Source organism: Pipra filicauda, unplaced genomic scaffold (assembly GCF_003945595.2).
Source record: "Pipra filicauda isolate LSUMZ 115617 unplaced genomic scaffold, ASM394559v2 scaffold131_size2509542_pilon, whole genome shotgun sequence".
NCBI classification, from domain to species: Eukaryota; Metazoa; Chordata; class Aves; order Passeriformes; family Pipridae; genus Pipra; species Pipra filicauda.
The window spans coordinates 155,188-296,384 of NW_024103785.1; the positions used below are offsets into that span (position 1 = coordinate 155,188).

Consider the following 141,197-nt stretch of genomic DNA (forward strand, 5'->3'; position numbering starts at 1 on the left):
TGTCCAAGGTTGGACACGGCTTGGAACAACCTGGGCTAGTGGGAGGTGTCCTGGGGGCGGAACTGGATGAGCTTTAAGGTTCCTTCCCACCCAACCCATTCCCGGGTGCTCTCTGCTCTTTGGGGGGGCTCAGCATTCCCAATCCCCATCCACAGTTCCAAACACCCCCTGGCTTTCCCACGTCTCCCAGAACCGAGCTTTGGGACAGCACCGAGCGGGAGGGAGAGGGGAACGGGCAGCGGGGGGGGGGTGGGGGGGTGGGGTGGGTTTCCCTTTCCAGGGGTGCCCTTATCCCCCAGCCCCGCACCCCCGCGGCCCGGCACCGCGCAGGGGTTCCCATCCCGCAGGGACACCCCAAAACCAGCCGAACGAGCGGGCACAGCCTTCTGCTCCTTCCTCCTCCTCCTCCTGCTGCTGCTGCTGCTGCTGCTGCTGCCGGGGCGGAGCCGCCGGTGCCGCGCCCGCCCCGCTCGGGGAGCGGAGCCGAGCCGGCTGCGGGGACCGGGGACGCGGCGGCGGCACCTCCGTCTGCGCCTCTGTCCGTCCGTCTGTCCGTCCGTCCGCCCCATCCCACCCCGTGCCGGGGCGCGGCCTCGGCGGGGCAGGGGCACCCCCTCCCCCGGGGCTCGGCGAGCTGGAGGATTCCCCAGCGGCAGGTAAAGGGTGGCACTGGGGAGCACTGGGAGCGCTGGGGGGGCTTTGGCATCCACCTTTTGGCGAGGGGGGTGCGCGGTGACCCCGGGGTGGGGGGACGGTGCTGAGCCGGTGTGGGGGGGTGTCGGGTATGTGACAGATGGGTTGGTTTGACGCCCCCAAAAAAGTGCTGCGTTGTTTCTTTGCCCCTAAACGTGTTGTTTGTTTTTTTTTTCCCATTCCCCAAAGGTGTTTCTTTGCCCCCAAATGTGGATTTTTTTTTTTTTCCCATTCCCACCAGGTGTTTCTTTGCCCCACAAAGTGCTTGTTTGTTGTTTTTTTTTTTTTCCCCGTTCCTGAAAGCTGTTTCTTTGCTCTCTGTGCCCCCCCAAAAGCTGTGTGCCCCCCATGGGTGGCTCACCTGGCCATGAGCATCCCAAGCAAAGTTGGGATGTGATGGGGGGCTGTGGGTGGGCACCCACCTGGTGAGAGGTGCCGGGGTGCCCCCTGTGGTCTCTGAGACCCCCCAGTTATCAGGGTGTGGAACTGCTCCCCTGCTTTTCTCCTCTAGGCCCTACTTGTGTGCCAGGCAATGCTTCGTTTTGATATAAAATCCTGGCATCTGCAGTGTCCCACAGTCCCAGGGCTTGTCCAGAGCCCTAAAATCCTGAGGCAGCGAAATCCCAAGAGGGATTTATTGTTGCTTGCCCAGCTGGAGGAGCACCCAGTGCCCATCCAGCACCCACAGTCTCCCAGCACCCTGTGAGGATGCTCAGGGATGTCCTGGATGGCTCCTGGGGACATCCCCCCACTGCAGCAAAGCCACTGTTAAACACCCCAAATTTTTCAGACAGAGGGTGAATGTAGAGAGTAGTATTTTATCTTGACACTTGGCAAAGAAATTGCTTGGAAAAAGGAGTAATTCAGGGGGAAAAAAAGGGGAAAAAAAATCATGTCGTTGGTGTTTTATTGAAGGTCTCACCCACGTCCTGAAGCGTCACCGCCCAGAAAACTGGGCACTGAGGAGTTGCAGTCCACATTTTCCTCTGGAAAAGGTCTGGTGGAGCAATTCCTGGGGTGGAAGCTGTGAAATTTCCCCCCTGGCGAGGTGGAAATGAGGATTCTGCAGCCAGAAAAAACCTGGCTGTGGCGAACTCCCCGTGCTGTGGGGTTTTAGGGCTGGGTCTGTCCAGCCACTGTTACGTGTAATCGTGTTGGCTTAAGGGTTATTTTGGGGCTGGAAAGGGATTATGGAGAGCTGACAGGAACAGTCCTGACTGTGCTGTGTGTGAAACTGTAACAAAAATGGAATTCTGGTTCCCTTTGCTAGCTCTTTGTGGAGGAAAAGGAGTGTTGCTCAGGAAGCCTGTGTGGATTTTTCTCCATTAAAAGTTACTCCGTGCGCGGGGAACGTTCGATCCAAGTGCGCCGTTCTGATGCTGGATCCTCCTCGGGATGCTCCAGCTGCCAGGAAATTTAGATTGCTGCTTATTAGCCAGCAAAACTTAGCCCAGTGCTGCTCCTTAAAGAGGTTTTTTTGGGGGTTGGATCGCACAGGGATGCAGGAGGACTCCCTTCTTTCTCCCTCAGGAATTGCCAGCTCGCGCTTGGCAGGTTCCTGGGGAAAAGCTGAGGGAAATGGATTTCCTGCCTCGCATTTTGCCTGGCAGGTCTGTGTTCCCCAGCCATCAGATTGCTGTGGAAAGCAGTCCATTAATTCATTATACAGCCTTTATCCACCTGAGCAGTGATGCCTCCTGAATCCTCAAACCCTGCTTTTTTAACACCTTCTCCCCCTCGAAGCATCTTCCCGACGATATCCCAGCGGTGTGGGGCTGCAGAATATTTCCCTGGGATTTAGAAGGCGCTTCTTCAGTGGCAAATTGAAAGCCGTGCTTTGATGGCAGAGTTAATTTTAGAGTGGGTGTCTCTGGCACGCTGTACTTGTATTAAATAAGCATGTTCTGCATGTTCTGCTCTTCCCTGGGCTGAATTGTGCGCTCGGTGGCGAGGCACGGCCGATGTTTGGCTTGTGTGTTCACAATGAAAACGAGCCCTGGGCGGATCAATCTGTTGGCTGTCTGGTTGTAGGTTCAGAAACTGCTGGCTCAGAATGAATGATATCAGGTTTGGTTTTTGCAAGGCAACAAATTGCTTTTATGAACTGGAAGATTCCAACGAGACGCCAAAGCAGCTGCAAGGGCCGGGGACTATTTGTTGTACTTTCCCCCATGAACTCCATGTCCACGTGTGTTTGATCTGGAGTAACTGCCTTCAAATTGCCAGGGTGTTTCACACTGCTCGGTGCCAAAATATTTAGGGGTTTGTTGGTTTGTTTTTTTAGTTTTTTTAACGTGTGGGTTGGAGTAACTCGCAGTTGCAAAGGGTAGGGAGGGGGTTTGAGGTCGGGTCCCAGGTGGCTCCTTCACCCTGTTGTTTGTTGGAGGCCCTTTGATGCTCACAGGTGGTGGAAGCTGGAGCTGGGTGCCCTTTCACCAGACACACCCGGGGGCAGTATTGGCCTTTAACCCTCTTTGTGAGCCTTCCCGAGGGTGAGGATGAAAGGGAACGGCTGCACCTTTGAAATCCTCCTGGGTTGTGGCACCCTGGGAAGGTGTGGTTATCCCTGACAGCGACAGTGGTGGGGGGGCTGCTCACGGTAGGGCTCCTCCTGAGAGCAGCTTTCCTACAAATGTGAGCTGTAGGAATGTGCTTTCCCTGGTTTGAAACTCCTTTTCCTTGAGATTTTGCAGCCACAGGGGTCGACCTCCTGTTCCACAGCCCTGGAACGAGGGGCTTTGCACCTTCGTGCGGATATTCCCGGATTTACAGGATGGTTTGGGTTTGAAAGGACCTTCAAACTCATCCAGCTCCAACCCCCTGCCACGGGCAGGGACATCTCCCATCAGACCAGGTTGCTCCAAGCCCGGTGATGAAGGAATGGGATCCACCTGGCAGCCACTTTGCCGTGGTCATAAAGAGGCTTCGTTAATTAGCAGCAGCTGCTAATTAAGCCTCAAGGAGCCTGAATAGGGGTGGTTCATCCTCTTGCTGAAGTGCATGTAGTGCTGTTGGTGCGAGGAGGAGGCTGTGGCTGTGCTGGAGCTGCTGTGGGGTGAGTGGTGCCTCAGCTTCTCCCTCTGTTTGGGTGTTTGCTCGGGGCTGTTCCTGCCCAAAATCCCGGTGCTGGGCCGGCCGTGGAGCTGAGCAGTGCCCTGTGCTCAGGAGAGGGCAGTGTCACACCGAGAGCTGCCTCCTTGTCCACGCTGGGCAGCACGTGGAGGTGACAACCTTTTGCACCTCGTCCCTCTTCCTTCCTCCCCAAACCCGATATTCCCCCTCCAGCTCCGCACCTGGCGTTTGATGTACCTTTGCGGGAATAATCCGAGCGTGACGCCGGGAAAAGGGATTTAAGGGACTGTTTATAGCAGCTGCTTTTGCCTGCCAGCCCCTCTATAAACAGCGATTAGGTGCAGCTCCTTTAATGTGTGGCTTGACTTTCAAAAACAAAATTAAAAAAAAAAAATAGCTGCGTGGTGGTGGTGGTTGGTCTTGCTGCTTTTTCCTCTTGAGTTAACCACTGTGTTCTCCTCACTTCCTCCAAAAAAACCCACAGATACTGGCAGGACAGCTGCCTGAGTATTTGGTGAAATAGTCTGTCATTGCTCAACAGCCTGAAAAAAAAAAAGAAAAAGCCTTTTTTGTTTGTTTGTTTGTTTTGTATGCAATTAAATATTTGTAGAAGATTCCTACCAGGGAGTGGTTTCGAGGTACAGTGCTCCCCTGAAGGGTGTTCAACAAGGACCTTCTTGGGTGGCAATTGGGAAGTTTTCACCCGTGGAATCCATTCCAGATCGTGATTGAGCTCTGTCTTTTTTTTGCCCTCTTGGTCGTTGGGCAGGCTCAGCTTTATGAAAAAATGTTTCTTTTTGTGAATATCTTTTTTTCACTGATATTCTTTCTTTTTTGTGAGTGTGGCTCTTGATCCAGGTTTTGCTGAAGTGGCTGGTTTGGGTTTTTCCCACTGGGTGAAGGGTGAGGTGGGGACAGGAGAGGGGAAAATGGTACCTTTGCTGGGGTGATGCACAAGTCTGGGAACTAGCTCCATCCCAGCAGAGCCCTGCTGGTGGCTCATTTCTTCCTTGGAGATAGCTGGGAGTGCTTTTAATATTAATTCCTTAGTCATGCCAAATTGAATCCTCCTGCCCTTTATCCCCCGTGTCCTCTGTGTGGGAGCCAGGCTTTCTGTGAGGTGTTTGGGATCCAGGAGGACTTGGAGGTGACGGACTGGAAGTTTTATTCTCGTCTGGGACTGCTCCAAAGGATCTGTTTCACTGTGTTAAGCAGCTTTTTATCCTCCACTTTTCCCCTTCGGAGCGAGCTTGCCTTGAATCTTTATTTATTTATTTAAAACCTGCTTCTCTTAAAACTCTGCTGGAGCTTGTAAAATCTCTTTATAAATATCTGGCTGCTGTGCTTTGCTTCCCTTTCCTCCTCCCGGCTGAGGTGAAACGAAACTTCTCCCTCCCCCAGCCTGGGTTTAGATGCTCAGAGCAGAAATATTCTGGTCGTTTGCTGGTTTTAGTTTCAGGCTCACATTTGCCCAGGTTGCTCAGGGAAAGCATTTTTGCATCTGACTGAAATAGTACAAGGTGAAACCCAGTTTCCTTTAAGAGGTATTTTTGGGTGTAGCCTTTAAAAAAATGTAATGGACTGGTTGTACCCTTCAAAGGGTTCTGAGCCGCTCTAATAGATTGTATTTTGGGCCACTTATTGATGGATCCCTGGAGCTGACAGTCACCAACTCGTAAATCAAACCTAAAATCAAGTCAGGGTTCTGGTGGCCTGATGCAATTGCAGCAAAACAAATAAAGTGCAGCCAATTTTTGGGCTTGGAGGTGGCTCCAGAGGGTGGGAATCGGTGCCTGAAGGTCACGGGGTGATGCTCAGGGTGTTCCATGGGATCCTTGGGAAGTAGGTCTAATCCTGAGTAGGGCACTTAAGAGCTTGGAGAGGATTTGGGGCTCATGTCTGGGCTTGTTGTCCTGCTGGATTGCCCAGGAGCTCGCCCGGAGGGCAGGACCCTGGGCTGGCCCTTGTGTGTGACCCCATTGGAACCCTGTTATCTGAACAAAGCCTTGGAGAGTGGTGATAAAACTGGGATCTGTTCCAGGCCGTGCCTTGCTGTGCCCGGTGCTTTTCCATAATGCTGCCAGGGGGCAAGGTGGGGCTGGGGTCTGCTCAGGTCAGGCTGCCTGGAGGTCCTGCTGGTGCCTCTGGGGTGGATAGGCAGGGCTTAGGTTTGTTTACAGGGATTTACCTCCAGGGTGAGGTCACTCTGAGATATTTGGGCGGATTTTGGTGTGTGTGTATGTGTGTGTTTTTCGGATTTGCTTTTATTTTATTGCCAAGAGGTAATTAATGCTTTCCTTGGGATTAAAATATTTCCTGTGTGTCTCAGCTGGTGATGCAGGAAGGACTCATCCAACCCTCTGACCTCTCTTGGAGGCCAAAAGGGCATTTTTTTGGAGAAGGTAAGAAGTGTGTGTTCAAAACCAGCATCTGTGCAGCTGGTCTAGTGGAAGGTGCCCATGGCAGGGAGGGTGGAACGAGATGGTTTTTAAGATCCTTTCCAACCCAAACCTTTCTCTGCTGATTCTGTGATTCTTTCTTTGCACGAAGAAGCCCCATAAAGAAGTTCCTCGGAGCTGTCAGGTGGGTGATGTTTTGTAGGCAGTTGCCTGATCCAGCAGTTGATTATGTTTGCGGGTATTGTGGGAATTCTGGTGTCAATCCACCTCCTAATTATTCATGAATCTTGTCAATGAGACTTTAAACTGTCAGTCAAACCCTGTGCAGTTGGAAACCCGGCACAGAGGCAGCGCTGGGTGTCCAGGGCTGGTTGGCTCCGTTGCTCTCAAGCTTTTGGGGATGTGATTTCTCCGTCCCTGGCCACGAGTTGGCTGTTTGAGCCTTCAGGGCTGCACAGTAAGTGCCTGAACAGCCCCTGGAGTCTGTGGCTGGCTGTGGGATTGTTGGGAGCCCTGGAATTCATCAAGCTGAGAGGTGAGGCCAGACCTGTGGCTTCTCAAAAGGTCTATTTTTAGACGTGCTCCTGTTCACGTGCAAATGATGTTCCTCATCAAGGATTGCTCTGCACTTGGGACACTGAGCTTGTAATCCCCTTTTTCCAGCACTTACATAAATATCTACATTTCTGGCAGGCATTTTGATATTACTGTCTTCTTTTTTCCTGAGCTGGGTCCTCTGAGCTCCCAACCCACCTGCTGTGTTGCATTTGATGCTTTGTAAATATCTAGTGGTGGGAGGCTCTTATTTTAGGGGGTGACTTTACCCTCTGTGCTCGGGCTTTGGTGTGAGTTGCTGTTGTGTGACATCCTGCAAGCTCCTCTTCTGCTCCTGCCTGAAACCTGGGGGCAGAATCTGTCTTAAAACTGCTATTTTAGCTGAGAGTTAATCGCTGAAATGGAGAGTGCTTGCAGTCCTCATTACAAGCCTAATTTAAAGTGCAAGGTTGACAACTCAGCTGGAGATACTTTCCCTTATCACAAGTGTTTCCTAATCCGTCTCCTTTGCGTAGGGATGTGGGATTGTTGTTTTTTTTTTTTTTTTTTTTTGTTTGCATCTCCAGGCTGTGCTCTGGGAGAGCTATATATTGAAGGAATGCAGTGTAGGACAGCTGTATCTGTTAAAATGTTAATGTGCTGGGGGTGAGGGTGCTCTGGTGTCCCTTGTGCTGCCAGGCACGAGCCCTTGTGCCTCACAAGGTCACCGCTCTGCGTCTCCGCGTGTTCCCGACGCGCAAACCGCGCCAGCTCTTGGGGATGGTTTGGCTTTGCAAAGGAAAATAAAGCTGCTTGTGGGATTAGGGCAACGTCCCTGAACACACAGGCGGGAGCAGCGTGGCTGAAGGCCAGTTTGGAGATGTCCTTGCTCGTGTTTGTAGCGTCAGCCCTTCAACGTGCTTCGGTCTGGAGCTTGTGTGGGGTGTGAGGGGTAACGTGGAGCTCAGGATGTGCCCCGGGGTTTTCCTGGACTTCCAGAGCTGGATGGGATCGTTCTGGGATGGCTCTGTGAAGGGAGTCTCTGGGTGAATGTGCTTCTGGTGGAAAGCATTCCAGAAACCCTGCTCTGGGCACCTCTCCTGCTGCTGCTGGAGGCAGAGCCAGCTCGGCTTCTTGGATGGTGTTGAGGGGCTGACACACGGAATGTGGCGGCCTTTAAAAAATGGGATAGTCCACCCACAGCATCTTCCATCAAAAACAATGTGGGCAGCAGGAGAGGGGGGATTCTGCCCCATCTGCCAGGCTGGAAAAGCTCTGGGAAGCCTTACTGATGCTGGTGACCTGCCTCAGTGCCACCTGGAGCAGGGGCATCAGTCCCTGCCCTGCTGGATGGTCCCTTCTCATAAGGGGCCAGAGGAGGGGCTTGTTAACAGCAGGGTTGGATTTGACCTGAAAGCAAAGGTTCCTGCTGGGTTGAAAAGCCCTCGTGGGGTTTATCTTCTTGGTGTGATAAACACACCGTGTCCCAGTGGGAACGAGGTTAGTTTAGCAGGAGCAAAGCCTGGGGGTTTATTGGGGAGCTGTAACCTGGTGGCCAGACTATTTTGGAGATGCCCTGCAGTGAAAAGTTAGAGGTCCACTTCTGACAGCAGGATAAGCTTAAATTAGGGGGGTCCTCTCTATTCCTAAAAGGATCAGCTTATTATGTGAAGGACTCTCAGGACAGAAGGGATTTAAATCCAAGCTTCTGTGTTAACTGGTTGTACTGAGCTCTACTGGATCTGTGAGACACTTCTGCTCTTTTGGCTTCTCCTTTCCCAGCTCAGGGCAAAGAAGGGCTTTTTCCCTATTTCCCTGAACTTTGTAGCTCGGCTGCAGTGTTTCCTGGAGGGATGTGACTGACCTGAAGTCTGGAGTCTCCTTTCCCTGGAGCAGCGTGTGGGCTGGGGAGGGTCCCTGGGGTGAGCAGCAGGTCACAGGCTGGGGCAGGTGGGGGCAGAGGAGTGGAAAGGACCATTCCTTGCAGCTCCCCGGGCGTGACGTGCGGCTCTATCTGTGCTGATATTTGCAGTGGTGATAAGGGAGGGTCTGGAACGAGCCTGCTCTGCCTCACATAAACCTCCAGCTGCTCCAGCTCAGCTCTGTCAGCTCTGCTGAACCTGAACCAGAGCAGGGCCTGGGACATGAGGGTGTTTGGGATCCTTTAGCAGTGTGGGAACATCCAACAAGGAATTGTGCTGGAAGTGCTGCTGCTCTGTGAGTCCCTCTCAAATGCGTGTCTTGTCTTTTTGTTTAAAGGAAAAGGGTAATTTTGGGATGGAGGCTTGGAAATGGAGTGTCTGAGGTGCAGCTGCCTGCTGGTTGTGGGGGTGTAATGAGCTGGCTGATGTTTAATGAAGGTGGGAGCTGGTCTCCACGTGGATTGAACAGGAAAGTGGTGGAATCACTGTCCTTGGAAGCGTTCAGAAAATGTGTACATTTGACGGCTTTGTTTTTATCCCAGTTTTAGAACATTGTGCTGCTGTGGGGACTCTAAAGAGGTTCTCTAGAGTCGTGGGAATATTTAGGTCGGAAGAGACATTAAAGTTCATCCAGTTCCAACTCCCTGCCATGGGCATGTTTCATAGACCTGGTGGCTTCAAGCCTCATAAAACCTGCCCTTGGACACTTCCAGGGATGGGGCAGCCACAGCTTCCCTGGGCAACCTGTGCCAGGGCCTCCCCACCCTCACAGCCAAGAAATCCCCCTAAAGAAACCCCAATATCCCACCTAACCCTGCCCTCTGGCAGTGGGAGGCCATTTCTCCTTTGTCCCAAGTCCCTCTCCAGCTCTCCTGGAGCCCCTTTAGGTGCTGGAAGGGCAGGGAGAAGGCTCATTTGAATCAGCTGAAAGAGGGAAGGGCTGGGACTTGGCGAGAATGATGTGACAGTACCATGGCTGAAATGTGCCTGCCCTCTGCAAAGCTCTGCTCCAGGCTTTACACTGGCTGAGCCAGGCTTAGTCCAAGGCAGATGAGCCCTGCTGAGCTGTTGGAAGAGCTGGCTTTTGCCAAAACTGGGAGCAAGCACCGTTTGCTGTCCCACGGTCTGTGCACAGGGTCACTGTGACCGTGGAGGTCCCAAACTGTGCCATCAGGGTCACTCCTTCAGCAAACAACTGTCACTGCTCAGCTGTGGAACTGTGTGATCGGCTGAGGGGGTTTAACACAGTGCTCCTAACTGGGCTTTGGGATAGCAGCTGAGCCAAAAAGGCCAGTGGAAATGGGAGCTCCTGGGGCTGCCCAATTCCAGTGCCTCATGGAGCCAAGCCATCTGATTTGTACCAGAATTGCTGCACTAATTGTTAGACCTGAACTGACTCCACGTACTGGAAAGCTGGGGAGAAAGAAGCATCTCTTGGTGCTTTTTGTGGCTCAAAGCCCTTATGCTTCAAGCTCTGTCTCCTGGGAAGCTTCTCGAGTTGAAATATCTCCGTGAGAAAACCCAAAGCAGCCTTTGGCATTGAAGGGAGGTGGTGGCAGTGACTGCAAATCCCCTTTTAACCTGGAGAGCTGCTAAATGGATCCCTCACACGATTCATACCTTTCAGAATTCAGTTTTCTGCTTCCAGTTGGAAGGGAAGCACATCCATGGTGGAGCCTGGAGTGAAATTTGGGAGGGAGAGCAAATAACTGAGTGGTGGGAGGAGGAAGCTGCAAGCACAGCTCAAATCATGTTCTGTGTGCACCATCCTCCCTTAACCTTTCGGTGTCTGGCAGCAGATCTGGGCTCAGCCCAATTTATTGGTTTTTTTTTCTCCCAGCCCTTTGCTTGGCTCCAGAAGAGAATTGCTTGCAGAGGCTCATGGAGTTCCAAGGGGCAGTTTGGGGGAGAGGAAAAACTCTTCTCTGAGTATTTCATGAGAAAACCCCAGTCCTTGGTCAAGGAGCTGCACTTCACCTCTTCCTTGTAAATATTTCAGCTCAGCCTTCTGTTATATTCTTTTTTCACCCTGAAACTTATTGCTGTGTTTCAGGACTGCCTGAGGCTCGTGAGACCTGCTCCCAAACTGGCTGGTTGTGGTGACAAATCCCATATATCTGATTCCAAAAGGCTGGCTTTTGGCTTTTTAACTTTTAATTTTTTTTTTTGATGGAAAGGTGTGATATAAATATTGCCTAAACCACTTGTGGCTCTTGTCAGCTCCTCTGAGGCAGCTCTTGGCTGGGGTGTGAGTAAAACCCTGTTATGTCTCATGCTCCATCAGGTTTAATGCTTGTTAAATGGCAGAGCGGTGGAGAACAAGCTTTGGGCTGGGATTAAAAACATAAATACAGCTGCAAGTGGCTGAGCTTGGAAAGCAATTCTGCTGTGAGTGGATATATAGGGACTGCTGAGGTGTTTGGATTCCCCCCAGGACTCAGTGCCTGGAATTTGGGAAGGAGCAGGTACCTCTGGGGAAAGTCTTGTGTCCCTGCAGTAATAAATCCTCTCCCTGCCACGCAACACGAGGGCTGTATTTCACTAATTTTCTTGTTCTACAGTTGAAACCAGCTACTGAGTTTGATCTCCTACCTTTGTCCAGCATTTACAACGTGAAAAAACAAAAAGTAGGGTTTGCCACCTCTGTGGCTTTTACAGGAGAGCTCTAAAATGATGGGAAAAGGTGATGTCACAGTGAAGACCTTTGTCTGGTCATCCTGGAGCTCTCGGGAGCTTGAGGTCTGCTCAGAATGAGGGGTTGGCTCCTGGAGGGCTTCAGTTGTGTCCTGTCACACTCCAGCTCAGGCAGGAACTGCCTGTGTTTGCTGCATTTATTTGTTTGGTTCCTTTCATTTAAGAAACACTCGAATTGTGTTTTTACCCACAACTGAATTCCCACAGAGAAACAACCCCGAGACAACAACGTGTTGCTTGTTTGTCCTCAGACAATGTGATTTTATTTATTTTTTTTTTTGCCATGAAGTCTTGGGTTGCTGATGACTCTGAAAGGAAGGATGTCTGAGGTACTGGGGGATGATTTGGGATCATCCATGTTTTATCCACACACCAGGGATTTTGGTGGAGGAGATAAGTGTATTCCTGGTTAAAGGATGTGGCACTGCCTCAGTGGGGCAGGATGAGGGTGGAGAAGACTTGGATGCTGTAGAAAGGCAGAATGGAGATTTCTTTCTTCCTTGGGGTGTATTCCAATGAATCCACCTTCCTCAGGTGCTGCTCTTTGGCTTCTTGACACAACTGCTCTGCAGACATGTCTGACAGGGGGATTTTTAGGGGCTGAGATGGGAGAGAGGCTCTGGAAAAAGCTGTGTAGGCTCCAACATTCCAGTACAGAGGTTTGCTCGTTTATAACAGTAACCTCAGCTTAACATCACTCTTTGCCACGAGCAGTGATCCAGGTTCACTGGAGGAAGTCCAATGCATGGAATGGGACAAGGAAAAGGAACCTGCAGCAGTTTTTCTCCTCCCCTTTTCCTTTCCAGCCCTTTTTCTCCAGTACCACAGCCAAAGGATGAACCCTTGATTTGTGATTATTTATCTGTTTATCCCTCCCCCCCCAGTGATGGATATTAATTAGATTCCATAAATACTTTCAGCTTTGGACCTGACCTGCCAGAAATAGCTGGGAGCTCTGCAGGGGGGTTCATTTGGCACAGGGCTCTGCTCCCTTTATCCCGAGTGTGCTGGCCAGCTCAGCTCATGGAGCAGCTTTGGAACCAGCGGGGTGTGAAGGTGGGGATGGGAAAACCTTCCAGGGACTGGTTCATCACCTTCTGGCGTGTTCTGCAGCTCAAAACCTTTCCCTGAGGGTTGGTTTTATTCATCCTGATGGCTGAGAACATTTTGGTGCCCCGGGGCCGGGCTGGGAGTGTAGCAGAGGTTTTCAAACCCAGGCAGCTTGTAGTGATTTCGATGTGTAGGGGAGGCTTCTATCCCAGTAACCTGGATCGGTTGGAATGGGAGTAAAATCCCAGTTTTAGGGGTGTGGGTACAGGGCTGGGAGGTATTTTTAGCCACTCTTCCCTGAGAGAGATTTGCACAGGAGTGTCTGGCAGCTGAACCTGTGTCTGCTGCACCCCCAGTGTCCTGGATCCGAGAGACTCCGTGGGCTGTGCTGTGAGTAATCTGGGAGCAGGGCAGGAGGGAATGTGTTGGCTCCTTCTGTTCAATATGGAAATGGCACTTTCCCACGTGGGAGTGGTGGGAGGTGGGGGATGCTGCTCCTCTGAGAATTCACACGGAATAACCTCCCCTGTGGAGGTGGGAGCAGCTTCCCTTGGCATGACGTGGGTCCTTGAAATATTGTTGGCAAAAAGGTGGTTTTCACACTCAACGTGGGTCATTTTGGGACAAGCTGTGAGCTGTTATGGGGGTAAAAATACCGAATAAGGTGAAAACTGGTTTGATCAGGAGGGGGTTTGAAGCTGCTCCGTGTCTAACCAAGGCTGGTGGGTCCAGTTGCTGCTGAGCAGGGGCTGCCAACCTGGGGAGTGTCCCCAGGGTGTGACAGGCACAGCACAACACACCTTGGGGTGGGATCCACTGGAGGGAGAGGGAGGCAGAATGGTTTGGGCTAGGAGAGACCTTAAAGATCATTAATTCCATCCCCTGCCACGGGCAGGGACACCTCCCACTATCCCAAGTTGCTCCAACCTGGCCTTGGACACTTCCAGGGATGGGGCAGCCACAGCTTCCCTGGACAACTTGTGCCAGGGCCTCACCACCCCCCCAGGGAAGAATTCCTTCCCCCTATCCCATCTCTCTCCCTGCCCTCTGGCAGTGGGAAGCCATTCCCTGTGTCCTGTCCCTCCATCCCTTGTCCCCAGTCCCTCTCCAGCTCTCCTGGAGCCCCTTTAGACCTTGGAAGGTGCTCTGAGGTCTGAGGAAAATGCTGGAGCATGTCCTGGTCTCCTGCCCTCCAGCTGTCCCAGTGACAGCATCCCATCCCATCTCAGCTGTCCCCACAAGCAGTGACCCTGCAGGAAGCTACGGACCTCCTGGGGCTGGTTTTGGCAATGGAGGAGCTTGGCTTGGCTACCTTTGTTTATCCAGCACAAATGGATTTGTCACCCAGTGGCTTGATGGCTCATCATTAGACAAAATCACCCTTCTTCTTTCCTTCTGTTTGGATTCTTCTTCCAGACTGCCACGGAGCCTCTGTGCTTTGGAGGCTCCAAACAGCACCTGAGTCATTGGGATCCCACTTCTGGTTGAGTGCAAAGCTCGATGCTGCTGTGGCACCTCTGGATTGGTCAGTTTTTTTAATAGTTTAAATTAAAACAAGCAGTTAATTGGTTTATGTGTAGGTTGGATATTTATGTGGCTCGGATGCAACTTGTGGAACTGGGGTATGGCAAAAAATGCCTTTGGAAAGAGCTGTCTCCTGGGTTTTTTGGGGGGATGATTGTGTTTCCTGGAGAAGGAATTTCCCAGCTCGTGTGTGAGGCAGGATCTAAGGGATCAGAGCCTTCAGAGGCTGAAAGCTCAAGGGGTGTAAAAAAACCACACCCCCCCAAACAAAAACCACCCCTAAACAAACCAACCCCCACTTTCTGAAGCGTGATAGGAAGCCTTGCAATAACTCTGGGAGCTGGAAGTCTTTAAAGGGCAGAGATTTTTCTGTCCATTATCTCAAGCATCTTTCTAGGCTTCATTAGGCACATCACAAATTTACTTTTGTCCGTGGAAGCGCAGATGCCATTTGGTCTAAAGATTGGGGTCACATTTCCTTCCTCTAAAGCAAAAGGCAAAGATTAGCAAGGACTGCTGGGGTTAAACTTTAATTATTGCTTAGGACAGGCTCATTATTGCTGAGCAAGAGAGCCAGGTTTAATAAATTGGTTCCATGGAATCACAGAGCAGTGGCAGCACCACAAATCCAGGGAGGAACATGCAGGATCATCCATGTGCAGTGCCTGTTGGAGGAAAGCTCATTTCCAGAGTGAAGGAATTTAGGAGAAGATACCATTAAGGAAGGAGTGGTATCTGACCTGATACTGCTGGAGCAGTGTTGAAATGCACAGATATTTGTAGGAAAATGCTTGAAGATAATGGGGCTTGGGAATGATAAGCAGATGTGTCCAGTTTCCTCTGGGAAGAGGAGCAAAGATGTGATTTTTCCAGCACTAAAAAAAGCAGATGAAGAAGAGCTTTGAGGCTCCTGCAGTATTTGGGATTAGTTAAAGACCAAGCACGAAGTGCTTTTGCCCCCCACACATCAGGGGAAGGGGATTTATTCGTTAAAGGTTACCCTGACCTGTACTTTGAGGGATTGGGAATCAGAGAATCCCACACTGGTTTAGGTTGAAGGGACCTTAAAGACCATCTCATTCCACCCCCTGCCACGGGCAGGGGCACCTTCCACCAGGCCAGTTTGCTCCAAGCCCCATCCAACCTGGCCTTGAGCACTTCCAGAGATGGAATATGAGTGATCCAAGGCAGCTGCCTCTGGGATGCTGGGATGGGACAGGCCCGGAGCTCAGATCCCCCTTGGGCTGTTCCCACTGCCAACGGGGAAGGCTGAGGAGCTCTGGGATGAGCCCTAAATCCTGAGCACAGGAGAGGCTTTGATGCTTCAGATGGTTTGGATGTCTCATACCTGAAGGACTTCTCCTCTGGCGAGGTCTCTGCTGAGCCTGTCAGGAAGAATCCCCGGGATGTCGCAGTTATTGCATGATGGTTATGTGCTAATGGGATTGAATTCCTGCAAGGCTTGGCATGAGGGGAAGAAGTATCTCAAAGGACCACAGGTATTTTGGGAAAGGCTTAAGTGGAATAAAATTCAGCTGCAGTCATGTTACAGCAGGGATTGGAATGGCTCCGTCTCACTTGGAATTAAGTGAGATGGAGCAACGAGTTTTCCCGTTTTTACAGGGGATGTGCACAGCCCCGTCTCTCCTGCCTGTCCCTGCTGGAAAGAGAGAGGGCTTCTCAATGAAAGGGGGAAAAGCAAGGGATGTGTTGGGTCTGAGTGCTTTCCCATGGAAGCTCCTGAAAAGCTTGCAGGTGTCCTGCTCCCCCAGGAGCATGGAATCCATGACCCAGCAGGGAGCTGCTGCCTCTGGCTCCTGTTTCCTCACCCTGTCAGGGCTCCTGGGGGGCTGGGGGAGGTGGAATAAGGAGCCTTTGCACACTGGAGGGGAAGGGGAGTGTGGAAGGTTTCCTTCCTGGGGAAAGGGCTGGTATAGCAGCTCGGGAAAACCCAAACAAAGCAGCTTCTCTTCCCCTCTGGCTCTGAGCGGGGGGGTGATGTCAAGGTGGGGCTGAGCCTTCCCAAAACTATGGGAATACTTTTATTTCATTCTTTTTTTTTTTCTGAAGGATGAGGGGTTGGGGGATTGGTTTATGTGCTTTTCTGTTCAGTCTCTCAAACAATGCTGCTTCCCCTTCCTTGGAGCAATTGTTCCCTGTGTGGCTGACTCTCTTCCTTCCCCTTGCTCTCCATCGTGGGAATCGCTCTCCTCACCATGTGTGGGCTCACATTTAGTCTCTGCTTTACCTTCCTTTGTCCTGTTCAGTTCCCACTTGGGTTTTTTTTTTTTCATATTTTCTGCCTGGATCCTCATCTCAGGGTCCCAAAACCAGATGTTTTAGTGCTGATGGAGAGAATTAACAATCAGAGCAGCTTCTACCTTCAGCCTTGAACTTGGCAGTGCTGGGTGAATGGTTGGACTTGATCTTGGAGGTCTTTCCCAACCTTTTCCTGATTCAGGTTTCTACCTGCCAGAGACTGCAAAGTCTAACAGGACTAATACCACTGGATTTCATCCCTTGAGTGGATGTAATTTGGTTTTGGGAGGGCCACTTTCTCCCTAATGGAAGAAGTGGTGTTTTTGTGATCAACCTGATCTCAAACCTTTTCAAATGCATCCATTCTGAGGGACAAAGGGTTTTTTTGCCATGTGAATTTCTAATTCTGAGCTGTATCAATGTCATACACCATCTATTGTACCAGAAATAACTAGATTTTTCCTTGAATAGTGCTGGGAAGAAAGGATTGTTGGAGCAGGTCCAGAGGTCATGGAAGTGATCAGAGGGCTGGAGCCCCTCTACTCTGGAGCCAGGCTGGGAGAGCTGGGGGGGTTCACCTGGGGAAGAGAAGGCTCCAGGGAGAGCTGAGAGCCCCTTGCAGGGCCTAAAGGGGCTCCAAGAGAGCTGGAGAGGGAACTGAACTGGAACTGAACAGTTCCTTGTGCAGAAATACCCAGTGGGATATTCCAGGCTGAGGGATGTCAGGAACCCCCTGGTTGTGCAGGAGCTCTGCTCTGACCCACCTCTCTTTGAAAACATCCCCTGGACTCAGATAAGAACTTCCAGGTCCTTCCAGCATTATCAGAGGAGCTTCCTGAGGGAGCTGTGGGTGATTTCTGCTGGAGGAGGAAGGGGAAAGGCTGGTTGAGTGTTCCATGATAGGCTTAGGATTGCTGAGCTTGTGGGATGAGTGGGAAAGGCAGCAGCAGACTGAGGGGGTTTGCCCTCTCTTGTTGGGTGGAAATCACGTGGTCTAATTAAACAAGAGCAGCTCATGATAATGGGTCTTAGGGGATTGTATCCCACTTCAGCAGGGCCAGGGCACACTCATCCTGTTGATAAGACCAACACCCACTGTAAAAAGAGTTATTGAAAGTCTGAGCCTGTGTGAGATGCTCTGGTGGAAACCTGGGACTTCAGAAGCTTGGGAGAAGCCCACGGTGGGTATTTCAAACCTTGTTCCCTTGGGAAGTGGCAAAGAACCTTCTTGCATTGGGTGCTTAATTAATTCTATGGATAGAAATGAACCTAAATCCTTTTGTCTGCCATTTATATGCGATGGAATGATAGAGTTGAGTTTCAGATCCATTCTGGTGTCCAGGGTCTTTCCTGGGGCAGTGGGATGGTGTTGATCTGTGCTTTTGTGTGTAGAATTGGGGTTGTCCAGCCCAGGGCGGGCAGTGGGTTCAGCCAGGCTGTGGGGAAGCAAAAGCACCTCTAAGCCCTTCTGGATGCACATCCCACAAAAATCCTGGGCTTAAGGTGGATTGTGCAGGTACTGCAGAGCAGTTCCAACCCTTGCTGTGGCCAAGGTGGCCCTTTAATCAGTTATATTTTGGGGTTCTTGTCTGCCTGGCCACGGGCACCACGAAGTGTAAGATGACTGCAGGAATGGAAGCTCTTTGGTGTCTTAAAGGGCTGACAGCAACACAAATTCCCCCTCTGGCTTCTCCTGGGAGCTGTTAGCTGGGCATCCATTGTTGTTCCCGTTCATTTAAAAATCCTCCCGGAACCCTTTTCCAAGCACACAATTAGGAATTGCAAGGAATGCTCTGATTACTGACTTCACTATTGACTCGAGAGCTGCCTGGAAGGGAGGCTTTTTGCTGACTCGGCAGATCAGAGCCAAGAACAGTGTGAGCTGAGCAGGACCTGAGTGTCTGTCCTTGGTGTCTCACAGTCCCCGAGGCTTCACCTGCTTCTGCAGTGGTCCAGGGCCAGCTGTATTTTTAGATAAGTTTTAAATAGATGTTGTCAGAGCTGTTTAGTGCTGTCTCAGGGGGACAGGAGTTGCTCAGAGGACTCCTGTGCTGAGAGCTCGTTGTGGGAAGCACAGCAGGGATGGCGGTGCAGGGAGAGCTGGGACTGGGCACTTGAAATGCTGCCGAGTCAAACTGTTGAGTTGTTCTCCGGGATTCCTTGTTGCTGCTTTTAATTAATAAATTAAAAAAAAAAATGCTACTTGGAGCAGCTTTAAAGGAGATACTTTAAGGGTGCTTAAAGGAACCCCCATGGGTGCAAGGCATGGCTGGGAGCACCACTGGAATGTTGGGGTGGCTCGTGCTGGCACAAGCTGGATAGGGCTTGGAACAAGCTGGGATAGTGGAAGGTGTCCCTGCTCGTGGCAGGGGGTGGAACTACATGAGCTTTGAGGTCCCTTCTAACCCAAACCATTCTAGGATTGTAGGAGATCTGGAGGAGATGGTGAGTCTGTCTCCAGCAGGGCCCCAAACACTGAAATGTTGACCTGGCACTGGCCTTAAGACACCTGTTGGTTGACTTGCTCTGGAGGTGGGCTGAGATTCCTCCTTCCCTTCTCCTGGGAGAGAACTCCCCTGATGATGTTCTCTCTGGAAGAGAATGGCAGAAACTTGGGGAGAGTCCTCTAAAAGCCAACTTGGGTGCCGTTCTGAGCACTGCACTTACAGCTCTGCTTTCATCCGAGGAATAACATCGCTGGCTCCTCCAGAAATGCTGGATAAGTCTGCAAGCCCAGCCCTCAGGCTGCTGGAGCCTGCTTGGAATCAGCCCCATGGCCACAGCCGTAGGAGTGTTGTTTTTCTGAAGTGCTGATCCTTTTCCTTCCTCCCCAATTCCTCAAAAGAAAACAAGTCCCTTGATTTCGGCGCCAGAATTCTCTGCTGACTCTGCACAAGTTGTTTGCTCTTCTCTTGTGTCCTTTTTTTTGTTTTTTTTTTTTTTTTTTCCCCCCTCAGCCAAACTGCCCCAGAGTTTGGGCCCCAGAGAAGGGACTTTTGGAAAGTCTTCAATGCAAAGCTGATCCAGAAAAGAGCAGAGGGACAGAGCTGATGTTTAAAGATGTGCTGTCATCAGATCTACATCTCCAGCCTCCAGCTCGTTGCTTGGAGAAACTTATATCCCAAACATAACAAGGCACAGGATGAGAGGAAACGGCCTCAAGTTGGGCCAGAGGAGATTTAGGTTGGGTACTAGGAAAAATTTCTTCACTGGAAGGGTGGTCAGGCTTTGGAACTGGGAATCACAGGCCCTGGAAGCGCTCAAGAGGCACATGGATGTGGTACATGGGAACATGGGTTAGTGGAAGTACTGGGTTAAGTTGGACTTAAGGATCTTGGAAGGCTTTTCCAACTTCCAACCTTAATGATCCTGTGATTCCATTAAAATACAGCCGGGTTTTTTTTTTTTTCTTTTATTTGTTTGTTTGTGAGGTTTTTTTGGGGTTTTGTTTTTTTTCTTTGGGTTTTGTTTGTTTTTTTGGGGGTTTTTTTGTGGTTTTTTTTTTAGCATTTTTTTGTTTGTTTTTGTTTTGTTTTGTTTGGTTTGGTTTTTTACAATAGGTCTCGGTGAAATTTGCTCTTAAAAGCAAACATGGCAAGTCCATAAGTCCATTGCAAGACCACTTGGTCTTCCCAGTGTCCTGTCGTGGAATCATTTAGGTTTGGAAAGATTGGGATGGTCACTGAGGCTTGTGCCCAGGAGTTGTGTGGTGACAGACCTCAGGTCCTGTGTGTCAGACCTGCTCTCAGTGGAGCCACGCTGGGAAGCCTCCAGGAGGCTCTTTGCCTTCTGGGGTGATTTTTGGGGACCAGAGCAGAGGTGTGGTTTGGCACAGGGGCCAGGCATAGCATGGGCAGAGGTACCAGCCTCAGCTGGTGCTGCAGGGAGCTGTGGAGGACCTTTGCATGGATGGGACAGGTCCACGCTGCTGCTGCCAGGGTGGCTTTGGCTCCTGGTTGTCCAGGCTGCCCTTGGCCCTCTGGAACACCCCTTTTAATCCCTGTGCTTACTCACAATCGGTGTCACCAGAGAGTGTCTGAGCAGAGATTAACCACGGCTGAGCGTGGCCACCTGTGAAAACACAGAGAGAAAAACTTTTCCTAGAGCTAAACACGACCCCAAATCCTTATTTTGTGTTGTTTTTTAGCTTTGTGCCCTGAACCTGTCACGAGAGGGCTGCTCAAGGGCTGTAGTGCAGAGGGATGCCTCGTGCAAGGACTCCATCCTAAATTAGAACCCTCTCTGTTGTCCCCTGGTCCCCTGCAGGGTGGTGGCACGAGCCAGGTGCCTTTGGGGTGGCCTGGCTGTGTGTTGCTCTGGCTGATCCTCGCTAATGCACTGTTTGGAGAGGCAAGCCTGGCTTGCTAAGAATAGGCAGCTTTGTGGGAGATAAGCCCCAGACTGACCTCAGCTGAGCCCATCACGTTCGGCCCGAGGGGAGCTGAGTAGGGTTTCACACTCTGTGTGGGGGGAAATACAGTTTCCAAACTGTTGGGGGAACCTGTGGAAGAAAAGGGGTGCTTAAAGGAAAGCACAGTGGTGCATGGCATGGCTGGGAGCACCACTGGAATGTTGGGGTGGCTCATGCTGGCACAAGCTGGGCAGGGCTTGGAGCGACCTGGGATGGTGGAAGGTGTCCCTGGCAGAGGGTAGCACTGGATGAGCTTTGAGGTCCCTTCTAACCCAAACCATCCTAGGATTGTAAATCTGAGCCTGCCCCACTGCTTTGGGGTGGGTGACAGGGATGTGACATGTGCCTTGCTCCAGCCCTGCTCTCTGCACCTCCAGGAAGAAATGAATCTCTGGGCTTTGGGGCTGTGTTGGCCAGAGTGGAGGATAAACCAAAGCCCTTCAGGCTGCTCTGCATCAGGGACCCCTCTATGGGGTGCAGGAGTCCTGCTCAGTTGAAGCAGGAAGGAGCTGCTGATCCAGTGGGTTTTTCTGGATCTGTCCCTGCGAGATGAGCAGAAGTTCCTGTGTTGCACATGTGGATGGATGGATGGAGAAGCAGAAAGGATTTTTTGGGGGGATGATTCAGTCTCTCTGTGTGTGTAAACACACCCTAAGCTCTGGTGCTTGTGAGGGCTGTGCTTGGGCAGCTCTTGGAGCCCTTTCTGGTGCCCAGCACCCAATGCCACACATCAGGAAGCAAATACTCAAACCAGGAGGTGTTGAATTCCCTCTCTCTCTACTCCCAACGTTATCTGCCCTTCAAAGTTCTTACACTTTAAAAAGCAGCCTGGGAATCCTGACTCTGCTTGGTGTTCTCTGGGAGTGGCTGTGCCTCCTGGGTGTGAATTTAGCAGCAAATGGTGCTTTTCAGATGTTTGCAAAGCTGCCTGCAGAAATACTGGGAAGAAAGCGAACATGAGGACAAACTTCCCGGGAGATGGGAGAGTGTTTGCTTCTGCTTTTGCTTTGGTGGAGAGGCTGAGAGCATGTTTGTAAAACTAGACACTGATTTCATTAAGCTGGTGTCTCCTGGGCTGGTGGGATCTGCTCTTCTCTGAGGAGTCAAGATGAAAAAACAATAATATTCGGGGAGATTACAGCAAGAAAAGATGTACAACGAGTATTGGTCAGGAATAACTTCCCTGGTGCACTTGTCTCTCTGTTATCTTGTGCCTCCGGAGCAGCAGCAGGTCATGGTGACATAAATTAAGATGCCAAACGTTGGCTGCCCTGCCCTCACAGTGCCAGCCCTCATGGGCTGTTGCCTGAGGGGGCTTTTTGTGGCAGAGGCAGTTTTGGAAGTGTTTAATAGTCTTGTTGTGATGCCTCTCATGAGAGTGGACCATCAGCTTCTGTGGGCTCAAACTGGTCTGGGGATCATGGAATAACAGAATAGTTTAGACTGGAAGGGACCTTTTAAGTGTCATCTCTTCCAACCCCCAATACCTTCCACTAGCCTAGGTTGCTCCAACCTGGCCTTGGACACTTCCAGGGGTGGGGCAGCCACAGCTTCTCTGGGAAATCCATTCCAGGGCCTCCCCACCCTCCCAGGGAAGAATTCCTTCCCAGTATCCCATCTAACCCTGCCCTCTGGCAGGATGCTCCAGCCTCGGGGTGTTCTTTGTGAGAGCAGCTCTGTGAGCTCTTCACGGCGAGGAGCTTTTTTTCATAGAGTCATAGAATCACAGAATCAGCTGGGTTGGAAGGGACCTCCAAGATCATCAAGTCCAACCCTTGATCCACTACCACTGTGGTTCCCAGCCCATGGCACTGATGCCACATCCAGTCTCGTCTTAAAAACCTCCAGGGATGGAGAATCCACCACTTCCCTGGGCAGCCTGTTCCAAAGTCTGATTACCCTCTCTGTAAAGAAATTCTTCCTAATATCCAACCTAAACCTCCCCTGGCAGAGCTTATGACCCAGCCCTCTTGTCTTGCTGATTGTTGCCTGGGAAAAGAGACCAACCCCCCCCTGGCTCCCCCCTCCTGTCAGGGAGTTGTAGAGAGTGAGGAGGTCTCCCCTGAGCCTCCTCTTCTCCAGGCTGAACAGCCCCAGCTCCCTCAGCCTCTCCTCACAGCACTTGTGCTCCAGTCCCTTCCCCAGCCTTGTTGCTCTTCTCTGGACCTGCTCCAGCCCCTCCATGTCCTTCCTGAGCTGAGGGCCCAGAGCTGGACACAGCACTCCAGGGGTGGCCTCACCAGCGCTGAGTCCAGGGGCAGAATCACTTCCCTGGACCTGTTGGCCACACTGTTCCTGAGCCAGGCCAGGATCCATTGGCCTTCTTGGCCACCTGGGCACACTCTGGCTCCTGTTCAGCTTCCTGTCAATCCCAACTCCCAGCTCCCTTCCTGCCTGGCTGCTCTCCAGCCACTCTGTCCCAGCCTGTAGCTGCAGGGGGTTGTTGTGGCCAAAGTGCAGGACCCGGCACTTGGCCCTTGTTGAACCTCATCCCGTTGGAATCAGGGAATGGAAGAAGCAGGGGTGGAAACACAGAGTGCAAAGCACAGGTGGTGTCACCTCGGTGTCCTCTGCCCCTCTGGGCAGGGAGGGCGCTGGCCAGGGGCTGGAGCAGTTGTGGCACTTGTGCCCCCACCTTGCAGGGCTGGGCTGGCTCCCCAGAGCATGTGTGAGCCGTCAATGCCTGCCGTGGTTGCGGGTCAGGGGAGGGCACTGGTTACATGCTGTAATTAACAGCTGGGAGTTAATCACCGGGGCTGGCACACCCCCACACGCTGGGTGGGAGTGGTGCTCTGTGTTGCAGCTGCATCCCTGTCCCAGCAGCAAAGACAAAATCCACTCGGACTGTCTGTGCTGATTTATCCTCCTCCCCTGTCCAGGCTGTGCTTGCAGCTGATACATCACCATCCTAATAAATCAGTGCTTTGACTGGAATTTCTTCCTTCTTTTTGGCCCCTTGGAAAACACGGTTTGTGCAACTGTGCAGGTTTTCTTTAAAACACACAGAGAAAGGTTTGGGTTGGGAGACACCTTAAAGTTCATCCAGTTCCACAGAAAGGGCGTGGACAGGTGGATTATCCAGGTGGGGTTTGAATGTTCCAGACCCTGGGAAAGAGGCCAGAGGGAAATGAGGAATCATCTCTCAGGTTGTGCTTCAGGTGGTGATGAGCAGGATACCCCATCCTGTGTGTGCTGGAGGATTCCTTTGGTATTTGGGACATGGGAACAACCCCAAATATCATTTCTGTGATTCTTGTTTACTTAAACATGAAATTTTTACCACAGATCCCTCCAGAGCCCAAGGGAGGGGCATCTCTTAATGAGGGATGAGAACTTAAAGGCCTTGTACTGACTTACCTGCTGTCCTTTAGGATGAAACTAATCTTCCCTGAATCAATCCTGCTAAATACACTTCAGATTGAAGTGATCTTATTCCTTGTACTTTTTTCCCTGTTTTTTTTTTTTCTTGCAGCCTTTAAATCTGAACCACATTTTCCTGCTCAATGCTCCTGTGGTGCTGATAATTCTTCTCTACTTGACACTCCTTCATCCCCAGGTATTTATGTGCAGATAAACAGAGGAGCAGCAATTTTGACTTGCTATCCCAGGGCTCTGTGACCCTTTCAGACATAAACTCGACTTAACTCTCAGCTCTCTCTCTTACTTTCAGCTGCGTGACTGTCTTTCCACATAATAAATTACCAGCATTTATTGGTCTTTTGACGTAAAGGTTTCCCAAGGGGAAGGAAGCAGTCTGGCTGAACAAAGCCTGCCCTATAATCAGAGTTTGCAGTAGGCTTTGGACAGAAATTGCAGTTGCTGGCCAGCACCCCAAGGGTTTTATGGCTGTCTATAATGGCATTTCTGCCCAGGCAGGAGGTGTGGGGGATGCTGGCTCACACACCTTAGACTGTATCATTAAGAGATTAATGTGGGTAATATCTGATAGTAATTACCTGCCAGGAACTGGTGAAAATTTCTGGACATGCAGCAGTGGAGTTTTAGAATCGTGGCATGGTTTGGGTTGGAAGGGCCACCTTCCACCAGCCCAGGTTGATCCAAGCCCCTCCCAGCTGTGTGCCCTGGGGGAGGATGTGCTGTTTGAAGTGGTGGGAGGTTGATGGCTCTCTTTGGTTGTCTTTATTCTCTGTCACCTTGTGCTGAAGCAGCTCAGGGCTTTTATAAAAACCTTTTGCACTAACACACCTCGGACTTCCTTGGTGTCTAACCTGGTCAGCTCATGCTCTGTGTGAGCCCAGCTGGACTTCTTTCCTTCTGAAAGGCTTCCTCCTGTACAAATTGTGTATTGGCAGGAAGGTTTCCCCGTGGCTCCTGAAGGTCACTCTTGGTTTTTAGGAGGGTACAGGAGACTTCCGAGCTGGAAGGTCCCGTGGGATGAATCCTATGCCACTGGTTCCACGTGGTACCAGGAACTGGGCTGGCTGCACTCCATCCATCCTGCTGGGCTGAGGGGCTGCTCAAAAGTAAACATGAGACCTTGAGTCTTTTAAGACCTAAATCCAAATTTTGAGATGTAACTTTGAAGTTAAACCCAACTTTTAAGCTGGATGAACTGAATTTGAGGGCAGCCTTGGGAACTGCAATGAAATCACGTTGAGTTTCTTTGTTCCTTCTGTACCTGCCCTTGGCATTAATCCCTGATTTCACTGCACACTGACCTGGCAGGAGGTGGATGGGCAGTTCATGGAGCTCTGGTTTGAACCCCTCAGCTTGCACAGTAACACTGAGAATCTTCTTCCAGTGGAGGAGCTGCTGAGCAAAACTCCTGTTCTGGCTCCCTGTTCCTCTCCTGTTTTCCCTCCATCCTTGGCCTGTTGCACTGGGGTGTGGGTGGGTTTTGGGTCAGAGAGGACCCTGCTCCCCGTGGGTGTCCAGCCAAGCCCGTGTGTCCATCCCCTCCCTGGCTGTGTCCCTGTCCCCCTTCCCATCCTGGACTTTAAGAGAAGCTCTCTGAAGGTCCCAGACTTTCCCACCTCCCTGGAAGTCACTGCTGCCGGGCTGGGTGGTTGTGGTCCTGTTGCCTGGGCAGAGAGGGATGACTGTCCCACCTTCCAGCTACTCGGAAGAGGCATCAGGCAGGAATTTTGGCAGGGCTCCTGCTCATCTCTGTGCTTGCAGAGCAGCAGTAGCAGCTGCCTCGTGCCCTCTCCCAGCCAGGAGGGAGAAGTAGGTCAGAATTTGCATTCTCTGCCCGGATTCTCTGCATAACTTGCACACTTTTTTTTTCTCTTTTTTTTTTTTTTTTTTTTTTTTTTCTTTTGAAGCGACCTGTGTGTGCCTGTTCCTCGGGCTCCCTCAATCGCAGTTACATTCGCGTCTTTAATTGCCCTTTAATATCTGTCTTCCCTCCAAGAGCACTTCTGGGAGACTCTGAGGGGCTGATCCCAGCATGTAAAAATCTGAAAGAACTGCTTGGGGCAGCGTCTTCGTTTTTTGGCTGTTGTGTTGTCTGGATCGGGATTTAAATGTCCTCCCGTAGTTCTTCTTTTGCATGACAAGAGCGAGTAATTGGGGTGAAATCATCCGTGCTGCCAACTGTGATGGTGAGATTTCTTTTCAGCGCTTCTCTCTATGGTTTTTTTTTTTGGTGTTTTTTTTTTTCCTGGTTTGCAAAAAAGGGGAAATGTAAAAAAAAAAAAAAAGTAAAAAGGGGAATGTAACATTCAGAGATTGGGTGATTTTTTTTTTTTTTTTCCCCCATAGGAACACCCACTGCACAATTCTGGTCTTTCTTCATCTTTGTAGGTGATTTTTTGGTTTGGGCTTTTGTGGTTCTATCCTCTAGAGGCCTTATTGGCTTTATTGTTGGTCTCAAATAAAGCAAATTGTGTGGTCTGAAGGCAGGTGTGTGGGTAGGAGCGATTAGAAATTATGCTAACGTGCCACAATCCTCGTTTTAATGAACTTTCACCACATTTTTAAGTCATGTTTTTTAAAGTATTTTTGAACTACTTCACCGAGACTTTTCCTTTGTGGTTTTTTTTGTGTAACGTACACACATCTAGCCCATAACAACTCCTTTTCCAAGGGAGTTTCAGGCTGGCTCAGCTGCTCCGTGCTGGTGAAACTGCAACCTGAATCTGTCTGAGTGATGCACAAATAACAGGCCGTGTCAGGTCTGTTCCCATTTGTGTCCCTGTGCTACTGTTGAGCTGCCAAAAAGTGGCAGCAGCTTGGAGAGGTTTCTGCCCAGGAATGACCTTTTGGGAGTTGAACTTTTGCCCATCCTGCCTTTTGCTGCTTGATCTCTTTTTCCTTGGGGCTTTTTTGCTCGAGCCTTGATAGTCAGGAGGCTGCTCAAAAGTAAACAGAAGATCTTGAGTCTTTTAAGACCTAAATCCAAATTTTGAGACGTAACTTTGAAGTTAAACCCAACTTTTAAGCTGGATGAACTGAATTTGAGGGTAGCCTTGGGAACTGCAATGAAATCACGTTGAGTTTCTTTGTTCCCTCTGTACCTGCCCTTGGCATTAATTCCCTCTGGATGTCCTGTTGTTCCCTCGGGATATCAGGTTTTTAACGGTGCTGTTCTCTTTTCAAAGCAGAGTTGTCTGCACGCTGAGAAGTGCTTTTCAGAGCTGGGTGGCACGTGGGTGGAGGAAAATATCATCTGGGGAGGAGAAATGTTGGGGAAAAAATGGCCATTTTCCTTCAGCTTGAAACGGAACCTCCCGCGCGTGTCTGTACGTGAAGGAGCTGCACTCGATGATCCTCGTGGCTCCCTTCCAGCTCAGAGTATTCTGTGATCCTGGGGCTAATCCTCCCCACCCAGGGCACTGAACCATCGTGATTTATATGGATTTTTAAGATAACCTGGTTTTGGGGCTCCTCCATCTCGTTATTCCCATTTGCAGCAAACTAAGGCAGGAATTCGGTTGGTTTTCCAGCCGTGGGACGAGTGGAGTCTCTGGGTGATGCTGTGGTCATCAAGAGTGCTGTGAAGGTCTTATTACCTTTTCCTCAACATTCCTGTCTCTATAGAGAGCTTTTCTTTCCGTGCCGTGTTGCACCTGAGCTGCTTTTCACCTCCAGGTGTGGTTCAAGTGAAGTTAAACTCTTAAAACTTCTCCCTGTTCAGCTGCTGGTGCCCAGGTGATGTTTGCACGTTGGGAAGTGTCTCGGCCTGTTCTGCCTGCACTCAAGAACACACAGATCACTGCAAAAACCAGCTCAGTGGCTGCCAAATCCGTGCTTTAGCCTGCCATCCTTTGCCTAAATCTGCAATGTCTTCTGTGTTGTGTGGAAAACAAGAGGCAAAATGCTTGGGCTGTTGTGTGGATGAAGCCTTGACCACCTCCTGCTTCCAAATGGTGTTAGTGAAACCATTTTGTGAGGAGAATTTCAAAGCCCAACCAGATTAAAATCCGTAATGAAGCCTTTTGTGTCTGCAGGACCTGATTTTAGCAGGAAATCGATGCTGAACTTTGGCTTCTTGTGCAATTATCCCATTATTCGGAGGGATGATGAATGGATATTAGTGCAGTTCCTATCAGGCAATAACTGGAGCTGGAAATCCTTTCCACTAGTAAACTGCATTGTAACTTAAAGCAAAAATTCAGGAACTGTTGTAATACAAAGATGGAGACGATCCTGAATAAAATTTATGGGTCCTAAAGAACTCAGGAGTGAGGAACTATCCTGGACAGCATTTGCCCCATAAAGGAGGAGAAAAGCTGCTGGGAGCTCCTGTTTGTGGGAGTCCAGTGCTTGATCCTCCACAGCAGCATGAATGTAAATTAAAAATAAATAAATAAATAAAAGAAAAAGCAAATTTCAAACTTCTTGTCAAGAACATTGGCTGTCCTCCTAAAATCTCTCCTGTTTCGTGTTTCTGCTGAGCCCTGCGCTGGAGATGTGACAGCAGTGACAAAGGTTAATGCAGCAGAGCTGGCAGGGAAGAGAAATGACATTTTTCCTCTTGAAATTAAATTGCAAACATGTTCATTTAAATGGCATTGTTGAGGCTGGGATTGTCTGGTGGGTGTTAATGGAGGAGCTGAGCCTGGACTTGATTTTTTTTTTCCCCCCTCTTTAATGAGGGGATCAGATTGTTTTAGGTTTCCTTTTGGGGCAAAAAGGATGATCTGGTTGGCTCTTGAACATGAATATATAGAAATATACGGCTCTTCAATATGTGAGAGGCTGGAAATTTGGGTGGCACTTGCCAAACTCTCCCGAAAAAAAAAAAACAAGTAAGTTTATTCAGATACTTGGAAGGTTCATCTTGTCCTGTCTCGGTTTCTAGAGCGTGCAGGGAAAGGTTGGGGCCACCAAGCAACCAAAATGTTCCTTCTGAAACCCATCAGAGAACGTGGCAGACCCAGGATGGGGATGGTTGGGGACAGAAGTGACTTGTAATTATGTAATAATGTCCTTTTTGGGGGGACTGGAGGAGTTTGCAGACCTCGTTGTGTCCCTGTGCTACGTTTTTTGGGGCTTTATTTCAGTCACTTCCACTTCAGAGCTGGAGTGGGGGGGGAAAAAAGAGGGAAAATCCTCTATACTGGTAAATTCGAGCTGTTTCAGTAAAAACCAAGCGAGTGGGAAGAGATTGCTCTTAAATACACCCTGACTGTGATGGAAAAGTGATTTATTGCCTCATTTGTGCTTTGCTCCTCTCTCTGTGGATTCTGGTGGGGGCTCGGAGCTGAGGCTCGGAGGATGTTGTTGTTTCTGTGTCCTGCTTGTCCTAAAATGAGGTTGGCAACAGGAGGAAGCCCCGAAAATGAGGGATGTTGGCTCTTGGAAGATGCTTGAGTTTGTAGCCATTTAGCCCATTTAAAAAAAAAAATTCCTCTTATTTATTATTATTATTATTATTTTATTATTATATTTTATTATATCTATAATTATCTAATAATACATTTAGTATAGTAATTATTGTATTTGTTTTATTATATTTATTTATTATTTAATAATGTTTTAAAATAGCAGTAATAATGACAAAAGATCAATAAAAATAACCTCCCCAGGTCCCCCATTCTTCTCTCCTTATCTTGACAGCAAAGAATTTTGATGCCATCACCTGTGCATAAAATTATGGGATGGATGTGTTTGATGTCATTTGCTCTGTAGAGGAGGTTCCTTGAACCCTGTTGGGAAAGACCTGACAATGGGAAAAGGTGCAGCTTCCTCAGCACCTCGTTCCCGAAGAGGGATTTGTCTCCACCCCTCCCAAGTGGTTTTTAAAACACCGTTTCTTTCTTTCTTTCTTTGTCTCTGATTATTTTGTCGTGGCTGCAGGTTTGTTATGTAAATACCCAGGATCTTCCTCACGGGGTTGGAAAACAATGTCAATTTAAGGAGAAAACTCAAAGGCTGCGCTTAAATGTTTGTTTTGTTTTGTTTTGTTTTGTTTTTTTTTTAATGTGAAGGAGAGATTTAAGAGAAATCCCGCTTAAATCCCCACAAAACCTGTTGCAGAGGGAGGGATCTCGAGCCGTGGGGGCTGAACAAGTGTGAGGTGTTGAAGGTGCTTCTCTGAGTGGGGGGGGAAAAAACCTTATTAAGGTGTGAAAGGGCCTGTGGGGACACAGAGGGATGCTGTGAATCCCAGCAGCCGGGGAGCAGAGCGTGGGTGGGGTGTGGAGGAAGCCCTGGAATAGGAATGGGATGCTCTGCTCTCCCCCCTGGAAGCAGGGGGGATCGGGGAAGGTTCGAGTGGGCTTTGCTCAGTCAGCACCAAATGGCACAAAAAACAAGGAGAAAACCTGAAGTTCTCAAGGGCTGGGCAGAAGGTTGAACAGCAAACCACTGGGAAAAGCCTGGAATTCAGGTGGATTTTGCTAGAAACAGCGGGGCAGTGTGTTTTTGAGCTCTGTGGGTGTTATCAGCCTTGTGTCAGTGCTGCTGAGGAAGATCCAAGCCCAGGGGTGAGGAATTAATAAAGTCTCCCAAACTGCTCAATCTGGTGCTGGTGCTGTGCTGCTAAAGAGGGGAAGGCACATTCTTGGAAAGCAGTGTGAGCCAAACCCCCAATTCCTGCAGGAATGTGGAAAAGTGCTTAGAAAGCTGGAATTAATAGCCAGGATTACGGAGAGGGAAGATGATGACTTGGAGCAACGGTGCCAGATTGGGGGTTTATGCTGAGGAAAAAAGAGGTTTCCATCCCGACCAGCCACACAAAATTCATGCTCTGAAAGGGTCAGAAAATGCCTTTGGCTCAACAGCTTCTCTTCTGGGCAAATTCTCTTCCTGTGAGGGAACTCAGCGTGGGGAATGTGGATTCTGGGGACCTTCTGAGGGCAGGTTTTTGCTGCTCCTGGGCTTGAGCAGAGCCAGGCTTACAAATGCACTTGAACTCAGGCTGCAGAATAGAAAATGTTCTCCCCTCGTTTGCTGTCGAGGAGTCTCTGAGAACTTACTGGAATGCAAAGCCAGGGGATAGGGCAGAGCCTTATATTCCTTGAAAAAAGTGATTCCTGCACTGTTGGATGAGCAGGAATCACCCCAACCCCCCTCTGTGTCTAAAGAGTGGGTGCCAAGGGGGCTGAATCTGCTGGGGGCTTTTTGACATATATGCAATATAATTTGCAATAATAACAACAACAACAATAATATGAGTAATAATAATAAATCAAGAGTTCCCCTTTGAATTGGCTAGAAAAGGAGGTGTCTTCTAGCAGTCGCATGGTCTTCTTTCTTCCCCCCCTTATAAGTATTTTATATATTTTATATCGGCTCTAGTTAGCTATAATGAAATAGATATATTTGTATATAAAATATAAATATAAAAATGCCTCAGCTGGAAAGGGCAGGAGGAACGTGCCAAGTTGAAAATAGTCCTTAAGACATGGATAGAGCCAGATTGCCAGGATTGGGAACAGAGACAAAGCACACTTGACCATCCCCCTCCTCCCATTTGTCTTTCTCCTTTTTCTTCTTTTTTTCCTTACTAATGACAGATTAAGCTGCTGATTTGTGCCACTGCCTTCTGCTTTCCCGGGATCGTTTCTGGAAATGAGGACATTGTGTTTGGTCCTGGGGAAGCCTGGAAGGACTGGGAAGATTTGTTGGTTATGAGGGGGCTCACAGGGGAATTTTTGAACTCAGTACAAACAGCGGTGTCCAAAAATTACTGTTTTGTTGAATTATTTCCCCCCTTGTCCCTCTGGTGTCTGATTACCCCGTTAATACAGGATATTTTATGCTGCAGCCTCGTGCAAATCTCAGTAAATGAATTCTTGCCAGCTGCAGTCCCTGTGTTTTCCTGCTGCACATCTTCTCAGCAGTGGCCTGAGTGATGAGTGGTGAGCTGGGATTCTTCCTCCTCCTCCTCCTCTTCCTCCCTGGAGAAACAGGTGCTGGTTTCCCTGTTCCTCTGTGTTTGCACCCTCAGGAACAGCCTGCCTGGGCTTTCTACCTCTCTTTCCTAATTCCATTTTCCTCTACACTCTGAGCAGTTACCAGTTCTCTGCCACCTTCCACTGCAGGGTCTCATATGGCAAAGGGATATTCCTTCTGTTTTCTGCTCCCATAGATATTACTCTGGGCTGGAAGTTAACATTTTTTTTTTTCCAGGAAAAAACCCCTCCTCTTTTACACCTTTTTAATTTTCTTTCTTTCCTCATCATCTCTGCCTCTGGAATTAGAGTCTCCTGGTTTATCCAGCCTGGACACTGGTGGCTTTGAACTCAGGTGTGCTCATCCAGGGCACAGGAATTTTGATGTTGCTTTGCTGCTGAGTTTCACTGAGGCATCAGAACCATTCCAGCAAAAAGAAGGGAATTGAGGATGGTCTTTCTTTGCTTCCTTTGGGTGTCTTTTTTTTTTTGTTGTTTGATTCTCATGTTTATAAACCCTAACCCTGATTTTTTTTTTTTTTCTGAATTCCCACTTGCAGCAATCTCCCCTTGGCTGCTTGGTGCTTTGTCTTAATTTGCTGAATATCCCAGAATTTTTCAGGACCTTTTCAGTGTGTTCAGGAACTGGCTTGGCCCTCCATCCATCCAGCACATTATTGCACATGAGGTGCTCTTGGTGTTTTACCACTTACCCAACAAATGCTGATTTGAGAGCGAGCAAAGTCTCATTTCTTTGGGACTTATTTCAAATCTTTAATCTTCCCACTCCCACCCTTTCATGTCTCCAGCTGTACAGGCTACTGAGTCTTTACCAGTGGGCTGGGCTAGAGCTGCTCTTTTCCTGGGGGGAGCTTTATTTGATGTTTTCCCACCCGGCAGCAATTCCCCTTGGAGAGGGTTCAGTGCCTGTGGAAGAGGCTGATGCTCCAGGGCAGCAGGGGAGGGGAGAGCAAAGAGCAGGAGCAGAGACACTTATGCAACCACACCGTGGTTTTGTAGGAAAATAAGCTGAAAATCAAGATATTTTTAGTTCTTGGCTAGAGCAGGGAAAGCTGCTTGGTTCCCAAGCAGACAGGAGCTTCCTCGGTGCTCCTCTCCAGGCAGGCTCTTAATCTGACTTAAGATGAAAACCCCAAGTGGCTTAGTGGCAGTGGAATAAAAGGCATTTAATCCAGGAAATGCTGGGTTTGTTTGTGTGCAGTTGGTTTGCCCTTTCAAGTTACCCAGGCTAATTTGCCTGGGAACCTCTTAAATAAACGTGTGTGTGAGAGAGAATAATAACAAGAAAAGCTTTTCTGTGGGAGTTGTGTGCTCTGGAAAGCCCTTCTCTGCCTTCCTGGGATGTGGCTGTTTTTTGGGCTGTGGTCCAGGTGTGTGAGGTGCCTGACCCACCTGCCTGGGGGGTCCTGCCTTCAGAGCAAGTGGAGCCTTGAAGACTCCCCATTTCCCTGTTCCATTCATACTTGCCTTGATGGCTCATCAGAAGATGTACAGGAAGTGTAGTTTATTTTATTTTTTAGGTTGTTTATTTATTTATTTTATTTTTTATTTATTTTTTATTTATTTTTAGTTTATTTTTGATTTTATTTTTTATTTATTTTTTAGTTTATTTTTATTTGTTATTTTTAGTTTATTTTTATTTGTTATTTTTAGTTTATTTTTATTATTTCTTGTTTACTTTTATTATTTTTAGTTTATTATTTTTAGTTTATTATTTTTAGTTTATTATTTTTAGTTTATTTTTATTTATTAATCTTAGTTTCTTTTTATTTTTATTAATTTTAGTTTATTTATTATTTATTATTTTTATTTATTATTTTTTATTATTTTACTTTTTTTTCCTCTTTTTTTTTTTTTTAAATTATTTTCTTTATTGTTCTTCCAAGGTCTGCTTGAGCAGTGCCCTGGTCTCTGGGGTGACACTGATGCCTTTCTAGGTGGAAAAGTGAAGGTCATGTTGTTGAATGAACATATTCCCTGGGATCATCCTGCTGACCTGTGGAAGTTTGACTTGTGGATATTTACTCTGTGCTGCTGAACACTCTGCCCTGCCCAAAATCTCTGGGGTATCTTGATTTTCTTTCCCCCCCTGCAATGTCCCGGAGCTGTTTGAGAAGGAGGAACTTCCAGCTGGTCCTTTTTCTTAGGCCTTTTCCTAGAAAGCTTGGAGTTGTGCAGGGAAGGGGACAGAAGTGCTGCATCCCAGCCCCTGGGATTTGGGAATTGTGGCTCAGCTGCTCCAGATGCTGGGACGAGCTGCTCTGTGCTGGAAGCAATTCCCACCAAACTGGAGCCCTCGGGGTCTTGCCTCAGGGTCATGTTCCCTGTGGCACGAGGCTGAGGATCCTCAGGGGTGACCCACATGGGGTTAGTGAGGCAGAGCTTTGGGGAGCATCTCCAGACCCCCAGGATCACCACAGCCCAGCCAAGGGTTTGCTTGGGATACCTTTGCCTGACTGATACCAATCATGGAATGCTTTGGGTTGGAAAGGGCCCTAAAGATCATCCACTTCCACCCCCTGCCATGGGCAGGGACACCTTCCACCAGCCCAGGATGCTCCAGCCTGGCCTTGGACACTCCCAGGGATGGGGCAGCCACAGCTTCTCTGGGCAACCTGTGCCAGGGCCTCCCCACCCTCCCGGCCAAGAACTCCTTCCCAATATCCCATCTAAACCGTCTCTCAGGCTCCTAATCAATCACCTGATGGTTGGGAATAAGGAGGGGAAAGATGCAGAAGTGGCTGGAAGGAAGGACAGCGTTTCACAAGCCACGGGGTGTCCCTATTCCTTAAGATCTGACTTCCCAAGTCCCTCCTGTTCTGTTTGGGTGGGGTTTCCCTGGAGGTGGGCTGGGGGAAGATGACCATCTTTGAAGGCAGTTTGCTGCAGACGTCACCTTTTCACTCTAAGGAGGATTATATTGAATGAATCATGTTGCTGATAACGTTCTGAGTGGTGGTGCCAGTGGGAGAGTGTCACTGGTGCTGGGGAGGGCACTGGGACGGGGAGGGTTAATGGCCATGGAATCAATGCTCATTGTATTAGAAGTCCTCAGAAATGATTGAAAGCACTTTGACTAATAGGTCTTGGAGCTACATCAGTAAATGAGTTTATGAATCCCTCCTGACTGGCCCTTTCCACGAGGAAAACAAGATAGTGGCTGATGTCACTGGCAGAGGGAGCCTTGTTTTTGTGTTTTCATTAGAGCAGGACTCTCCAGGCACGAGTTGGAAGCGACTGAGAGCCTGCCCTGTTAACTCTGGGCTCACCCTGTGCGCGGAGGGGCCATTTCCTTCCTGACCTCACCCCCTCTCCCGCTCCCTTGATGTGTCAGAGTGACCTTGACCAGCATTCAGAGGTGCTCTTTGGAAAGCCAGGAGTGCTCCAGGGTGTTGCAGGTGCTTGCCAAGTCAGTTGAGAGAATTCCTTTCTCCTGAAAGATTTGTGCTGCTGCAAAACAGAGGAAAATCACTTTGCTCTTATTCACCTCTTCCTCAAGATCAACAGCAGCTTTTGGAAGGCTCCGAGACAGGTATTTCCCTGCTGCTGAGACTGTGGGATGGGGTGCCTGCAACTTGTCTCTGTCACCCATTTGTTCCCTTAAATGCAATTTTCTTTCACTGCCTGGTGTTGAGCTGAGCTCGTAAATCTTCTGAGAGGGAAACTCTCCTGTCTGTCTCCTTGCACTGAACACAGACTGATTTATCCAGAGCTGGAAAGGCTTCAGTAACAACTGGAAGGAGGCTTTGGGAACGTGAGACAAACCTGTGGGAGGGCAACGTGTTAAATCTGGAATGGCTTTGGGAGAGCAGCTTTCAGGCTGTCGCTTGAAAACCTCCCTGTGCATCTCATTGTCAGAGCTGAGGCTCGTGTGGAGGATAACACTTGATGTTTTGTTTCATGTGGGAGCAGTCAGGTCCCCTGGCTGGGAGGGGACCTCAGGAAGGCTGGACTCCATCTCCCCCTGCTCCAGGCAGGGCCAGCACTGAGCTCGGAGCACTTGGCTCGAACCTTGGTCCAGTCAGGTCCTGAAAACCTCAAAGGATGGACCCTGTGTGACCTCTCAGGGGCAGCTTTAGCCCTTTTGCAACCAGGAGAGCTGTTTTCAGATTGAAGAGTGCATGTCTGCCGTGAACCTTTCCAACCTCACGCCACGTTCCCAGGAACGAGGCGGCAATTCCCACTATTCCTTCGTATCCCATGCATTCCCACTCCTGTTTTTGCCAAAAACTTTGGCATTTCCCACCCCCTGCCTACGTTAGAGTGATCAGCCTGAATTCCTGTCCTGATTAAGGCTGACTCAGCTTCTTGAACCTCTGCTGGGCTTCCTCAGTGGGCTCATGGCTTTTGGGAGAGCTCTGTCCAGAAGTGAATCCGTGTAAGGCCTTTCCAGTGTCAGATGGTGCATTTGGATTGCTCCAAATCACCCCCTTTGGAACCAGAAGGAAAGCAAAGGATGTGACTGCTGAGGGTATTTTCTGGCAGTGCACAGACCCAGGGAACAGCAAGGATGGCAAAGCAAAGTTTGCTCCTTCATTTTTAGCTCCTCTGCTGCTTGAGAACAGTTGTTGGTTTTGGTTTTTTTTTTTTTTTTTTGGACTAATGTTTCTTGCAGCCGTGTGGAAGGAGTCAATCATGGGAAATAAAGAGCTTGTAACCCATTTAACCAGGACTTTCCAGCTCTCATTAAGCCAGAGACATTCATGCTCAATTCTCTGGGTGGCAGTTGCCCAGCAGATGTGCAGAGGATCGATTGTAAAATGACTCTTGCTGGGTTTGTTTTACCTTTTTTTTTTTTCCTCCCTCTTTCCATTAAAGTGCTTGCAGTGGGTGTGGAGGCATTTGGCTCCGGCTCAGATGAGTGTTGCTGGCGTGGTTCATGCAGTTTTCTTTTCCTGCTGGGCAGGGACCAAATTTCCAGCAGGGAACGTGTCCTAGGAAAAGCAGAGTGAGCAATGTGTGGGACAGGCTGCTGCTGCAGCTGCTGACACCTCCCAGAGAGGTTTAAACCTGCCCCTTGGAGCGCCTGCCAACAGCTCACGGGGGGTTGTGGTGAACTCTTCAGGGGAGTGTTTGGAAAGGGAAAACCGGGAGGGAATGCTTGTCTGGAAAGGAAACTGCTGTCAGGGTCTGCATGTTCGACCCCGCTCCTGTTTCCACTTAATTCCTCAGCAGAAACACACTGCCACTGGGGGAGGCTTGGTGCAAACTTCTGGGAAGTTTGCAGCTTGGGGAAGATGGCAAAGCTCTGGGGGTCTGTGGAGGGGAAAGGTATTATGCAGCCTTTTTAATTCCTTAGATATTTTTGGATTCCGTAAATATTCTTTAATTCCTTGTGGTGAATGAGGTTTGTTTTTTTCAGCATCCAGCTGTGCTTTCCTGGGTCTGGTTGTCTTCTTCCACTACTGGTTTTCTCTTCTCTCTCTCTTCTCTCTCTCTTCTCTCTCTCTTCTCTCTCTCTTCTCTCTCTCTTCTCTCTCTCTTCTCTCTCTCTTCTCTCTCTCTTCTCTCTCTCTTCTCTCTCTCTTCTCTCTCTCTCTCCTCGCTGTGGCTGTCCCTGCTCAGCCTTGCTGATGTGGTGTCATCACCCAAGCACACCAACATCACCGTGATCTCTCGGAGATGATCTTTAGGCAGCAGAGGTTGAACGTGGGTTCTTGTACCCAAGACACCTCTGACTCTTCTGCCTTCTCCCTGACCTGTCCAGTGCTTCCTGCAGGTCTCTTGGGGTTTGTGGCTCAGGTTGCCTCCACCCCCGTGTCTCCTGCCAAGCCCAGCAGTGCTGCCTGGGTCCTGGTGTTGTCTCACCCCAGCTCGAGCGTTGAGCTGCTATTTTGGGTTTTTAGCTGTGTTTTTGTGCCGGTTGGGATGTTTCTGGAATGCCATGTCCCAAGGGGACTGCCCCAGGAATGGTGCCAAGGCAGTGCTCAGCACAAGTGATGTCCTGTGATGACTCCCAGTGTGATCTCTGGGAGTGAACAGTGTCATCCTCATGGGCAGAGACCAGACCTGCCCTGGAGTTGCTGTTCCTGGGTGTACCTGGGGGGGGTCAGAGGCCCCTGTGTGCATTTAGGACTGTACCCAATAAAACCCCTCTGCCCCCAACCTGTTTCTGTGGTGCCCAGAGGTTCCCCCCTGGGGGCTCTCCCCCGTTTCCCACCACAGCTGGCTGTTGGCACACGGAACCTCCCACCTGCCTTTGGGATGTGCCCTTCTTTCCAAACACCACCATCCTGCTGCATGGAGCTGATTGCAGGAAAACCAGGTCGACTTGGAGCAGCCTGGTCTGGTGGAAGGTGTCCCTGCCCATGGCAGGGGGTTGGAATGAGAGGAGCTTTAAGGTCCCTTCTGACCCAAACCCTTCTGATTCCATGAGAAGTCCAGGGAAGTGCCCGGTGTCTCTTCTGGTTTATCTGGCTAAAAGGTTTCAGAGCCCTTATTTTGGGCAGGACTAGGACATCCTCACTCCTCTTATACTTTAATCCTGATGCCCCACTGAACTTTTCCATGTGTCAAGGCCACCTTTTTGAAGGACCAAAGAGTGCCCTGGGATCTCTCTTTATTTGGTGCTCCTGGGTGGCACCGAGCAACTCCTTCTGGGCAGCGCTGGCAAGGCCACCTTGGAAAGTCTGCTTGACTTGTTCTTGGACAGGAAAACTTGGCATTTTCCAAAGTGGACTGGTTTGTTGGCAGTTCCAACCTGGAAGTCAGTGGAGCGTTGGCTCCAGAGGGTTGGGGTGTGTTGTCTCACAGGGGCAGCTTCAGCTTTTCACATCCAGCCCTTTGCTTTGTTTTATTTCGCTATTTACTTTATTTCTACCAAGGTCTATTTCTGTTTATTTGTTTTCTTTGCTTTATTTCTAAACACGGTCAGTGACCCCTCTGCCACACTGGCACTCCCAGCTTTTCTCAGGCAGAAATCCCTATAGAAAGGAAATGTGCTTATAGGACTAATTAATTAACTCCTTGCCCTGGGAGCTCGGGTGGGGCTGGTCCTGCCTTTATCAAGGCTTCTCCTGCCCTCTTTCTCATGCCCTCGTGTCCTGCCTGTGCTTTGTCTGCTGCCTTAGTTGCTTCAGAACCTGTTTGTGAACTCACCTGACAGTTTTAGATTATTGTAACTTATTTTTAAGAATTAGGGACTCTTATTAAAACCAGAGCAGCACTGAGGAGATGAAGAAGGCCAAAGGGAGGCTGTGTTTTGAGGTCTCTCTTGCTGAGCTACAGGGTTTTATTGCACAGAAACTCCCCCCACTCCCAGCAGGAAAAGCTTGGAGCAGGGTTTGTGTTTAAGCAGAGGCTTGGGAAGATCAGAGAACCACGGAACGGTTTGGGATGTATCCAGGAGCTGTGGCTGCCCCATTCCTGGAAACGTTCGAGGCAATGTTGGATGAGGCTTGGGAGCAACCTGGTCCAGGGAAGGTGTCCCTGTCCATGGCAGGATGAGCTTAAGGTCCCTCTCAACCCAAGCCATTCTCTGATTCCACGATACAAAGTAGTTGTACAGGTTCCCAGTGACGTGGAGGCACAGCTCATAGGGTTCCTTGCACTGCCATCTGTCCCCAGCTCAGTCTCCATTCCTGAATGTCTCTCTGGGAAGGATCTGAACTGCCCATGAACAGGATTGTTTGGGCCTCGTGGTCTTTGCCAAGACAGAGACAGTGGGTTGAGCCTTGCCTTGGCCATCGTGGCTGGTTCCTGGGGTTACTGCAGTACCTCAACCCTGCTGTCTGCTGGGCTTGTGTGGCTGCAGAGTGTGTTCAGAGAGCAGCTGGACTGAGTGGGGAATTCTCTTGCTTGGACTAAGTTTGGAACACGGGATGTGCTTGTAGGAACAAGGTGGGCAACACGTGGCCACCACCACTGCCCCCACAGCAAAAAACACAGCCCAGTCCTGCTGGTAATTAAAATATCTCCAGAACTGGGATTGCTCCTTCCCATCTTGTGGGGAGGAGAGAGAACCTGGCTCTTCCCAGTGGCTTTTGGGTTGCATTTTCCGAGCTGTGCCACCACCTTGACTTGCCAGGTTTGTGCAGAGAGCAGAGGTTGTGTTTAACTCTCGCTCTGCAAGAAGTTTGTGCAGGTTTTTCCGGTGTCCTGTTCCGCTTCTCCGACCCTTTCCAAGTTCTAGGCACCCAGTTTGTGGAAAACATGAGGAAGCTCTGCTGCAGAGGGCGTTAGTCCACGCTCTGCTTATTTATTTAGGGAGATTAAAGTCTACGTTTCTCTTTTGTAATCCCTTTGAAGTATTTATCTTTTGAAGTCTGAATTTCCATTAACTGGAAGTCTCCAACCCCCAAACTCCACACTGCCCTACTTTCAAAGCATTCATTTAAAGAAAAAATAAAAAGAAAGAAAATTGAGGAACAACAAAACAAACAACGGGTCGGACCCAAAGGGGCTCCACGTCAGCCAGATCCTATTTGGGATGGGACTATTTGGGTCATGGCTGTGAATCCAAGTGGCTCTGCAGGCTGTCTCCCTGGATTAGGGTGTAATCATGGGGTTTTGGCATCACCAGGCAGCAGGGAGACAGTGATTCTCCTTCAGAGGAGTTCTAGACCTCTCTTTAATTTTTTAAATTCTGTCCCCCCCCACCTCTTATTTTCTGTCACTGAAGCAGTTGGCTTTTAGGACAAGGGTGTTGTGACAATGTGTGTTTTCCTGCCTCAGTTCTCATCCAGAATTCTGTACCCACATGACAAGGAATACTTTGCTGCAGTTTGTCTCATTTATTTTCCAGAGGGGGAAAAAAAACCGAGATGGTGAGTGGCATTTGAACACATCAACTCCTCTTATTTGTGCAGAGACTTTGGTGTTATCAGCGTAAAAATGGATGTTTAGAGCCTGGAAAAAGTGGGTGGGAGACCTCTAACCCACCCTGATTTCCAGAGGGGGGAATAACAATCCGTTGGAAAGAACAACCCCCCTGGGTCAACCAAAGGTCTCCAGCAATCAAGGGGGTCGTTCCACCCCCAAAACACATCAGCTCAGCAGTTGAGGCTGTTTATGGCTTTGGGCTGTTCCATTCCTGCCCTGAAATGAAATCTTGACCTTGCAAGTTGAGCTGTTTTGGCTCTGGGCCACCAAAATGTGGAAAATACAGCTCAGTGTGCGTGTGTGTTCCTATAGATTCCCTCCGGTGGGAATGGCTGGAGCAAACATCCCTCTGTGATAGCTGGGTTGTTATTAAACAGGGAGGGGATGTTGTCCCTCTTCCATTTCCATCTCCTCAGTCAGGGAAAGTGGAATTTCATGGCTTTGCTTTGGATGAGTTTGCTATATTTTCATATAATATGAAAACCATGAAAATCCCAAGAATTTAGATCAGTTCCTTCTAATGCTTTAAATCGTTTCAGCCCTGGCTGGGAAATAGAGGAGATTTCTCTTTCTTTCTTTTTTTTTTTTTTTTTTTTTCTCCTGCATAGGACTGGAGGGTTTGCTCTGGAAGAGCTTAACTTGTTTAGAAAATATTAAGGAAAATGGGAATTTTCCAGTATAATTAGGGAAACAATTGCTTACAAGCGTATCAATGGGGATAATTGGTTATCAGGGATGTTCTCACCTAATTGGGACAGGAAATGATTTGCTTAACAAGGTTTTAAGCATAACTGGCTTGACAGAAGTTGTAATAGAGGGAGATATGTTGGAATTACAGAGAGATTGTTGATAAACAGTGCTCCCAGGAGTCACTGAGGAGAGGAAAACCACTGCTTTTGATGTGGAAATCATTGGAATCTGTCAAAGCTTTTTTTAAAAGGGGCTAACTTATAAAGCACAAATCTCAAGGCCCCCATGAGTGTCTGTTTTCTGCATTTATTTGCATTGCAAGTGGGCTGAGTTTCTTTGGGCCTGATTTTTGGGAGGTGGGACCTTGTGCTCTCAGAGCTTGCTTTGGGTTTGGGTGTCCCACTGCTGGGCCAGGCTTGTGGTCTCCCTGGATATGGTGGGAGCACGTGGAGGGATTGCTGTGGTGGGATTGGTTATCCCCCCCATTCTCCCAACAAATCTGCCCCTCGGGAACCACGGGAGCCTCCTCGGGGAAAGCCAGAATTTTCCATGGGGTGGCTCTTCCCAGCCATGCCCTGAGAGATGGAGATGCTGGAGAAGATCTCAGGTGCCCACATCCTGGTGGGTGGAGCTGTTGGAGAGCATCAGAGGTGTCCACCTGTCTCCAAATTCTTGGCTTTGCACACTCCAACATCTCCTGAGACTTCAGGATTCTATGGATTAGTGGCAGCCTTGGCAGTGCTGGGTTAATGGTTGGACTCCATTGCCTTGGAGGGCTTTTCTGGCCCTGATGGTTCTACAATTTTGTTATTCATGAGCATGCACCAGAGCATCCTTGGCTGTGTTTTGATTTTTCCTTGGATGTGCTGATCCAATTTAGGAATCCTTTGCAAGCTCAAGTGAGAAGTTGTGCTTATCATAGTGAACCAGTCTAAGGAATCTGGGAGGATTTGGGAGGTCAGGGTAAGACAGGCAGGAGCCCAGAACTCTTCTGTGTCCTTCCAGCTCCCCAAATCTGTCCTGACCAACCCCTAGGTGTATCCAGAGTGGAGCTGTCAAGAGTATCCCAGGAAATGGCTTTCTCTGGGCCGTTAGAAGATTTGTCCCAAGTTGCTGAATGAGATCAGTGGGACTTCCCTGAAACTGTTGTTGATAGAAAAAAATAAAACTTCAAGGGGGAATTAGAGGGGAGGGCTTGGAGGGTACCAAGCCTTGGGAAAGGTTATTATCCTGCTATTCCATGGCTTCATTCCTATTATTTTCCCAATGCACTCCAGGAGTCTCCCCTTCACCAAATGGTAGCACTGTGATGGTTTCATGATTGACCTTGATTGCTCTCTTCCCTCCCTACTCCAGGTTTCTGAGTATTACTCTGAGAATACAGGGAGTTACAGTCAGAGAGACAAAAATCCCAATTCTTAGACCAGATGTCCCCAGAGAGTTTCCCTTTTCAATTTGCGGCTTCAATTCTCCCTTCTTTTTTTTTTTTGTTTTCTCTTCCTTTTTTTTTTTTTTTTTCCCCCCCCTTTTGCTCCGAAGCTGTTTGGAAGGGAATAATGTGTCACAGGCTGTAACAGATACCTCCACTTCAGGATCTCAGGAGTGCAGTGTGTGCTAATTAGGCATCCTGGAGCCTTTGGAAAATATTCCCATTGTGCTTGCGGATGGAATCTCCCCTGCTCCCCCTTTTTGGACAGGCCAGCTGGCAGATTCACTTGTTCAGCTCCAAAAAGCCCATTGGCAGATGATACACCTTTAAAGGCAAGGTAGAGAGCTGGTGTGGGTTTGTGTTTTTTATTTGATTCCCTTTTTTTTTTCTCCCCTTCCCTCCCGGTGAGTGTGGCTGGATTTGAATAATTGATGCCTGTTGTCTCTCTTCCTGTTTTCATTGCCGTGTGTAACACTAACCAGCAGCGCTGTGAATCATTCATAGCCTGCTTTCTGCACCTCGGGAGCTGGGGATATCATGGGAACAGTGACTGGGAGGTGGCACAGGCTCTGTGCTGCTCTCCCTTAAACCCAGTCCTGGCAGCAGGAGCAGTGAGTATGGAGTCCCTGAGCTTGGATCTCCGGGCAGGTGGTACCAGGAGCAGCATCTTGTGCCTCGGGCTCCTCCTGCATCTCCTGTGCCACTCAGGGCGTGGTGGGAGGGTGGGTGCTGTGCTTGTGCTTTCCTCTCCCTTGTGGGGTTTTCTGTGGGGTTTCCTCTCACGGAGGAGAGGGGATGATTTGGGGCTCCTTGGTTGTGCACGGTGCGATGCAACAGCTTTTTAAAAACTCAGGTTGGGTTTCTTCTCACTGTGCTTCTCCTGGCTGTTTTTACAGGGAGCAGCCTGGAATTTTGGGCTCCATGTGAGTTCAGCTTTACTTGGTGCCCTGTGGAGCCTTTTCAGCTGGATTTCCCGTGCTTGCAGTTTTTGTCCTCTTGGTTGTGTGCAGTGGGTTCTGCCACTCTCCAACCTTTCCAGCAGTGCCTCCTGGTGATGGTGTGGGCGGGCAGCTGTGCCTTTGGGCTGTCCCTTTGTATGGAAAACACTCGTGTCCCTCCTGAACTCTGCCAGGAAACTGGGAGGTGCTGAATTAGATGCTGCTGCTTGGAGGTTGGCAGATGCTCTTCAGAATTAGACAACAAACACAGAGCTTTTGCACGTGCCCTGGATGTTGGTGTTCCTGGCAGGATTTTAATCTGGGGAGAAGGGTTGGTTGCTGGTCCCTGCCCATCTCTGAAGTGCGCTTGCACCTTACTAAAGCAAAGCTGTTGGGAAAGGCTTTGGTGCCTCTACCACCTCTGGTTGTGCAGCAAAGTTCAGGCCTTTATCCAGTAGCTTTGGATAGGCATCCTGAGAGGGATGGCTGCATCCTGAACAGGTGGAATCAGGCATCCTGGTGACAGCCCTGAGCTGAGAACTCTTCCCAGGTCTAACTCCTCTTGCCATGAACAGGGTCACCTCCCACCATCCCATTTTGCTCCAACCTGGCTTTGGACACTTCCAGGGATGGGGCAGCCACAGCTTCTCTGGGCAACCTGTGCCAGGGCCATTCCCCACCCTCCTAGGGAAGAATTTCTTCCTAATCTTAAATCTAATAATATTTGGGATCATGCTTCTTTTTTTTTTTTTTTTTTTTTTTGGAACCACTTGTGTTTGAGTTTGTGACCCAGGTCTTGTGAGTGAACAAATAAAATACGTGGCCAAAGCTTTTGCAGCTGGAGGTGGTTCTGTCTGCCCTCCTGCCTTGCATGACCGAAGCAGGAAGAGGTGGAAATCGGGAGAGATGCTTTCCTTTGGAGATCAGTTCGTGGAGGATTTCTTATAACTGCTGTAGCCTTCAAGGTTGTCAGTGTGGGAATAAGGGGTTTGGCAGGGGAGCTGCTAACAGGCTGTGCAGGACTTTTACATCCTGCACCTATCCCCCAACGTCTTGTACATCACTCAGTGCTGAGGACCTTCAGGGCAGAGATCAAGCTCTGTCCCAGACCTTCACATAACATCTAACTTTGCACATTCTCAGCATTTCTGTCCCGTCCTGTCAGTTTTTCTGCCAGTGTGGGGGGAAATTCATTTTGTGGGGATGGTCTTGAAGCAGAAAAAAGCTGGAGACAGGAGGCGACCTATACAGTGACTAATGCTGAGCTTTATAAATAGCAAGAGAAGAGGCAAAAATGCAGGCTGGGAGGTGACCCCAGGCACGAGGCCACCGAGGTGGCACAGCAGGGCTTGGGGGCAGATGAGCTGGGAGAGCAAACAGCTCTGCTTCCAGGCTGGATGTGTTCGTGCCTCCGTCCTGCGTGTCATCCCCGAGGGGATGAGCAGAGCCACGTGGGCATCTGTGATGTGCAAGTCATGCACATCTCGTGTCCTCTGCGGGGTCAGTGCCTGGAGCGCTCCCGGAGCATCCCAGGCAGGTTTGCTGGGAGCACAGAGCCACATTCCCCGTGTCTGTGTGAGGGGAAGGCAGGGCACTGATGGGCACAGCGTGGTGACAGTCTGGTGGCCTGTGGAGCCACAACAACCACCTGTCCCCGGGGGGCTGAGCCCTGCTGGGAGGAAGTCAGGACAAGGCTGTCAGCACGGAGCGTGAACGGCCACGGAACGGGCAGAGGCTGGAAGGGCTGAGCTGGCTGTGTCCCTGCTGACATTGCTGGGCTCCACCGCTGTGTCTGCAGCATCCCCTCGTGCAGCAGCTCCAGTGAAAAACATGCTCAGCCCTGGTGGGGTTCTTGGGGCTCTCTTGTGCAGGGCTGGGAGTTGGACTCGGTGATCCTTGTGGGTCCCTTCCAACTCAGAATATTCTGTGATTCTGTGGGTTTTGAAGGCTTCTTCCTGTAGGATGTGGCTTTGAAAGGCTTTTAGGTGGCTGGTTTAGCTCCTTAAGCCCAGTCACGCTTTGCTGATGCCAGTGAGGATGTTGCTACTCAGCTGTCGGGGGTTTTTGCAAGAGCTGAGCTCTGGGGATCCTGTGTGCGAGGAAATAAAAGTGTTTCCTTTAGACAGGGTGTGATTTACTGCCCACACTCATCTCTGTACACTCTGGAAAGGTAGGCAGGCTCTTTGCAAGCTCAGCTGCTGCTGAACATCACTCCCAGTGCACTGATTATCCACCCAGCAGCAGCTCGTGGGGCTGTGGGTGTGGGCTTGTGCCCCAGGAACCCGTGGAAAACCCCTGGGTGGGAGTTGAGCCCAGAGTGACGCCACCAGACCAGGAAATAACGGCTCTGAGCTTCCCACCCCTGAGCACCAACTCTGGGAATTAGTAAGAGAACGTGATTGTTTGGTCTGTCCCCGATATGAATCTCACCAGAGACAAGAGAACATCTAAATATATATACAAAAAAACCCCCCTGTGACGCAGGGAGCACGTGGTGGATGGAGCAGAGAACCTTCCCTCCAAACACTGATGTTCCCATGAGTCAGTCTGATCCTTTGGGTGCTGGTTGGTGGGAAGGGGAACTGGGTGAAGGCTACTTGAGAGGTGTATAAAGGGAGATGGCTATTATATATTTTATGTATATGCACACACACTGTATTCCTGGGGTTGGCCAGGAGCTGGACTTTGAGGATCCACGTTGGGTCCCTTCCAGCTCAGGATAGTCTGTGATTCTGTGATGTGCCTCTGGAAGTGTTTGTTCCTTGTCTGGGGCTGTTTAGAGGCTCTGTAGGATGCTGAAGATAACCTGCTTTGTCTTGGCTGGGTTTCAGCTCTGAGGAGGTCTCTGGATCGATTTTAAGGTTGTTCTTTACATTTCAGTCATTCATAAAACCCTCATCACTGGGGCTGCAAACAACCAGCCCAGTCCTTTTGTCCTCCTGTGGATCTTCTTCCTGCTAACTCCTACGAATCCATTGGCTTTTAGTGGTGTGGGAGAAGCTGCTCAAGGAAATAAAACCTGCAGACTAATTAAACTTCTCAGCCTTGTTAAGTAAGGACCGGGAGACATCGGCAGGGCTGGGAATAGCTGTGATTCTCATCCCCCCTCTCTGTGGCCAGAGGACATGGTTAATTATTGAATTTCTTGTTAATGTAGTGAAATATTGCTCGGTGGGTTTAATTCCCTTTTTTTTTTTTTTTTTAACGGATTTTTGTTTTTCCTTCTTGCCAAAGGGCGCTCCCAGGACCTGATGGAGTGGTGAGAGCTGGCTCCAGAGGGGCTGGAAGGAGCATGGTCAAACACCAACCCCTGCAGTACTACGAGCCCCAGCTATGTCTGTCCTGTCTGACCGGGATCTACGGCTGCCGCTGGAAACGGTACCAGCGGTCACATGATGACACCACCAAGGTGGGTGCTGGGCCCTGTCACCTCTTCCCACCGATGCTGGCTTTGGAGATCTTGCTTGAAAGTGCTGGATATTAATTTTTTTGTTTGTTTATTTGTTTAATTATTGGCTTGGATAGATGATGGGATTCACTGGCCCCCGTGGCTGGGGGTCTGTGGTTCTGCCCCACGGGCCCTACGAGATGGTTCTGCTGCTCAAAGGGGTTGAGTGCTGTGGCCAAACCCATCCATGTTTCCCATGTTTCCTCCTTGCTCTGTGTCCCTGGGGTGCTTTACAGCATGCTTGGCTGGACCTGTAGGACCTGCATTTCTGCATCATCTCTGCCTTCACACGCTGCAGTGGCACTCGGTCCAAGGGTGGACTTGATGGTCTTGGAGGTCTTTTCCAACCTTTATGATTCCCTGATTCTGTTCTTGCATGGGGAAATAGTTTGGAGGTAGGGGGAACAGGCTACCCAGAGAAGCTGTGGCTGCCTCATCCCTGGCAGTGTCCAAGGCCAGGTTGGATGGAGCTCTGAGCAACCTGGGCTGGTGGAAAGTGTCCCTGCCCACGGCAGGGGAGGAACAAGATGAGCTTTAAAGTCCTTTCCAACCTAAACCATTGTGGGATCCTGTGAGAAGGCAGCAGGAAGTGAAAAGTGGCTGGGGGGTGAATGTGGCAGTGTTAGAGGTGACTCTTGCCTGGCCTGGGAATGCAGTTTTCCAGAGCTGTGGCAGAGGGAATTCGGGAAGCAGGGCTTCACTGCACTCTCCCTGTTGTTGAGGGCTGTGAGATGAGGCCTTGGGAGCTCTACTGTGTTTACGGGATAAGTGTGAAAACATTGCTGTCAAAGCCACCCTTTTACATCTCCTGGGAAATGGTTGTGTGTTACTATCTTTCTGGGCTCTCATGTTTTCTAGGCTGTTTTCTTTTTTTAATGTTCTTACTACTTAAAGGAGAGAAAACTCCCAAATTTAAATCTTGTTTCTGCTGGCAGTGCTCCCAGGAGATCCTTTGCTTGCCTTTTGAGTGCTTCATGTTGCTCTGGTGTCAGTTGGCTCCTCTGTTCTGCTTCTAAGTCTATAACCAGGGATCTTCCTGGCTCTTGGAGTGCTTTCCCTCTGGAAAAGAAGCTGTTGAGGCACAAACACGTCTGACTGTGGCAGATCCTGTGCCAGAAATGCTCCTGGTTGTGAATTACATGGATTGTTGGAGCAGCTTGGCCAGGAGCTCCCGTGGGAATTGGAGAGTCAGGGCTGCTGTTTGTGCAGCCCTGAACAAATTTCCTTTGGCAAAATGGGAATATTGGTGCTGGTTTTCCCTCCTCTTTCAGCCTGGCCAGCTCAGCCTGAGGGACCATTGCTGGGAGCAAATTCCTGGCCACGTCTGTGGCAGACAGTGTAGGTGGCTTTGGAAGACTCTGTCAGGAAAACAGTGGGACACAATTGTCTTGGCAGCTGGACATGCACTAACTTAAATACTAAAAATACCTTTTTCCTTCTGCCTGCTGAACCAGAACATTCCATTTCTTAGCTAAAAATCCAGAGAAAAAAATTGCTGTGGACTGAATTTTTCAGTGAAATCTGGCTCTGCTTGCTTTACCAAAAAAATATCAGTGGCAGCCTTCCAGTTCCACTTGGAATTCCAATTGGTTTTTTCTGGTGCTGGAAAGGAATTAGTTGTGTTTAAAGGCACCTGATCTAGGCTTAGATATGTCCAGTCTCAGAACTGGGCTTTTTAAGGTCTACATGAGGCATCAACTCCCACTTTTAAGAGAAATAGAGATAACAAGTATTGCAGGACTAAGAGAAAAGTCTAAAATGAGCTGCAGGCTGGGCAGAACCAAAGGGTGAAGAATTTGTTCCCACTGGATGCCAATAAAGTGCCCTGCAGATGTTATTTGGAGGGGGAAAACAGGGAAATAAGGGTATGTCCAAATCAAGTTTCTACTTTTTAATGATCAGAAAGCAATTCAGGTATTCAAAGAGGGGCTTTTTTTAGTGTGAACTCCAGCGTGGTTCTCTGCTTGCTTGGTAAAACACCAAACTTCCCAGAACAGGAGGCTTTCACCTAAATCTGGGTCATGACCTAACGTTGCCTCTGTGATCTCTTCTGCCTTGGATATTTGTTTTCTGAGTTGTTCTGCAGCTCACCAGCAGAATTTTAATGGTCCCTCTCCTTTTCCCTCCAGTGTGTGCACACCAGGCTTTCTGCTACACAAGAAAAGTTGATGTGAAAATGGGAATTTGAATTGTAAGCTTGAGCTGGAAGTTTTTTTGGGGCACTGCTTGCTGGAATTGTCATTATCTCTTGCTTTCCTCGGAGAATGGAAGGGGGGGGCTGAAGGCACACAACCAGCACACTCAGTCTCCTTTTTAAATTTTGAACATCTGCAAAATTCTTTTTTTTTTATTGTGGGCCTTCAGCTTTAAGGGCAAGGTCCCTATTCACTTTTTCTTCTTCAATTTGTAATGCTTTTTTAAATGAAAGGCATGTAAAGGAGAAGGAATGGCCTTGCTGGGATTCAGATCATTCTAATGCCTGTTGCTGGTGTGAGGAAGGAATTTCTGGTTGAATCACAGCTTGGTCATCACATATTCAACCAAGGAAGATATTTTGAGGTCAGTGCATGGAAGCAGGGAATGGTTTGGGTTGGAAGGGACCTTAAAGATGATCCCATTCCTGCCTCCCCTCTTCCTTCCATCCCAGGTTGCTCCAAACCCCGTCCAACCTGGGCTTGGACACTGCCAGGGATGGGGAATCCATCACCTTGCCAGGGTTCTGTCACCCTGAACACAAACTTCAGGGGGGAAAAAGCTTTGCCTTGGAGCTGCCACGTGTGCTGTGAAAGGTCTAAAGTTCAGATTCCACCTTCCCAGGCAGCTCCTGGGTACCAGGAGCCTGCTGATGGATTGCCAGCAATTAAATGAGTTTACACACAGCTAATTGCAGGGTATAAACACAATGCTCTTCGTGGTTCACCCCCAATGGACCACTGGAGGCTGTTCCAACACGAGAACATCTCTTTTTCTCCTGGGGGAGAGTCCATCTTCTGAAAATCCCTGCCCACACATGGCAGGATCAGTGTCCACGTGGGAGCTGTCCATGGGTTCACTGAAAGCACACCAAGTTAAATCCATCCACTGCTTTTGGCTTGGAGTTTTTTTGTTGCTTCCGACCCCCTGTTGTTTGTACCCAGCAAGTATCACACCTGGGAAGTCACCCTTGGGGGAGAGGGTGAGGAGATATTCTTTGCAGGAGGAAATGGCAATGATGATTTTTTTTTTTTTAGCTATCCAGCAAACAGAAGAAGCCACTTTTATTGACTGTCTGGGTTTGAGTGGCTTTTTGGGGAGTTTTTTTTGTTTGTCCAGTTGTTTTTTTGGGTTTTTTTGGGGTTTTTTTTGGGGGGGAGAGGTGGTGGTTTGTTGTCTGCTTTTTGTTTGGTTTTGTTGTTTATTTGGTTTTTCCAGTTACTGTGTATTGAATTATTGTGTCCTCTTTGCCTTAATTAGTTCCCTGGCAAATAGGATAGAATAGGATAAAATACTGTCACGACTTGCAAAGGGCTTTGGCTTCTCTGCTTCGTGGCAGGCACAGATTAAATTGTGCTTCCCAACCATGAATCCTCTGGAGATCCAGCAGGGTGGAACTGGGATCTCTCCTGCTCTGCTGGGTGGCACTTCCCCACTGCTGGATTCAGGCTCCATTTCCATGTGCCAGCAAATGTCCTTGGGGACAGGGGCCGCTGTTTTCAGTGCTGCTGGGTCACACTTTGAGGGTCTCTTGTACCCAGCCAATAAAAAGGCAGCACTAGGTGGGTATTCCAGGCTCCTGGAAGCACCTTGGACCAGGATTGTTGCTTCTGGACATCCCTCCGGAGAAACAGGCTTTTGTATCTCTTGGGAAGACACTGAGGAGTGTTGTGAGCACCTTTGTGGGGCTGCTCTGATTGAGTGCATTAAAATAGGAAAGCCTGTCATCAACAACCTCCCCTGTTTGTCCTGTGGTGTGTGAAGGGGCACAAGAGCCTCTGGGTGTTGTTTGAGCTTCCTGTGTTCGATATAAAATCCTGGTTTTTACATCCCAAAACTCCTAATCCTGTGTTTAACATGAGGGGAAATTTCCAATGCCTCTCCCTGCCTTTATTGCTGCCCCTATAACTGAGATACCAACCCCTTCCTAATGACCTGGGTGTGAACATTTCCTCCCTTGCAGTGAGATGTGTGTGATTCCAGACGGTCCAGCTGGTTGAACACCCCACGTGGCCTCCAGCTGAGGCTTCCCGGGGCTTTTTGGGCTCCTTTTGTGAGGAGCTGTGATCCATCAGCATAATGAATTGCGGGTCTGTGTCTGTGAGAGCTGTTAATTCACTTTTGGGTGAAATGCTCTCCTAATTCCCGCTTGGCCAGAGCTGGGAAATGACCTGAACAGATGATCTGAGCCACAGGCTTGGGAGCTGGGACTTTGTCAGGGCTAATTCCTGGGCGACCCAGAGGTCACTGGGCACGGGAATCGCTTGATTTGCTGAAAACCTCCATTAGAGGAGGGGTTAATTTGCCCTTTTCCACCTGTTTTTCAATTTGTTGGTGTTCCAGACCTTAGGCCTGAGGGGCACAGGAGCTTTTGGGGGAAAGAGGCTCTTTCAAGATGGTTTGATTTGAGGGTGGGCGCTGAAGCACTGGATGTGATCAGGGATTCAGAGCTGAGTCCCCACAGATGGATATGTCTGATCACGTTGGTGTGATGGGCTAAGAAGGTGTCCCTGCTTATTGAGGGAGTTGGACTAGATGACCTTTATGGGCTCCTTTCAACCCAAACTATTCTGATTCTGGTTTTTTTTTCCCTTAATGCTGCCCCGTTTTCAGGGCTTTACACTTAAATATCCTTAAAATTCACCTTCAAGCCCTTCATCTTACAGGGAAGCTGACACAGGGGTGGCTGACTGGACAGGGAAGCTGTTTGAGGTGCCCACAGATCCATGTGCCAGCTGAGCCAGGCAGGAATTGCTGTGCATGGTGCCAGCAGACCGGACTTGCAAGGAGTGCTGCTGGTCCTAACTGGGAATGGTGTATTTTGGTCTCCATGAAGGAGCAAGACCTCCCTTAGTCCGGGCAAGGAAGGTGTGTTAGTCTCAGGAACTGGTCTTAACCTGCCAGGACCTTGCTTATCCCTGATTCCCACTTCCTCAGGCAGCTCCTGGAAAGGTTGGGAGGAACCTGCTCCAGGGCAAGGCTGATGCTGGAGCTGTTGCTTCCTTAGGTGAGGTCCTAAAGGCCACTGCTGGTTGCCTCTAGGTGCTACCATGGAGCTACAATCCCAGGAAGCTGCTTGACCAAAATTCCAGGCTCTTGGGCAGCATTATAAATTTAATTTGATTCGCTAAATACATTTTTAGCCATAACGGGTTTGGGTTGTAATTTTTTTTGTCCTCCGAAGGTGTTCTTCAATGTGAGTAACCAGCCATGGACTGCAGATACTGTGATCTCCAGAAACTCCTGCTTGTCCTGTCAAAGATTTCCTTTTTTTTTTTGGGAAACCCCAAGTCCTTAAAACCCCAGGAAAGCCCCGGTGTCAGAGCCTAATTCTGTGGTGCAGCCCAGGGTTGTTGTCAGGGTGAGGATGTTTGACTGCAGCTGAATTTGTGGCCCAGCCCTGAGGTAGGCAAAATGTGGGATGGGAGAGAGTCTGCAAAACCCATTGAGTGTGGGGCCTGGGTCGGGATTATGGGCTCAGACTGGGTGATTAACATGCTCTGGGATTTATAAAGCTTTAGAGGTGTCAAAAGGGTTTTACTGCAGAGCATCTGCAAAATGTGTTTGGGGCCATCAAGAGCTGAACTGCATCTGTAGAAAGGGGGGAGGCAGGCAGGAGACAGAGAAAAAGAGGGATTTTGGGGCCCTGGTCCCTTAGACCAGCCCTATATTTAGCAAACAAGAGCTGGTGGGTCTGTCAGTTGGGTTTGACATGAATTTCCCTTGGACACCTGGGTGCAGCAATGCTGTTCCTGTCTAAAGACAGCAGTGTGCAGCCATTCCTGTAAAATCTTTACTGCTTTGGAAGGTGCTGGGTCTCCCCCAGATGGGATTTGGGTGCTCAGTCAACTCCTGGTTTAACCTGCCACCCCATCTGTGAGTTCCCTGGACTGGTTTTGGCTGGGATATAGTTAATTTTCTGCTCAGTTTGGGCTTTGTCACCAAACCGGTGTTGATAACACAAGCCTTCAGCTATTGCTGAAGTTTGCTTACACAGCATCAAGGTAGAATATTTTCAGAATTCCTTCTAAAAGGAGGGAAATTTAGGTGGTTTTTCTGCTTGCTTTCCAAACCAAATGTTTTAAAATTGAACTGTGTCACTCCTTTTACAGAAGAGGCAATGGGAACCTGTAATCTAACCCAGGCTGATGAATTGTGCCACTGTTCACTCCCACATTTAGTCCTTTCCCATGTGTAGAGCTGTGCTTGAATTTTGAGGAGAGCAAATGATAAAAGTGAAGTGGGAATGAACAGTGTGGAAGTTGGACTTGTTGATGTCTGAAATCCTCTCTCTAACCTTGACAGAATAGTGAAAAATCATGGCCTTTTTCCAGCAGAGGCTTGATTTTGCTCCCCCCAGAGGGTAGTGAGGGTGACCTTGCTGCCCATCAGTTGGGCTCCAGGGATTTATTTTACCTGATCCCCCAGGTGTGCTTTTCCAGCCTCTTTCTTCAATTCCCAGGTGTCCTGGAAGAGATCCAAGGGCAGTTGTGCTGTGACAGAGCAGGAATGTTGGATGCACTGGGGGAGAAGGCTTTTTTTTTCCCCTTTGCTTTTATTTTCCTGCCCCTCATAAAAAGTAGACTTTGTGGAAGTTGGTGGTGGATGCTTGTTGGGTCCAAAATTACCACAAAAATGAACTCCTTGCTATTTTGAACAGTCCCATGTCCTCTGTGGCCTGAGGAAATGCTGCAGGGATGGTTTTAAATCTGCAGCAACATCTTCATTTCCACCGAGGAAATAATTTTGCTTGAACAGGCTCTGCCAATTCCCAAAGGTGGATTATTTGGATCTGCTTCTTGGTTCACTGCCAGCAGTGCTGGGCATTCTCAGTCCCCTGGCCCATCAGATGCCTTCTGTGCAAAGTGTGCCCAGGACTCACATTTGTGTGGCAAATATTCAGCTAATTGGGTGACATTCAGTGGCCTTTCCTGCACAGGCTAAATGATTTAATGGGCCCTTTGGTTTTTTCAAATGTGTTTCATTTCTGGATGTAAAAAGCTTCTAAATGGAGGGCAGAGGTGAGCTTGCCAAAGACATAGCAGCTGTTCATCCTCCTTTGGAGGGGGAGGATGCTGGAAGGCCTGGAATAGGAAGGTTTGGAAGCTGAAATTCTTTTGCATGACATCCTTCTGCCTCTTAATACAGATATTCACAGTCAGTCTTGTAATTCTGGGAGTCTGGCCAAGTTTCTGCATAAAAGGAACTGCATACAGTTCCTGGTCCTGCCCTTCACCCCAACATCAGCCCAGAGCAGGTACAGCCACAGACTAATTTTCTTGCTGGAGTTTCCAATTGATTTATTAATAAATCAAACTCTGTGCTGCTTCAGACACAGGGTTTTTGCATTAAAGGGGGAGACAACAGAGCATCTTTCCCCGTGGGGCAAACACTCTTGGTGGTTGCCAAGCTCATCCCATTAAAAATGCCCCCAAAACCTGAAACTCTGCAGCTTTCAGGGTGTTAAATCCAATGGTTGTGGCTGTGCCTTCCTCTACTTTACCAGGAAAGCTGTTGTTCAGCAGATCTTTATTTTTGTAGCCATGCTGAGTGCAGCGTTTTTGGGAAGCAGAGCTCTGCACCACAAGCATTTATTCCCCATGTGGCTTTGGTGCTCAAACAAAAAGCTTTGGCATCTGGAGACGTGTCGTGGTTGATGTGCTGTTTTGGTTGTGGCTGATTTTTTTGGGACCAGAGCAGGACCTTCTCCTCTCCAGGATTTGTGCTCTGGTTCCAAAAGTGTTGTTGGGCTGTGGGTGAAATGAGTCCATGTACCATGACCACCCATGGCCTCTGGTAGGTGGCTCAACAAGCTCATGCCGTTAAACCCTGAACCTCTGCAGCTTCCAGGGGCTTCAATCTGATGGTTGTGGCTGTGCCTTCCTCCACTTTGCCAGGACAGCTTTGTGTGGCTGGTGGGGAAGAACTTGAGACCACGTGGAGCTGTGGCTTTGTGGGAAATATCCCTTTTTAAAATCTAGCAAGATGGCATAAACTCAGGGAACAAAGAAACAAAGAAGAACTTATTCAGCACGCCGGGTCCTTCTCCCACCGAGTGTTTGGGGAGAAAGACCCTTTGGCTTTACATCTCATACCTTTTATAGTTTTACAAGATCCCACCCTTTTTCAGATAAATTTAATATATTAATTTTTACCTGAAAAAGTTTCTTTTCGCTGAAAAGGGGCTTTCCTTTTCTTCTGATTGGCTGCAAGGCATCCCCTGTCAAGGATGATGGATCTTCCTTTGTTCTTAGCCCAAAGAGAGAGAAGAAGCCCTTTTGTACAAAAACGGCCCCAAAAGATTTTGAGAACTCTTGCATTTCCCTTATCCGACTGAAAAAGACCCTGACACTGCAGTCCAGTATTTTTGAACTTGGATATCTTACAACTTTGCAATATGCCTATAAAAAATTGTATTTTTGTTTCTCGTAACTTGGCTGCCGTTTGTCCCAAGGCATGTCAGTCCCCTGCCAGTTTGTTGTTTTGGAGCTGGCTCAGCTGCCTGGCTGGGGGTCCAAACTGGGCACCCAGACTCGAGGTCCAGAAGGGCTCATGTTTGGATGAATTGGGAAGGAGCCTCTGTGCTGCTGTTGTCTCATTAACAACATTGATTAGCAAAGCTGGAAAACCTAATGAGCGTTCTTCGTCGGCAGGGAAGGTGATCTGTGATTTTCATGTGCCTTTGCTGTCTCCTGAGCTCCTCTTGGCAAGGGGCCTTGAGTTTAGGGGTGTTTGGTTGCAGCTTGAGCCTTTTTCTCCAGGTTGTTCCCAGGAGAGCTGTTGCTGAGCTCCAAAGTGGGATTTCAAGGGGGGGTGTGCAAACACAAACTGTGCTGCTCCGTGGCTGGAGGTCTGAATTGGGTTTGGTTGTTTGTGGCTCATCTCAACCCTGGAAATTGTTCTTTCTCTTTTGTCTACAATGAGCTGTTGCAAAGGGAACCTGATGAACTGGTCTGGGCCCATCGTGTGTTGTGTTCTACTTGACGTGTGGTTTTGAGCCTTCGTTTGGCACCGGGTTCGTTTGCAGATGATGTCAGTGAGCACTTGAGAATCAATTGACTTCAGGGAAGTCAAATGAGGCCCTTTTTCAGGGACAGTTATAGGGGGGGGGGAAATGAAACAACTGAGGCTTTGTTTGAGATCTTTCAGGCTTGGGGCACCCTGAGTCCTAAAAATTGAATCAACTTCCTCGTGTAAATTTGAAGTTTAGTGTTGGGTGACAAAAAGCAGCACCAGTTGCCATCGAGTAAAGCTTGGATGGTTGTTCAAATCATGTTATATGTGCCAAAGACAGCCTCTGCTCTCAGGAGAGCAGCTCTGACCTCCCTACCCATGAGCTGGGGCTGGACCATGCTGGGATAGCTCTTGACTTGAGGGTGATGTGAGCAGGAGTCTGGTGCCTTTAACGTCACTTTATGCAAAAGTGTCCTTGCTGGATCAGAATTCCCAAAGGGATTTAAACCTCAACCATTTTGATGGGATCAAATCAGTGGGATGTTTAGCAAAGGGAGAGGGGAGAGACTCAACTCGTCCTCTCATCCCTTCCAGGAGAAACCAACCCTTCCCTTGATTGTGATCAGGGAATCACAGAGTGGCTTGGGCTGGAAGGGACCTTAAAGATCATGTAGTCCAACTCCTCTGCCATGAACAGGGACATCTTCCAGTATCCCAGGTTGCTCCAACCTGGCCTTGGACACTTCCAGGGACGGGGCAGCCACAGCTTCTCTGGGAAATCCGTTCCAGGGCCTCCTCACCCTCACAGCCAACATTTCCTTCCCAGTATCCCACCTAATGATACTGGGGGTGATGGTTATTGTTGGTGTTGTGTGACACTGGTGACATCAGCCCTGCTGCCAGGACTGCAGGTTAAGGCCAGAGGAAGAGGGTGTGTTGCCTCTCCCTCTCCCCCAGCCTGCTCGTTTCACCACAAACTGCTCTTTCGTTTTTGCTCACAGCCGTCTCCTCGTGTTTTCATGTCTTTTGACAGAGCTATTCTGGCCTTTCTGGAAAAAAAAACAACCCACCTCCTGGTTCCTCTAACTCAGAGCTGGGCCTTTCTGCAGGCTTGGCTTGGCAAGCCTGGTCTGTAACCACTCAAACCAACCCCATACCTCAGCAAACCACCCCGCTGGGAGCTGGGCCGTGTCGGCTTGGTGTTTTCCTTCCCCAGTGAGGTCAAGAGCCTGAAGTTCCGTCAGGAGGGCTGGTGGAGCTTTTAGCTGAGTCACATCTGGAAAGGATATCTCATTTCACAGTTTTTTTTCCCCCTTGAGGTCGGTGCAGAGTCACCGTGTGTGTGTTTGGTGCAGAGTCACCACGTGTGGGTTTGCAGGAGTCAGGAGCTGTTTGCTCAGGTCTGACCAGGCTCTTTTGCTGCCCTTTGCAGCCATCAGGGTTCCTGTTGTTCAGCAAGAAGTGAGGGGTACGCAGCACAACTCCAAGTGAAACTTGCCTTGATGCTGCTGTGTGATCACAGAGTCATTTGGGTTGGAAAAGACCTCTGAGATCGAGTCCCAGCTTGTCACCCAGTGCCACATCCATTCTTTCCTTAAACATCTCCAGGGATAGTGACTCCCTCTTCCAATGTCTAATCACCCTTTCTTGAAGAAATTCTTCTTCATTCCCTGCTGCTTCCTGTCCCACATGTGATAACATGGTAATTCTTAAATAATTTATCCCTCCTTACCAGCTTTTAGGCCAAAAAACCAGCCCTTTCTCAGCTGTAACAGAAAATTGTTCAGTAAGTTCACACCGTGAGTTTACTGTTGGAAAAAGAACGTGGGGAAATGATAAATAGATCAAGATATAAGAAGTAAATTATAGTTTAAATTGATAATGTATCAGAGAGAAAAAACAGAGGCCTTTGTATCCTGAGTTTGGAAAGCTCATTTGAGTGAGCCAAGTCTAAAAGGTGCAGATGTGGATTGTGGGCGACTGTCCATGGATGTTGCTCCAGTGCCTCTCATGTGCTGCAGGAGTGTGGCCCTGCTGTGGATAGGAGGGCTTGAATATCCAGTTTGTTGTGTGACGAGCCAGCTCCGGCACTTAAATTATTCCCATGATGGCTGATTATGTATTTTCTTTCCCTAACTCTTCACCCTTGAGGTTTAATAAATAAATCAATATAAATCCTGTAGCTAAGCTTCTGCCTTCCCTCCACGTGGGTGCTGGCTTAGGATGCTCAGCTGCTGCTGGGGCTTGGGACTTCATTTGGTTTCCACTGAACCCATTTAAATCCCTTCTAGGGAAAACAGGTAAATCCCTTCCATATGTCAAGAATTAGCAAAAGACATGATTTCTGTGACTTGCACAAAGCTTCCCCTTGTCTGGCAGACACAGGAACAAGTGCACCCTTGTTTCTGGGAAGCCTTTAACCTCCTGCTGGTGTAACTGGGACATGTCAGTGTGTCAGAGGGTCTCTGGGCATTGGGAGGCTGGGGAAGACCCTGATCTCATCGATTTATTCTTTATTTTCCCCTTGAAAGAGAGACACTCCAGCTTTGCCTTGCTCTAATTCTTCTTTATTCCAGCCCTTGGGGTCACTGGGTGGGTGCCAGAGCTGGGGCAGGAGGATTTGGCACATGAGCCCCTTTTGTGACCAGATGGGGCTGTGCCCTCTGGACCCATGGGGGATGAATTACACTGTGTATTTATGGGGTGATTCCAGCTGGGTCGGACCCTTTGTCCTGCCCACATCCCGTCCCTGCATGGACACAGGGATGGGGCTTTGGGAGGACAAGAGATCATCCTGCTGGGGCTCCCTGCTCCTCCCTTCTCCCTCCTGCCTTCCAGCAAGCATTTATGGAATACAGACCACTGGGGAACAGCTCAGAGCTGCTTTCAGGGCAGCTGGGAGGGGAGGCAGGCTCAGCATCTGTCACTGCCCACTGGCCCCCTGGGGTACACCAAGGGCTGGGGATGCCCAGAGAAACTGTGGCTGCCCCATCCCTGGAAGTGTCCAAGGCCAGGTTGGAGCAACCTGGGATTAGTGGAAGGGATTGTGAGCGGCCTAAGGGCCAACCTTCAACAAAACTTGTGATTAAAGCACACCTGGAGATCCACTGACCTAAAAAAAAACCCAGCCAACCAAACAATCCAAACGAAACCCACCAAAAACCAGCAGAGAGCAGGAGAGGGATTGAAGTTTGGGTGCAGGGATGGGAAATTCACTTGGCTAATGTGCCTCCCTCAGCAAGAAAATCTTCTGTTTGACACCTACCTGAACTAATAAATCCCAGAATGAAGGCTGTCCACACCCATCTGACCATCAGCCTTGTTCCAGGCTGTCCTTGACGTGGCTGGGGGGTGGTTTGTGTGCCAAGGGTGGGACATTCCACTCCTCCTTTTCCTTTGTGGAAATCCCACCTTTTGTCATCCCCCCCTTGCCCTTCCTGCTCCTCGAGAGCAGTTTTTACCTGCCAGGATGGACTGAAATTCCAAATCCTTTGCCTCCTGTTTATGAGGTGGAGTTTCTTTTTGTATGTGCTGAGACTTCCAAACCCTCAAGATAAAGCCTGGGGATGAAGGGCAAGGGAATGAAACAGTCCAGGAGTTGGATCCAGTCTGATCCAACAGTTGTCTGTGCTTCCTGATTTTAATTATCTGATGTCCATCAACTCACCTGAAGAGGGAGTAGAGAAACCTTTCCAATTTAAACAGGGAGCACTTGACAAGGATCTTGGAAACATCTTTCTTTTCCCGGTTGTTTAGTAAGATTGCTTTGGGGGGGCGACACGTGGACTTCTTAGAGTAATAAAATGGCATTACAGTTATTTTTGAGCATGTTCCCTCTGAAAAACTGGAGAATTGGGCGATGGTTGGAGGTGGTCCCAGCGACCTCCTTCCATATCTTGTATTTTCATATAATTTAGGATATTGTTCTGCTGCTCTGAGCCTTTCTGTAGGACTCAGGCAGAGCTTACCTGCATGAGAGTAGAAGTAAACTCAAAATCATCTTTTTTCTTTTGGGCTGTATTTTTGCTGGATTTCTGCTGTTGCTGTTTAAAGACTTCTTTTTTTCCTTTGTTTGTTTATTTTTTTCCCCCCGAGGTAGTTTTTGGCTCTCCTCAGGGTTGTAGGTAAAGAGGACAAAATTGTGGGTACTGTAACCTGAAAATTGTGTGAAATAACCCCCCCCCCCCCAAATTTTTATTTCCTTTCCAAGAACCTGTCGCTGTTTCCATAATAAACCACAATATTTATGGGCAGCAGATAAATCTGTGAAAGGGTTTTTTGTTTGTTTGGTTGGTTTTTTTGCATATGTAGCAGCCAGGGAGGAATTTTATATATCCAGTTGTTTAAGTTAAAACTGGAGCAAAAAGTGATGTTTTATGTATGGTTGGGTTTTATTCCTATTTCAAGAAAAGTAAAAAAAATTGCTTTCCGTGATTCCTTTGAGATTCCTTACCATTGTGGAATGTGGGAATTCATTTGAGAGAAAGTGTTTCTGAAGTTAATTTTCACCAGCACTTGTTGAAAACTGGCGCTGCCAGGACTTCAAACTTTATTGCTGGTCCTGTGATGGGAAAATTTAGTTTGCCCTCTGCAAATATACTAAAACAAACAGGGGGTGGTTTGGTGTTTTGTCTAAAAGGGAACTGAGAAAATCAAATAAAAATAATCCTTCTGCCACCCTGGGCTGGAGTGACAGCAAATACCATCAAATCAACCTGTGTTTTCCTGGTGGCATCCTGGTGTCACTTCCCTTGGGATGAACACAGAGGGCTGAACAATGGGAGAGCTGGAAAATTGATTTCTTCGGGATTGAAGGCAAATTCTGCTCGGAGTTGTCTTTTCAGTGGTTCCTCAGTGCAGCTGCCGTGAGACTCTTGCTCTGCTTGAAGGTTTTAATTGTGTTCAGGGGGAATAACCAGTGCATGGATGGGTGTGGAGGTGTGGGATTTACTTTTGGATTTGAAACACTTCTTAATTCCAAAGCATTAATGCCTAAAGGGGCTCCAGGAGAGCTGGAGAGGGACTGGGGACAAGGGATGGAGGGACAGGACACAGGGAATGGCTTCCCACTGCCAGAGGGCAGGGTTAGTGGGATATTCTGTTGGATAGATGTCCCAGTATTCTACTAGAAATCCTTACCTGGGAGGGTGAGGAGGCCCTGGAATGGATTTCCCAGAGAAGCTGTGGCTGCCCCATCCCTGGAAATGTCCAAGGCCAGGTTGGACAGGGCTTGGAGCATCCAGGGATGGTGGGAGGTGTCCCTGCCCATGGCAGAGGGTGGAACAGATGATCTTTAGGGCCCCTTCCCACCCAACCTCTTCTGTGACTGTGTGTCATGTGTGTAACCCTCGGGAGGCAGTACCTGGGGATTTCTCTCTGCTTTTTCAGCATTTCAAGTAGAATCTGACCCACTGCATGTTTTCAGGCATGTAAATTATTAGGATTTTTTTGCTGCCTCCTCCTGTGGTGGGTGGCCAAATAAGTGGGACAAACCTCTTCCTTCTGGCATCTTGTGATCTGAGTGTTTAATCCCCTCCTGGAATATCTAAAACGAGTCAAGGTGGATATGGAGTGGCAAGAAAAGGTGGTACTTTCTGTCCTTGAACACAACAGCAATGTAGAGACACTGCCAAGGCTGTTGGAGGGTGGAGTGGCAGCAGGGGATGCTGGTGTGTACAGGCACTTAGGTGTGACATCTGGGATACAGGGAGGTTGGACTACATGAGCTTTAAAAGGTCCCTTCCAACTCCCAACGATTCAGTGATTCTGTGATTCCTTCTTTTTTTTCTAGAAAATTCCAGAAAGCCCTTTTTTCCTGCTGTGGGAGGCAAAGCTTCCCTGTGCTGAACTTGTTCCTTAAAAGCAGCTCTGTGTGAGAGCATCAAGCTGCAGCTGGGGAGGAGTGATGGATGACGGAGAAGGGACCCTCTCCCTCCCTTTCCTCTCCATCTTTCAAGATCAATCAGACCAGAAGTTTTTTGGTTGGTGTTTTTTGGGGTTGCCAGGGAAGGAGCTGGACTGGAAGCTCTGCCTGGGGATGAGGTGCTTGGGCTGCCCCAAGCTCACAGTGGGGGTTGAGGGGGGGCACGTGGCATCCTGTGACTCGCAGCTCTGCACCTCCAGCCTTGCAGACTGGATGCTCTAATTACATTTCTTGTCTCGTTGGCCAAACTCTGCTCTCTGCTCCAAATCAGAGTCCCTGATTACAGGAGCTTGTCCTCATTAACATCTCATTTGCAGATGGGGCAGCTCTGCCTCCTCGGAGCTCTGCCTGAGGCTCCCTGTCACTGTTGCTGAGCGTTTTTAGTCAGTTGTGTATCCACATCACGTCTCCTTTTCAGTTGTTCTCCCAGTTTGCATCCCACTGGTGTTTTGGGAATTTCACTGTGAAAACAGGTTGGGAGGATGTTCTTTTTCCTGAGCTTGGACCATCAAAGGGAGCTGTGAGTTGGATTGAGGCAAGAGGCTGATGCTGAACACGTTTTGGGCCTTGGCTCTGCATCCTGTCAGGATGTTTTAACGTATTAAATCACCTGACGAGTGGTGCTAAACAATTATATTTTGTGACAGGGTGAAGCTTTAGCAGTTCCTCACCCTCTCTGGGTGATTCATGGGATAATGCACTGCCTGTGCTCCCAAATGCTGTTCCTTATCAATTATCCCTTGTTCTCCAGCCTGTCATTTCCCAGTTGGAAGCGGGACACACGGCCATCCCGGGGGATGTGTTTGCCTCGGAGCCTGCCAGCAGTGATGGATGGGTTCACCTCGAGTCAGGTGCTGCTGGAAACGCTCCTGCCTCTTCCTTCCAAAGGGGGCTGGGACAGCAAATCAAACCTGATGGATGGGGGCAATCTGTCCCTGCAGGTGTGGGGGTTTGCAGCAGCTCCCCAGGGATGGTGGAGAGAATTCCTGGTGGCTGCTCTGGGCTATTTTAGGGCTCATTTCTCTGCTGGACCCATTTTGTTCTCGGGGGTCTTGCACCCCTTCTACTTATTGCCCCATAAATCACTGCAGGACATCTTTGGAGATGAAAGCCTGTTCTCCTCTCCTCCCTGTGCTTCCCTGGCCTTATCTAAAAATGGGAATGATCATCCTACTCTTACGATGCTGCTCTACCTTTGCTTTGTAAATGACTCCCATCCCCAACCTGGATATCACACCCCAGGGAGAATTTTGGCAACATCTGCTGCTGTTGGCAAATTAACTGGTTTATGAGCACTGAAACGGCTTCTTATTAGTCCAGTGCCTCTGTGGCTTGAAAACAAATTAAATTGGAGATTTTCAACACTTGCAAGCAATGTTTAAAGCTATTAGAGGGGGAGAAGAGGCTGAAAGTGCTGCTAAAGCCTCCATTGTGATCGTTAGCACTGATGGAGGTGTTTTTCTGAGGTGCCTTGTAATGAGGAGCTTAATAAAGCAGTGAAGTGCTGTAATGGCTTTTTAAAGCGACTTCTGGACTTGCCTTCTCCTCAGGGCTGTTGGGAGGGTGGGATGTGATGCAGGGAGAAAGTTCTCCCGGTCCTGGTGATGCTCTGTAGGGATTTCTGTGGATGAGGGGACATTCCCCTTGAAACCTCCTGAGAACGTGGGGTCAGAAAAAGCAACAGTGGGAAAAGAAAGGCTCCAGCTTCTCCATTTCCACAGAGTTTCCACCAACATGGGCTTGTTCAACATCCAGTGTTGCCCTGAATTAACCCTTTTTCCCCTCCTTTTTTTTTTCATTTCTTGGCAGTAAAATGCCACGTTGCTTTGTGGGTTTTATTTAATTAGCACACACTTCTTCCCCTGCCTTTTTTCCCTGTTCTGTTTTTCCCCCTCTTTCTATGATTTTTTTTTTTCTTTTCTTTCTACTTGGAAGAAGAGAAACAGCCCAAAATCTCTTTGCTGAGAGCTGCAGTGGCAGTAACCCCAGACTGCTCAAATGCAACCCCCCTTTTAACTGGGGTGCCCCCTTTGCAGCAGAGCTGGCTGAGGACGAGCCGTTCCTGTCCTCGTGTTCCTGAGGCTGCTGAGTTAAAGACAACGCCAGACTAAGGAAGAGATTGTTTTTCTCCTGCTTGGAGATCTGTAAAGAAAAGAACTGGGTGACATTCGTGGTGCTTCTCAGTAACAGGCAGAGTGTGTTCCTTCTGCTGGGCACTGCTAGTCATGGTTTTCTATTTTTCTTCTGTTTTTTTTTCCGAGTTTTTTTCTTCTGTTTTTGGGGCTTTTTTCTGTTTGTGTTTTTTTTTTCCCTGTTTTTTTTTTCTGTGTTTTTTTTCTCTGTTTTTTTTTTTTTTTGGTTCATGGTTGGGTTTTTTTTTCTTTTTTTGTTTTTTTTTTCTGTTTTTTTTTTATTTCTTTTTTTTTTCATTTCTTTTTCCTTATTTCTTTTTTTTTCCTCCTGTTTTTTTCTTTTTCCCTGTTTCTTTTTTTTTGGTGTTTTTTGGGTTTTTTTTCTGTTTCTGTTTTGTTTTTCTGTTTTTTTCTGTTTCATTTTTTGTGTGTTTTTTGGTTTTTTTCTTTTTTTTCCTGTTTTTTTCCTTGTGTTTTTTTTCCCTGTTTTTTTTCCTGTTTTTCCCCATTTCTTTTTCTTTCCCTGTTCCTTTTTTCTTTCCCAGTTTCTTTTTTCCCACTGTTTCTTTTTTCTTTCCCCCTTTCTTTTTCTTCCTCCTTTTCTTTTTCTTTCCCCCTTTCTTTTTCTTTCCCCTTTTTTTTCCCTTTTCCTGTTTTTTTTTTCTCCCCCCCATTTTCCCTCTATTTTACTTTTTCAGGACCGACTTGCTCAGAGGTGTTTAAAATTGGGTGTTTAAAACTCCTGAAGAAAAAAAACCCCAAACCAACATATTATTGCATTAATACAGAGCTTTAAAGAATCCCAACTCTTATTTAGGACTTTTTTTTTTCTTCTTCTTCTCTCTTCCAGCTGTTTAGGGAGAAAGGGCTGGTCTTCGAGCATAACTGTGTAAAGAAGTGTCTGTTTCTTTCTATAAGAAATTTTTAAATTTCTTATATATATTTCTTTGGATGATTTGTCATCCAGAATTGCAGCTGGGGCAAAACTGGGGGGAAAAAGTGAAGTCCAGAAATGGCTTTCAAGCCTCTTAACTTGGGATAAATCTGTTCAAAGTGAAGTGGGATCTTCTGATGGGAAAGGAATTCTTGTCCACCTTCCCACCAGGGCCTGGTTACCAGGGCTGGATACTGCAAAGTGTTTGGATTTTGAGAGCTGGTGGAGACAAATGTTGGATGTTTAGGGCAGAATTCATCAGAGAGATGGAGAGGGAGTTTTTATAAGAACATGTAGTGACAGGACAAGGGGGGATGGTTTCAAACTGAGAAGAGGGTGGGTTTAGGTTGCAGATTGGGAAGGAATTGTTCCCTGGGAGGGTGGGGAGGCCCAGGCACAGGTTGCCCAGAGAAGCTGTGGCTGCCCCTGAATCCCTGGAAGTGTCCAAGGCCAGGTTGGAGCAACCTGGGATAGCAGAAGGTGTCCCTGTCTTGCTTTTGGGGTTGTTATAAAATGCTTCTTGTGTGTCTTCTGAATGGGTGAAAAAGCGGCTTTGAGCCCAGTAATTGATGTATCAACATCTTGAGCTTTGTTTAAACACTTTTGTCTGTCATCACAGCGCTGCCTTGAAATAGGATTATGGTTTGTTTTCCTTGGCTTCCCAAAATTTTGCTTAAGGAGGACTTTAGCTCTATTATTAAGCCATGTTTACAGTGTAAGGACACTGAGGGTGTTGGTGAAAGCTCATGAAATAATTCATGTGCTTCCTGTATGTCTGGCTACTGCTTTCTGTTTGTTAGAATGTTCCACAGTAGATTTCCTCTCATATAATTTGATGGGAGGAGGGTTATATACATATAAATCTAATTATTTCCAGTAGGAAAGGAGTCCTCCATAGCTGTGTGTGCTGTCACTGCTGTCTGCAAAATTGCAGCTATTTATCCTCCCCGGGGTCCTGGTGCAGTCAAATTCCAGATGTCAGAGTTTGCTGGGCTTTAAAAATGATTTTAATTTTCTCAGAGGTCTGGAGAGGGTGTCAGGATTGATTTGCTGTCTGTGAATGGAGACTTCAGTTTTGTGGGCTCTGAGCATGAAAGACAAATTCAGGGTCACTGTTTGTTTTTGTAGGGCTTCCGAATATTGAAAAGCAAATTATCCAGGTCAGTCTCTTCCTGGAAATGCTGCTTTTCCTGTAGAGATGTTGGCTGGTGGGGAAGGTGGAATAGGTTGGGTTGTCTTACAACTGCTTGTGCCCCTAAAATGTACTTATTTCTGTCACCTCAGAGCCAAACAAGTGCAGGGACCCTGTGATGGCTCCACACGAGCAGCAAATAACTGCAGTTGTTTTCAGAGTTCACAAACAGTGTTTGCCTTTTACAGGCAAAGAAATGTCCCAGCTGGGGACTCCTGAAAAATTCCAGACTTCCCCTCTTGTCTCCCTGTTTCTGAGCTGCAGGACAGGGGCACAGAGAAGCTCTGGATGCAGCAGAGCTCTGCTGGAGGAGGTGCCAGCTCAGGGTTTTCCTGATTCTCCCTCGGTGCACAGGGCTGTTCACCACAGTTGTTTTCAAGATGCCCTTATTACTCCTTGGCTGCTGTTTGACCCTGGATGCAGCCCATGGATTCCTGTGGCCCCCCTGGGACTTTCCCCCTGGAGCAGCTGGTGATGGCTCATCCTTGGAAAAGGCAAATGCTCTGGGATTCTTGTTGTGAAATTAAAGCCAAGCCTGGGTGTAATAAAGAGCAAAAGAAGGGAGGTTGGTTCAACATGTCACTATTTATGGCATTATGATAATGAGGCTTCCAAAGCAGGGTTTTAATTTGTGCCCTGCTCGATTTGTTGACTCTAATTTAGAATCCAATAAACCTATGGATTGTTGCTCAGGGCAGGCAGGGATAATACAGCAGGCCAGACCTAATAATTTAGCAGCAGTTTATTAAACTCAATAGCATCAACAGTGCTTTTATGGGCTGGTTCATCCCATCTGGCACCACCTTGGGTTTGCAGTCACCCAGCCCAGCCCTGATGTCACCTGAGGGTCTTGTGAATGCTTGTATTCACTATCCAGGGCAGTGAATATTTATGGCTGAGGAATAAAACCCTTGAATGAGCTGAAATCCAGAGGATGGGACTAGTTTGGCTGAGCTTTGATGGATGAAGACATGAATTTTGCTCTAAAGTCACGTCCTGTCGCTTTAGTGCTCCCTGGGGATGTTTAAACCCTCACAAACAAGTTTTCTGCAGGTGTCTGTGTGAGCCCTGCTGACCCTGAGTCTGTGGCTGGTGCAGGATGGTGGGGTTTTATTGTCCTTGGTTTAGTTTTGTTTTGTGGGGGTTTTGGGGTTTTGTTTGTTTGGGGGTTTCGTTTATTTGGGTGGGGTTTGGTTTTATTTATTTATTCTTTGCCTCACATCAAGGACCTGGCTCCCCTTTTTTCAGCAAGTGTTTGGTGACTCTTGTCCCAGGAAAAGGGATGGTGGGTTGAGGTTGTCCACGACAATGATGTCTGGGAAAGGCTGAGGCTGAAATGCTTGGAGTAAAGCTGAGCTCGACATGCTGAGCCCTTTCTAATCCACCTGTGGGATGCTCCCTCCAAGTTGGAAGATTCAGATTTGTCTGTGGGATGTTCAGCTGCTTCCCCAGGGTGAGCAACAGGTTAGGAAGAAATCCCCTTCATTTTTGCATTTTTGCTGTCTCCCTGTGCCAAAGCAGAGCTGTGATTCCATTCTGTGCTCACTTGGATTTCCTTTCATTACCCAGGCATAGCATAAAGCATTTTTCGTGTACCACAGGCCATGGTTTTGATACAGTACAGTTGGTTTATTTGCTTTTTTTTAAAAAATACCTGCCAGCAGAAAACTGACTTCAACCTACTCTGAGCTATTGTTTGATTCTGACACCCTTATTTTAAACACTTGCACGACCCCAGGCTGCTGCCACATCTGTCTGGTGGTTTCCTACACACCCCTGCTGTGTGAAGTGGGAGCCCTGCCTGCTGAGAGCTCATGAAACGGTCTAAAAGCTTTGTTTGTTTGTTTTTTCAGGGGAGGTAAACATTAAGTGACTGTAAAATTCAAGTTTTTCTTTGCAGACATTAAGCGTAGAAGAAAAAGATTTGGCTACAAGAATAAATCTACCGGTTCCTCTGAAGTCCAGATTGCCCACTGGAAACCTTAGAAGTTGCAGAGAGCCAGAAGGTCCCCCCTGAGCCTCCTTTTCTTCAGGCTGAGCTCCCCCAGCTCCCTCAACCCCTTCCTCAGCTCCATTCCCTGCCCTGGACATGCTCCAAAGTGTGATATGATGGGACTCATGGAAGGGACCTGCAAACCCCCTTTTGTTTAAATGGTCCCAGATCTGGTATATTTGAGACTTGGCTAAAGTAGATTTTTCACTGCCTGTCTCTGGAATCAATTCTCTTGCTGGAAATCCCAACATCCATAAGCAGTTTTCCTTGTGGCTTCCTAATTTGAGGTTGGGTGGGTTGTATTCCACCTTTTTCCTGTCTCTCCCCTCCTGCAGGCTGAGCTGTAAATGAGGTTGGGTTGTGGTCACAGCCTGCTCCCAGACTGCTGCTGGGAGATTTATTGACACTGCTTTCATTATTTTATTGCAATTTTTTTCACTCTGGCACAGTGCAATCCCAGCGTTAGGCAGGACTTTAGGGAGGGGTGGTCCTAGGCTGGAGAAAATCAGTCCTGACATTGTTTCCTTAATGGCTAGAAAAGCTTTGCTCATCAAAGATTCATGTAGTGGGAAAACAGTGTTTCTGGTGCCAGGTCTCTCTCTTTTTGTCCTCTCCATCCTCTGTGTGGCTCCCAAAGTTCCTGGCCACGGGCAGGAAGTGCTGTGGGGAATTCCCCCTGGGATGAGGCAGGGAATGGAGAAGTCAGCCCTGTTTTGGTAGGTGTTGATGGTGCTTGAAGTCTCAGCATCTAATGGAGATCATTTGGAGCCTGGATGTCCAGGGAGATGATGGAAGAGCCTTTGCCTGAATAATTCAGGCAGGGTCTGGATGAAGTCCCTGTTACTGGAACTCACATTCCATGTGGTTGCTGGACAGCTGTGCCCACCCAGGGGCTGGGCTGTGGGACCAGCCTGGTTCAGAGACCAGAGCTCACCATTCAGTCCATCTCTGTCTTTCCTTTATCACGAGTAAAACACAACCAGATTGGTATTAAATGCAACAAGAACATTTAAAAGCTCACATCCCTCAGGGAGTCTGCTCCTGTTCGGCTTCAGAGCTGTTGCTTTTCCTTCTTTTCCTTTTTACTGGTTCTTCTGGTAACTGCAGCATGTTTGGTGCTGGAACAAGTCCAAGGCAAGTCTCCTCTGGAGTTTATAGACTTAAACAGCAGATGTACCTCCTGCCTCTGAGCTTCCTTGGCTGTCTGTGGATAGGAAGGAACAGGGAGTCCTTCTGCATCCCTGCAACCCCCCCTGATATTCTCTTGGCACGTTTGAGGCGTTGATAACCTGATGCTCAGCAGGGATTTTTATCAGGGCTATAAAAAACTCGGAAATATGGCTTTGCACCTGCTGTGTTTGGAGGCTCCATCAGTCCCACTGAAACGGGAGCTGCAGTGCCATGATAACTCAGATATTTCCTGTGACGAGGTTTGGATTTTCTGGGAGGAATGTTTTAATGCCTGCCTGGGAAGGGTTGCTGGTTTCAAAGGCTTAAGCTGGTCTCTGGACATCCCAGACACTGAGTCCTGCTATCCCTTGCCTTCCTGTGGGTTAACTGGGATGCAAAGGGAGCAGTGCCCTCTGATGGATGTGGCAGCCTGTGGCCATTACACTGTTCACAGTGTGGCCCTGTCTCTCCTGGTGTCCAGGAATACACGAGGATAAATTAATGCCATATGGGAAAGCAACTTCATTCCCATTAATCATCCTGGGGAGCCCTAATGGAAGCCCAGGCAGAGGAATTGCTGGCACAGGTTTCCAAAAGATCAGAGTGAAGATGATGCCTCAGGATCTGAGCTCCAGGGTGGGATGTTGCTGTGAGCTCTCTCCCCTTTCCCCATCTCTCCTCTGATGGAGCTGTTTGTCATTCTCTGGTGCTCAGGACACTTTTGGCTTCTCCGTAGAAGAGGCTGTTTTTATGCCAATAAAAGCAACTTTGTGAGCAATTAAATTTAATTTTTAAAACTTATGGAGAGTTGAGGAAACAAGTAATGAATATATATATATATGTATATAGGTCCTCTGGCCATGTTAATCTGTGGCAGTGTGAGCAGAGCTCAAGCTCTGCTGTTCTTCATCACAGAGGGAGGATTGGGACTGGACCTGTGCCAAAGACAGGAATTCCTTTGCTCCATGAGAAAATTGGTGAAGGATCATCAAATGCAGGTGTTGAACCTTGGTTCAGTGCAGGTTGTGCCTGATTTTGGGCCATGGTCTCTCCTATGATCAGGAGAGAGGTTGTGTGTGGGTTGGGATTTTGGGATGGCATTGCTGACACTGTGGGCAGTGCCCATTCTGTGATCTATTCCTGTGCTTGGAAATAACTTTTATTAGCCTGTATCCTGGATTGTTGACAATCTGTTGTTGACTGTCTGTAAAATCCCTGGCTGCAAAACAGTGGTGCCTTGGGAATTCTCTCCCTGCACACTTTTCCCATCTGTCTGGTCCATCCATCTCCAGGCCACAACAGCAGCTTTATCTCTGAATATTTCCCTGAATGTTGATGTTGGGTTGTGCAAAGAGGTAGTGTGAAAGCAGGTTGCTCATCCAAAATGTCCAGAGCTGCAGGATTAGCACTTTTTTTCCTGGCATGTTTTACAACCGGGGAGTGGTGAACCAGGAAAAATCTTGAACTTTGGGTTATTTTCAGCACAAGCTGTTTTGAACTTGCAGAAAATGTCCTCTGACACGCTGCCTTCTGAAAGGAGAGTGGAAAGTCAGGCTGGCTTTGGAAAGCTCTCAAGTACAGCAAGGTGCAGAACAGTGGCATGGCAGACTTGCTATTCCTGTACCACCTTCCATGGCAGGAATGGAAGTGCTTTAATCAATGTGCAGCTCTTGATGAGAGCGATAATTATTCCCATTTTCACCGAGTTGAGAATATGAGTCAGATTAAAGTGCCTTTCCTGAAACTTGTGAATGTGCAAGGAAGTGAACTTTCTTGGAGCTTTCTCTCCAAGGAGCCTCCTTCCAGAGGGCTACTTGTCTTCCAAGGGCACGCTCAGGCTGGGAGAGCTGGGGGTGTTCACCTGGAGAAGGGAAGGCTCCAGGGAGAACTGAGAGCCCCTTGCAGGGCCTAAAGGGGCTCCAGGAGAGCTGGAGGGGGACTGGGGACAAGGGATGGAGGGACAGGACAAGGGGGAATGGCTTCCCACTGCCAGAGGGCAGGGTTAGATGGGATATTGGGAAGGAATGATATCCCAATATTCTATTAGAAATCCTTCCCTGTGAAGGTGGGGAGGCCCTGGCACAGGTTGCCCAGAGAAGCTGTGGCTGCCCCTGGATCCCTGGGAGTGTCCAAGGCCAGGTTGGAGCAACCTGGGCTAGTGGGAGGTGTCCCTGCCCATGGCAGGGGGTGGAACTGGATGAATTTTAAGGTCCCTCCCAACCCAAACCAGTCTGTGATTCTGTGGTTCTATCAAACATTAAATTTACTCCCATTCTGGAGAGGTGGATCAGGAATGTTCCTCCCCTGGCAGCTCTGTACCTCACCTCCCTTGCCACGTCCTTTGCTCAGTGCACGTCCTTGTGTTTTGCTGCAGATGATTCCCTGGTGAATGAAGGGAAATAAAACAGATTTAATTGGGCATGGCCACTATTTTGGGATGGGAACAGCTCATGTGCTGCTGCCACTGGAAAGCACCAGGAGGGGAAGCAGCTGCAAAGCCCTTTTCCAACACATGCAGGGAGCAGTGAGGCTCCTGCTTAAAACGGGGTGGGAACAACTCACTTCTCCTGCCTGCAGGTTGGCTGCCTGCCTTTCCCTGCTGGTGATGGGCACTGAGGGGAGAGAGCTGCAGGGCAACCTTACAGCTCCCGTCTAGACACGCACAGAGTCGTTGTTATATAATTCAGCTTTGCTGTACCAGAGCCATAAACATCCCAGAAAATGCCCCATTGCACCAACAGGGACTGTGTGATGTGTCAGAGCTGCTGGGAAGTGGGAAGGGGGGACCTCGTGGAAGTCACACCTTCGGCTTCTCTGCTGCAGCTTTTATTAGGCAATCATTCGTGCTTGGGTTTTTGTGCCTTGCAGACAGTGATTTGTGACTAACACAAGCATTTAGACCCCTGCTGCTCCTGTATGGCTTCCCCTGCTGCTGGCCCAGCTGGAGCCCAGCTGGCCCTTCAGGCAGAAGAGCTGGATCATCACCCCTTGCAAACGCTCTTGGAAGATGTCACTGCCCTTCACTTGTGCCGCTGATGGAGGCAGAAGGAGCCTCTGTAGATTTCCACAGGGTGGGATTTGCCTTTTGGCACCGATTTTGTGGATGCTCCTGCTTTAGCTCTGTCCTTCTGCATCTGCTCTTACACCCAGGGAAGGTGGAAGAGCTCCTGCTGAAATCAGGAATGGCACCCATTGCCTCTCTCACTGTCAGGACTTTGCCTTCCAGCACTGGCTGGTGATGCTCTCACCCTTCCAACCAGCAAAGAAACCCTTGGTTTGTTTTTTTGCTTTGATTTTTTTGTGCCAAGCATCGTGACAAAATAGTATTTTTAGAACTTGCTTTGCAGACATTTGCTGCCAAGAGTAATGTAGGGGAAAGAATTGTCTGAGGAATCAACTTCACTGTCTGTTCCTTCTCCCAGCCCAACCCTTTGCCCTTGAATCTGTTTGACATCTGTAGCAGATTGTTTGGGAGATTGTACAGAGCATTTTACAACAGATCCCTGTAAACAATCTTGGAATACAGCAATTCTGTTTAAATAGGGATAAACCTTCAGGATTTATCTTGGCCACCGTTCTTCCCAAGGAAAGCTGTGCTTATGAAACTCGTGAACACCCAAGAGGGAAAGGCTGGAGGCTCATCCCAGCCTGGGCTGAGGCTGAGCTGGACAAATGGCCCAGGCAGCCTGAGGCCAGGCCAGGAATAGGCTCAGCAGAGGCAAATGTGGAGCTGTTTGCCCTGGCACTGAGCGATCACTGAAATGCAGCGAGGTTGGGACACAGCTTTGCCCAGGGTGTCTGGAGTTTTTAATGACTGCAATCTTGTCTAGGCCTGGTATTATAGGGCCAAATTTCCTGTTTCCAACTGGGACCAGGAGCTGACCACCAGGGAAACACCTTCCCAAACCCCCCAGCCTGTGTACCAAACGATCCTCCTGCTGGGAATCTTTTTTTTCCCTGAGATTTCTTGAGTGAAGTGCAGCACTGAGGCCATTGCATCTGACTCTGTTCTTAGTCAGCTTATGTAGTCCTTTTTTGATTAAACCTACTTTTGGTGTGGCTGTTTTTAATCTCAGACCCCACTGCCCTGGGATGTGGGGGCTTTAATTAAAGTGAACCATCAGCTACAAATGCAAGTCGACAGCATTGTGTGCCTTTGGGAAGGACTGTCACCAGATCGGGAAGAGGCAGCAGGAATAACATCCTCAGGAGGCACTGAGGATGCTGCTTCCTGCTGCTGAGAGCTCAGCAGGGATGCTGTGCCCAGCAGGGTGCTCCAGTTAGGCCAGGCTTGGACCTCCTCTGGTTGGTCTGGGCGAGAGCCATGGGCCGTGTTATTTTTTTCCTCCATGAGCCTCATCAGTAGAGGTTGAAAAATCTGTACCTGTTTAGTCTAGAAAAGGTATCTATCTCCCCTTGGCCTCCAAAGATGCAAAGATGTTTGGTAATAGAAAGAGGTTATAGTGCATTGTTAGCACCAGGAGTAGGGGTGGAATGTTTGGATCCTTCCATTGATATGGTCAGAAAAACTGGGTATGGCTGGTTGTGTTGTTTGGGCAAAATCCAGCTGATTAAAAATTGTGAGGAGCTCTGAATGCAGAGTAAATCGAGCTGTGGGGATGGATTGGGGAATCCCAGTGTCTCTGTCCTGTTTTCTCCTGAATCAGAGGCTCCCTGAGGGATCTTTGTTTACCTCTGTGCTGAATGAAGGAGGGAGGATGTAATTGTAGGAGGCAGAGCTGGTGCAGGACGTTGCTGCTCAGAGTCCCCTGGGGCCACTAATAGGCACAAAGAGCCCAGGCTCCAGCTGTGCACTGTCTCTGGAACAGCTCAGGAATTCCCTGGCAGGGGAGGTGTGGGTTATCCCTTAGTCTGGATACTTTTATCCCTCTGCTTCCTATTTAGGCCAGAAAACCTGCCCAGTTGCTCCTGCTTCCCTGGAGGGGATCAGCCATCCTGCCTGACTTTCCCCTGCTGGTTGTGCTCTTGGAGGCTGGGTGTTGGAGGTGTTCTGATGGTATTTTTAGGGCTTTGGCTCTGGTTCTGTCGCATCTGTTGCTCTGCAGTTCAGCTGTGGCAGCCCCAGCAGGAACAGGCATTGCAGGAATATGTTCTGTGCCACTTCCTCTGACCTGCTAAATTGAATTGTAAATGGAGCATGTCACAGCTCAGAAATCTCATTCATGGCCCTCTCTAACAAGGTGTGGGAGAGCCATTAGCCCAGTCCTTACAATAATCAAATCAGATGTGCCTGAGGTGTGCAAGGACTTACTTTGGGAAGCATCTGCTTAGTTACTGAAGCCTCAGCAGCCAGAATGGCAGGAATGCCTTTTTTCCCCCCCTGCTTTACTTCAGACCCATTGTCTGTTAGACCCATTTTCTTCCCCTTTATGTAATTATTGGCAGATGCCTCTTGTGCAAGAGCAGAGTGTGTTACCTGGGAGCGGTGAATCAGCTGAAAGCTGAGCAGTGTGTGTGAAGTGACAGACTGGTCCAGGTCGGTTTTGCTGACAGTTTTATCCTTCCAGTAGGTCCATGCCATGCCTGGAGAGGGCTGGAGCAAATGGAGGCAGTCCCACACCTTAGGAAATTTGAAGTACTAAGCGAAGAAAGGGGAAAGACAGAAAGCTGAGGGTGTGTTCGAGGGGAGCTTTGCACCAGCTGTTCATGGTCTGGGTTGTGGGATGGAGAGTTCCTGAAGCCTTTGGACAGGTTACAAAGTCCTGCCTGATGCCCTGTGGGTCCTGCAGGCTCCACCTGCCCTCCTGGGTTCAGGAGTCCTCAATCCAGCAGAGGATGAAGCCTGATCCGTCTGCAGAGAGGGAATTGCAGCCCAGGCACCTTGATTTGTCCCTGCGGTCTGTCAGGCCAACATCTGCTGGTCAATGTATTGATTGGCTCACTTAAATGCTCCCAATCCTTGGAGTGTGAGGCACTTTGCCTGTGTTACATCCCTCTGCAGCCTGGGGTTCAGCTGTTGGATGTGCTCCTGGTAGTGCAGGCCCATCCCATCCCTGTGACAGGGACAGTGCAGCTCAGCACTGAGGGATGGGGACGTTCCTGTCCAAGGACATGGGCAGGGACACCTTCCACCAGACCAGGGTGCTCTAACCTGGCCTGAAGACTTGAGCCAGGATGGCCCTTGGCAGGAGGCAATGGGCACAGCCTGCACCAGGGGAAATTCCAGGTGGACAGTAGGAAAGCTGCTCCCCGTGAGGGCAGTGAAACCCTGGAGCAGAATCCAGAGGAGGGTGGGGATTCCATCCCTGGGGACATTGAGATCTCGCTGGGACATTGCCCCGGGGAACCTGAGCTGGCTTTGCTTTGGGGGGAGCTCAGAGCAGAGCCAACCACAGGTATTTTAGCTTTAAGTATTTATTGGGGACTGCATTTGGTCCTTGACACTGCTCAGACATAACAAACTCCAGAGCAAGTGGGGTGGAAAACTGTTCATTCCCATTCCTGGTACAAGCAGTGGCTGTTTTAAGGACTGTACATTCACATCCTGAGAGTCAGTAATGGAAGTTTGGAACTTCTCCACAGGAACTCAAGTGTTGGTCCCTTGACAAAATGCTCCAGTTGTTGCTGATCCTCAGTTTCTGATTCTGTCAGGCCCAGCTGGGAGAAGGAGCCATCCTCCATCCTCAGGGATGATTTAATAACTTGCTCAAAGAAGATGTTCTGCTGTTTGTTTGAATGACGTGCAGTTGGGTAATCCAGAAATGAAGGGTTTTTCCTTTGTGTTCACTGGATAAATGTTAACTCTGGTCCTTTCCTCTCAGAACTAATCCTGATAAATGCCTGCAGGGAATTGAGTCCTGGAAATGTCAGAGAACGGTGCAGTGCAGACTCCTCAATAAACTCTTTGTTGTGTCCAGGAGTGAATTAACACCTCCTGAAAACACTTGAGTGATGATGGTGCTCCAGTTCAAGTCCAGCATTTGGATTTGCTCTTGGTGTGGAGGGCAGTTGTTTAGGACTACATGGTCTGGATCCTTCAAGAGAGGTCACATCACCCCTCCCTCCCTGGAGGCTTTCCCCTTGGACTCTTCCACATTGCCCAGTTTGCAGCTGCAGTTGCTCCAGTAGCATGACTGGGTGGGTGGAGCTGGAGAACGATGGGATTTGGGATCCCACATGGGATTTGGTTATTTTGTTGTCTGTTTGTGTGATCAGATCCACGTCCTGTTGTTCTCCATCTGCTTGTCCACGTCCCCCCCATTGTGCTGCCAGGTTTTGGGAGGGCTCGGTCTCTCTCCAGTTTCCTCTGAGCAGAAATTCCAATCTCGGGCTGAGATGCCCTTCGGCAAGAAATTGCTTTAAAATATTATATTTCCTATAAAAGGCTTCTGTTTTTCACAGCTGGAATTTCTCTGACAAAAAAAAAAGCGGGGGATGGAAGGGGAAGGAGGGGGGAGACGTTGTTAAAAAGCTTCTTCCTGCTCTAGTTTGATCCTTGTTTAGCTCTGTAATTATTTTTCATGAATGAACAGGAGGTTCACTGTGTTCAGGAGACAGAGAATGGGTGGAGACTCAAAGCCATGAATTCCCAGGGGCACTTGGACTTGGAATAAGAGCCTTCTTTGTGTTGGATGAGTGGCAGATCCAGCAACAAGTCTGTCCCTCCCTGATGGCTCCTTGATTTCTGGCAGGGGAGCATAGGCTGCTGGGAGAACCCTCTCTGGTCATGGGGGCTGGAGGTGGAACTTCTTTCTGTTAATGTTGGCCCCACAGGTTGGATGGTGGGAGAGGTTCACACTGTCTGGGTGCAGGGGTTGAAAGTGAGAAGCTGCTTCTGGAGGGGCTTTATGTGGGTAACAAAGAGGGGCAGCTCCCTCCAGAGCAAATTCAGGTCATTTAATGGAATCCCTTGTTTGGAGCACGTGGGAAAACCTCTTGTCAGTGTGTGGAGCCTCACACGTGTTGGATCATAATTCTTGGCCAGGGTAGCTACAGATAAACACATTTGCTGTTCTTTTTCAGCATGGAGTGACTTTCTTCCATTTCTTTTTTCAGTAGGTGGTGATATCCTTATGTGTTTACAAGGGTATATAGTCACAGGACAAGGGGAAGGGCTTCAAGCAGAAAGAGGGGAAGCTTAGGTGAGATATTGGGAAGGAATTCTTGGCTGGGAGGGTGGGAAGGCCCTGGCACAGGTTGCCCAGAGAAGCTGTGGCTGCCCCTGAATCCCTGGAAGTGTCCAAGGCCAGGTTGGAGCAACCTGGGCTAGTGGAAGGTGTCCTGGCCCATGGCAGGGGGTGGCACTGGATGAGCTTTAAAAATCCCTCCCAACCCAAACCAGTCTGTGATATAAGAAACAGGCTTAAAGATCCCAGAAAGCTCTGCCCAGATCCTGTCAGCAGCCCAAGTGGAAAAATCAGCTGAACTTGTGAAGCTGGAAAACTCTGCCTGGTGGTGTTGGTTATAACTCAGTGAGAATGGGGAGAAGTTACTCAGATGTTTCTATGGCTCTGGTTTTCCCAGCCTTTTCCCAAACTTGGGCCCACAGAGCACTCAAGGTTTGGGTTTTGGAAAGCCAACTACTTTCAGAGAAAGGTTGAAAAAAACCACGTGTTTAAAAGGAGGACAGGGACAGATGAAGAGTTTTGGCAGAATGAGCCTGGGTTTTGCTCTCAGTAGCCCTGAGACAAGGAGGGAGCTCTCCCAGGAACCCAATGATCTCCTGGGGCAGCCTGAACATGAATTACCAGCCCAGGGAATGCAGAACTGAAGGGAACACGATTTATCCACTCCTGAAATAACCAATCTGGCAAGAAAGGATTTTTGACCCAAAGCCAGAGCACAGGGAAGTGAGTTGGAGTTTTTCCAGTGATTTTCGTGGGCTCCTCTAAACCTTTTGCTGCCCTTCAGCCTCCCCTCTGTGACTCTTTCCAGCCTGTGGCAAACACTGTCCCTTCTTTTCCCCCCTCATCCCTTTTACCCCCTTCTTCCTTCTTTTCCCCCCTTCTTCCTTCTTTTATGTGTTCTCACATGTTGGACCCCTCTGCTTTGCCCATCCCAGTCAGGGTTTGGGACATACTTCTGGATAGACCCAGCTTAATTAGGTTATTATAATTAATATTAATTATAAAGAGATAGAATTTATATATTATATGTATGTAAAATATCAATTTTATTTATATATTAGATCTATGTGGGATATAAAAATTATTTATATATGATATATAAATATTGGTCATTTTACTCTTAAAATATATGATATAGTAGTATATAATATGAAGAATTTAAATTATATGGTTGGGCTTGATGATCTTAGAGGTCTTTTTCAACCTCTGTAATTCTCTGATTAATGATTCCATTAAAATATTTGAACCTCAGGAAGAGAGGCACACGTAAATGCAGTGAGGACCCACTTCAGATCAGTGGAGTCTCACCCTGGGCAATCTTGATTTTTAAGGTCTTAAATGTTCCTTCTGTGTTCTAAACTCTGTTTAGATGCTGGTGCCGATCTGCTTTATGGGAAGACACTGGGCAATTTGGTGATTTCAAGGCTTGATCCGTAAATGGGGAAGACTCTTCTGTCCTCTGTGATAGGAATTTCAGGGCTGTTTTAGACAACATTAAATCTTCCAGCAGGAGAAAGGTATAAAATGTGTGAGCCAGCTTCACAATGGAATCAAACATTAACTCTTCTGTGGCAAATTCCTTTAATTTCTGGGTTTTTTTTCCTCCATCATCCCTTACTTTGGAGTTGGTTTTGCTCCCACCTGGCAGAGGGTGGGGATTGGGAATGTGCAGAAGAAATGTGTATGAAATACTGATTTTTTTTTTAATTTTATTTTTATTTTAATTAAGGATTCTGTGATTTTAACAGCAAATTAAAAAATCTGACAAACTGCAGCTTGGCAAAATGTCTCTCTCCTTTAGTTTCCTTTGAGGGCTCTTCTGATTATGTCTGTGGATACCCTTGGGATAAGAAATCTCCCAGAGCTAAAGTGTGGATGCTTTTTGAGGCCCCTTCCAAGCATCCTCGTGGTTCTGCCTCAGTTTCTGTAGGTGAGGTGGCACTTTTCCCCCCCACCCCCATTTGGCTGTGGTGGGATGATCAGGATGACTGATTTGAAGGCTTTATTTTTGGCAGAGGCTCGAAGCTGCTGCAGGTTTCACCTTTTAGAAGAAGTCGCTGTGGGACCTTGCAAAAGCAGGGCCAGGAAAGCTCTTCTGATGAGAGACTGTTGGAGGGAGGTTGGACAGGACCCAGCTTAAATCCAGAATATTTAGCACGTAGGGCAGACTGAGGGAGGTTCAGATTCTGGCTCAGTTTGTGCTGAGTCATGGAATGGTTGGAAGGGAAGGTTTTCTTCTGAAAGCCCACCCAGACCTGTGCTTGACCCCACTGAAGGATGCCCATGGAAGTGATTGGGTTTTCACAAAATCTGTGTCTGTCTGGCAGGTGCACCGTCAAGGACAGAGCAAAAATAGCTTTTGGAGGGCTTGGCACGAGCTATGCTGCTTGCATGTAAATAAGGGAGGGAAAATAGATGTGTGTATGGGGGAAAAAATGCTCAAAGATGCTCTGAAATGTTTCCCTTGGCTTGTTTATCAAATCAGCATCATCCAGTGCCTGAAGGCTGGCAAAGCTTAGCCCACAGTGACCTTTAAAGAGCTGCAGGAGTTATTTTTTGTTTGTAGTAATGTTGGTCCTCAGCACTTGAGATACATCAAACCTGCCTTGCCTTGCAAAAACGTGCCCAGTTAACCCACTCAGGTGACAGGTGAAGGGGGTGTTTGACCCCAATGGGGAGGGGAGGGAAAAAAAAGCAAATAATAAGGGAAATAAGGTTTGAAATTGTGGAGATGTGCAGACTGGATGAGGGAAATGGTTTGGGTTGGAAAAAACCTGAAAGATCATCCAGTTCCAGCCACCTGGAACCTTCCACTAGCCCAGGTTGCCCCAAGCCTTGTCCAGCCTGGCCTTGGACACTTCCAGAGATGGGGCAGCCACAGCTTCTCTGGCAAAATTGGGTGCCTTAACTTGGATTGTGGTCTGTGAGCTCCTGACAGAGCAGTTTTGGCATGTGGGGTTTTGAATGTACCTCCTTCTGGTCCCTTTTTCCCCATTTATGGGAACCACAAAGCCCTTCATGGAACTCGGGGCATCAGTGCTGCTGAGGTTTGCTTAGAAGCTGGTTAACAAACTTGAGCTGAGTTAAAAAAAATTAACCCATAACCCCAGCCAAGAATTGGGAATTTCTGGCAGAAAACATCATTTTTGCCAAGGCACAAATGAAATAATTCCAAGCCTTTTTATTTTGTTGCTTTCCTTTTCTTTTGGCTCTTCTGATTGGTGGAGAACACAAGGAGGAGCTGCATCACAGGATTGGTATCCAGGGTGATGCAAGATGAAAAATAGTCAACACACAGTTAAGTTAATAACTTCAGCCTTTAGGATGGAAAGGGAAGGCAAAAAATAGTAGGTTTTCTTATATCACCAAACCAGTGTTGATGCTGGTTGTGTTGCTTTGCATAATTAAAAAAGCATGAGGCAGTTCAGCAGAGAAAAGGGCATTTCCAAAAGAGATCAGTGTCGTGCCCAGGATCCCAGAAGGGAATTAGAGTTGCCCGTGGACATTTTCAGCTTTCAGCCTTTCTTGCTTGTTCTGGGAAGAGAGGATCCATTTGAATGTTTTCCATGAAGAGTTTATTTCAGTGTTGGAAAGGTTTCCGTTGAAATAAAAACTCACGTGGACTATTTAACACCTTGGAGGAAAACCAGACCTGGGGGGCTGATGGGGTCCATGTGCCCTGTAGGTTTCCAGCACATGGAAATGGTTCTGGTTGGGGTCACTTCTCTCCTAACACTGTTCTCTTCGTGGATGTCCCTGCGGTTTAGGATTTTGCTCACGGTGTTGGAGCATTTTAGGGCTTTATTTTGTGCACGTGTTGAGTAGGATTTGAATCACTCATCCAAACTGAACGTTGGTGCAAATCTTCTTCATCTGCTGCTAGTGTGGTCTCTGTCCTGCTGTGTTACTTGAAAACACACGTGGTAGTGGTGGGGATAAATGTGGATGGGTGGTTTGGCCCTGCAGGAAGAATCTGAGTGCCCTGGGAGAAGGAATAAGGAGTAGGAGCTCCCAAACCAGCTGTGTAATCCTCACTGGGTCAGTTAGGCTGAACCCCTGGGAGAGGAAGATGGAAAGCTGCAGCACTCGTGAATGGGAAAGTTAATTAAACAATTGCCTCAAAAAAGCCCCTCACCAACTAAAAAAACCAGCTCTGTAGCCAGAAATGCTCCCTCACGCCCTGGCAGCTGGAGAAATGCTCTTTATTTCCATAAACCTACGGAAAGGACCCCTCTGCTCAGAGCTGGGAACAGGGCTGTGTATCCCACCTCCCCCAGGGAACAAAGGTCTGAAATAGCCCTTGGAAATGTGTGTTCCCTCCATCCAATCTCAACAGCTTCTGGATGGGCTGTGGGACAGGATGGGGCACTGAAATGGGATCCTCTTAATGCTTACTCCTCTTTCCATCCGCAGTGGGAGCGCCTCTGGTTCCTCATCCTCACCTCATCCTTCTTCCTCACCCTGGTCTGGTTTTACTTCTGGTGGGAAGTTCACAATGACTACAATGAAATCAACTGGTGAGTGGGGTTTTCCTGAAGAGGTTTATGCCTTCATCTGCCTTTCAGAGCTGTTGGATGCATTTGGATCTTTCAGACGGGCTTGTTAATGATAATAAAGGGAAAGCAAGGTGGGAAGTGAGGCTGAAGAAGAACTGCTTCTGCCTGGTCCATGTATGGATGTGATGTGTCCTCACATCTCCACTGTGTGGCTGCAGCAGAGCTTGGGGTGGATGTGCTCCCTGGAGAACACGTGGAAACAAAGGTGGTGCTGTGGAATCACGTAGAAGCTTTTTGGTTGGTTTGGGGTTTTTTGTTTGGTTGGTTGGGTTTTTATTGGGTTTTTTTGTTTGTTTGTTCAGGTGTGTGTGGGTTTTGTTTGTTTGCTTTGTTTGTTTTGTGGGTTTTTTTGTTTTGTTTGGTGTTTTTGTTTTGTTTATTCCTATGGTTGGCTGGTTTTGGAAGTGGCTGAGCAATTTGACAGCACCTTCCCACAAAATACAAATGGCAGAAGTTCAGCCTGAAGCGCAGGGGTGTGCAAAATGTTGCAAAGCTGAAAGGAGCTGCAAAGGAGCTTTCCAGTGCTGGGGGGCTCAGGGTGTTGCCAGCTCCCTCCAGTGCTGGAACTTACTCTCCCTTTTACTGTCTGGGCAGCACCTTAAAACATTTTGGCAGCACCTTGGGCTGTCTTCTGACCAAACTGCTTTGACATCATCTGCTTATCAAACAGGATACCTAAGCTGTATTTTAAAGGCCTGTGGGTCCTTAGATCCCTTAAATAAATCCTGTGCTTTAGATGCTGGAGTTGGGAGGGAGTGACGTGAGGTGTGTCCTCCCAGGATGGGGGTTTTTCTCTCTCCTCCCACCCACACTGTGAGAGCTGAAACCATCACCACTGCTCTCGATTATTTATACCAGGAGCGTGATGAAAATGCTGTGTTTAAAGTGGTATTTTGGAACTCCCCCATCCTTCAGTTTGCACCTTCAGTGCAGGATGGGAGCGCTCCCAGTTCACCCCAGTGAAAAGCCAAAGCTGTTTCAGCTCCAAGTTGTGAAAAAGCTAAAAAAAAAGTCGTGCAGGAAGGAAGGAAAGCCCTGGGAATGCTGTGAACGGGCACTGCAGCTGCAGTCCTGCCAAGTTTGGGTTCCCAAGTGTTCCTGCAGGAGTGGGAGGAGATGTGCAGGTCTTCCCTGGACGTAACAGGCAACTGGGATTTAACAAAGTAGGAGCCCAGCATGTATTGCTTCAGGCTTTTAACATTTTTTTTTTCCTCGAGGCTGAATATCATCAGGTCCTTGTTAGTGAAAGCACTTTGGAATTACTTTTTTTTTAATTTATTACTTCAGGCATTTCCCCTCTTGGTGTCTCCACTTAATTGCATTAAACCTCAGCTCTCCAGTGTGTGGGTAAGGTCTGTACTGCCACAGAAAGCTTGACTCTGGCTCAGGAAGAGATGCTGCAATTTGGGAACCTGGCTGTGTTCCCTCTGGAGCAGGACTGTAAATGCAAGTCTGGGGAGGATACTTTTTTTCTTCCCTAGTTCTGGAGAAGGCTCATCTGGTTCATAAGTGCCATGGAAACAGCATTTTAAAGCAGTCATTTGCACATCAAGTGAAGAGTTGGAGCTATCAGAGGGCCACTTGAAGGGACATCAGAGCAAAAACTTAAATGGACTGAAACTGAGCTAAGGAGCCTTTGGTGGTGGCCTGAGCAAAGGCTTCAGAGGAGCCCTCTTTGCTTTCTTCCCTCTGTTTTGCCAACAGCCTGTCTGCATCCCTACAGATCCCTGCTTTTATGGCTCTTTGAATCCCTGAGCAGAACCTGGACGTGGGCCATGGTTGTTGAGCCTCAGGATTTGCTTTCCAGACTCTCCAAGGGAGCTCCTGGACAGAATTAGAATCACAGAGTTGGGAGGGACCCGCAGGGATCAGGGAGCCCTGTGCAGGACAGCCCCAAAAATCTCCCAGATGGGTGTTGTCCAGCTGGGGCAGGGGCTGGACCAGAGTTCCTGCCTGGTGGGCAGTGCTGGGTTCGAGTGGTGGGGGGAGGTCGAGGCTCTGACCTGCATTTGTGTAATGCAGCATTTCTGTCTGCTGTCACCTAAAATAAAAGACAACAGAAGAACCTGCCAGTTCATTGAATGAGCTGATGAGGAGGGCTGAGGAAGGCTGGTGGGACCATTCAACCTGAGCTCCACTGCTGCACCATCCACCCCACAACCTTCTTGTCCTTGTTGTGCCAAAGGCTTTGCATGGAGATAACCTGAACCCTAAGCCAGGTCAATTTGGGGGAGGTTTTTTTTTTTTCTCTCTAATAATCCACTGGAAAAAGTTTTAAGGCAGGTGGGATTTGAAGCTGCAGGCAGGTTCTGGGATGTGTCTGCCTCTGTCCTTGTGTGGTGGGGCCTGGGTGCCCTTCATTTCTGCCCAGGGAAGGGATCTGCCCAGGTCTGCCTTGTGTCTTGCTGTGGCTTTGCTGTAATACACTTTAATGACTCTCTAATCCAACTCCAGGATGGTTTTGCTGGGAAGTACATTGCTATTTGAATGCAGATTTGACACTTGAGACCCCAAAGCAGAAGGGGCAGTGCTGCTGCCCTGAATAATGGTCTGCCCTGCCTGGTGCTCCCGTTCAGAGAGCTTTTGCTGCCCACTGGCTTCATGAAGGTGCTGAGGAGATGTGGGATTTTGGTAGGGAATGTTTTTCAGAAAACTCAAGTTCTGGTCTTGGACGATTCTTTTTTTTTTTCCAAAGCAAAGTGGTTGCTGAGTTTGAGATAATTGTCCAATTCCTCTTTACAGAGTTAATTTCCCGTGAGGAATCAAAGCACAAACACTGGGGTTTGTTTCGGAGCGACTTGTGCTTTTTACTGCCTCTCTCTCATCTGGAGAGAGAGAGAATGGAAAGCCCTGTTTTTTAGAGTCTTATCTAATCCTGGTGAAGCTGTTCCGGTGCTGAATCCCTTCTTAATCTGCACTTCACACATTCTCTTCCAGGTTTTTATACAACCGAATGGGATACTGGAGTGACTGGTCCATTCCAATCCTTGTCACAACTGCTGCTGGCTTCACCTACATCACAGTGTTACTGGTGAGTAAAAAAATGCCAATTCTTAGAGGTTTGTGTGTTTGCTTTCAAAAGGGCATGAACTTCTCAGTCCACCTATGACTGGAACGATTTCCCTTTCAGAAGTGATTTCTCTCTCAGCCTCTTTTTCTTAGCCTTAAGTTGCCTAAAATAAGTGGAAAGTGAAACATTCACGGGCTTTGACCTCAGATGAGCAAAGGTACCTTGATACCCATGGTGCAGTTGGCCTGAGGAGGAATATAGCTTGTTTCCCTTGGTGTATGGCCCAGTTTCCACTTTGGTGTATCTGCCAGGCACAAGTCCAAGTTGTTCCCCCTCATCCTGAGGTGTTGGGACCTTCAAGGTGGTGTCCATGGACCAGACTCTCAACTCCCTGCACCTTGGAGGTCAAAGTCTCTCCCTCCACATCCTTGGCTTTGGAGAGGATGTGGCATCTGCTGGACCATCCCCACTCCAGCCCAGCTGGCTGCCCTGGATTTTTTGGTTGTCCTTCCTGGATGGTGACGTGTTCCTGCACGTTCAAACACTCAGAGGTTGAGAGATGTGCCTCTGCCTGACTCTTGGTTTCTCCCCCCCAGATCCTGGCACTATGTCACATAGCTGTGGGACAGCAGATGAACCTGCACTGGCTGCACAAGGTGAGTGGCTCTTCCCAGCTCCAGAGGGAGCAGGATCCCAAGTGTGTGACACTCACTTGGCACCGTGTCTGTGGTGAACGTGCCCTCATCTCAGAGCACCCAGCACAGTGCCCAGGAGGGGCCTGGGGACAAGGAATGTGCTGAAATGCTTTGGGGTCCCTGCTGGCAGAGGGACCTCCTGTGGAGATGGAGAAACAACCTGACTTCAGTCTCAGCTCAGCCTGAACCTCCCTGGGGCTCCTTCCTGTGCTGAGCCCAGCCCTGAATGGGGCTGAGCAGATGTGAAGCTGTACAGGATCCACTTGGAGGAACTGGCTGGAAAAAACCTCGGGAGAAGGTGCAGGTGTTGAAAGTGGGGGTGTGCAACGTGTAGGTTGGGCTTTGTGGGACCTGAGTTGACCCTGGTTTGTGGGTAAAGCAGTCTGAAAAACAGTGCTGTGAAATGTCAGGGAAGATGCAGATCTGGGGTGTGGAGCACAGAAGGGGAGAGGAAGGGGATGGAGGGACAGGCAGTGCCAAAGGAAATGGGTTGGCAGGATTTCATTGTAATTGCTAATTGGTAATGAAGGGCCCTGTCCCAGATCTGCTGATCCACAGCTCCTCCTCAAACTGCTCCTTCTGCTCGTGACAACGTCCTGCAGGATCAGAGGCCTCCCAGCACAGGGCGAGCAAACCCCTGCCAACCCTCCCTTTTTTTTTTTTTCTGTAGGAATTATGGAAATTCTGCTTCCTCTGGAGAAGGGGATGCAATGAGAGAGGGGGCAGGGACTGTCTGGCTGCTGCTGCAAAATAAACTGTCGGTTCTGGAGTCAAACATATGTTTCTTCATCAGGGGAAATGGCATTTTTCAGACACGCTCCAGGTGGCTGGTGGGTTTAGATGAGTAAGTCCAGAAGAGGAAGGTGTTGGTGGAGATCAGTTAGTTCTACCCTGTAGGACCCCACCCTTCCTTCCTTTCTTCCAAAGAAGCCCATCTTTCATCTCAGCTCAGATGTGTTGCTCCATCCCTTCCCTTCCCCACGCCTCCCTCAGCTTTCTGAGGAGGTGGAGATACAACACTGGAATAAGTTAATATTTTTCTCTGCAACTCTACTGAACTATCTTCAGATATAGATTGGAGGGAGTGGGAAAGGCTCTTTCCAGCTTTCTCCTGCAGTTCCCTGGAAAGAGCTGAGCATTGTAAGCCAAGTTGAAGATGGATGGGGGAGAGTAAGAAGCAGTGAGTGGGAGCTGAGGGGAGGAGAGAAGGTGTCCTGACACCTCTGTGCCACAGGTGGTTTGAGTGCAGCCTCTTGCCTCAGGGCTCCTCTTCATCCCGGGGCAGCTGGATCCCTTGGCCTCTCGTGGTGCCCCATGTGGTTTGTTCCTGTTCCCTGGAAGCTCAGGGTGAGGCACTGCTGCCCTGGGGGCACCTCTCGTTCTGTTGGGCATCTGGGTGAGGAGCAGCAGGTGGAACTGAGCCTAAAGTCCAAAGAGCAATCCTGTCTGTAGGTACAGAAGTGATTTCTGTAAGCACTGGGAATGTGGGGGTTTATTTGCTTGTCTGAGGGGTTAAGTGAACCTGAAATGGGTGTAGAGGTGTCCTGTGCATCCAGGATGACCAATCCACTTCTGCCTGAGTGTCCAGACAGATTTCAGGTCTGACAGCACATGAGGCTGATCCATAGAGCATCCTCCTCCTCCTCTGAACCTGCAGATGTGCAGGACAGCAGAGACTGAGGTACCAGACAAGGGGCGGGAAATGCTGAATTATTTTTTAGACAGACAGCCCGGATTTTGGGTCTTTACAGCTGCAGTCATTTCTGTGGCACTTTCTGATGGGCTGAACTTTTTACCTTCAAAATGCAGATTGTGGTGTTACTTTGACTGCTTTGCCCAGTGCTTCCACACACTGGGGATGGATTGGGTCTCTGCCATCTCAGTTCAGCCACTGGCTCATCCAGAGTCCCTTCTCGAGCTGCAATATCTGTTATAACTGCTCCGCCACAATGACTTGGATGCTGTTGCAGCAGGGCCAGGAGAGTCTGGGATCACCTCCTGAAGTTCCTGGCAGAACCCAACCTCTGTTTAAGCTGGTTTCAATCCAGCTTGTTGGCAAAGCAAATCACTTGATCTTCCCTTAGCTTTGTGTGAGGAGAACAAGAGCTCACCCGTGAGATGTGCCCTCCTGGGACTGTTCAGCCCAGTGTCCTGTGGTGGAAAAGGGGAGGTTGTGCTGGCACAGCACACAAGCCCAGCTTCTTTCCCTGTGGATCTTAATGCCTTTTATTACCTGCAAAAGTTTCCTCTCTCTCCATTTGCCAACCTGTGAATTTTTTATGACAGCACGGGCTCCAGGCTGCGAACACTCTCTGATTTGTTGCAGATTGGCCTGGTGACAACCTTGATAACCACGGTGGTGACCATGTCATCCATAGCCCAGCTCTGGGACGACGAGTGGGACATGGTCTTCATTTCACTGCAGGTGAGGAGACTGCCAGGGTGCTTCTCTGGGTGGGAAAAGGCCCCAGTGCACCTGAATGCCAGGGATTTGGTGGCTTCCCTATAGCGTGAAACTTGGCCTTGATGTTTGTCGCTCCCAGATTTTGGCAGCACAAAACTTGCAGCCAAACTCCCGTGGAGTTTGCAATGCCACTAAATCACTGTGTCTCCATCTCCTGGGCTCTTTCCTTTCAACTCAGTCCAGGACTTGGCTGCAGCTTGAGGTGGAAAATCCTGGGGCTGATGTGACTCAGAGTCTCTGGAGGGAGAGGACAATTTGCAGTTCCTCCTCGAGGCTCTGAATGTTGGTGTCCAGTCCTGGAGCATCCTGCTCTTCCCAGGACTATGGCAGGAGTACTCTGGGGTTATTTCCACATTGCACATGTTTGGTTTTGTTTTGTTTTGGGTTTTTTTTTTAGATATATATAAATATAAATTTAACTTCTGTGCTCTGGTGCTGTTTTAAGAAAGACTTTTGTGGGATCCTGCAGGGCTATAGAAATATTAGTGGAAAATACTTACAAACTGGTAATTTCTTGATAGACCTGCTCTCTGTTCCGTAGTTTCATCTCCCTTAAAAAGGACTCCAGAAATATTTTGCCCATGAACGGCTAAAAAAGATTTTACTGGTAATCACTGCTGTATATTTGGGAGTATGCAAATATATGCAAATAATGAGGGTGGAAATGGCATTCACACAAGTGACTAACATTTCTCAGAAGTGCTTCATTTTATTGGGGTTTTTTTTAAGATTTAGGCAGCAGAGTTGGAGGGCAGAAGCATGACTCAGATGAGACATCTCCAACTTTGTGTCATGGTGATGCACAGTCCGGTGTGTTCAGAGAATTAGAGCAGAGTCTGGGTTGGAGGGACCTTAAACCTCATCCAGTCCCACCCCCTGCCATGGGCAGGGACACCTTCCACTAGCCCATGTTACTCCAAGCCTTGGACACTTCCAGGGATGGGGCAGCCACAGCTTCTCTGGGCAACCTGTGCCAGGGCCTCCCCACCCTCACAGCCAGGAATTCCTTCCTAATATCCCATCTAACCCTGCCCTCTGGCAGTGGGAAGCCATTCCCCCTTGTCTGTCTTATTACCTGAGCTATTCCCCCAAAGTGGGCTTCGAGTCTTCCTTCTCTCCCTTCACAGTGACCTAAATGCCAAAGGCAGTGGCAGAGTTTGGAAGAAGCCACGGCCAAGGCAGCTGCAGGAACCCGAAGGTGCAGAATCCAGCTGGGAAAGCAGTGCTCTGACCTCCCACGGAACCTGCAAGGCCAATGAATTTTCCAAGTGCTGGGGGGTGGTTTCAATCATGTTTTAAGCCTGTTTTTCTCTCGTGTTGTTGTGCCCTGCAGGCCACAGCCCCTTTCCTGCACATAGGAGCCCTGGCAGCAGTCACGGCGCTGTCCTGGTTGGTGGCGGGGCAGTTTGCACGGACAGAGAAAGCCAGTGAGTACCTCCCGTGGCCTTGGGGGGTCAGGGGCTGCTCAGGGGCTCTTGGGCCACTGGGTCCTCTTGTTGGCAACCAGCTGGCAGTGCTGGTTCCTTCCCAGGGTTCAGTCTCCATCCCAGGGGCGGGGGGTGGATGCACCCAGACCCCGAGACTCGATTTGTGCACGCCGGGGCTGGAGCTGAAAAGGTGATTTTCAATGATGGAATGAGTAAAAGCATGCAGATTTCCATCAGTCTGCTTTAGGAAACATATATGCAGCTCGTGTGAGATGTTCTTCTCTGTAGCTCAGAAGTCTCTCCCTCCCTCTGCCTCTTTGGCTCTTGTTCACCTGGGTTCCCAGAAAGCCTTCATGGATTTGTTGGGTGTGGTGCAGCAGCACCCAAAGGGCTCAGCAGGGATCTGGTCCCCCGATCACAAACTCATTAAGGTTGGAAAAGCCCTCAAAAGATCGAGTCCAACCATCCCCCAGCACTGCCAAGGCCACACTGACCCACGTCCCCAAGTGCCACATCCACAGGGCTGTTAAACCCCTCCAGGGATGTGGATCCCCCCACTGCCCTGGGCAGCTGTGCCAGGGCTGGACAACCCTTTCGGGGAAGAAATCTTCCCTAATATCCAACCTAAACTTCCCCTGGATGTTTGGGGGGCTGAGGGTTCTGCTTTAAATCCATATGGAGACGTGATCAGAGGTCTCAGGGAGCAGAGTGGTGAAGGACATGCTGGGCCAAGCTGTTCCTCCAGGTTTTCCTGTGAAATGATTTGATCCTTCTGTGCCCTCAGAAGTGTTTTGCTCCAGGGCAGCCAGGGATGTTCTCAGACCTTGGTGCCAGCTCCAGAAAAATATTGGTTTAATTGGTGTTTAAACTGGAGTAAAACACAAGCCCTGGAAGGATTTGGCAGCGCTTGCAAAAGACTTCCAAGAAGTGGGAGTTGAGAATGAGGAAATGTCTGAAGATGGAAAGATTTTGCTACCCAGAGAGCCCTTCCGGGAGAGAACTGTGCCTTAATTTATAAATGTGCCAGTAAGGCTGTACTTGGTGGTTCTTCACTGTGTCCCAGCATGTCGTGAGGGTGCCAATTGAGGAGGGTTAGTGGTTCTGCCTGGAGCAGAAAGGAGGAATTCCTTTTTCTTTTTCTCTTTTTCTCTGCTGCCTTCCCTGAAAATGGCTTTTGATTATTTTTTTATTTTCCAGCATTTTTAATCTTTGCCTCCTTCATTCTTTATTTTTTCTTGTTTCTCTTTTTTCTCATTTCTCATTTCCTTCTTTTTTTCCTCATTTCTTTTTCTCGTTTCTTTTTTCTCTTTCTTTTTTTTTTATTGTTTCTCTTTTTCTTGTTTCTCTTTTGTTTCTCTTATCTTGTTTCTGTTTTCTTGTCTCTTTCCTTTTTCTTGTCTCTTTGTTTCTCTTTTTTCTTGTTTCTCTTTTTATTCTTTTTTCTTGTTTCTCATTTTGTTTCTTTTTCTTGTTTCTCTTTTTGTTTCTCTTTTTTTTCTTCTTTCTCTTTTTGCTTCTCTTTTCCCTTGTTTCTCTTTTTATTCCTTGTTTCTCTTTTTCCTCTTTTTTCTTTTCTTTTTTTCTCATTTCTTTCTCGTTTCTTTTTTCTCTGTCTTTCATTTCTTTCTTTTTTCTTTTTTCTCTCTCTTCCATGTCTTTCTTTTTTCTTTTTTCTCTCTCTTTCATTTCTTTTTTTTTTCTTTTTTCTCTTTCTCTTTCATTTCTTTCTTTTTTCTTTTTTCTCTTTCTCTTTCATTTCTTTCTTTTTTCTTCCTCTTGTTTCTCTTCTTTCTTGTTTCTCTTCTTTTAGAAGCCAGGAAGCTGTTTTCCTTCTCTCTTTCTGCTCCTGGGTTCTTTTGTTTGTTTGTTTGTTTTTAAGAAAAAACACTCCTATCTCCTGATCTTAAAGTTATTTCAGAGTCATTTTACTTGAAAGGGGACTTACCTGGACGAGGAACCTTCTCCATCTTGCACCCATTGCACCCCATTTGTTTTAAAGAGGGGGTTTTTATTTATTTATTTTGGAGGTCATCCCTTGAGTCCCAAAGCCTTTGCAAAATAAATAATAATAAAAAATAAAAAATGAAGTATTCTGCTGTAACTTGTGTGGTTTCAGGTGACTCCAGATAGCTCAGGAGTTCAGAGGTGCCTGCTGTCCTTTATAAGGAATAAAGTCTGTTGGGCACGAGGGGTGTTTCTGTTGCACTGTCAGCACCTTCCAGAGATTCCCAGAGAGCCTGGGCTTCGTGGGAGTCGCTGGTGGAGTGGGAGGCAGGACTGCTCAGCTCCAAGTGCTGCAGCTCCATCACAACCCAAGGGTTTATTTAGACATCTCCAGCCTAATCAGGAAAACATCAGTGCAGATGAGCTCAGCTCTCCTGCAGTGCCCGAGCTGGGTGCTGCTGGTGAGCCAGCAGCACAAGAACAATGATGTTAAATCCTGTTAAATGCTCAGCATGGTGCCACGGCCTGTCCTGAGCTCTGTGTGAGTGGCCACCTGCGTCTGCTGCCAGGCAGGGCAGAATCTGGTGCTGGCCCACCCAAAGGGTGGAAAATCAGCCACGTTTTGGGCTGCTCTGCTGGGCTTTGAATAACCGACTGCACATTTTGCTTGCCCGATACAAAACGAAGTGAAAACCTCCTTCAGGACTTGATTTAGAATCATAGAATCAGCTGGGTTGGAAGGGACCTCCGAGATCATCAGGTCCAACCCTTGATCCAACCCTGCTGTGGTTCCCAGCCCATGGCACTGATGCCACATCCAGTCTCATCTTAAAAACCTCCAGGGATGGAGAATCCACCACTTCCCTGGGCAGCCCATTCTAATGGCTGATCACCCTCTCTATAAAGAAATTATTCCTAATATCCAACCTAAACCTCCTCTGGCACAGCTTAAGACCGAGCCCTCTTGTCTTGCTGATGGTTGCCTGGGAAAAGAGACCAACCCCCACCTGGCTCCCCCCTCCTGTCAGGGAGTTGCAGAGAGTGATGAGGTCTCCCCTGAGCCTCCTCTTCTCCAGGCTGAACAGCCCCAGCTCCCTCAGCCTCTCCTCACAGCACTTGTGCTCCAGTCCCTTCCCCAGCCTTGTTGCTCTTCTCTGGACCTGCTCCAGCCCCTCCATGTCCTTCCTGAGCTGAGGGGCCCAGAACTGGACACAGCACTCCAGGGGTGGCCTCACCAGCGCTGAGTACAGGATTTATTTATTTTTTTTAAATGAAATATGTTTTTCTCACGGGCTGTCTCCCTCTCTGCCCTCCCAGCCTCCCAGATGCTGATGTTCACTGCGTACCTCGCCGTTGTCGTTGCACTTTACCTCGTCCCCCTCACCATCTCCTCCCCTTGCATCATGGAGAAGAAGGCCCTGGCACCAAAGCCAGCCATCATCGGGCACCGTGGAGCACCCATGGTGAGTAGCCCCCCATGGTTCCACCCCTCTGCCCGTGGGGAGGCTCTGATTCCAGGGAGCAGGCACACCAGCTGGGAGTCTGAGCGCCCTCCTGACAGGAATTCCCGTGGGAATGAAGCTGGACATGAACCACCCCCCAGATGTTTGAGGTGCCTCACAAACACCAGGGCAATCCTTGCCTCGCTCAGGCTGGTTTGGGCATTGTTTTGGCTACTGCTTTTCGTAGAACCAGAGGATATCAACCTCAAAGATCATCCAGTCCCAAACCCCCCTGCCATGGCCTGGACACCTCCCACTAGAGCAGGTTGGTTAAGGCTGTGTCCAGCCTGGCTTCCAACACCACCAGGGATGGGGCAGCCCCAGCCCCCCTGGGCAGCCTGTGCCAGGGCCTCATCACCCTCACAGGAAAATATTCTCTTCCTAATATCTAACCTAAATATTTCTTTTTGCTGGATTTTGCTCTCCAGGCTTGGCCCACGAGCTGGAGCAGTAGAAGCTTCTGGTAATTATTATTTTAGAGCTTGGGGCTCGGTGTCCATGTCCTTTGCAGGACCTCAGCAGCAGTGGTTGTACTCAGCTCACAGCAAAATGCCCTCCAGGATGTGGCAGTCTGCAAAAAACAACGCTGTTCTGAGCCTGCACTGCTCTTGCATTGCAGATCAGCGTGAGAATGGGGGAGGTGGTGAAACATTCTGCCTCTGGGTAGACCTTGAAAGCATAATCACACAGTCCTTTCTTCTCCAAGGCTTCTGGACCTGTCCAGGCAGAAGGTAGAGCAGGTTGGCTTGGGCCGAGTCATGGAATGGTTTGGGTTGGAAGGGTCATCCAGTCCAGAGCTGTCCTAGGGTGGCACATCTCTAGTTTGGGGGCTTCTGCCCCCAGGTCTGTGGAGTGGTCACATGCCCATCTCTCTGTGCTGGCTGATTGACTTCAAAGATTGCGGTGGAGGCACTGGCCTTGGGAATGAATTGGATTTTTTTAAGGCATCCAGCTAACATTTTTGTGGCATTCAGAGCAGAAAGATCTGTATAGGCTGTTGGAAGCTGTTTTGCAGGCTGGAGTGTGCCTGAGCTCCTCTCCAAGCTCAGGGTTGTGCACTGGGAGTTTGCTGGGTGAGATAAACACCTGTCGTGACACAAGTATTTTATTTTAGTTCTCTTTATTCTTCGTGTTTTCTTTCTCTAAGCAGCCCCTTGAAGTGCCAGCTTCATTTGCATCACTCCTTTTAACTGCATTTCCCCTGTGGGTGGTGGGATGAAGTTCTGGGCATGAGAAATGCTTTTTCCTGTCCCGCTGAGTTTGCACCAACCACGAAAGCCAGAAGAAGCCAAGTGAGAACCTGGGCTCTGTGTGCTTTCTGCAAGGCAGGAAATCACAAACCCTGTGGGGAGATTCTCATCCTGTGGGGTTTCCAGACCCGTGTGCCCTCCACAGCCTTCTAAAGGAACTGGACAGCAAACAAATCCCTTCTGTCCTTGAGGTATTTACAAAAACCTTATCTGGAGCAGGAATCCCAGCTGAGCCTTGGTCCTTTGCTTCTTGCTCTTCCTTGCAGCCAGCAAACACTTGTTGCAGTAGGGAATAAACCCTTCTGGGAGGTTCTGGTTGTGTGTTAAAGGCTGATGAAGAGCAGCAGTGGAGCTGTGCCAGGGCACAGCAGGGCACATCCCTCCTCTTCCCATTCCATGACAGCCAGAGCTGGTTGGCTGTGAGCAGCAGGTGGTTTGCTCTGAATCCCAGGAGAATCAAGATCAGGGCCCAGCAAGCCTTGTTCCACCCCCCAGGCCACAGCCTGCATGTCCCATGAGGAGCTGGCAGCAGCTTTATCCAGCTGCTTTGCCTTTGCTGCACGTGGAGTGAGTGCCCTGGAACGGCTGAGGTGGGATGGGGAAGATGAGGACCAGAGTGGTCAAAATGTCCTTCTGTACTTCTGTCCGTGCCCAGCTTTTGACTGTGTCAGGTGTCACCTGGAGCTTGAAGAGCTGCAGTGCAAGCCCTCAGGTTGTCCTGCTTTGTTTTTTTGGAATTAAGAGTGGGGGGAGGAACCCCTGAGCTCATCTAAAGCTCAGGAGGAGCCTTGGCATTGGGCCTGTGGAGGAGGATCAGAGAATCCCAGAATCACTGAGGTTGGAAAAGCCCTTCAAGGTCACAGAGCCCACCCTGTGCCCGATGCCCACCTTGTCCCTCAGCCCAGAGCACTGAGTGCCACATCCAGTCATTGCTTGGACACCTCCAGGGATGGGGACTCCAAACCTCCCTGGGCAGCCCTTGCCAGTGTTTTTCTGCAAATAAATTCTTCCTGCTGTCCAACCTGACCCTCCCCTGGCACAACTTGAGGTGTGTCCTGTTGTCCTGTCCCTTGTTCCCTGGGAGCAGAGCTCGACCCCCCCCCAGCTCTCCCCTCCTGTGAGGGAGTTGCAGAGCCAGAAGGTCCCCTCTGAGCCTCCTTTTCTCCAGGCTGAGCCCCCCCAGCTCTTTTCTTTACATTAAAAAGGCATTTAGGCTGAAGAAAAACTGTTGGTTTCTCAGCTGGTTTGGGGGGCTTTGTTGCCTTGGTGGTTTTGAGGGCCTTTCTTTTGTTTTATCTTAGGTACTAAAACATTCTCACCATCTCTTTGGCGTGGCTTTGGGGTTTTTTTTTTGCTTTGGTTTGCTGTACAGCTTATGCACATATTAAAAATGAGGGCAGTTGAGCTGTGTGCTGCCCAGTCTGTGGCAGCAAACAATCCCAGTTGGCATCTCCTGCCAGGCCTGGAGAAAGGCTCGTGCTCACTGAGATAAATCCCTGTCAGCTCAGGGAGTCTTTCATTAAATCAGCCTTCAGCTTTTCTGGGTGTGCAGGACAGTAATGAGCTCTCATCTCCTGTATGGAGTTATTAAATCCCTAATGGCTTTTGCTTATGAGTTTATCCTGTTGTCTAAGGCAGTTTGGGGTTGGTTTTTTTTTTCTTCTCTCTGTTTGTTTTGTGCTTTTCCCCTTCCTTTCAGTCCAGTTGAGCTATTTTCTGAAAAGTTGGATCACAAAATCCCAGAATGGCTTGGGTTGGAAGGCACCTTTAAGACCCTCTAGTTCCAACCCTCCAGGGTTAGTTATGGATGTTCTCTAAAATATGAATCCTTGGGGATTAAACATACATTTTATTTTATGTTTTAGACAGAATTGTTAGTAAACTGGGCCACTAATGCTGAAACAAGTGTACTGGCAGATCCCACACTAAGCCCCATACAGGAAACTTTCAAAGGGCATCATTTTACACCAAAAAAACCCCCCAATTTTTTAGGTGTTACCGTAACCATGCCTTGTGGGTTTTTGTCCAGTTCCAGATTAATATTGGAAAGGAGAGATAAGAGAGAGAAAATAAAAATAATAATTAAAAAAAAGCTCAGATTTCCAAAAGGACAAGAAAATATCCTTAAAACATGTTGATGAAACAAAAAATGTGATCCTTTAGTGCAGCTCAGTGCACAATCAGAGAATTCCAGGATGGTTTGGGTTGGGAGGGACCTTAAAGACCATCACATTGCACCCCCTGCCAGGGGCAGGGGCACCTTCACTAGACCAGCCAGAGGTGCTGCTGTTAGTTTGGAACAAAATATTCTGTCCAAGCTCCTTCCTAAACCTCCCCAACGTACAAATGATGTCATGATTTTTTTTTTTTTAAAGTCCTGGCTAATTAGTGGAAAAATACAACGTGGTGATGTCCAGAGCAAGGTTATGCTGCTCTAACTAACACGGTTTCATAATCTTCCTTAAGGAGGGTTCAGAGCTCTTGACTCTGTTTGAATGCATTTGCAATGGATTTGGGAGCACAAAAATAGTCCAAATGAGTTCATTCCCGGGTAATTTTGTAGGAATGACTTGCTGTGTCTCTGCAGCAGGGAGGAAAGAATAGCAGCCTGATTGTAAGGGGGGTGAGCCTTTCAAACCAAGCACAGAGAGGAGGAGCAGCTCCTCCAAACCCTGTCTGGCTTTCAGGGATGTAGGATTGTACAGGAGAGGGGATTTGGGCTGAAATCATTGCTTTGTGTCCCAAGTTCCTTTAAGAAGTTGGCTGACTCCATTGCTGCAAACATGGATTTAGGATGTAGACATAATGTGCCTGAATAGATATTGTATATGAATATTGTTTCAAGGGGGAAGCCCCTAAGAACCCTGGAGGGAGACAGAAACACAAGCAGAAAGATTGTACATTTATTTAGTTACTGCAGTTTTCCTGGGAAACCATTTTTTTTAAAAAAATCACACTAATTTCAGTAGTTTAATTCCTGTAACAGCAACTGTCCCACTTGGACGCATCTCTGCCTTAAATATGCTGAATTTGGGGATTCAGCTCCCTCTTTTTTGGAGGAATAGAGACAGGCTGGGATGATGGGAATACCTGTATCTCAGATTCTCCCTTCTCACAAAAACCCTCCCATTGCAGGGGTTATAAAGTCCTGGTACAGGGGAATCTGCCTCCAGAGTGGGGCCAGGGGAACCTCTGGGAATAGTTGGATTTTAGGGGACAAGGTTAAATCTGCTTTCCTGGCATTCTGGTTGATCTTCACTGGCTTCTGCCCTTGCTGTGAGTGGCTCGTTCAGTTCCTTGCAGTGGAAGGGCTGCAGTGAGGTCTCCTGGGGGCCCCTTTAGGCACTGGAAGATTCTCTGGGATCTCCCCAGAGCTGGACACCCCCCGGCTCTGCCAGCCTGGCTCCGCAGGAGGGGTGTTTGTGGGGCTGTGGGTGCAGCTGATGCTTGAGGTGGTGTCACATCTTGAGCTGGGGCTCGTGTTGCACGTGGCCGGCTGGCTTTCTCTGGCTCAGCTCTCTCTCCTTTGAGGACTCCTCGCTGTGTTTCCCCCTCGAAAAGCCGGCATTGAGCATCGTGCTGGAGAGAGAGGATCACCTTGTGGGGTTAGCCTGCGGGAACCTGAGCCGCTGGGGCAGGGGAACCCGAGGTGCTGAGAGCAGCCCAAGGAGACAGGAGCGAGTCTGGATGGCATCTCCGGGGCTTTCTTTGCGCGGCTGCTGCTCTCTGCTGACGGCTCTGGGCATCGGGCACGTGGAAAAAAACCTCCCTCAGCTCGACCTTGGGCGACCCAGCGCTGGGCTGGGAACAGGGGGGTGCCTCTGTCTTCGCCTAAACAAGCCTGGCTTTGACTGGGAGCTTTTTTTAGGAAGATAACGTGCCCCCGTGTTGCCTTTGTTGAACAAACATCCCAGTGAACCGGTCCTGGTGTGCGGCTGGAGCCAGAGGAATGCAGTGAGGTAGCAGGGCTGGGAGAAGGTGGTTGCTGACATTTGGTCTGATTGTTTTACCCCCGAGGGTGTAAAGTGATCAGCTTGTAAGGAAACAAATGGCACCTTAGATGCTTGAGCGGGTTTTTATCCGTATTTATTTTTGTGTGCACCTTGCTCACGTGGTGCAATTAGGCCTTTGCTCTTAATTGTTCATCTTTCCAACCCCTGAGTGGGCCTTGAAAATCATGGGTTGTGAAAGCTTTTATCTTGATGCAAACTTGGTCCTGTCCATAGGGATAAATTTTCTAGGCTTAAAGCTGCTTTTTAATTATTGTTAAAATTCACTCTGACATTTATTATTAGAGAAACCATCTGATTTTTAGTCTAATAGATGACTTTATTGAATGACTAGATGTAGAAATAAAATGCCTGGTACCCAATGTGTGGTCTAGTTGTTCTTCCTGGTGTGGGTAACACCCTGCTTTATGGTCTATAAATATGCATTTCTTTCTATAATGGCATTTGAAACACTTGCTTGCATAGAAAAGTAGGAGAATGAAGAACTCTGAAGGTGTAACCTGCAAAACAAGATTGTTTTGGCTCCCTGATATCTCCAAACCTGCCTCCCAGCATCCTTGCTGATGTTACTGTGTGAACTTTCCACCACATACCACTGACCTCTCGTTGCTTTTGGAATATTTTTTTCCCCGCAGCTGGCACCAGAAAACACTCTGATGTCCTTCCAGAAGGCAGTGGAGCAGAAGGTGTTTGGAGTCCAAGCTGATGTTGTACTGAGGTAAGTCAGGGGGCTGGTCAGTCTGAGACTCTCTGGGCACGGTCCAAACCCCTGGTGGGTCTTTCCTGTCTGGTGGTTTCTGCTTTTTCCCATTGGAAAGGGCTGTGGTGAACACATCCAGTAACTCCTGCGTGTCTCCCACATCCAATAACTCCTGAGTGTCTCCCACATCCAGTAACTCCTGAGTGTCTCCCACATCCAGTAACTCCTGAGTGTCTCCCACATCCAATAACTCCTGCATTGTCTCCCACATCCAATAACTCCTGCATTGTCTCCCACATCCAATGACTCCCGCGTGTCTCCCACATCCAATAACTCCTGTGTGTCTCCCACATCCAGTAACGCCTGAGTGTCTCCCACATCCAATAACTCCTGTGTGTCTCCCACATCCAGTAACTCCTGAGTGTCTCCCACATCCAGTAACGCCTGAGTGTCTCCCACATCCAATAACTCCTGTGTGTCTCCCACATCCAATAACTCCTGTGTGTCTCCCACATCCAATAACTCCTGCATTGTCTCCCACATGCAATAACTCCTGCCTGTCTCCATTTGTAATGCACAGATGCTCCTAATGGTTTCCCTCAGATGGTGGCGAAAGGTGAATTTGTCCAGTTGGGGGAACCTGGATCCCTCTGTCACAAAACTAATCTCCATTTGCAGGGAGGCTGGAGTTTATCTTTATTTTATCACAGTGAGATACAGCACCTGCTTTCTAACCTGGCTCTTGGTGATCCCTCACTTTGTCTCAGTTCGTTATAAATGCAAGGAAGGCTCAAAGCAGATGTTTTATTTTTTCCCTGACTTGCTTTGGAGGTTTATGTTGATGGAAAGGTGTTTTTGCCTGGTGGGGGGAATTTTAATTGTTAATTACTTTCTTTTTACCTTGCATAATTTTTTTGAGAGAAAATTATTTGAAAACCAAAGGACTTTCTTCCCACCAGGGAGTGGAAGGTCACTGTGGAAGGATGAAGTCTGAATTGGGATGTGTGTTATACAAGTCTTGTTCTTTCCAAAATTAGTTCAGTAACTGCTGGGAAGGGACAAGTACTCGAGTGCCCAGCTCACAGATGAGCACTTGGCTCGTGTGGCTGAACCAGTCACTTCCATTAACACTGGCCAAGGAGAAAGGTGGACTTTGGGGAGGAGGAGAGCTGGAAAAGCTCCAAGAGCTCTCCACACTGCCTCTCCTCAGCCATCCCAGAGGAGCACTCCAAGCACCCTTTACTTGAACAATGCTCTTGATGGCCCAATTACCTGAGCCCTCTCTGGGAGCACAAGTGCCTTTAGGAAAAGAGGATTCCATTGAGTTTCAGACTGAAGAAGTGATGGCAATGCAGCTGGCAGCACTTCTGGGAGGGGGTCGTGGCACCACACCCACTGCTGTCCTTACCCCTCTGAAAGATGCTCCTTGTGCCTGTGGCTGGATGGGTCCCCCCGGCAAGGGAGATCCCTCCTGGAGTGTCTCCGTGCCCTCGTAGGCACATATCAGCCGTGGGTGGGCAGCTTGGACATACCCTCAGACCCATTCCACCCTGCTCCCTGCCTGTCACACCTCCCAGAGCAGTGGCCCTGGTTACAAAGCCAGCTTTGCTCCAGGCAGCGGGAGCACGGCATCACTGCTGTTCCTATCTCTCTCTCTCCTCCCCCCTCCCACAGCTCTTCTTCTAAAGCTCCAGGTCCTGTCTCTGAATTATTGTTTCAAACCTGTGCCTGCCAATACCTTGTGGTTAACCTTGAGTGGTGCTGAGTGACTCCATGGTGGGGAGGGTTGGAAAGGAGGGAGCAAATGTTAATTGCCCCATAGGTTTCCACACTGTGGGAACAGCTTAGTGGTGTCTGATGAGATGTTAACACTCCAGCTCCTGTGACCCTTAAACACCCCACACTCTTCACTTGTTTAGCATATTTTCTTTTTTTTTCTTTTTTTTTTTTTTAACTGTATTTATTAAAATCCCTCCTGACTGCAGGAGCATGGTGTGCTGAGCGTGGGGTTGCTGTGTCAGCGTGTTGCTGTGGGCTGGGGGGAGTGTTGGCCCAGCACATTGCTGGAAACAGCAAATAAAGATATCAGTGACCTCTGTGATAAGGGACTTCTGCAGGCACTGGTAAAGCTGAGGCAACATTTGCTCCATCATCTAAAACTGGGTTTCATTTTCCCTAGAGCTCTTGGGGCTGAGTGCTTTGGGTCGTCTCCTAATTCAAATGGGATTTGTATTTTCATCCCACCCCTTTTCCAAGCCTTATCTGAGTCTCCTGTTCTGAAGGTGGGCTCTTTGCTTTGGAAAATGTCACTGTTATCAGGCTGGCTGTGTCCTGATTTCTGAGGGCAGACAACTGTCCCTCTGCCCCTGATAGAAACCATTCCTGCCCTGCGTGGGGTCACCACTGACCTGGGCACTGAAAACTGGGTGGAGGAAAGTCTAAAGCATTTTTTGTGTTTCCCAGAACCTTTGTTCTGTAATATCCAGGTGACTTTAAAAACCCAGGGCGTACATTTGGCTGTTTAATTTCATCTGAGAGTTGGGGTTTCTTCAACATGCATGAACTTAACAACTCACGTGGGTGTGGCTGTTTCCTGAAACCAGTTTTCAATTGGAAAAGGCAGTTTCAGAGCATTTTTGGTAGTTTGGAATCTTTGCATCTTGCTGAAAGCCTTGATGTTCACATCCAGTCTGAGAGCCTTTGAAAATCTCACTCATTATCTGCTCTGAACAGTTTGAGGATAGTTTGTGTGTGTTTGTCTGTGCGTCCAGGAAAACCTTGGATGTTTCAGGGAGCTGCAGGTGCTGAGAAAGCTTTGGTTTATGTGAGCATTCAGGGTGGGAGTTCCTGTCCAAACTGCCTGAGTTTGACAGTCTGGAAATCTTTGAGGGGATAGTGGGGAGGTGGGATGGAGGGATGGGTGAGGGATGGACAGAGTTGTGTTGTGTACGAATGGCTGCCGACATCCAGCAGGTATCTAAGAGATGTTTTCCTCAGGGTGCACCTCGGCTGCTCTTGAGGATGCTGGGGGGTGTTGAGCTGGTTGAGACCTTCGCAGTGGTTTTGATGTGAAGCTGTGAGGGAGGCTGGAGTGGGAAGGGGCATTTCTCTCCTGCTGTGAGCGTGGCTGTGCACCTCCTCTTGTAACAGGGCCCCTCTGCCTTTGCAGCCACGATGGAGTTCCGTTCCTGATGCATGACAGGACACTCAGGAGAACCACAAACGTGGAGGAGGTGTTCCCAGAGCGGGCCTACGAGCACTCCTCCATGTTCAACTGGACTGACCTGGAAAAGCTCAACGCTGGGGAGTGGTTCCTTCAGGTGTGTACCACGGAGCCATGGCCATGGTGTGACAGCTCGTGCCTAAGTCCTCTTGGAGGTGGAAAGGTGGAGATGACACATCTCCTTGGTGGTGTGGGCTGAAGTGCAGCGAGACCAAGTGTCCATGAACCACATGTAGTTTGTCTGTACTAAACTTGGTCTAAAAGACATGTTGTCTTTCTGTGCCACCTGGAAGAAGGGGCCTTAATGCCTGGTTGACACCAGAAAGAACTTCAAGACCCCCAGGAGGGTGAAGGTGATTATAAAGAGGGCAGAAAAGAAAGCGTGTTATAAGCTGTTCCTTTCTCTTGAATTTCCTTTTGGACACAATCATCTTCACAGAGAAAAAGTAAGGAATTCAGCCTGGGGGAGTCTGGACTTTGTGGCAGTGATACTGGGATGTGCTTTGCTTTCAGAATGATCCTTTCTGGACAGTGGGGTCTCTCTCAAGGTCTGACTACTTGGAAGCTGCCAACCAGTCAGTCTGCAAGCTGCAGGACATGCTGGAGGTGATCAAGGACAACACATCACTCATGCTGAACTTCCAGGACCTGCCATCAGCTCACCCCTACTACAGCACTTACATCAACATCACCCTGGAAACCATCCTGGCATCTGGAATTCGGCAACAGGCTGTGAGTTCTGGGGGGTTGGTGATGTTTCCAAAACTGCCTTCCTTGTGATTTCCCTGAGTCCTTGAGTGTCTCCATTTGGGCATCAATCCTTGAGGGATTCACTTTGGACAGCTGATTGGAAGTGCCACCCTGTGCTAGGATGTCATGCTGGGGAGGACTGGGATGGGCCTCTGAAAGCCTCCCAGAGTGGTGGCTGATGCGGCAGTGAGGGGGCTTGACAGCACCTCGGGGTGTGCTAATGGTAGTGTGGCCAAGAGATGGAGGGATGTGATAATTCCCAGCAATCACAGCATCCCAGACTGGTTTGGGTTGGAAGGGACCTTAAAGATTATGTTGTCCCACCTCCTGCCATGGGCAGGGACACCTTCCACTAGCCCAGGTTGCTCCAAGCCCTGTCTAACCTGGCCTTGGACACTTCCAGGGATCCAGGGGCAGCCACAGCTTCTCTGGGCAACCTGTGCCAGGGCCTGCCCACCCTCCCAGGGCAGAATTCCTTCCCAATATCCCACCTATCCAACCATCTAGAGGTGTGGGAGGCTGTGTTTCCCAGACAATTAGTGTGGCAGACGAGGCAGGCCCTCGCGTCCCAGCCTTGGGGACCCCTCGGCCACAGCCTGTGCTCTGTCCTGCTCCCTTGCCAGGTGATGTGGCTGCCGGACACGGAGAGGCAGCTGGTCAGGCAGGTGGCCCCGGGGTTCCAGCAGACCTCCGGCCTCAAGCTGGACATGGAGCGCCTGAGGGAGAAGGGCATCGTGAAGCTCAACCTGCGCTACACCAAGGTGACGAGCGAGGATGTCAGGTACAGCCCTGCTGGCACGCTGCCCACCTGTGTCCCCGTGCCCCGAGTGCGTCCTTTCCTCGTCATCCCAGGCTGTCCTGTCTGCCCAGAGGTTTCCTTCCAGATGGTCTTGCTCTCGAAAGCTCCAGCTGTGCAAGCTTTTCCCTACCCGTGATGCAGAACCCAGCCAGGCTGTTCCTGGGGGTGCCCAGCTGCCTGTGACAGCCTCTACATGCTAATTCAGTATGTGCTGGTCCTCTTGGAAATACAGATGTATGAATTGGCTGATTGTTATTACACTCTCAGCTCTGGGAGGAAGTGGAGGCTGTTCGCTCCGAGTGCTGTTCCGTCCTCATTAGCAACTGCCCTTTGCTTCCACTCGCCTGCTCCAGAGTTGCTCCCACAGAATTTGGTTAGTCCAAAAGCTGGAAACACTTTCAGAAATGTGTCTCTGCAGAGAATTCACCCATTTCCTTCCTGTCCTGTATCAGCTCTTCAAGCCGATCAGCTCATCTCTTCAATGAGATGGGCACAGGGTGGGCTCCTCTGCTGTATTTGCACCATGCGGTGTGTTGGCTCCAGTTTTGTCCCCTTTCTCAGGGAGGGCAGATTGTTTCTAGTAGGGCTTTTCTGTTTTTTGAAGCTTAAATGCTTGAAAACTAAACAATAATATCTCCAAAGGAGCTGCCTTGCTGTATGTTTGAGCTGGAAATAGGGAAGAGCTGAGCCAGTGGCTGTTTGAGAGCATGGCCCTATTTAACATAATCCATGGTGTCCTTCCTTGGCTGCTAGCTTTACCTGTGGGATAATTCCTGCCTGGTTTTCCCCCTGTGTATTTGCTGTATCCCATGGAGGGAACCCTATGCCAGTCTCCCATCAATCCCCCCTGAGCTGTCTCCCAAATCAGACCCTGAGTGCTTCCTGAACCCTGAAGACCTTGTGGTGCCCTGTCAAACATTGCTGCAGTCCTGGTTTAACAAAGTGCTCTCAATCCCCCCCAGAATCAGCACCTTGGACGTCACATTGCTGTGACAACCACCTCTGCCCTTGAGCATCCCTCTGGAGCAGCTTTGAGATGTGTCCACATCCTGTCCCGAGCCCTTCCACTTCCAAGTGCTTTGCCAGTATTAAATTGCAGGGATTAATCTGTGCTGCCAGGGTGAGGGGGATTAGTGATGCTTCTTCTTCACAGATAAGGAAACAGAGCAATTATGCAAATCTGGGGCCCAGGGAGTCACTGCCAGTGCCTGGTTTGCTGCTGGCAGCTCCTGGACCCCCAGCTTGCAGCTGTAGCTTCTTGGAAAATGCCCTCGGGAAACTGGAAGCTGTGACTGCCACTGTCCCCAAAACAAGGGAGTGGAAGTTGTAGGAATTGATGGTGGAGGCAGGTCTGTCAGTGTTTAATTAAGCAAATTGCCTGTGAATTGTTAGAGGCCTCTGAGCCAGATGCTGATTTTGCATCAACCTGGCGAGGTGGTTGTCACAAGTACACTCCATGTCCCTCATTCATGGGGAAGCTTTTGGGCTGGGTCAGACAGCAGCCAAGAGGGCAAGAAAGCTCTGGAGTTCAAACCTTTGGGCTGCAGGGCCCTTGGGTTGCTTAGGAAGTGTTAAAAAAACCATTTCCTGCAATTCCAAGCGACTTGGGTGGGGATGGCAGGGGCTCTGCTCTGGGAGCTGAGGCTCTGAGGTTTGGGGAGGGTCCTGCATGTGCCCCTGTGTGTCTCCTGGCAGGGACTACGCCATGGCCAACCTGAGTGTGAACCTGTACACGGTGAACGAGCCCTGGCTGTTCTCCATCCTCTGGTGTGCCGGGGTCCCCTCGGTCACCTCCGACAGCTCCCACGTCCTCCGCAAGGTGCCTTTCCCCATCTGGCTCATGGTAAGGCTGGGAAGGGGCCCCTGGAAGGGAGGGAATGCAGTGGAGAGGTGTTGCCCACCATATGTCCAGTGGGGTTTTCCAGGAGGGTTTGGTTGGGTTTAAGGTGCTGTTTTGGAGCCCACAGAGCTCAGAGCCAATGTCAGCACATGAAAGGAGGGAGGGTTTAACACTGTTCCCGTTGGGAGTTCTTCCTGATAACATCATTCTGGATGACAGCCTGGCCTTGGGAAGGTCATAAACGCTGTGATTTACACCCCACCCCTGCAGCTCCGTGCTTTTCTTGCTCCTTGGTGGTGACTTCAGCCACGTGTGGTCTCTCTGTGGTTGCACAAACCAGAAGGTTTAAGGTCTGCTTCTGTTTCTTGTCTTGCAGCCTCCAGACGAGTACCATCTAATCTGGATCACGTCTGATCTCATTTCATTTATCATAATTGTAGGAGTTTTTATATTCCAGAAGTAAGTAGCCTTGTTACAGCTCATCTCTCGTGCATTTGTGACGTGTGTTTTTGTCCAGAGCCTGGGGTGGAGATGGGAGAGAGGCTCTGCTCCTCAAAGCTTGGACTGTGATAGCAGGGAAAGGTTTATTTAAAAATCCATGTGAAGATCCAAGCAATAATTCTGCTCCCAAGATGTTGATACAGAACTGGAGGCAGTTGCTGCTACCTTTTAAAAAGCACGAGAGATCTCAAAATAGCAGCAATAGATGCCTTGCTTTGCTCTTAAACACATGTGGAAGAGAAACTGTAAATGCTTTAGGGAAATGGATGTTGAGAAAGACATAACAATACTTCAAAGGAAAAAGAATAGGGGGGTTTTGAGATTCCACCATGAGAGTCTTCAAAAAGAACACGTTATATTTTTCTTAAATCAGTTTGTTCTTGTTTGGAGGAAGAAGAAATAGAAATATTACAGAATCACAGAATGGTTTGGGTTGGAAAATCACCTAGTTCCAAGTTCCCTGAGTAGGGAGTTATTATGGGAGACATTATGATAGAGCAGATCAAATCAGCTGCTTAGTTCAATGCACAAAGAAAGTCCATTTTGCAAAGGAAAGAGAGAGCAAGCATTTGATGAGGGTGTGGCAGAACCTTTCCTCCAGAAGGGCGCTGGGACTGTGATGTCTGGAAGTGTCCTCCACTCCCTCAAATCCATCAGATGGCTTTATGGGGATGTCCCTGATCTTTAGACCTTATATTTCTCTGCTGGATGCCCAAATGCCCAAAAGAGTCTGGAAGCAGGGACTGACCTCTCTGAAGAGCACAATTTGAAGGCCAAGTTGATATTTGTGCTCTTTGGCCTCATCTCCCAGAGTCAGTTTTAGAAGGTTTTCCTGATTCAGAACCAGGAGGCCAAAGGTGGAGGAATTCAACTGATTCAACCTGCTGGGTGGGAACTAGAGGTCCCAGAGCAGAGTGAGGTGATGCTTGGAGAGGGAGAAGTCACAACTATGTGGACTTTGCCATAGCTGGACTCCTCTGCACAGATGGAAGCTCTTCCAGCTTGGAAGAGGTTTGATGTAGTAGGGGAAGAGCAAACAGGGTAAGGAAGGAAAGCATTATTGCATTATTCTCTTCCACCCTCTGTGTGATACAGGTGGGAAGAGCTGGAAATGCCACCAGCTCTCCCAGGATCCATCCCCCTGGAGCAGTGAGCTCTGGACCTGACACAGGAAGGCAGTTTCTCAGGGAGGTCTGGCCCTGTGGGGTTCATCACAGCGGGGCCAAGTGTCTTCTTTTGGCTCTCTCCCTTGAGACAACTCAACCCTAAGTCAGTAGAAGGAAGAAAGAGAGACTATTACCAGAAGCTGGACTTGCTCTTCCAAGAGCCTTGTGCAGGACAGACCCATTTCCCTGATGCTCCAGTTTCTCCACCACGTGAAAGAGTTTGTAGCAGGGCTGAGGATAAATCAAAACCGAATCACAGCAGAATTGCAGCTCCGGGAAATGGGGCTTGGCATTTGGCCTTCAGGGTCATGGTTGGTTCTGTGTGGGGTTTTTCATTGGTCTGGTTTGGTTTTGTTGGTTTTTTTTGCTCCCAAGTCCCTTTCTGGGGCAAACCAGAGCTGCTCCCTTGCTACAGGGACGAGGGGGTGGGTGGGAGCAGAGCCACCGCTTCGATGTGCTCGTCCTGTGTCCTCCGCATGGCTTCTCTCCTCCATAGGGTAGGGATTGCTCCTGCTCTTCTGCTCCGGTGACAGGACTGTGGCAGCCTCTCCAGAGGGGGAATACCAACTGGGATGACTTCTAACTAACCTTTTTTTGCCTCTTTGCCTTGTTTATTTTCTTACTGCTCTGACTGTTGTGCACGTTCCTCCTCTTTCTCTCTCTGCTGCATTCTGGCATCTCACAGCTATCACATGATCAGGTAATTCTGATGCTTTCCTCCTCTTTCTCTTTTTCATTCAACCTTCCTTTCTCTCTTTCTTTCTCCCTCTCTGCTATGGCTTCACTGCAGATGGACAGGGTAGGATGCAGCTTTTCCCGATGCTTTCAAACATCTGGCTTTGTGGGGGGACCAGGAGGGGTCAAACACTGGGCAGTCCACAGCCACCACCACCACAGGCATCTGATGCTCAAGCCAGAGAATGTTTTGAAGGCAGTCTGACCTTCTGTGGCAATGGTCTTAAGTCACTGCCTTTTAAAACAGCCCTGTTCTGAGGCCCTGTGGCACGTTGTAACTGGGAAATTCCCAGTGGATGTAATGCTCTCTCCCAGGCAAAATAGCCCCTTCCTTCTTGTATTTGCCAGAGGTTTTTGAGACCAACCTCTTCTAAATTGTTCGATTCTCAAGAAAATCATGTAACCTGTTCAGTGATACACAGTAGCACTCCTCTGGCCCTGGGAATGATTTAGAAGGGCTGAGAGCTGGAAAGGTTTGGCTGCACTCAGAGCTTGGGACCTTCCAGGAGTCTCGTCCCAGTTACACTGCTGTGGAACTGAAAAGGCAGTGTGAAAACAGAGAGCATTGCCCTTGGGAAGGGAATGAGCCTGAGATGCTGGATTTGAAGTGCCATCACTTGGGAACCCAGCTTTCTCCTTTCCCTCCCGAGTCGTTGTCGCTGTCCTGCAGTAAAGCCTTCGCCGTGTCCCTCCTCGGACCAAACTCTCCCGTGTTCCCACCTCCCTTCCTCCTGCTGTGTGCCCTGGGGTTGGATTCCCGAGGACTTGGTTGCTCCCTGTCTGTGCTTATCAGCCCCCCTCCCTGTGCCCACCCACAGCCTCAGGGTTGGCCACCAGCAAGCAGTGCCTGGCCCTTGGGGTGTGGCATGTCCCCAGAACAGGGCCTGGCTGCAGGGAGCTGGGTGTTCTCCCCTTCTCCAGCTCCCCTTCCCTCCTTAGCTCATGGATAAGGAGAAGGCAGGCATGGAGGAGCTGGGCAGGCTTTAGGATGGGACCTTGGTTGTGGCTGGCTTGGCTCTGTGCTCGCTCCATCTTCTCACCTCAGCACCGGGGACCTGCCTGCCCCTCTCCCACCCTTGTCCCTGCCATTTTAGCATCTCCCCTCCCACCCAGGGCTCCGGCTGTGGCCCTAACACGGTGTGTGCTGTCTCTGTGTTGTTGTCCCAGTATTTTTTAGTCTGTTCCCACCCCGTGTCCGTCTGGTCTGCTCTGCCGCCAACCTCCCAGAACAGGACCTTCCTGCTGCCTCTCTGGCCCTTTTGCACGCTGCTGTCCCAAACCTGGCCGAGCACAACACAGCCCAAGGGGGTAGGAGAGGTGCTATTTTTTATTAAACCAGCTTTTTTGGAGACCCAGAGGCCGCTGAGCACAGCACGGAGTGTTTGGTGTGGTGTTGGTTGGAGTGGCACCGTGGTTAAATGTACTCGTGGCTCTTCTAAGAGGATGTTTCAAAGTACCCCTGAAAAATGGGGTTACCCTCTCCTGGCTTGTTCACCCAGAGCAAGGCACCCCTGTGAGAGGAGGCATCAGCTCCTTGTGCACGTTTTCCCACCCTGGGTGTGAGCACAGCCACCCTGGGAGATGGAGAGCAGAGAGCAGTGCTTGTTCCTCTTGGCAGGAGGAGAAATGCCCTTGGTCCCTGGAATCCTTGGAGTCTAGGCTCTCTGTGCCTCACGATGACCCACGCTCTCCGTGGGGTGTCTGGGAATGGGCCCTGCCTTTTGGCCACACAGCCCAGCCTGGTGCTGGAAATCCTGGTGTGTGGGCAGAGAAAAGACTCATCGTTGTAGAGGCATGTTTTGGTCCTGATTTGTAGTTTAAGGAGGGTCTTACCCTGTGAGGTCTTGCAACCACGTTGACCTTAGTGTCCCCTGCAGGCAGATCCCACTAAGGCCAAAAATGCTCTTCTTCCAGGTCAGAGTGGCTCAGTTTAGATGATGATGATGGAAGAGAAATTTAATTTTTTAATTTTTTTTTAATATACTTTAATGTCTTTGCCTCTTTCTGTTTCCTCTGTGTTTCCTCTGTGTTTCCTCTGCGTTGCTTCTGTCTGGGGGTCTGTGAGTTGCGTTGTGTTGCCATCCCACCCGTCCTTTTCTCTGTAGCATCCTCCTTCATCCATACCCTGGTCAAAGCCTGATGGTGCAGTGTCACCCACTGGGATTTGGGAAGGGGGTGGAAACCCCGAGGAATTGACACCAGTTAGATTTTCCTGGAAAAAAAATTGCAGAAGCTCTTTTGTCGTCGCGGCTTTGTCAGGCTGGTGCTGCAGACCCAGGCTGGAGATTTGTGAGCTCCTCAAATGCTCTGCTCCTGGGGCTGGGTTAGGAATGTAAGAGAAGGTGATTGGCACCTAGAAATAAGTAAATGAATAAATAATCACCTTCTCCTGTGTGGGTGAGCCACTAGATGGTGCCAGAAGATCAGAAAGCCCAACAGCCACCCTAAAGCCCTGCTGCTTCCCCATCAAATAGCTTTATGGGGTGCCTGGCTCTGGCAGGGAGAATGGGATTTAACTGAAAGCCTTCCTCTGTGGTCAGGAGGCAGGAGGAATGGTGTGGGGGGTGGGCTATGAAAGCCTGGCCTAAGCAACAGCCTGTGCCAGGGCTGGACAACCCTTTAGGGGAAGAAGTGTTTCCTAATAGCCAATCTGAACCTCCCCTGACACTATTTGAGACCATTTCCTTGCTGTGTCTCAGTTTAGAGACTTCAGATTGCCTTTGAGCAATTTGAGGTCCCTTCTCCCACGAGCCTGAGGGTGAGGAAGAGGTTCTGGATTCTTTACTTGGCTCGGTGCCTTGTTCTGTTCCCTCTTTCCAGCCCTGAGAGTTAAACTGCCCCTACATCCTTTGGACAGCTGGAGAGGGCTGTGGGGCAGCTGCAGCCCTTGGTGAAATCGGTCCCTGGGTGTAATTCCTTGGCGGGATTGGGATGTTAACACGACCTGCCTGCGTGAGATGCCACGCTCATCTCCCAACATCCTCCTGCCACGGGGGGTTGTGTCGGTGCCAGGGAGCAAAGGCCTCAGGGGCTCTGGGGCTTGGTGGTGGCCACTTGCATTAAAATGCTCCCACATCTGGGGGGTCCCAGCCCCTGACCTGCCGCTCCCGCCTTGCAGGTGGCGCCTGGGGAGCATCAGGACCTACAACCCGGAGCAGATCATGCTCAGCGCCGCCGTGCGCCGCTCCAGCCGCGACGTCAAGATCATGAAGGAGAAGCTCATCTTCTCAGGTAGGGCTGGTGAGGGGCCCTGTGCTGCTCCCCTCAGTGCCACCCTGCTGGGGGAGGAGCTGCTCGTGCCTCAGGGTGGCTGCACTGACCCGGCTGGCTGAGCTGGCGGGACGTGCTTGTGGCTCATCCGGGGCAGGGGGTTGGAACGAGATGATCTTTAAGGTCCTCTCCAACCCAAACCGTTCTGGGATTCATCCCAAGTTGGTTCAGGGATGATATCCCCGCTTTCTCTGCCCTTCCCAGAGATCAACAACGGCGTGGAGCCCACGGATGAGTTGTCCTTCTGCTCTGAGAATGGCTTTGCCAACGAGATCCTCACCCCCACGGACCCCCGGGACTCCAAGCTGCGGATGAACTGAGGGGCTCTGGGCCAGCCCTGTGTGCTCCCTGGCAGTGAGAGCCGTGCTCTTCTGCTCCCTGTGGGATGGGAACCCTGGAGGAACTGCTGGTCGGGCAGAGACCCCTTCCCATACCCCACCACTAACTGCTCCACCTCCCTGGTTGTGAGGTTGGGGGGCTTATTTTTGTAAATATGTAGAAAATTTGAATTTTTTTGTCTGGGTTTGTTTTTTTTTTTTTGAGTGTAATTTTTCCAGGGCATGAGTGGAAGTACCGTGTTCATTAAACCCTCAACCTTATGGCTGAAGGTATTTGAATCTTGATGTGAAAGCCTGAGTCCCCTTGGGGGGTTCTGGGAACATGTTGGACGTGTGTCCCTGTTCTCCCCCTTGCCCTTCCCCTACCCTTCCCTTGGTGCAGCGACTGTGTAGCTGAACGTTGTGGTGTTCTTGTGAAGTGTTGATTTTGTTATGGGTTTTTTTCTGTTTCTCCCTCGTTCCCCTTTTCTTGGGCAATTAGCTCTGATGCACCAGGAGGCTGTTTGGAGGAGAGAAGCTTTCCTGGGAGAGGAACCTTCCCTGCTGAAGCTCAGAGCCAGGGAAGGGGTTGCACTGGCTCAGTCACTTGGGCACCTTCTTGTCCCATCCTCCTTCCCCAAAGCCTGGATGCTCCATGGGGAATGGCCTTTTCAAAAAGTCCTGCTGCAGTTTAGAAGGCGAATCCTGAGCGTTGGCTGGAGTTTGGCCTCTGCTGGCAGCAGGTTGGATTTTTTCCCCCCTTTTTTCTTTCTTTCCATCTTCTCCCTGAGTTGGGCTCTGTTGGGAGTCTGAGTGGCTTGTGAAAAGCAATGCCAGGGGCACCATCACTGCTTGGATCTGGTTGAAGTGCCTGCCACTCCAAGTGGCGTTTGCAGTTGCTCCCTGCTTCCCATTCCTTGCACCCTCATCACAAGGGGAGGTGGTGCAGTGTGAGCTTCCCCTTCTCTGGGCCAGCGAGGTGCCCACGGGTGAAGGAGTTGTAAATAGTTTGGAAGGTGAAGCAGCCCCAGAGTATAATTATTCCTGCAAGGAGACCTTTCCTCCTTGCTTTCAAGGCAGGATCCTTAAAGCTGCACGTTCGTGTCCTCCAAAGGAGTGATGGTCTTGCAGCACATGCTGAGGAGCTCACGAAGGCAGGAGCTCCCCTCAGCGTGTTTCCAATGCAAAAGGCTTCAAACCAAAATCTTAGACCAGAGGTTAAAAGTTAAAAAAAAAAAAAAAAAGAAAAGCTCAGAAACCAAGTTGGGGACAGTTGAATTTTGTCCCCTCCCCGAGACGGTCTCAGCTCTCTGCTGGGACCTTCAAGGCCTCGTGGAGAGGAGCCTGTTTTTGGGTCACTTTGCTGTTCCCAAGGAGCTGAAGCCAGCTGGAAGGCTGCTGGAGCTGGGAATGGCTCTTGGCTCGCTGTTGGGTTGTTCCCTTCCTTGCCGGATCTTGGTGGGCACCGTGTGCAACGTGAGGAACCCCCCGGAGCACGAGCTCCCTCCGGAGCTGCCCTGGAGGGGACGGGACCTCCGTGTTCCCGTGGCTCTGAAAACCTGGGAGCTGAGCCTCTGGGTGCTGGCCCAGCTGGGCTGTGCAGCACACGAGGAGCTGGTCACCTTGCAGAGGAGGAGGAGGAGGAGGTCTGGGGGTGCTGATGTGCATCACACACCCACAGCCGGGATAAAACCAGCCCTGAGCAGTTTGTCCTTGTTTTGGCAGCACTGAACTGCTCTGTCCTTGTTTGTTTTGGTTTTTTTTTAAAGCTGTACTCCAGTAGCATTTTGAAACACTAAAGTTTTGGGCTTAGTGTGGAAGGATTGGGGGCAGAAGTGGCCAACTTTTCTATGGAAAGGAAAAATGCTGATAATGAAAATGTGAATGTCGGTGCTCTAATAAGCACAGCCTAAAATTAAGACTTTAATTCCTTTGGATCTAGCCTGGGTTTTATGAATGTAATAAGACCCTGGTCCATGCTCCCTCTTACCTCCCCCAAATACAGTCCTTCTCTATGGTACTCTCAAGTCTGTGAAATACAGTGTGGGGTTTTTTTCTGCAGAACTGCAAACTTTTGGTGGATTTGAAGGTATTTTGAGAACTAAGTTTCTTCTCCCTTTGATGTGGTGCTGTATTGAAACATTTCTGGTGGATTGTCATTGCCAAGTGAGAGATGTTGTTAAATCTCAGCATCTGTTGATAATCACCTGCATGTTCTGTTTTTTCCTTGGAGATGACTTTATTGAGAGGTGAAGTGCTTAAAAGCTTGGAAGTGTTAAAAGCAATCCAACTAAGAGTTGTTTTCACAATTAGCTTCTTCCTTTCTTTCTTTTTTTTTTTTTTACAACGAGACCCAAACTTCCTGTGTAATGCACTGACTGTTCCCGTTATTGTCCCCAATATTTGCTACCTTTTTTTTTCTTTAAAAAAGAAAAAAAAAAAAAGATGATACTTTTTGATGAAAATAGAGCTAGACCAAAATAAACTCTGCGACGCTCTGTGAAATAAACTGTCAGTATTCCCCTGCCAGTCTGACGTGGTTTTGTGTTCTGGCACTGCTTGCAGTTGATCCTCCTTGATCTCTGTGTGCTCCCTGAGGGAGCTGAAGGTCTGAGCAGAGGGAGCTTTGGAGCTCTGTCTGTCCTGAGCTTGGTGTGCTTGTGCGGCATCTCCCCTTGGTGACACCGAGCTGTGTGATGGGGTGAACATGCCTGAAGGATGGGATGTCCATGCCTGGACAAGCTCCTGGGAAGCTCAGGAGGGCAAGGTCTCACTCCTGGGTCGGTTCAGCCCCTGGTATCCATAAATGCTGGTGGATGAAGGGATGGGGAGCAGCCCTGGAGAGGATTTGGGGGTGCTGGTGGATGAGAAGCTGGACGTGACCCAGCCCTGAAACCCCCCGTGCCCTGGGCTGATCCAGCAGAGCAAGGGGGATTCTGCCCCTTTGCCCCTCAGGTGAGACCCCCTGCAGAGCTGCTCCAGCCCTGGGAACAACAGCACAAGGACCTGGAGCTGCTGGAGAGAGTCCAGAGGAGGCCCCGAAGATGCTGCCAGGGTTGGAGCCCCTCTGCTCTGGAGCCAGGCTGGGAGAGCTGGGGGGGTTCACCTGGAGAAGGGAAGGCTCCAGGGAGAGCTGAGAGCCCCTGGCAGGGCCTAAAGGGGCTCCAAGAGAGCTGGAGAGGGACTGGGGACAAGGGATGGAGGGACAGGACACAGGGAATGGCTTCCCACTGCCAGAGGGCAGGGTTAGATGGGATATTGGGAAGGAATTCTTGGCTGTGAGGGTGGGGAGGCCCTGGCCCAGGTTGCCCAGAGAAGCTGTGGCTGCCCCTGGATCCCTGGAAGTGTCCAAGGCCAGGTTGGAGCAACCTGAGATAGTGGAAGGTGTCCCTGCCCATGGCAGGGGGTGGAACAACATAATCTTTAAGGTCCCTTCCAACCCAAACTCTGCTGTGATTCTCTGGCTCTCTCCCTCCAGGTTTGGTAAGACAGAAGCTAAGGAGCAGTGGTGTGGAGAGGAGGTGACTGTGCAAACTCGAGGCTGGAGCAGTAACTGCAGAACAATTTCTCTTTTTTTTGCAGCCCCAAGGGGACGATGATGCCCCCACAGAAGTGATCAGACAGCGGTTTTAAACCAAACAAATGGAAAGCAATTTATTTTTAACACCCATTATGCAAGTCATTGCTCCAGGGTGCCTTGGAGGCTAAAACCCATAAGCAAGTTCCAAGAGGGATAAATGGCTCCTCCTTGTGTTAGCACTTATGAAACACAGGGGTCCGGCTGCAAGACCCAGCTCGGGAAGTCCCTGAGCAGTTCTTTGCTAAATGTGTGATAGAAAGGGGAAGACTTGCTTGGTGCTTGCTCTATTTTAGGGGGTTTTTACCCCAGGATCTTCTCCCCGAGGGTGCTTTCGGTGAGGAGGGACCTTGTTCTTTGTTCAGTCGCTTTGTTCGGCCGATTTCTGCGTGGCGCACCTGCCCGCGAACGACTACCGCAATTGGCAGTCCGAGGGCCAAACCTAAATACAGACGAAGATTCCTCCCAGACCAAAGGTGCCCACCCAGAAAGCTCTTGCTGTGCCCGTCGTACCGAGAGTGCTGCACCAACGGCAGGGGAGAGACAGAGGGTCAGGGCTTTTTTTCCTGGCTGGAAGGGCAGTCGTTGGAGGGCAGGAGCCCTGTTCCTAAATCGGCCGTCTGAGGGCCAAAACTGAATACGGACGAAGATTCCTCCCAGACCAAAGGTGCCCGCCCAGAAAGCTCTTGCTGTGCCCGTAGTGCCGAGAGTGCTGCACCAACGGCAGGGGAGAGACGGAGGGTCAGGGCTTTTTTTCCAGGCTGGAAGGGCAGTCGTTGGAGGGCAGGAGAGCTGCGCTGCACTAGGCGATCCAAGGGCCAAACCTGAATACAGACGAAGATTCCTCCCAGACCAAAGGTGCCCGCCCAGAAAGCTCTTGCTGTCCACGTAGTGCCAAGAGTGCTGCACCAACGGCAGGGGAGAGACGGAGGGTCAGGGCTTTTTTTTCCTGGCTGGAAAGATAGTTGTTTGCGAGGAGAAGAGCCACACCACACTCGGCCATCTGAGGGCCAAAACTGAGTACGGATGAAGAGTCCTCCCAGACCAAAGGTGCCACCACAGAAAGCTCTTGCTGTCCACAGAGTACCAAGGCTGACCCACCAACTGTACCTGAAAGCCAAAGCTCACAGGCTTTCTGTCCTGGGGCAAAGGGCTGCTGTTCCCCTTTTTCAGCCCTGCGATGCAATAAGCCGGTCCCAACTCCCCAAAATTTATACAAATGAAGATTCCTCCCAAACAAAAGGTGCTACCACAGAAAGCTCTTGCTGCCCACAGAGTGCCCAGGCTGCCCCACCAACTGCACCTGAAAGCCAAAGCTCACAGGCTTTCTGTCCTGGGGCACAGGGCTGCTGGACCCTTGGTTCAGCCCTGCACTGCCATTGCCGGTGCCACCTCTCCAAAACCAATACAAATGAAGATTCCTTCCATACAAACGGTGCCACCACAGAAAGATCTTGCTACCCACAGAGTGCCCAGGCTGCCCCACCAACTGCACCTGAAAGCCAAAGCTCACAGGCTTTATGTCCTGGGGCACAGGGCTACTGTGCCCTTTGTTCAGCCCTGCAGTGCAATTGCCGCCCCCCCCCCTCCCCAAAACTGATACAAAGGAAGATTCCTCCCAGGGAAGAGGTGCCACCATAGAAGGGTCTTTCTGCACACGGAATACCAGGAGTGTCCCACCAGCTGAAGATAAGAGACACATGGTAATGGTTTTCTCTCCAGTGTTGAACTGCCCTCATTCTGGTTTTGAAGTATCCCACTTAAATTGCCAGTCCTACTCCGGAAAAGCATAGTCAACGACAGACCTACCTCATAGGCCATCGAAGAGAGCTGGGAAGGAGGGAAGGAGGGTGGCTGTGCTCTTTCTGCTCTCTCTGCCTGGGCGACCTGCTGCCCAAAGTGTCCTGCCACACCCTCACTAACATACCACAACCCTGTTTGCCTGCTCCTATTGGACCAGTTTATATCACCCAGAAACAACCTGGACTCCATCCCCTGGTGAGCTGATTAGGCCTCACAAGGCAGCTGGGCTGAGCCGGGCTGAGCTGGGAGCAGTTTATCCCTGCAGTTTAAATCCCCCACAAACACCCTCAGCTCCATTCAATGATCAGAGCTTGCAGTGCAGCTGGGTTGAGCTGGGCTGAGCTGGGAGGAGCTTCTCCATGGAGTGTAAATCACCGAGGAAGAACTTCAACTCCTCTCCTGGTTACCTCAGAAGGTCTTCAAGGGCAACTGAGCTGAGCTGGTTTGCTCAGATGCCAGGGCACAGAGAGCTTGCTGCCCATGCAGTGCCCAAGCTAGCCCACAAACTGGAACACAAACCATGAAGGTGTAAGGGCTTTCTTTGCAGGGAAAAAAGACTGATGTTAGCTTGCAGGAATCATAGAGCTGAAATAGGTAATCAAGCTCAAAAAATTGAATATGGATGAAGATTTCTACCAGACACAAGGTACCAGGATAGAAGACATTTGCTGCCCAGGCTGTCTGAACAATTGCAGCACAAACCACAACACTGAGCGTTTTCTTACCTGTAGAAAAGCGCTGTTGTTGAATTTCAGGAATCCTCTGCTGAAATGGCAAATCCGGCTCCCAAAATTTCATACGGACGAAGATTCCTCCCAGACCAAAGGTGCCAGGACAGAAAGCTCTTGCTGCCCATGAAGTGCCCAGGCTGGCCCCCCAAATGCACGAGAGAGCCGAAGGTTGCAGGCTTGCTTGGCTGGGGCGAAGGGCTGTTGTTTGCTTTTTTCAGCCCTGTGATCCAACTGCCAGTCCCACTGCCCAGATGGCGGACGGATGAAGATTCTTCCCAGACTAAAGGTGCCAGGACAGAAAGCTCTTGCTGCCCATGGAGTGCCCAGGCTGGCCCACCAAAGAGCCAAAGGTTGCAGGCTTTCTTTGCTGGGGCGAAGGGCTGTTGTTTGCTTTTTTCAGGCCTGCGCTCCAGCTGCCAGTCCCACTGCCCAAATGGCGTACGGACGAAGATTCCTGCCAGACCAAAGGTGCCAGGACAGAAAGCTCTTGCTGCCCATGGAGTGCCCAGGCTGGCCCACGCACTGCACTTGAGTGATGGAGGGTCAGGGCTTTCTTTCCTCGGTGGAATGGCAATCCTTCACGTATATGAGTTACATGTAGAATTGGCCATCCGACTCCCAAAATTGCATATGGACAAAGATTCCTCCTTGACAAGAGGTGCCCTCGGAGAAAGCTCTTGCTGTCCATGTGTCTCTGTTTAATGAGACGGAATTGTTTTTCTAAGGAGCATGAGTTACTAGGTAGACCAAATTCCTCCCCCTAAGCAATTGTGAATGCGGAATTAATTGAGGAAATACGGAGAAAGAAAACATAACAGCCCTTTTTTAAAGTATAAATTGGTATTGGCAGAACAACAGAAGAACACAAAAGCAACTAAACAATAAAGCTCTACCCAAAAGTCTCCTTCAAAGAGGAAAGAGTTCTATACTTGCTGTCATTTTTTTACAATTCTAATCACGAGATGCTGCTGGATCACTGGAGGAGCAGAGCCTGCAGTTGCTCAGTCTTGGTCAGCAAAGGGCTCTTATGGGCTCTGGCAGTTGCTTCATAGGAGAAGCCGAAAATGGAGGTCTTCCCCCTCACACATTGAGAAGAGGAAGGGGAAAAAAGGGAAAAACCAAAAAAACTCTTCCCAGGAAACTCCCGCTGTCTGCGGCTGGCTGTGGTCGGGAATTCCCTTTTTCCGTCGATGAACATGTGCCGCTGCCAACACGGGAGCGGAGGAGGGAGAGGGTGACCTCTCCCCAAAAGAAGTTCCTATGCAAGTGGGACAAAGCTCTCCGATGAAGTCCGAGCAGGTCTGGTCTGGGGGCAGAACAGGGTGCAGGCAAGCCAGGGCCAGAAAACAGCCAGATGACCAGGCCGAGAACAAAACGACCTCAGAGCTTTTCCAACACACACCTTGCCTGAGTTAAGGCAAAAGTGAAGTGTCCCCATTTCCGAGGAGAGGAGAGGAGATAAAAACTCATCAGCCCTCCTCACAGCCTTAGTGAGGGCCATCAGCTTGGAATGCAGACCTGCTACGTAGTGCTTTTGTGTGGGTCATTTACCCCTTCCTCATTCAACACCTCTTACAGTGAGGCGGGGGAAAGAAAAATTCCCTGCTTGGTTCTTTTTAGAACAAGTAAACCTATGACAGAACCCTACATCAGTGCAAGAATTTAATGTGAGTTGGTCCAAAAGTATCATTCATTGTATGTTTGAAGAGTCCTGGCACAGGGGAGCCCACCTGGCCCTTCACAAAGGCTCTTTATGCAAATTACATAGCGGTTTATTTACTATTCTATGCAAATTTCTCCCGACATGCAAATTAAACACTTTTAGCATTCCTTGCTCTGAGCATTGGGGTTGAATATCCAGCTTGAGCAGAATTTGTTGCATGTCTTTGCAGTACATGTTTGAAAATGTCACTGTTGCTGGTGATTAGGGCAAGAGATGATAAAGTTTTATGGCTTCCTCAGATAGAGAGTATTCCTTTGGGCTCTGGGGGAATAAATGAACTGTCAATATGTACTGAACAGGAATTCATGAGGGACACCAGCAACATCAGAGAAAATACAAATCTAGTAAAAGGTAGGACAGCAAGGTAGCCCTGAAATAAGAACCAAATACATCATAACAAAGTTATAAGCCTCTTTCTGAAAGAAAATGATATAAAACAGTAATAAGCAGGTGAAGGGTGTGAAGCTGTTTTCTCCCCATGTGTAGTGGTTTTGGTGTTACAATGCTGGGAACAGTTTTAGCACCTGTATTTTGAAAAGGCTGTTTGGAAGCCAGAAGGAGTATGGAAAAAGACAATAAAATCTTCGAAGGCTAGAGAACAATTTCTTTGTTTAGTTTCTCAAGAACAGGCAAGTGCACTGTGATGTGATTTCAGTTCTAAAAGGCATATGAGAACAAATGCCTGGAACTGGGAGTCAGAGAATGTCCAGGTAGAAACACATCATTGCAAGCAGCTTAAGACAGGCTCTGTCCATCCTGGTAAATGGATGTTTTTGGGGGATGTGATTCAAAACACCTCTTAAGGGTAAAACCCCACAGGACATGAACATATAACCTAGAGAACAACAGCACTGAAGATCAATGTCATTAGGCATTATGCAGATCAAAATGTTGATCAATGTGTTCATGGTCCAGAGGCACAATCATCCATTAGCATCAAGCCCATCACACTCTGAGAAGAAGCACATTTATTAAAGGAATACATAACTTTCAGATGGCAACCAGGGCTTCTGATGGGATCAGCTTAAAGTTATAATTTTTGAAGTGATGATGAAAATCTTTCACACAACACAATTTTAAACAGTGACTACAAAATTTTTTAAAAGAACATTATTCTGAGTCTGAAGAAAAAATTTGTTGCCCTCTTTTTTGTGTGTGTTTATGTCAATGCTGGAAATTATGACTATTGAGTGACATCTAGTGGATGTGATGATGCTGAACACCAACAATTCAAAGGTAAAAACCTTTTGAATTAAGCCAGACTTGTAGTGCTGGCAAAGGGACCACATGATTAAAATGTTATGCATTGTAGCAACATGTAGGTAACAAGCCAGAGAGACAGAATCCAGCTCTTCAAGGAAACGGAAACTTGAGCAAATATAAATGTGCCATTTCCTTTTTAGGTCCCTCCAATTCTTATGTAAAAAATCCCTATACTACTTCCTGCTCATTTTGCATGGCCTATTGTACTTCATATAATCTACATGCAGAGACCTTTTACCAGCACACTCACTGTAAATCACAATCTGTCACATAACCCTTGTATGGTGCTGAGGGCCTTCTCATGTTGTTTTCGATGGGTATTTTTCCTTTTTCATGTCCATTTCATTTTTTTCAGAATTTAATATGAATTCATCCTTGAGGCTTACTGGCCACAATAAGTCTGGAGTTGCTTTACAGTGAATTGATGATGACAGAAAATAGTAGTTTTTCATCAGAGATTATTGAAGAAGAGTACCTGAAACACTTATCTGCCTTAATTCTCTTTTTGGGAAAATATATTTCTGGGAAGACCACATTTCAGAAACTGAAATACAGAGACTTAAATTTTTGAAGCTGAAGGGAAAAAATGCCAACAGAAAGCTTTTATATCCAAAGGGCATGATTCATCAGGTATCTTACAGGATGCTTAACTTTGCTGATCATTACATGTAATTGTGAGCTCTGGACTTTTCATCTTGTCTACAGAACTTTCCCAGGGCTCTGTAGCACCTTTTAAGTTCCCATTTATTAATTTTATTTTACCCAAGTTCATAAATGTAAATTCATTTTTTCCCATACTTATCAGATAAAAATTAAACAAGTCCCTAGATACAGCAAGACATTGCTATTCTACTGATAATTTCAATCCCAAAGTTTCTAACTATGGAAGAAGTGGTAGAGAGTACTGATTGCTGACAGATTATTACAGTGGAATATAAATTATATGTATTCAGAATTTTAAGTAATTTCATCTATTGTGTCTAATTTACAGATAAGATAAATGAAATCTATATTAGACAGAAATGGTCAGTAAAGATATTCTAAGTGTGGAAAATAAAGTGCAGTGAGATCAGTGATTTTATATTGATTTTTGTACCTGAGAGGGCTTTCTTAATAATAAATTAGCTTTTAGAGATATATGTTGTTTTGGCATATCTGTTATTTTAAGGACTGGCGTGCTGTAACTTCATCTGTACCCACTCACTGATTCCTCCTGCCCAAGGCCAGTGAGATGTTGGTTGCAGAGATTCAGACATTCCATGATCCATCCCTAGGAGATGCTGCTCCATGTGCTCCACTCTCCCGTCTTTATCTGGAGCCTCACACGCTCTCCATGCAGTCAAGAGGGGAAGCTGGAGCTGCAGCTGAAGCTGTTCCTGCTCCAGCCAGAGCCAGGGTGGCTCTGTCTTGTGGTTTGCAAAGCTGCAGCCATCTGGTAGCAAAATTTCAAATAACTGTTCACAAGCCAGTGCACGTTCCCAGCAATGAGCGTGTCAGAGTGCAGCAGTGCCTCATCCATAATGGTCTAGGAAGGTGGGGAAATCAATACCACACACCTATGAGAAGAGGAGGAGTGGAGTGCAGGCTGCAAGGAAGGATTTAGAGGTGGTTTGGATTTTAACTCTCTTCCCCAGCTCCTCATCCACCCCCATCCCCAGATGAATTGCAGTAGCAATTTATCTTTTAAAGGGATTTAATTTGATTTATTTTTGTCTATACAAAAAACCTGCACTATATTTGCATGCAGATATCCCTTTTTATAAGAACTGCTAGTCTTTCTGTGACATCTTGTACCTGTGTGTGGGCAAGGGCTATGCTTTTATTTTAGAAGAAATGACACAAATCTGCTTTCTCCTTCATTGTATATTATATCCAGGTTCACTAAATAAATAAATTACAGAATCATTTAGGCTGGAAAAGACCTCCAAGATCATCAAGTCCAACTTTTGACCAATTACCACCTAGCGAACTAAACTATGGCACTAAGTCAGTCATTGAATTGGGAAAATTCTGTAGGGATTAGGCTATGTGTTATAGATAAATTAATGCCATCAATACCAAATTTACTTTTTAGCACAAGATCAAATTAAAACAAAAAAACCTTCAGTGGATCTTGATCGCTAAGTAAAGTTTTCTATCCGCACATATTTTCAGCTTGAAAAAATGTGTGAGTGTTCCCGATATTCATAAATGAGAAAACAAGCAAGCAAGACCTAAGCCTCTGATCCAGCCTGAGCCAGCAAATATGACTCATGAGTTAGGAGCTGCTTTGCCTGACACCACTGAAATATAGCAGAGACCCAAGGCTGCAGCAGGAGCTGCCCCTGCCCCAGAAAGGCAGGTTGAACATGATGTGCCGTTGCTTGGCTGGCGTTGGATCACAGAGGGCTTCGTGGGAGCTCGTGCAAGAAGAAATGAGTTCCCATGTGGTGCTGTAGCTGAAATACTCCTGCAGTCTTTTAGTGAAATAAACTTGGGAGAATTAATTTAGCCTTTCGGCTCAGCTACGTGATATGTCCCTCTCGGATTACTGAGCATTACATGGAGTTTCTTTCCCTCTCTTTCTTCCATCCTGGCCCTCAGCTCTGGTCTGAAAGCTGACAGATGTATGGAGACATTCCTGCCACGTGCTTGGAGTTTGCTGAGCCCTTCAGGGGAGGTATGAAGCAACACTCTGCCTTGCAGAGCTGAAGCCAGCTACGACCTACAGGACTGTTGGTTCTGGGATTTCAAGTCAGCGCTGCTCCTGATTTCAAATTACTGCTTAGCTGCAAGCAGGGTTATTGCACACAAACTCTGCAGGAACAGTAGGATCTTAGTGGGGAATAACAAAAATGCTGCTGCCATGAGCCAGGGCAGCTGGATACTAAAAGCTGCTTCTGAGCTTCACAACTTCAGAACGTGGAACTTGATACGAGGCCCAAAGTGCAGCTGAAAGGTGGGGTACACTGGCTGAGGGCTTGGGGACATGTTTGGGGGTTGTGGACTGGAACTGATTCACAGCTGGAGAACGTGGAGTGTGCAACACTGCTTAAACCTGCTGCCAGTCTGACAACATCTCTTTATTACTCTAGTCAAGTGTATGCTAGCAAATGAACAGTGTCCATTTCCCAGGAACAGTCCAGGGAAAAGGTTGGAACTCCAAATCTGAGTGAGCTTGGCTGATGGGTTGGGATTTTTTTCGCTGTTGTAGTTATTTTAATATGCAGTCTGGACTCTGACTGCATTTCTTTTTAACACCTTTACTTATCAGCTTAGTCTGGCCTCAACCACAAAGTCCAGGAACCACTTGTGAGGTTGTGTACTTTCCTTCCTGCCACGCATGCTGCTGTCCTCAGAAAGGAAAAGTGAGAGAAATCCTGTTTCACAGCAATTTCATAGAGAGGGCTTTTCTTCTCCTGTCAGTTTTATGAATGTGAGGTTGTTAACTTTGCAGATATTTGAAGTTTAAAAGGTTTGGGCATTTGTATTTATTTATTTATTTTAGGGATCAATATCTCATCTACTTCAAATACTGTTAGACTCATCCTTGCCAAATAAGTTTCCACTCCAAATCTATTTCTTCTCTGCATGTACATAAAGAATTTCTACTTTTGGCTATTCGGCTCTTGATGGTGCAGAGTAAAATTGAAAAAAACCCAAAAGATTATTTTTTTTTTGCTACTACTAAGCCTGAAATACCTGTGGTTTTAAGTGTTGTTTCAGACAGTGTACTTGAACCATTAGTTGGATTCTTATTCACAGAGAGTAGATTTGTGAAGGAGAAAGACTCTCAATGTCACGATTCCCTGTTTTCAGAATGGGAATAATTGCCATCTTTTTTTTCATTAGGGGCAGTTTGGGAAACAAAAATAGGTGAGCTATAAAATAATTTCCCTGATCTATTTTTTTTTCCATTTTTTTTTGGTCAAGAAGCTCTGATCCTGCAAATTAAGCATCACAGGAGAATTCCTGTTGCTGTGCTGGATCGTGCTATCATTAAAATCAGACAGTCATCAAGATGTCGGTCATCAATTTTAGATTTTAGCAAACCTCCCTTTTGCTGAAACTGTTTTGTTAAAAGCTACTTTGCTAAAGCTCAGAAACATCCTGGCATTGCTTTCCAATGCTTTGCCGTGCTGTGCTTTGCAGATATCCAGCCACACAAAAAAGAGCCCCACTGAGACAAATATTGAACACCAAAAATGCAGCAGGAGTAGCTGAGGCAGTGCTGAGATTGTGCTGCTTTCTTTATGAGCATCATCTTGACCCACGCCCATGATTCCAGCAAGTCACCCAGGGGAAGGGGCTACTTAATTAATCAGGCAGAAAACCTGATTAATCCCTTGCTTGGGGGGGGGCACAGAAGGTCAAACGCCTCCCTTTCACTCCCAGTGACTGGTGGAATTCTACTTTTGTACGGGGTGGAGAGTTCTTGCAAAAGTTTGATGCTGAAAACTAAGTGAAAGACACCCTATTCACCAGCAGAGAGGAATATTAAAAAAGACATAAATATTATTCTTTTTGTGAAGGTCAGAAATATTTTTATTATTAGTTAATAAAAGGTATCTTCTAGTACATATAGAATGCTCCGTGGTACATTTTGTTGTTCAGTGGTTGCCAGAGTAAAATCTTCCCCATTTAGCCATGTTTCACAACAGTATAGTGATCATGTTTATTTAGCAAAGGTAATAGTGAAACAAGACAGGCCTATAAGACCTGAAAATGATACAGTCATAGAAGTTAGTAATGCTTATTGTATTTTGTAGAAAAACTTAGCAGGAGGCTTCTTTCTTTCATTTCAACCTACTTCATAAGGTCATCATTCAAATACCCCAAAAAACAAAGCTGGGTTTTTTTGTTTGTTCATTGTAGAGACCCCTTGTTGTCTTTCAAAATCATACTAGAACAGCAGTTCTAGGCTCAGACCCTTAGCTTTCTCAATTATTAATATAAACAGTTTGGAAATCTTTAAAAATGTATACCACAAAGAAAAGAAGAATCAGAAAGTTTCGAGCTGAGCCGTACACAAGTGCCATGGTGGCACAGTCCTGTGCACGTGAATTATCCTGGTGATCTCACTGGGATTTACTTGCATGGGCAAAGCTGCTCACAAAGAAAGAACATTTGCAGTTCTGAAGTCATGGTTACTTCTTCCCTGCAGAGGGAAATAGAGAAAGCTTGGTAACCTTAGCTGGGGCCGTACAACGTGCCAAAAGCAAAAATGTGTTATTTGCAGTCTGATCAATGATAATAAATCATAACAGAAAAAATCAATTGTTTCTTTGAATCAGGATTAAGAGCAGGTAGGATTACTTGCAAATATGCCATGAGCAGGCAAGAAATATCAACAGCATAAGCAGATGAACGAATTAACATCAATCGCTATTAACGTCCTTCCCCTTCCCTGATAGGCAGCAAATAAAAATACAGAAACAGCACAGCAACTATTTTTTTCTGTGTCAAGTCTCTCCAATGTTTAAATTAGGTTCATAAATTAAATTAGACATGTTATTCTATACCAGTTGCTGTTAAAATCGAATACTGTTTACTGCTCCTATCAATATATTATCCAATTCCATTTGTGGCTTCACCAGTGGTCATTAGTTTGTCTTTGGCATACCCTGTGGGGTTTTTACACAGAAGCTATTTAAAACATGTACCTTTCCCTATAAAGTCCAACCACGACACCAGTGATTTGAAAGCATAACCTGCCAGAATTGCTTTCAAGAATAGCGTCCTGAAAATTTACAATCTGTCCAGGTCAAATTACAAAGTTACAATCAATGAATATGAGACTCAACTAGACATTATTTTGTGGAGGGAGAACATCCACACATCTAAATTCTATCGATGTATAGTGTTCTGGTATTCACTACAGCTCCCTGTGTCTCTGTTTTGTCTAGATGGCACTTGGTTCCCACTGTGATCTCCTGAAGACTCTGTAAGAATTTATTGTAACAGTACAAAGGTGATCATGTGAAAAATCCCTGGGCAAATCTCTGGCTGCTTTCATAACTTCCCCCTCCATATGCTGGCAATTTTCAGGATGATTAGAAAAGCTTAATGATTTATTTATAATCAGGATTTAAACAAAACCAAACCAAAAACATTTTTCTTGCTTGGCTATGTTTACTTTTCTCTTTTTCCCTTTCCTCCACTCTTTCCCTTTCCCTTTTTCCTTTTTTGTCTTTTCCCTTTCCTCCTTTCCTCTTTTTTTTTTGACTCTGTTTCTTTTTTATTTCTTCTTTTTTTTTTTTCCTTTTATCATAGCAAAGGACAAAGGGAGAGGTTGTAGGGTCTTTGTCCCTTGAGGCAATGATTAACATGGAGGGAATATTTGGCAATAGCTCAACAACCTCTGTCAGTTATAGTGTGAGTTCTTGCAGCAAAGACAGTCTTTATCTTCAGCTTTCATTATTCAGTGAAGTTAAACATGTTTTAACAATGTCAAGCAAAAGGCTTTGTCTGAGGTTAGAAAAAGTGGGCAAGGCATATGAAAGGCAAGAGAGTCCATTTAGCAAACCCACATCAAACCACAAACATTTTCTTAGTCCAGACAAAAGACACAGTCTTAAACAACCAGCATTTTATTTAATTTTTAAAAATTTTAATTATTTTGTTTTGTTTTATTGTCCTTCCTTGTTGAAATTCTTGTAGCAACTTCATCAGCATTGTTTCTAGAGTGCAGTAAATCACTGCATATCTATTGGTGTGATTTTTTTTTCTCCCATTATTTCTCCAGGAGAAAAAGAAGCCCCTCAGTATTTATGCAAGTACTTAAGTACTTTTTTTTTTTTTTGAAGACCTTGAGTTCATTCTGTGTTCATTTTAATTTGAAACTTATATGTTTTTGTGTATTTCTGTCAGAGAAGGCAAGGACAAAGAAAATTGTGGGTTGCAAAAGCAGCACTAGATGGTGCTGTGAAGAAAGATATCTAAGCTAACTCTCAGCAGTCTAACTCGGGTGCTGAAATTTGGATAGCCACATTCATTAACTGTATAGAGCAGATACACATTACTGTTCAGGATGGCACTAAATTGCTTCCTTTAGGATTGGAAAGTGGTGAGAACCATCATCTGAGCAGTTCACAGCACAGGTCAGGTCCTCCAGCCAAATGCCACAAAAATATAGATGTTATATATGACCTTTACCTCAGAGCCTCAGGTGGCTGCCAAGACATGCTCTCAGATGAGAACCAAACGGTAGGACAGGATTTTAAAATCTATGGAAAATCACTGTAGAGAGTGGAACAAAGGTATTACAGGTCTGTTGCAGCCAAAAAGATATGGAGCACCATTCTGAACTAATTAAGGCAGCAAGGTTTTCCTAGCCTGGTATAGATTCTGTGAAAGTGGTAACTACAATTGCTGCTAAGAGAGAGAACTTCACATCAGGAGGAAAAGTATTCCTCTACCCATTGTTTATACTCTTTCTTGACAGACATGATCATCTGCTCTGATTCAGCCTCCAGGCTTTGTCTCCTTAGGGGAATTTCCCCTTTCTTCTGCCTATCAGCATGGGGCAGAAGCAGAGGAAAAGGTCTGAAAACACAACTGCAGCTTGTAGTGCCACAAGGGCTGACCTGCCTCTGCTGGCAGTGGTGCTGAGTGCGTGGCTTCTGGACTGGAGCAGCGTGGCAGAGCGCTGGAACTTACAGGTTCAAGCCATCCAACTTGAAAATAGTCCAGTCCAAAGCCAACAAAGAGATATCTGTACTCACCACCCTCGGCTTTGCAACGAGCTGAGTCCTGAATTGACACCAGTCAAATAGTTTTCCCCCAGGACAAACAGTGCATGAGATTATCACCTGAGAGACGAGGCCAGCCCCACAAGGTGTCAGTGCTCAACCCCTCTGTAACTGCATTAGGCATTTCTGGCATTGCTCTCTCCCTGGGCACCATCAATTCATTCAGAACAAGCCCCTTCTGCTCTTCTTTTCCCTAACTGCTACAGTCTTGATCTATGAAAAATGGATTAATACCATTTTATCTTGTGTTGGTGTTATTCCTAAGCTTCAAGAGGCATAATTAGTTTTGCCATCCTTATGGTGTTCCCTCTTGTTCTTAAAATGCTTCTAAACACAGAAGATATACAGAAAGGAACTTAAAAAAACCCTTCTCACCAGACATTTAAGTTAAAATTATAGTATTTTAATACTTCACATGCAATGATCTCTTTGTAAAGTTTTCATAATGTCAGAGAAGTTCATAGAGTAAATTAGCTTGACTTCACTCAGAGTTCTAACATTTATAAATCTACAGCACTGCCTTTCTGAATATATTTACTGCTGCAGAGAAGAAGGGGGGATCAAAGGGCTCTAACACTTATTTCTGCCATCACTGCTCATCTTCAGCAGAGTTTGAATTTTGTATACATAGCAGTTTCTGTCTCCAGAGATGTCAGAAATTACCTGGAGACTGTTTACAGGATATTAGAATAGAATATGGACAAACCTGCAAAAGAGTAGATACTGCATATATTAGATATTAATGGCCCACATAAGTCACAAATCCAGATTCTCTTGCAGATTTGTTGTATGCTGTATTTTGCAGCGTGAGCTTGGGAATAAAACTAGAATCTGTCTTTTCTGAGTGCATTTCTCTCCTACATATTATTTTAGCCTTTGCAGTAATAAGAGGAGATATACAGTGCAATATTAGTGATCAAAAGCATCAAAAAAACATGAGGAAAATGTCTAATTGTAAAAGATCACCGAAGTAACACCAACAGTAATTTCTGCTTCTGCATGGCTTGATGCCTTGAAGATATTAAATTGCTAGAACTTGGGAGGAGTATGAGTTCCTATCACCCCTATGAAATACCAAACCACCCAACAATGTGCCCTTTTTCCCCTCAGCGAGAAGAGAATCTATTTTTTAATTTGTCAGCAGCATGGCTCACTCTAGGATACTGCTATTTGAGAAGCTCCACCAGATTGAGCCATAGGATCTCAGGGGAATTTCATGGGTTTGACAAAAAAAGTTGAAGTGACCCCTAGAAGTTTAAACCCTCCCCAAAGCAAATAAAGAGAACCAACAATTTCCCGACCATTGTTTCTTGGCATGGAGTTCATAACTTTTTTAGTGTTTTGGGATGGCAGTACCATGAAGACTGCATCCTGCCCTTATTGCCTCAGTGATTTCCCATGTGATTGAATGAACCACCACCACCACAGCAATTTGAAGAATCACAGATAATATATTTCTGGGTGAGAGAGGATGGAGCGAAGATGTGCCCCCCACTGTGTCCAGTTTTGGGCAATATTAAGTACCTCTATAGTTAAAAAATGAATAAACATCTGCAGTGATGTATTCTGTGAATTTAGAATTCTTGGGGGTCTTTGCAGCCGTGGGGCTTGACATTTTCTGTAGCACAGAGCAAAAATCTCCCCATGCATCTCTTCTTGGAGCCCAGAATACCTGAAGCATAGAATTCCTTCTGAAAGATAGCTGGTCTTAAGTGCTTCCTGTGTTTGCAGAAAAAGGGGGACAAGTCTGCTAGTGCAGTTATTACCAAATTAGATTTCTAATATTATTAATATCATGATGGAAGTGAGACCTCCCGAGGTGACTGACTTTTGGGCCGTTCCTTTGGCTTACAGCAGTCTTACCTGCTGACGTCAACTCCAGATAGTTCTGCTTAATCTGTTTTTTGCAGACTTCCACTACTGAAACCTCCAGAGCCTCCACAGGAAGGTGGCACCTTGGACACAGTTGGGCCCTGGGGACAAAACCCTTCCAATTCTTTTTTTTAAAACATCAGAGGGCAGTTTTACCTGGTGAATCCGCTGGGAGAAGTTTTACACTGCAGTTTTTTCTACAATTCCTGTCCATTTCTACATTTTACAACCTTGCCACTGTTGAAAGTCCTATTCCCCACTAAATTGTCTGGTTGAGAACGAGTTTTTTTAGGTAGTACCTTCAGTGCCTGTGGAATTTTGTGGGAATCAGAACCACTCTATCAGCTACCATGCAGAAATTGCTGTTCCTTCAAAGCCAGGGAAAGGCTGTTCCAAAGTGATTTTAAGGATCTCTCTTTTTTAAATTATGGAACAGAGCCGAAGTACTCACCCACATATCAGCTAAAATTTTGTTACTACCAATAGGTATTAATAAATGTGACTTGCTTTCTTCCAATTTTCTTCTATCCTTATGGTTCTGAACTGCCAGTTTCGTGCCTTCAGTCAAAAGAGGGCATTTAGAAAGCAAATGAACAAGCAGTGGTTACTTGTTGTGAAAATCAGTCATGTTTCAGAAAGTCACTGTGCATATATTTGGGGAGGTGGGAATTTAATCTTCAGACACAGCTCCCTAGGCAGCTTCCTGCACAATCTGGCGTTGTCAGGGAGCAAAAAGAGGTTTTGGGGGTCGTCTCACACAACTGCTACATTTCTGAAGTCATGGAAGTATCCACAAATCAACAAAACAGTGGCATTTACAAGCATTCTACCACCTTCTGTAGCACTGTCGTTGTTAGCAAAGAAGTCAGAGGTGAGCTTGTTAATCCTCATAAAATCAGAGAGAAATGCCTTTGTAACAGAAAATTTGCAACATGTGAGGAGATCAGTGGATACACTTTTAAAACTGCAGCACAGAGGGCTTTGTTCCTTCCTCTTTTTAATTATTCTTTTTATTGTCTGAGGTAAATTTTAACAAGTAATTTAGTAGAGCATTGTGGTATTTTATTCATTACTGAATTATGATCCTATCAACAGTATTACATTTGTTATTATTGTTATTACTATTATTATTATTCTATTCCTTTATCTTCATGACCACACAATGCAGCTTCTGGAAAATAAGTGAATGCTGGCACTGCACCACCAACAAAATAAATACAGTGACTAATATTTAAACATATTCACTTCTTTGCCATGCAACACTTTAATATCATTGGCTTTTCTATTTTATGTGGTAATTTTATTTCTGTCCACTGATAATTTAGAATTGCTTTCTATTTACATTGTTGAACTCATCCTGAATTATGCAACTGGTGTCTGCAATCCTCTGCATTCTCACTTTATGGTTTCACTGACTCTTCTTACAACATCAACATAATTCCAAGGAAGGAGTGCAAAATATTTGTTTGTAAACTCATTTGGCATCTTTTGGAAAGAAAAGAAAGTAAAACAAAATGTGGATGCCATAAAAGAATGTTACCAAGAACATTGCTGTGGCTGAACAGCAATACAGAGGACAGATTGAAACCACTAAAATATGAAACTTAATATCAGAATTGTAATTTAGTTTTGAAAAAGTGTTTTTCAGTCTCCTAGTATCAGGAAATAGTTACCAAGCAACACTGTAGATATAGGTAATGCAGGCAGATCTATTCAAATAAAAATTATTCAAAACTTTGTCATTATCAGGGGAGCTATGTTATTGCTTGATTCATAACACTTGGTATCTAGACACTTTCATATTCTACTTCTCGAGCAAAAATTTGCTTTTCCTGAAGAAGTGCCCTTAATGTTTTCTCTGTTAGATTAAGCTTGCAGGGATATGCCACCATCTGCTGTGGTTCCACCTGTATTTTGCTGGGCTGAATTCAGTAAGGGATGCCAAGCACTGAAGGGCAAAATAGATGCACAGTATGTGTGAGAAGCAGCAAAGGAATAGTTTTTTCCTAAGAACACTTTTGCAGTGGTAGACTTGGGATTTCAGCAAGAGCCTTTGTATTGACTTGTTCAGTCATTCCTCAGAAAAAGAGCAAATAAATGGTTTTAGATCCAGAATTCTCTCCTTGTTCCCTAGAATCAGTTTACAGTTTAGAAGCAGCAGAGTGGACAGCAAATGCACTAAATTGGGTCTTGCAAGCTGGTTGCAGTATAAAGGAAGAGTCGTGTTACAGAGCCAGGGGTTGCTATTCCCCTGCCATGTGGATTTGGGTAGATGCACCTGGGATGTTGTTGCAGACTGGGTCGAACTGGTGGGAAAAATCATTGTCCTTCAGGTTGGCTGCAAGAGATTCTAGAGCACCTGAAAGCAGGGAGCTGAATTAATGGTGATCTCTGTCTGTTCAGTAGTTCTTCTGTCTGTTCAGTGCAAAGATTTGTGCAACTGCAGCCTCACTGGTTGGAACAATGGGCTTCCATTTCCATACTGTATTGAGCAGGAGTGTGTGGGTGACACACAAACGTGCTCTGTGGGCAGACAGTGAGGATTGTTGCAGCACTGCCCACATATGTAAGGTGAGTCTGGCCTAAGGAAAGGTCCTGGCAGGCCCTTTCAGAAAGGAGATTTAAGAGTATGTTTTTCAATTCCTTGTAGAGTGGCAAAAAAAGAGGACTTTTCTTAGGAAGGTGCACCATTATCTACAAATTGTCTGGTGTCCCCATCAATTTATTATCCTGGATGAAACAGGCTGCATCTTTTGCTTGACTTCTTGGGCCAAGCATGGAAATGGTCCTGAGACCTGTGACAGACAGAAGGAAAAGTGGCAAGAACATAGGGAAGAGCTATAAAGAAAGAGCAGCAGTTTGAAAGGCCTGTTTTACAGCAATAATACCTACTCACCTCAGCTTGTGTGTTGAAAAGTTGCTCTAAAGATGTCCTGAGGAATTCTGCACTTCAAAGGAAGATCTCTTGTTTTGTGCACTTTTTTTGTGTGAAATGGCAGTTTAGGACATCCCATTCCCAGCTGGTATCTGACTCTTTTAACTTGAGCCAGATACTGAGTGTTTTATAAAGACCTGAGCTTAGGCTAAATTAGCAAGTCATAACTGTCATCTTCTGCAAAGAGTTCTGAGGCAAACCCTCGTGAAAGGCTGGGGGAGACAGGAGGGGTGTCTGCCTTTGCTGTTATCAGTCTCCTGATTCAAGCAAACCAGGACTGCTGTACTCACCTCAGTAGTGCAAAAGCAGAAAATGGCAGCAGCCAGCAGGGAAGGGATATTTGCTTTCAAACTCCTCTCTCTTGTGAGGGCTAAGGAAGCTGGGGAAGCCAGCAGCCTCCTGGTTCCCCTTTTAAATTTAGACTGAAGGAGATGCATCCATTTTAACGTGTACATCTTCTCAAATGATAGCACCATCTTTCCTTCTTAATGCAAAGCTTGTGAGGGCCACAGTGTAGATCCTCAAGGGATGCATGCTGTGGGCAATTAAAGGGTTCTGATAAGCATAAAGGTAATCTTTTATCGCAGCAATCTCTCTTCATAGGCAGTGGTGAGAGTATCCCTCTTACCAGGATGATAAACATTCTAAGCTGATGATTACAATTTTTAAAGGCAAACCCTGTGACAGAAAGCCACACTGCTGATCTCATCTTGTAAAGATGCTACATGCTGTATGTGTCTGAACTTCTGTCTGTGCCTATCTTCCTATAATGTAGAGAGAAAATTATTTGTTACAGTGTTTGTACCCAATTTAATTTAAGATGAGAAATCAGTGAGTAGGAGGAGAGGGTGGAAGGAGGGGGGCAGGACCTGCTCCATTTACAGCTCTTAAAAATAGCATGTGAAGCCAGAAACTCATATAAGACTGAACTAGCCATCATCCACACGCAATGCATTTCCAAACAGAGGATATCTACAGTACTTCCCAATTATGTTCAGTTCACTGCAGTAGGTGACCCCAATTTCTTTGAAAAATCTTTATAACAGTTCTTTTCAGAAAACCTGCATGGGGTGCTGAGAATAAAAGTCAAGGCCATAGAGTTTCACTTACTTGGGCTTCCTCGGAATAAAAGTGTGTGTATTACATGACCAGGGAGAAAACTGGAGGACAAAGATGTGTCACCTGCACATTGGGCATTTAAAGCCAGTGGCAAAACGAGTTGAAGATTATCAAAATGAAAATTTGAGACGTCTGTTGTATTCACCACCTGGAGGGTCTGTGCCCTGACTCTCTTTATTTCTCTTGCTGCTCATATGCCCTGTGGCTGCTGCGGGCTCTTGGCAGCCAGGTGGGGTTGACATTGCTGGGGCTGCCCTGGAGCGGGTGATGTTGCACACAGGGATGTGTCCCGGCCCTCGGGCTCAGCGGGACTCAGCAGCCCTGGTGCAGCAAGGAGGTCCATGCTCATCCCAACGGCACACAGCCGTGTTCTGTGGCTGTTCTGACTGCTCTGACTCCTGCCTGGCACATCCATACTGGTGTGTAACCCTCTTGGACTGCGCCTCCAAAGGAGCTCTGCGGTGAGGTCCTGCGGCAGGAGGGCCTGTCCCCATAAGGCCTAGAGACTGATCAGGGAGTGCATAAAACTCAAGCTGTCACACCAGCTATCTGTGAGGAGCTACCAGCAGCACCATGGTAATGGTTTCGGTGTGGAATTATGCTAAAATCAGCCTGGTCCACCAAACTCCAAACACGCATCCTGCTCTTCTCGAAGTTGGATGTGGTGACAGATAAGCTGGTAGCTGGCCTGTAAATTTGTGACTAGCAGTCAATTACTTTATACTATAGAAGTCCAGTCTACTTTCATACAGTCAGGTTCTTCTAACATAACCCTTCCTGAGGTGTATGTGTGGAGATTCCTCCCTTGGGCTGGGGATGCCCTCCAAGGATACTCCTCGAGGTTGAGCGAAAGAGATCTCCCCGTGAGCATTGGTATGGGTGAGTTACACCAAATCTCTACTTAATAATTATTTCTTTTTGCTATTTTTAATATAATTGCTTCAATGTAGTGTGCTATCCTATCTTATACTACACTACTAGTAGTTTTAACCTTTATATTGTGCAGTAAATAATTGTGATTAAGGTTTTTTGTCTGATCATTTGTAATAATAAATGATCCATTTTATGTAAATATTCTCATTTTGCCAATTGTTAAAACATGTGGGACAAAAGTGGTTCAGTCATACCTCTGTAATTACTTAAATTTATACCGTTGACATAATCTGCAGTTAATTGGACTCAGCTGCACCCAGACTCCTCTCTGAGAAGGAGTTTAGAAACAAGGGAGTCCTTTCTGCACCTTGTGACTGAACAGCAGGGCTTTTTTAATAAATTTTGTCTAAGCTTTCCACCCCGACCCGTGACAGTTCCTTAGTGTGGATGGATCTGTAGTGGCACAGGGGGGCCCTTATTGGGATGCCTGCACTTGGCTAAGCACTTTTCTAGCTCCACATCTGTGCCCTTGTTAAAGGAATGGGCTCACTTTAGTTTCATGGCTGTTTTCAAAGCAACACGACAGAGAACAAATCTGGTTTTGCTTAATATTTATTTTGGTGCTGTCGGCACACGAACGCACAAAGGGCACGAAGGAAATTTGCTGATGACACCATGAGGGGGCACCAGTGTAAAGAGGATCAAGCTGTCATGGGAGGGAGAACTGAATGACCTCAGGGGAAAAAGTAATAGAAGTGGAATTAAATTTTATAGTACAGAGTGTAAATGGGCTTGGGGACTATTATCACTTTTTTGCTCTGTACTGGGAGCTCATTAGCTTGGGATGACTGACGCTGAGAAGGATCTGGGTGTATTGGCCATGGGACAACTGAGAGCCACCAGTGCTGTGAAAAGTCAATGGCAATCCAAAAATGCCTCTGACAGGTTATTTTCAGTAAAGATGAGGGAGAGTTTGTGCCATTTTACAAGGTACTGCTTACACCTCACCTGCAATACTGTCCCCAGTTTTAATCAGCCTTAGCTAAGAAAGACGAATTCAAATGGGAGCAGTTTGCAATGAAAGGCTTGGAGGTGTCTGAAAACAGAGAAAAAAAGTGCCTAAAAATCATCGTGCTCCAGGAAAATATCAGCTATGTTGGAATTCGTATTTTGTTTATCTAGCTTTCAAAAGTCCAGTGCTAAAGCAAAAAAAAAAAAAAAAAAAGAGCTGATGTAACAAATAAGACAATTTGCTTTACAGGAGAGAATCTCTCTTTTATCAATTTGCAATAATAAAAGTGTGTAGCTCTGTGCAAAAATGGCCAGTTTAAATTGGATTCCAAAGTCATAGTTCAGCCATCAACTTGAAGTTTCTTGTAACATGGGACTGAATACCTAAAACAATTTCCAGTGGTCCATAAATCACTTTATGGAATTTGGAAGTGTGCATAGGAATGGCTCCCAAACCAGCAGAAGTTAATGAAAATGGAAAAAAAAAAACCACCCCACAACAACAAAAAAAACAGAAAAAAGAGATTTACGTATTTTCATTGCAGCCTTAATTATTTGTAATACCTACTACAACATATACTATTCTTATGCAACCCTGTTTGTATTTCATCATCTATGTTATGCCACCACACACTTTCTGGCTATTTTATCCTCTTTTCACTTCTTTCCACCTGGGCTCCATCTGCATGGCATGGCAGGCTCATGCTCTGTGACCTGAAGCTGGAACAGTACACCTTGACCATAAACTGCAAACTGGTAGGAGCCAAACCACCACAGCTGTCTCCTCTCTCACCCTTCGCCCTGGGTCTCTCTGGAGGCCTGGAGCCAAGAGGTGATTTGGAGGGGGGGGTCTCAGCAGTGCCCAAATCGCTCCCCAGCTGTCCCAAGGTTAGTGTGGGACCTGGACATTTTGTGATGGTGCCACCCATCCTCAGCCTGGTGGTTCTCAGCTCCCACGGGATCAGTCTGGAGACATTATAGTGGGAGATGCACAGCTTCAGCTCTGTTACATCCAGGGGGCTGGAGGGAGCTGAACCACCACCGTTGCCCAGGTGCTGTTTCCTGAAATTTCCATCAGTTTTCCGTAGACTGGTCGAGGAGGGAAAGTCTCTGAGAATGGTCTCACTATTCTTCTTCTCCATAGCTTTTCAGAAAGTGTGAATTATGCTTTTGGCATGCAGTTCCTAATTCTGAAAACTGATACATTTCCTTATTTTTGGGATTACACCATCTGTTTACAATAAAAAAGGTAATGGATATTAAACTCAACTGAGATCTTTTCTCAGAAGCTGCTTCGTTTGCCCAGATTTGGGTCCACCCTCTCTCCTCCCCAGCCTTGGAGGTGAGGAATGGTTCCTCTGAGACACATCACAGTTACCTGCTTCTTTCACTTACTGCCAAAATACCAGGAATTTAGTAGAGTTCCAGGCAATTTGGATGGAAACCTTAAATTAATGAAAGATCTGAAGTACTGTTTTATTAAATTAACAGTAGTTGAGCAAACATTTTCTTAGAGGCATTTCAGGGCAGGCATGAGTAACCCTGTGTCCTGCTTTCCTCTACCCTTTTCCTGAGGGACCTTCACAGCCTCTCCCTTCCCACACCACCTGATGACCATCTGCTGCTTGACTAAAATTTGGGATTTGGGTGTTTCAGCTGTGTGACAGGTAGGAGTGGGGGCATGTTCAAAAAGCACTTATATACTTCACAGCATGTAGCAGAAGAGTATTTTCCCTGTGTTGTTACCTGTCTAGATGACTTGCCCAAAATTACTGGATATATTTGCAGGTATTGGTGTACCTGCATTTAGACCAGCTAGCAGCTGATGTCCTGTCCTGTAATGGAGGATTGGAAGGGTCCCATACTTTCTTATAGGGTGCAAGCCGTGTCTAGGTCCAAATGTTGGGCTCCAGAGGCCAAACTTCAACAGCACTGCGGTTTGGTTAGGGCAGAAAAAAAGTTTCAAGGCATTAGCTAGATGATAATGGAAATATTTGCACTGAGCATCACTGTGCATAGTCTAGAAACCACCTGCTGCAACATTTCACAAAACATATTTTGAGACTGAAAGGCCAAATGGTATAGAGATGCTAATCAGCTAAACCCATCAATATCTGTTTTCTGAGCGTGGATCAGAGAACAGTATCTTGGATACAGCACAAACCGACAGACAATATTATTGTCAAGCAGAGAAACTATCAGGTCATACTTTAATTCTTCTCAGCTGTCCAGGGAGTTTATTTAATCTCCAGTGCAAAGGAAGGATTCACAGATATATCTAGATGAGGCAGAATTGATGTTGTAAAGGCGTATTTAATGGCATGTTGTTAAGATTTTATCATGCCCACCTGTGAGTCTGGAAATGTGGAAGGTGCAATGGTTCTTTTGCCATAGCAAAGATATTCTTTTTAGTATAGTTTGTGATCTGCAATACATAATCTTTACTGCAGATAGCATCCTGAAGATTACAGGTTTTAACTATTTCTTGGTCAATTTGATTTTTTTTTTTTTTAATAGCCTGTGAAAATACCTGTATGCACTTTTGTACATGTCATCCAAGAGTGTTTCCTAAAGTGCAGGAGTATTCTCTCTGGTTTTGTTCCATTTCTTCAGGAGTATCTGGAAACATTCAGGGATGTTTCCGTACTAGAGGATGAGCCGAAAATAGTTCTAGTCTGATGCATCCCCATATAAACCAGTCTCAGATTGATCAAATTAAGACAAATAATTACAATTACTGTCAATGAAAGTTACCCATGCACTCCAGGGCCTTAGTCCCACAAACATGAGTTGTCCCACTAAACTGAACGAGCCGTTTTAGGTGCAGGAAGTTTCTCAGGCAGAGAAGGTGCTGGAAAGATCTACACGTGATACAACACATTCATTCAGAGGGCACATGCCTACATGGCTTAGGGTATCCAAAAGGAAAATGATGCACAATGTCATCGGTGTTTTGGGTCTTTTGGTTGGTTGTCATCAGAAGGGTTTTTTAGCAAGACAGAAGCGGATCTGTAGAACAGGAATGTGCAACGTTCAACATCTCAGTCTTAATAAGTTGCTGAAATCTGGGAAGAGCAATGAGCAGTACAACAGAGACACACTGGATTTGTCCAGCTCTAGTAGGATATGACTGACACTTAATCAGAAGGGAAGAAGCCATATAAGACCTATAACATGTCTGAACATCACAGCTCATAGCTGAATCAAATTGCTGGCAGCTTGCATGACTGATGCATCATTTGTCCAAATACAGGCATCCTGGAACCTCTTTTCTTCCTGCCACGTTATCACTAATTTCACTGTGAAGGAGAAGGTAAAACTCTATGCCTGGTGTAACAGAAGAATTTGAAATAGCTTGTAGCTAAAAAGAAAACCAGGGAACCCCTTTTTAGCATCACGGTAGGATGGAAAGATATTTGAGGAAGTGGAAACAGTTGAGCCAGCATACAACATCAGAGAGGCAGGCTTTTAAAGGATATTTTTACATTTTTTATTGGCTTAGTTTTAGTGCAGCAGGGCCCATGAGCTTCAGTCAGGGACATGGATAACGCAGAGCAGCAGCAACAAAAAGTCTACTTCCAAGTAGTTTGAAATCTGCAAATTCAGACGCTCACACAAAAAGGAGTAGAAACTTAAATTTTGGTCTTTTGGATGCTACTCTGACTTGGGTTTCTCACTCCACTCCCATGCAAACTATGTCAGATGTAGCAAACCCTACAGTTCTAAAGGTGATGTGCTAACAATTTTTATTTAAAAATTTCAAAAGGGTAGACGTTGGTGGGTATTTGTTTGTTGAACTTGTCCAGCTTTGCATGTTTGCTTAAGCCTTTAATATAGCATTAATGGTAGGATAGGTAAGCTATGACCACCACTTCTGACCCACATCAGTACAATGTCATTACAAATATTTCCTCACTATATTAAGCATCTCCTTCTAGGTCATTTGCATCAAGTCACATTTATTACAGCACTTCTTAACTTAGGAGCACAGTTACCAGGGTTATTGATACTTAACCTTGCAGGTGACTAGCCAAAATTTCAACTACTAAACCTAGACATATCAAAGAAGCAAATTCACCCACCTCTTACTCATTTGCACAAATATCACAGTTTCTTATTGGCTAAAGTAAAAGACAAAAAAAAAAATCAACCCATATTCACAATGACTTTAACTGTGTCAACTCATCACGTTATGCACAAATTGCTTTGCTTGCATGTCTGAAAACCTGCAAATCTCAAGAATTAGTATGTTAAAAAAAAAAAAAAATTCAGTACCTACAGACAGCACTCTTGTGGGGAAGCCAAGCCCAACCAAAGCCATGTGTACTTGAGGAGTACTCTCAGACTATAAGGTGACAAAGCTGGGTGGGAAAGCGTTTCTGTTCTGCATCTGTTAAGATATCTGGTGTGCAGAAGAACAATAAGACCACAACTGACAGTGCTATTGTGCTGGCCTCTTTCTCAAGTCCTTGTGCCTGGGGAAGAAGAAAGCACAGAGAGCATCGCTGTTGCATAATGCTGCAAATGCTGTTCCCAGCCTCTCTGTAATCACTTTTGCCTTTAAACATATGATTTAGCTGTAAATTATCCCCCTGGCCACAAGCACTCCCTTCATA

The 141,197-nt window shown here is 47.9% G+C and overlaps 1 protein-coding gene across 2 annotated transcripts; it reads left to right on the plus strand.

The window, feature by feature from the left end:
- Positions 1–444: 444 nt before the first annotated feature.
- Positions 445–112,161, plus strand: GDPD5 (glycerophosphodiester phosphodiesterase domain containing 5). 2 transcript variants are annotated; one of them, XM_027744670.2, is made up of 17 exons: positions 446–656; positions 46,994–47,168; positions 82,199–82,302; positions 85,279–85,372; positions 85,948–86,007; positions 88,373–88,471; positions 89,844–89,937; positions 93,199–93,344; positions 99,279–99,361; positions 102,513–102,663; positions 103,080–103,298; positions 103,940–104,097; positions 105,811–105,958; positions 106,332–106,414; positions 108,308–108,322; positions 111,476–111,588; positions 111,832–112,161. In XM_027744670.2, the coding sequence occupies exons 2-17, from the start codon at positions 47,052–47,054 to the stop codon at positions 111,945–111,947; spliced, it is 1,800 nt and encodes a 599-aa protein (XP_027600471.1). In that variant the 5' UTR covers positions 446–656; positions 46,994–47,051; the 3' UTR covers positions 111,948–112,161. The 2 variants fall into 2 exon arrangements, with proteins under 2 accessions (XP_039234137.1, XP_027600471.1); XM_039378203.1 differs by lacking the exon at positions 108,308–108,322 and having other exon boundaries at positions 445–656.
- The last annotated feature ends 29,036 nt before the right edge of the window (positions 112,162–141,197 follow it).

Excerpts from the sequence above, each read along its gene's own strand:
- GDPD5 (XM_027744670.2), top strand. The coding sequence starts at position 47,052 with ATGGTCAAACACCAACCCCTGCAGTACTACGAGCCCCAGCTATGTCTG. Across the intron at positions 47,169-82,198 it reads CACATGATGACACCACCAAG|TGGGAGCGCCTCTGGTTCCT; the intron begins GTGGGTGCTGGG and ends TTCCATCCGCAG. Across the intron at positions 93,345-99,278 it reads GGCACCGTGGAGCACCCATG|CTGGCACCAGAAAACACTCT; the intron begins GTGAGTAGCCCC and ends TTTTCCCCGCAG.